Source organism: Myotis yumanensis, unplaced genomic scaffold (genome assembly GCF_028538775.1).
Source record: "Myotis yumanensis isolate MYYU_CA2020_CCGP unplaced genomic scaffold, mMyoYum1.0.hap1 SCAF_1, whole genome shotgun sequence".
In the NCBI taxonomy this organism is placed as follows: Eukaryota; Metazoa; Chordata; class Mammalia; order Chiroptera; family Vespertilionidae; genus Myotis; species Myotis yumanensis.
This window is the reverse complement of record NW_027223752.1, coordinates 185,768,000-185,889,453: the sequence shown is the minus strand read 5'-3', so window position 1 is coordinate 185,889,453 and position 121,454 is coordinate 185,768,000. Positions and strand designations below refer to the sequence as shown.

Sequence of the window (121,454 nt, the reverse complement as noted above, 5' to 3'; positions counted from 1 at the left end):
TGCAAAACTATCAAAAATGAACACTGCTGACAGAATGGAAGCATGGCTTAGTGGCATTGTAATATCACAATAGATATGCCGCGTTTATGGCTTTCAAACTGCAGGATGCTGCCCTTTACCAATGAAACTACTGAATACCAATACAAGTATCAGGGATTGTCTCTTCCAGAACTCTCTCTCCAGCGACTAGTCATCCGTGAGGTGGGATGGGGGGTGGGGAGCGGGAGAGGAGTTGGGTTTCTTTGAGTGCTTGCTTTTAGAAAATTAAGCACTCGGGTTAATTTAAAGAATAGATAGATTTTTAAACATTGTTCCGACAGCTTAATGACAGGTATAACCATACTGTGTTGGAGCACTTGATATAAGTGATAAGGAGTGTGGGAAGACCAGAGCTTGACCATGATCCACACACGGTATGCAAAGATATAGTTTTTAAATGATTGAAAGACAGCAAAATATCAGACTATACATGTTCCTCCACTTATGATGAATAAAACGAATATTGATGGGATTAAAGAAGGTCCTACTAGTATTACCAAATACAGTACTACCAAAGTTTAGGTAGAACAAATGGACCTCCTGCTGGCCCCCCAACATTAAAATGCCCAAACAAGTCCTGCTCAATTTCCCTGGTTTACAGGAATTTTAAAAACTGGAAAAATAAAGAATATAGTGAAAACCCTGACCTGGTATCTTCTAAGCCAATAGTCGGTCAAATTAGTCAAGATAAAGACTGACAAAAGTGCCAGGGTTCTGTGGCTGGGAACCTAAAACCTAATGCGCAGGAGCAGGTAAAATGGCCAGGGAATGAAGAGAACTTTCTGAGGTTCCTTGACACAGGAGCCTCATGCATTGTGGTACCAACATCTGTTGGTAAAGCCCTAAAATGGGCTACAATTAAAAAACTGAGTGAATATAGGAATGTGTAAGATTATCGATAATAATAACAATAATAATCCTGTTACTGGTAATAAGATTAAGGTAAAGGTTTGAATGACAGGCCTTATATGAAGAGGTTGTGTCTCCCTTATCTGAATGCTTTATGGGAATAGATATTATATCTGACTTGGAAACACTTCCCCTACCTAATACCATAAAACCAAAACCAATCAAAACTTTTAATTTATATCATCCAATTGTCCCATAGTAAAGCTGTTCTGATTTACAATTCCATAAAAATGAGTGCCTTGAAAAAATGAAATGGCATTAGATGGAATCTCTGCCAATGTTATGGGTCACAAATTTTCTCTTAGATAATTTCAATTGATGTAATTGGTACTGCTTTGCTCATGAGGCTGAGACATGTTTGTTCTCTTATGAATTATCTCAATATATATATTTGCCCATTTTCTATTGCTCTTTATATCTTATTGATTTAACAGGGTTAAATCAATATATATTAAAAGTATTATCTTTTTGTCTGTCAAATACTGAAAGTGGTTTTTTCTTAGATGGTTTTTAACTTTAATTGTGTTTAAGGTAATTATTTTGAATACAGAAGCTTTAAAACCTTGTGTTTTAACTTTTATTCATGCCCTTAATCTTTCTGTCTAATGTATCATATTTAGGAAGACTTTCCTGTCTTATGACATTATTCTTCAATAGGAAGCAATTATTAATTAAGACCAGTGGACTGGGGGGAGGTAGAAGAAAGTAAAGAGGGGATAAATGGTGATGGAAGGAGACTTGACTTGGGGTGGTAAACCCACAAAATAGTATACAGATGATGCATTGTAGAATTGTATATCTGAAACGTGTATAATTTTATTACCCAATGTCATCTCAATAAATTCAATAAAAATGAATAAATAAACAAGAACAAAAAGTTAAAAAAAGGACCAGTGGACTAATGCCATTGGCTGAATGGAATCATGCCATTGGCTGAATGGAATCATAACAGACAGAGATCGATTATTAAACGCCTGAACACTGGACCCATACAAACAATAGAATTGTTTTAAGAAGACTTTTTTTAAATGATGATTTGTTCTTTTCTTCACTAAAGAAACTAGGTGGGTTCAAAGAATGATGTAAACATAACCTGACCTAGGACTCAGATGTAAAGGGCTTTTACTAATCTACTCTGAGGCAATCTACACTAATAAAAGAGAAACATGGTAATTGGCGTACGACCGCTACCCTTCCCATTGGCTAATCAGCGTATCCTTATGCAAATTAACTGTCAGCCAAGATGGCAGCCGGCAGCCATGCACTGAAGCGAGCAGGGAGACTTGCTTCCTCCAGGAACTGCAGACTCCAACGTTCCCCGCCCCACTTGCCGGACTCTCAACTGCAACTCTAAGCAACTATTACTATGTTGCAAATAAGAAGCTAAACAAAACTGACTTTCAGTCAGCCCCGGACCACAACATTGTATCCATGTTTTCAGCAGCAAGGCCTCAGAGCTAAAGCTGGCCCAGAATAAAAAAAAAAAAAAAGAAAACAAGGAGAGGAGTGGTTGGGAGCTTTTAGTCAATTGCCAGCGGGAAAACAGCCCTCAGCCCCTCAGCCAGCCTGGCCAGACACCCCAGTGGGGACCCCCACCCTGATCCAGGACACCCTTCAGGGCAAACCAGCCGGCCCCCACCCATGCACCAGGCCTCTATCCTATATAGTAAAAGGGTAATATGCCTCCCGGCACCGGGATCAGCAGAGCAGCGAGGCTCCCGGCACCGGGATCAGCGTGACAGGTGGCAGCGCCCAAACCCCCTGATCAGCCCTGCTCTGTGCCTGATAGGGGGGGAGCTCCCCAATCCCCCGATTGCCCTGCGGCTCTGTGTTTGACAGGGTGCAGCGCACCAACCCCCTGATCGGCCCTGCTCTGTGTGTGACAGGGTGTGGTGCCCCAACCCCCTGCCCCCACGGGCCCTGCTCTGTGTGTGACAGGGTAGAGCCATAACCTCTCCATCGGCCCTGCCCTGAGTGTGACAGTGGCGGTGCCCCAACCCCCTGATCGGCCCTGCTCTGTGGGTAATAGAGGGTGGCGCCCCAACCCCTCTCCACGGGCCTTGCTCTGTGTGTGACAGGGTAGAGCCATAACCTCCCCATTGGCCCTGCCCTGAGTGTGACAGGGTACAGCACCCCAACCCCCTGATCCGCCCTGCTCTGTGTGTGACAGGGGGCGGTGCCCCAGCTCCCCTATCGGCCCTACTCTGTGAGTGACAGTGGGGAGCTCCTCAACCCCCTGATGGGCCCTGCTCTGTGAGTGACAGGGGGCAGCGCCCCAACCCCCTGATCGGCCCTGCTCTGGGAGTGACAGAGAGCAGCGCCCCAACCCCCTGATTGGCCCTGCTCTGTGAGTGACAGGGGGCAGCGCCCAACCCCCTGATCGGCCCTGCTCTGTGCGTGACAGGGGGTGGCGCCGCAACCTCCCCATCGACCCTGCCTTGAGTGTAACAGGGGGCGGTGCCCCACCCCCCAATCAGTCTACCCTGAAAGTGACTGAGGGTGGCATTGCAACCTCCCGATCCGCCCTGCTCTGTGCATGACGGGGCGGCGCCCCAAATCCCCAATCGGCCCTGCTCTGAGCCTGACCAGGGGCTGCACTTAGGGATTGGGCCTGCCCTCTGCCACCCGGGAGCAGGCCTAAGCCAGCAGGTCGTTACCTCCCGAGGGGTCCCAGACTGTGAGAGGGCACAGGCCAGGCTAGGGGACCCCCCCCCCCCCCCAGTGCACAAATTTTTGTGCACCGGGCCTCTAGTTTATATATATAAAAGTCTAAGCAACTGGCTGACTGGTGACTGGCTGGCCAATCAAACAGTAACTATGATGCGCAATGACCACCAGGGGGCAGACGCTCAATGCAGAAGCTGCCGAGCAACAGCAACTTTGCAGAGTGCCCTCTCGCACTCCAGGGCCCTTCAAGGAATGTCAGACTGCCGGTTTTGGCCTGATCCCCACCGACCAGGCCAAGGGACCCCACTGGTGCATGAATCTGTGCACCGGGCCTCTAGTCTAAGTATAAAAAAATAATTATAGTAATAGTAATGGATTATGTCCCATTGAATAAAACAGGAATCTTTGAGTGCACACTGATATAAATGAATGGATAAATGAATGAATAAATAAATGGGAAAAAAATTTTTTAAGCTCTTGCTTACAGTAGAATAGCAACTAGTAAATGTAGATGAAATTTGAAATTAGAAAATCTCTTTTGGAGGACATTCAGAAAGCCAAGAGACATATGAAAACATGCTCAAAGTCACTAATCATCCGAGAGATGCAAATCAAAACAACAATGAGGTACCATCTCACACCTGTCAGAATGGCCATCATCAACAAATCAACAAACGACAAGTGCTGGAGAGGATGTGGAGAAAAAGGAACACTCGTGCACTGCTGGTGGGAATGCAGACTGGTGCAGCCACTATGGAAGACAGTATGGAGTTTCCTCAAAAAATTGGAAATGGAACTCCCATTTGACCCTGTGATCCCACTTCTAGGAATATATCCCAAGAAACCAGAAACACCAATCAGAAAGGATATATGCACCCCTATGTTCATAGTAGCACAATTCACCATAGCTAAGACCTGGAAACAGCCTAAGTGCCCATCAGTAGATGAATGGATTAGAAAACTGTGGTACATCTACACGATGGAATACTATGCTGCTGTTAAAAAGAAGGAACTCCTACCATTTGCAACAGCATGGATGGAACTGGAGAGCATTATGCTAAGTGAAACAAGCCAGTCAATGAAGGAAAAATACCACATGATATCACTCATTCATGGATAATAAAGACCATTACAAAGTTTTGAACAATAATAGATACAGAGGCAGAGCTGCCTCAAACTGATTGTCAAACTGCAGTGGGAAGGCCAGGGAGGGTTGTGGGACAGGAGGGAGGGGAGTAAGGGATCAACCGAAGGACTCGTATGCATCCATATAAGCATAACTAATGGACATAAGACACTGGGGGGTAAGGGAGGGCAGGGGTTTGTCAAGGGCAGGGGGGAAAAAAGGACACTTATGCAATACCCTTTGTAATACTTTTAGCGAAAAAAAAAAAAAAAAGAAAATCTCTTTTGGCAATTATTATTAAAGGATACTAAAACTAGTGGGTAAAGTTTGAGTAACAGGCTATCTATATAGTCTCCAAGTATCTCCCTCATTTTGCTGATGCAGAAACCGAAGCCCAGAGCAATAAATTAAACCACCCAAGTTTGTAAATAGTAATTTTTAAAATATATTTTATGTAGTCAATATTTATTTACATCTACCCATTTTTGTCTTCTTTTTCAGCTTTATTGGGGTATGATTGACAAATAGCAATTGTATATATTTATGGTCTATAACTTGATGTTTTGATATATGAATGCATTGGGAAATGATCATCCCAATCAAGCTAGTCAAAATATCCATCAACCCACATAGTTGCATGTGTGGTGAGAATACTTAAGATCTACCTTCTTGCCCCAGCTGGTTTGGCTCAGTGGATAGAGCATCAGCCTGCGGACTGAAGGGCCCCAGGTTCGATTCCAGTCAAGGACACATGCCTGGGTTGTGGGCTCGATCACCAGCAGGGGGGCACACAGGAGACAGCCAATCAATGATTCTCTCTCATCATTGATGTTTCTTTCTCTCTCCCCCTCTCTTCCTCTCTGAAATCAATTTAAAAAAAAAAAACACCTTTTTTTTTTTTTAAAAAAAAAAGATCTACCTTCTTAGCAAATTTCAAGTATATGATACAGTATTATTAACTGTAGGATCCATGTTGTACATTAGATCTCCAGGACCTATTCACCTTGTATAAATATAAGTTTATACCTTTTGACCAACATCTCCCCATCTTTTCTACTCCCCTACCACTGTCAATCACCATTCTACTCTGCTTCCTTGAGTTCAACTATTTAGATTATGCAGTATTTGTCTTTTAGTGCCTGACTTTTACTTACCATAATGTCCTTCAGTTTCATCCATGTTGTCACAAATGGCAGGATTTCCTTCTTTTTAAAGGCTAAATAATATTCCATGTGTGTGTTTGTGTAGGTCACATTTTTAAAATTTATTTTTCAATTATAGTTTACATTCAATATTATTCTGTACTAGTTTCAGATATACAACAATGTGGTTAGAAAATCATAGAGTCTCATATTTTTTAAATCCTTTCATCCTTTGATGGGACACTTAGGTTATTTCCATATCTTGACTAATGTGAATAATACAGCAATGAATTGTTAACACTGTCCTGACTCCCAGCACTATATCCTTTCCAGTAAACCAAAAAGAATCAAGAGGTGATTGAGAGAGAAGCAGCCTTATACATGGGAAATATATGAAGCATTGGGAAATCTTCTGAAATGCTAGGAAGGCTGGTCAGAACTTCAGTCCACTAAAGGAGTTAAGACTTCAAGTGCAATCCCTGGGGAGCTTAAGTATGGAGGAATAGGCTTTGTAAGAACCTACACTATTTAACATTAGTAACATTATTTATTTTAATTCATCATTTTCTTCTAGCCTTTAACTTATAACTTAATTAGAAGTTAGAATGTATCAGAGATAAACAAAGCCAGACATTAATTAAAGCAGTGGAAACAGTTTCCAAGCATCTCCCTCATTTTACTGATGCAGAATCTGAAGCCCAAAGCAATAAATTAAACCAGCTGGTCCATAGCTGTGCTGTATCACAATTGAGCTGTTTGCACTGATAAGGTTTTCTTCTTCACCATACCCCAATTGGGGATTCCTGTTGGCATTGAATTGGCACAAATGCTCATCAGTTGACACCTGATACCCCTTGAGCACCTTTAAAAAGTTGCTTCCTAGGCTTTAGGACAGAGCTAATGAATGGGAATCACCAACGATGAAGCCCGGGCATTGCCTTTTTTTTTTTTTTTTAATCCTCACCTGAGGATATGTTTAGAGAGAGGAAGGAGAAGAGAGAGAGAAGAGAGAGATACATGGATGTGAGAAAGAAACATTGATTGGTTGCCTCCCCTATGCTTCCCTATTGGGGATAGAACCCTCATTCTAGGTATGTTTCCTGATCAGGAATCAAAACCCCAACCTTTTGGTATATATAACGATGCTCCAACCAACTGAGCCACACCGGCCAGGATAGGCATTGCCTTTTTTGATAAAAGTGGTTCCTGATAGTCTCCAGGTTTGTAAACCACTGCTTTATAGAAGATCATAAAATAAGTGCTTTTATTATCCAAATTTTAGAGATGAGGAAATGGAAGTTACCTCAGATGGTGGGCTCCTACCCTAGTATGATTGTTCTTATAAAAGAATGCCATGTAAAGAGACATATGCACACAGGGAGAGCGCTATGTGAAGGTGAAGGCAGAGATGGGTGATCTGTCTACAAGCCATGGAACGCCAGACTGCAGGCAAATCACCGTAAGCTGGGAAAGAGGCCCAGAACAGATTTCCTCACAGCCCTCAGAAGGAACCAGCCCGGCCCTGCTGCGTTCGGACGGACTTCCAGCCTCCAGAACTGTGAGATGAATTTGTGTTGCTTACCAGCAGTCGCCAACTGGTGGTCCCTGGACCACTGGTGGTCCGTGAGGTCCGAAAGGTTGGCGACCGCTGGCTTAAGGAAACCTTTGGAGCAGGTGGTCCGTGAGGTCTGACAGGTTGGCGACCGCTGTTCTAGCAGAAGATCATTTAATTCTTCTTTAAATCTCCAAGATTTATCATAATATCTACATGCATAGTATATACATAGTATTCCCTCATTTGCTTATTGAATAAATGGGCTTTTTAAGATTATTTTTAAAAGGTCATTATACAGAGTATAGAGTAAGACCAGAATTTGGAAATAAGAACATCCTTTGAGAATGAAAATAATGTATATATTTATTTCTTTTATTTTTACTTTTTATTTATTTATTTTTTAAAAATATATTTTATTGATTTTTTTACAGAGAGGAAGGGAGAGGGATAGAGAGTTAGAAACATTGATGAGAGAGAAACATCAATCAGCTGCCTCCTGCACACTTCCTACTGGGGATGTGCCCGCAACCAAGGTAGAAGCCCTTGACTGGAATTGAACCTGGAACCTTTCATTCAGTCTGCAGGCCGACGCTCTATCCACTGAGCCAAACCGGTTAGGGCTATATATTTATTTCTTTACTCATTATTTTTTTCTTGATAATTTATTCTCACTCCCTACCCCCCACCCCCAAGCTGATTTAAGGGATGAATTAAACTGCATAATGAGTCATTTTTCTGAAAAAAAAAAAAAAAAAATCTTAAAAAGACTAGTACATGTACCAAAGAGATGTGAGGAACACCCAGGAAGGTGACTAGAGTAAATTTCTCAGAAAAATGATCAGAATATGACTAATATGAAAGAAACCTGTGACCTCGCTGACTGGAGAAACCTGTTTAAAGCAGGAAGGCAGGGACTCCAGGTGGAATCAGGAAAGAGAGAGAAGGCAGAGAGGCTGGTGTGGGTGGATACCACTTAACACCAGGTGGGGCCAGGTGGTGGTCAGTAATCCTTTAGCCACAGGGCAGTCATCTGCTCCCGGTTTCTCCTGGCCCTGGATGCGAGAACCCTGGGTGCGAATACAGTTCTCTTGCTCTCATTTCTTTTGACTGTGACTTTGGCCTTCCATCCCTTTGACACAGTGAAGGAGGAAGCACTATATTTTGAAGATGTTCAGGCCAACAGAAAAATATATACAGTATTACACATGACACTTAGCATTCTGATTTATAGCTCTGTCTCCTGTAAATTTGATTAGTATGAACTAGCAACAAAAGCTTGACCAAGTCAGGTTTTTTAATTTTAAAACCAAGGGCCATTTTAGCTATCTGAAATGGAGATGATCACACTAAGGAAATGGTGGGTCCATCTCCGTTTTTTTATATTATCTCACCCTCTATAACCCCATAGGAATTTTACAGGAGGGATTTGCCTCATCGGGGAATTCATTCCTAGGCAATCTTGCAGAATCTCTGCATGACTTTGGCTTTGGGGGTGCTGTGGAGATGGGGTCACGGTATATTCCAGGTAGGAGTCCCATGTAAAATGCCCCCTAGACACACTTTTGTAAAGGCAGGTCAATAGGAAAATCTAAGAGGCTGAGACTTCAGTCAACAGTAAGCAAGTTGATGTTCTCCTTAATTCATTCAATGCACATGTGTAGGTGGACCATTTGGTTTGTAAGGTCTTTAGTGATCGACTCAGGCTGGGATTTTCCTGGTTCCAAAGAACATTTCCTCTAGTATTAAATTCATCATATTCAAAACCATATCACCACTTTCCTGGGATGCTCAACCCAGAGAATTCTCAGATCTTGAAGAAGATGATTATATACCCTAACTTAAGAAATATTGAATTTAGCCGTAACCGGTTTGGCTCAGTGGATAGAGGGTCGGCCTGTGGACTGAAGGGTCCCAGGTTCGATTCTGATCAAGGGCATGTACCTGGGTTGCAGGCACATCCCCAGTGGGGGGCATACAGGAGGCAGCTGATTGATGTTTCTTTCTCATCGATGTTTCTAATTATCTATCCCTCTCCCTTCCTCTCTGTAAAAAATCAATAAAATATATTTTTAAAAAATATTGAATTTAAAGAGTGGATGGTCACTACTTACTCACAGAGGACTTAGGGACTCTTGAAATATGTCTGTGTCCCCCCAGGGTTCCAGGGACTCCACTTTGAGAAGCACTGGGGAGAAGACTCCCTTTACTTGATTGTTTACTCATGGACATGGTTGGTTACCAGTTTTCTTCGCATTTATGTTGAGGTCCTGCCTCAAATGTTGTTAGTCTTCTACTGAGAACAATACCTGGTGGGTTTAAATGTCAGTAAAACAAAAAAGTGATCGCTTGTTCAAAAAAAGAATAATAATAATAGTGGAAATAACTGAAGCATAGAAATGACGCTGGGAAGTGCTTGACACCATTATCTATTTTAAGCTTTGCTCAACTAAACTGGTTTGATGAAGGGAGTGTTTTCCCCCAGGACTCCAGGGAGGAGATACCAGGAGGGGACAAATAAGAGTAATGGGAGAAGCAACATAAATAATAGAAATGTATTGAAGAGATTGTATTTTTAACAGAGGCCAGAGTACACTGAAGCTACTGATTAGTCACCAAGTTGTTTTCTCTTTAATTGTTGTTGTCAGCTAGTTGCTCTCTGCTCAAAATGCAGAAGTGAACTTTAGCACCATATATTACAGGGTGGTGACAGCAACCCATTAATAAAAGGCAACACTCATGATTTGAAAAAATTTTTAACTTCTGAACTTGCAGAAGGAAAGACTCCAAGACTAATCCTGGGATAAATTTGACTGTTCTCTCTTTTTATTTTTTTGTTTGTTGTTAATTCTCACTTGAGGATCTGTTTCTATTGCTTTTAGATAGAGTGGAAGGGAGGGAGGGGTGAAGGGGGAGAGAGAGAGAGAGAGAGAGAGAGAGAGAGAGAGAAATGTAGATGTAAGAGAGACACATTGATTGGCCTTGACTGGGAATCTAACCTGAGACCCTTCAGTGGGAAAGCCGCTGCTCTAACCACTGAGAACACTGTCCAGGGCAAAAAATTTTGATAAGTACCTAAGTACAAAGTACAGGTCATTTTCCTCTCAACTCTATTCTACTATAAGGAATACATCAATGATGACAAAATACCTTGAGAGGAATGGAGAGAATATAATACTGGAAAGGTTATGGTGAACCTTTTGAGCTCGGCATGTCAGCATTTTGAAAAACCCTAACTTAACTCTGGTGCCGTGTCACATATAGAAATTTTTTGATATTTGCAACCATAGTAAAACAAAGACTCCTATTTTTGATATTTATTTTATATATTTAAATGCCATTTAACAAAGAAAAGTCAACTAAAAAAATGAGTTTGCGTGTCACCTCTGACACGTGTGTCATAGGTTCGCCATCACTGTCTTATAGGAATGTGAGCTCAGTGTTGCCTGATTATAGGAGAACCCAGAAATCCTAATTTTCATTTGACTTTTTAATATGTGGGCAATCTGTTCAAATTTTCTAAAAAACATTGTATGGGTCCTTATAAAGGTCCTCTTATTTATGATTCCTGATTTACATATAATCAATGAATAAATAGGTTGGGAAGAGAACAGCCTGGACTTTCTGGTCAGAGACTTCCTTTCCCTGTGTATACCCTCCTTGAAGATGCATTCTTGCCCTTTTGGGACAGTCTGTTCAATTCAGCAAGTGTGCATTGAATATATCACTGTATTAGGTGAGGTAGAAGAAGGTAAAGGGGGGATAAATGGTGATGAAAGGAGACTTAACACATTGCGTACCGCATAGAAATCTCTAAGACATACGCCAGGGACCGCATGTTTTTGGGCAAACTGCACGTTATTTAAATCATCATAATGCACTTTAGGTGTTGTTTTTCAATAATTATAACATTTTTATTTACAAAAACAATTAAACAATTAAAGTTCCTAGTTCTTTTTTAATGTATGGTACTGCGTAAAACATTTTCCTCTATGAAGAGGGACCAAACAAAATTTACATAAGTATCTAGATTCGCTCCTTTTTCCATGGGCGTGAAAAACAGGAACACTTGTGAGCGATCCTTAACAGATGGTGCGAGAAACACGAGAAAACTCCTGAGCGGTACGAAATGTGTTAACTTGAGATGGTGAACACACAATATAATATACAGATGATGTATTATAGAATTGTATACCTGAAACCTGTATAAACTTATTAACCAACTAGAGGCCTGGTGCACAAATTCATGCATGGGTTGAGTCCCTCAGCCTGGCCTGCGATTGGGGCCAATGGGGGCCAGCTGGCCGGGGAGGGACTGCGGGAGGGCTCCAGGGCATGTCCGGCCCTCTTGCCCAGTCCTTATCGGCCGGACCCCAGCAAGCTAATCTACCAGTAGGAGCATCTGCCCCCTAGTGGTCATTGCATGTCCTAGCGTCTGGTCGAGCGGTCGACACTTAGCATATTATGCTTTTATTATGTAGGACTAGAGGCCCGTTGCAGGAAGATTCCTGCAAGAATAGGGCTTCCTGTGGCTGGAGCGAAGCAGAGAAGGGAGCGAAACCCGCTGAGGCGGGCTTTGCTCCTGCCACGCTGTCTGGTTGGTTTCTCTCCCGCCTCCCACCTCCGCCACCTTGGCTCCGTTCCTGTCTCCACTGCCTCTACTTTGCTCCCTTCTGCAGTGCTTCACTTCCATGTTATCTTCAGTCTTCCCTCCCAGCTGGTATATGCAAATTAACTGCCATCTTGGTCAGGTTAATTTGCATATAGTTGTTCTGATGGGCTGGTGGGTGCAGTGAAGGTACAGTCAATTAGCATCTTTATCTTTTATTAGTGTAGATGTTATCCCAATAAATTCAATTTTTGAAAAAAGACTATATCACTATATCATAACAGTTTTCTCTGGGATTAAAAAGTTTCACCATTAGTTCTCACTATTTTTGGAGACTTGATAGAGTAGGTTCACATATCAGGTCCTATGACAGATTGCAGATTCTGTCACATCTTGGATCCAAGAGATAGGATCTAAGCCCATCCATAAAGAAAATCTTGGGTGTGTCGAAGTCATTTTTAAAAAGTTCTCTAGGAACTTTCCATCATGAAGACCAATAGGCTACCTCTCACCATGTCAGTTTTCCCACCAGTATTGGAATAGATTTATTGCTTTTGGACTGAGCATAGATGATGTAGTTGCTTGACTTGAAGGGGTAAGCAGTTTGAACATATGCACTCTAGCTTTAAATATATCACACTCAGCAGGGGAAATATTCACACTTTGAGAGATCTTCCCCCTCCCCCCAAGAACGGAGATATCTCAAGGAAATGCTGATTTATGTTTCCCATCTCAAAATGCTACATGAGTAGAATGGCCACCATTTCATTTCTGCTCTTTTAATTTTCTAGTCATATAATTTTATCCACATAAGTCAAATGAGGCATGAGTATGAGGCAATCTACTATAAATAATGTGTCTCCATACCCAATTATTTTTTTGTTGGAAAAATACTTTTATGCAGACCTTTTATATAGGTCAGTAGTTCTCAAAGTATAGCTCAGAGACTCCTGGAGGTCCCAAGACACTTTCAGATGATGAATGAAGTTGCAACTAATTTTGTAGTAATGCTAAGATGTTACTTTCTTTTTTAACCCTATTCTCTCACACATGTGACTGATGATTTTTCTGTTGTATGTACCTGGCCAGGTTACAGTTCTCAGTTACTCAATCAAACACTAATCTAGGTGTTGCTTTGAAGCTACTTTGTAGATGTGATTAAAGTCCATAGTCAGTTGATCTTAAGGGGAGTTATCCTGGATAATCTGGGTGGGCCTGAGTCAATCAGTCCAAAAACCTTAAAAGCAGAGCTGAGGTTTCTCTGAAGAATAAGATATCCCCCTGCAGCTTCTTGTGCCTGAGTTTCAGCCTGCCCTCCCTGATAGCCTGTGCTATGGATTTCAGCTATATCTAGCTAGTCCCCACAAGCACATAAGTGATTCCTTGTTGCAAATCCTATATAATAAAGAGGTAATATGCAAATTATCCCTCACGCCCTCACAAGATGGCTGCCTACGACGAGGCCGGTAGGGGGGTTAGTGAGGGACAACCAAACGACTGAACAAGCAGGCCACATGGGGCGACCAGGCCGGCAGGGGGAGGGGGGCATGAGGGGAGACCAGGCCAGCAGGGGGGGAGTTGGGGATGACCAGGATGGCAGAGGGGGGCAGTTGGGGGCAACCAGGCTGGCAGGGGGGGCAGTAAGGGGTGACCAGGATAGCGGGGGGGCAGTTAGGGGCAACCAGGCCGGCAGAGGGGGGCAGTTGGGGCAATCATGCCAGCAGGGGGGGGGGGGGAGTAAGGGGTGACCAGGATGGCAGAGGAGGGCACTTGGGGGTGACCAGGCTGGCGGGGGGGGGGGCAGTTAGGGGTGGCCAGGCCAACAGAGGGGGGCAGTTGGGGGCAACCAGGCCTACAGGGGAGGGCAGTAAGGGGTGATCAGGCCAGCAGGTGGGGGCAGTTAGGAGCAACCAGGACTGCAGGGAGGATGCAGTTGGGAGCAACCTGGCCAGCAGTGGGGGCAGTTAGGGATGACCAGGCCAGCAGGGGTGGCAGTTAGGGGTGACTAGGCAAGCAGGCAGGTGAGCGATTAGAAGCCAACAGTCCAGGATTTTGAGAGGGATGTCTGACTGCTGTTTTAGGCCTGATCCTGGCAGTCAGACATCCCCCAAGGGGTCTCGGATTGGAGAGGGTGCAGGCTGGGCTGAGGGGACCGCCCCCCTGCGTGAATTTCGTGCACCAGTCCTCTAGTCTCTTAATAAATATCTCCCACTCTTCTGTTTCTCTTGTGTAACCTTGACTGAAATTTTGCTAGTGGAAGTGGTTATAGAGGACCAGAATCTTAAGGATGAGTTTTCTGGAGTTGGCGTTCTAATCTGATTAGATTTAAAGGCACTAATGACTATTTTCAGTGGTAATGAAGGCTCTGGTAGTCCATGTCATGATATGGTAAGAGATAACACAAAATGGGCCGTTGGATACTCCTATTCAATATCAATAGAAGGCAAGATTCTGGTTGACCATTTATTTGCTATTTTAGAACATTTTAGTCAAACTAAGGAATATATTGAGATTGGCTGGTCGTTCCTAACTGCACTTCAGTAGTTGGAAAAGGGAAGTGTGAACTCAGGGTTTCAAGTTCTCAGGTTGAGGTCTGGTCCATATAAATGACCTGAAAGCATCTATATTTATCTGAAAGAAGCCCTTATCTCCTATAGCCACAAGCCAAGATTTCTAAAATACAAACCTAGAGTCCTATTAACATAAAAAACCATTGAAACCTGTAAAGATTTTTTTGTGAGTTTATTTGAGCCAAACTGTCGACATATGCTGGGAAGCAGAACCTCAACAAATTGAGATAATACTCTTGATAGTGGTGGGTTACATCTGTATTTATACACTGCAATCAAAGGAAAGGGACATAGGTGGGTTACATGAAATCCATTGGTGATAGACTAGAGAGGCGGAAGAGAACAATTACATGATAATAATGAAGGAATTTGTGATATCTATCCTGGTGCCCAGCACATTAGGTTGTGCCCCAAGGGGTCCAGCAAAGGAAGTTACAAGTTACCCAGACATTTCAAGGGTATGTTATTATAGATGCAAAAAGACAGATAGGCTCAGTTAAGGTAAAGGTTGAACTTGTCAGTGAAGATACCAGCTTAGGACATAACTACCCACCACAACTGCTTTTAGTTAAAGTTTAATTTTAGGCCATCCTTTGTGGTTACTTTAGGTCTCTGAGTTTGCAAGACCACCATGCAGGCCTTCCCTGAGCGTGTGAGGTTAGCATGTGGCTCCTTTCATCCACAGTTTTATCCTGTGAGTGGCAGAATTATAACACAAAAGTGAGGGCATGGATTGGGAACAGGATCCTGAACATTGATATGGGAACATTTGGGCAGATCTGGATGCTCTGAGAGCCTTGAACCCTTAAATTCTGCTGAGCCCTCTTTGTCAGTAGAAGCAGCTTTCTACCTCTGCCTGAAGAGTCTGCAGGTACTTGCCCTATAAGACACTGCTAATTCTCATCAGGACCTGCCTCTACACTATTTGCTTTTAAATCAGTAACTAAATTTAAGTCCCAGAAGACTTTGAAGGGTCAGGTACAGAGTGTGACCCGTGAAGAGGTATACTATGCTACAAAAGAACTGCATGATTTTTCCAAGTTCTCCAGGCAGAAATCTGGGGAATATGTGTGGGAATGGATATTAAGGGTGTGACAGCATGGCAGAAAGAATATAAAGATGGATCAGGTAAAATTTACTGAGTGGACCTGTTGTAGGCGGTGGGAATGGCACCAGGTATTAGACTGGTGGGGCCAGACCAAACCTGGGTTCAGCAACCTCGGTACTTGGGTTCTGGCTAGGAAAGAATTCAGAGCCAAGACCCAAACTGTAGGAGAACATTTTATTTTGTAAATTACAGAGGTAGAAGAAGTAATTCCTAGGATAGATGGGTTTAGGAAACAAGTTACAGAAGTAATGAAAGGGCTCTTGGAGCCTCAGAGTGAGGAAGCTACTGGTAATGTGCCTGGGGCAGCGAGGCTGGGGGGTGGGCAGGGGAGGGGAAGGAAAAGGAAAAGGTGCAGATTTGTTGGGAGTGAGGAGAGGAGAGAGCACACTTGGTCCTCTGTCCTAAGGATTTTAGGGGAAGATCTCAATAGAATATTCATCAGTTTTCCAGGTGAGTCCTTTCAGGGTTGTGGTCTCCACTGATAGATTGGCTAGTACCAGGGTAGGGGGTCATTATTCAAAGCAGTGGTCCTAAGGTCAGCTGGTTTTGTTACATATCTGGGCCTGGAGCTGAAATACAACTGAGGTATAGATGTTATCTCTAGGGAGGAAAAGTCAGGAGTCCAAACCCTGTGACCAGAGAAATGCTAGGGGAGGAAAAGTGACCCTGGGGGTGAGGTCCCACCCTACAGTTGATTGTCCTGTTGCTAGGCACCTGGGGCTTTTCTACCCTGTGACCTTCTGTACTTGGCCAATCATCCTTACTCTGCTCATGTCTGTCTAACTGCCTGTCACAGACCAACTAAAAAGAAATTCTGGATTTAGTGTCTGAAACATGGATCCAACAGTGGTCTACACTAAATTAAGTTGAAATGCCAGAACTACCTCGATGTGCTATGGAGAAAAGTAGACAAAGGTGTAGGGAGAGTGAAATGTTACAGTGGAACACATATCATGTGAGACCTGCTCATTCATTCTGGGAAGGTCCAAAGACATATACCTTTTACCTCAACTGTGAGAAATAAATTTGTGAGTTGAGCCCCAGTATCCCTGAAGAGCTCTATAGCTGTTCTTCTTTGTAGGTCATGTTATGCCCAGATTTCAAGATCCCCATTAGACCACACCAGGGAGCCAGCCGAGTCCGATGCAAAAGCAGAGAGTCTTTTATTTGAACTAGTTTGGCTCCCCGACCACACTCACTGATGCAACGGTAAGCCAAGTGGCAGAGAGAGGGTGAGAGAGCGTGGGAGAGAGGTTTTATAGTAAGGGGAGAAGAGAGGACTGTGGGCCCTGCCGATTGGCCAGGGGCAAGTCGGTGTCTCGTTACACAGGATGTGGTCATCTCCATGGCGCGCACTTCCCTTGGCTGTCATTGGTTAGTTTAAAGAAATCCTGGGTGTGGCTAGCAGAGGCTTGGGCTTCCGGGAAGAAGCCCCGCTGAGCACATGGCTGCCCAAAGATGGACGATACGGGGCAAGATGGAGGGCGTAGCCCTTGCCCTTTCAGGTCAGAATTTACGATGGCAACTGCTACCAATGAACTGAGATCCCTACTTGCAATGAGGATAATGGGCCTCATGGAAGGCAGGGGAAAAGTGGCTGCACTTAATTGCCAAAGACAAGGTGAGCATGATGACTGTAATGGGCAGTGCAGTCAAAGTACTGTAGTAATCAGAATAGCCTGACTCGAGGAAAACCTGGGGCTTTATCTAGGACAGTGATGGCGAACCTTTTGAGCTCGGCGTGTCAGCATTTTGAAAAACCCTAACTTAACTCTGGTGCCGTGTCACATATAGAAATTTTTTGATATTTGCAGCCATAGTAAACAAAGACTTATATTTTTGATATTTATTTTATATATTTAAATGCCATTTAACAAAGAAAAATCAACCAAAAAAATGAGTTTGCGTGTCACCTCTGACACGTGTGTCATAGGTTCGCCATCACTGGTCTAGGACCTAGGCAAAGGTTGGACCATAGTCGGCAAACTGCGGCTCGCGAGCCACATGCGGCTCTTTGGCCCCTTGAGTGTGGCTCTTCCACAAAATACCACGTGCGGGTGTGCACATACAATGCGATTGAAACTTCGTGGCCCATGCACAGAAGTCGGTATTTTGTGGAAGAGCCACACTCAAGGGGCCAAAGAGCCACATGTGGCTCGTTAGCCACAGTTTGCTGACCACTGGTCTAGGTGATCAAAAGAACTAGGTGGGCAGTCTACTAAATTCTCACTTGTATTCTATAGAAGGGTAGACATCTAGGTTTGGTCAACAGAAGTCTAACTTGAATTACAAAAAATAGTCACAGTCCCTCAGTTAATTTCCAAACTTGAGAGCCAGTTTATAGACTAAGAACCACTTAAAAGAAGCGGATACTGGGTTCTCTTTAGCGCTGCAGAAAATTTATTCTGTTGATCTGTGTCCCAGTCTTTCTCAAAGGGACTGTTGTCATAGGAAAGCAAAGTGGGGCAGGGTGGTGGTGGTGGTGGGAGTCATCTCTGGGATTGGATTAAAAGTAAAAGGGATAGAGATACACTTCTTTTACAAGGTGAGAATAGAATAGTTAACAGCTAACAATTGACCTGATAACAATAACAATGAGGGGTTCAGTGGTCTCTTGCTCTGGTGTAGTGACTGTGCCTAGAGGGGTCTGGCAAAAGGAAATTACTCTGACATTTCAAAGGTTTGTTATAGTGCCTGCAAATAGACAATAGACAGGCTCAGTTAAAGTAAAGATTGACTTTTGTCAAGGAAGATTCCTGCACTAGCTGGTTTGGCTCAGTGGATGGAGCATTGACCTGCGGACCAGAGGGTCCCAGGTTCGATTCCAGTCAAGGGCACATGCCCAGGGTTGTGGGCTTGGTCCCCAGTGGGGGGCCTGCAGGAGGCAGCCAGTCAGTGATTCTCTCTCATCATTGATGTTTCTATCTTTCTCTCCCTCTCTCTTCCTCTCTGAAATCAATAAAAAATATTAAAAAAAAAATAAAATAAAAAAATAAAAAAATAAAAAAAGGAAGATTCCTTACCATGACTTGCTTTTATTTTTTTTAATTGATTCATTTTTCAATATTTTCATTGATTTTTAGACAGAGAGAAAGGAAGAGGGAGAGGGAAATAGAAACATCAATGGGAGAGACACATCCTTTGGCTGCCTCCTGCATGCCCCCTACTGGAGATGGAGCCCACACCCAGGGCATGTGCCCTGACCTGAAATTGAACCGTGACCTCCTGGTCCATGGGACAACACTCAATCCACTGAGCCACACCAGCTGGGGATCATGACTTGGTTTTAGTCAAGAAGTTTTAATTTCAGGATGTGAACCAAGATGGCGGCATAGGTAAACACTGGAAATTGCTGCCTCTCACAACCACTTCAAAAATACAACTAAAAGACAAAATGGACATCATCCAGAACCACAGGAAGGCTGGCTGAGTGGAAATTCTACAACTAGAACTAAAGAGAAAAGCACACTGAGACTCAGAGGAGGTGCGGAAGTAAAGTGCAGAGGTGCGGAGGCGCACGCTGGAAGGGATGGCAACTGAGGACATGGTGCACGTGGAAAGGGCTAGCAGCTGAGGACACGGTTGTCTTTTTCAATCGGGAGGGAGTCTCAGGCTCCCGACTGCTCTGAACTCCAGTTCCGGGTGAGTCTCTGGGGACCCAGACTCATACAGGGAGAAACTGTATGAGTTTCACACAAACACTCCATCCATGCTTTTGTTCCGGCCCTCCGGTCCAGTTTAAGAACCCATTGTGGCCCTCGAGTCAAAAAGTTTGCCCACCCCTGGGCTAGGGTGAGGCAGGGAAGGAATGCAGCTATGTGCAGGCCTGGGGGTATTGTAATGAGTCATCAGGTGAATGAGATAATGTTTTGACTCCTGGTGGGTAGTGTTATAGTAATCATTATGGTACTTAATGTTAGGACCTTAGAATGTAAGACTTAAAGCATGTAACCCTGTGCGGACTGTTATAGTAATGTTAGATATAGGAATGCTGTATGGGACCCAGGAATGCACCCTCGTAGCTCTGCTTAGTACTGATAAACAACCTATCTGATGCTCAAAGCTGGTACACACCCATAGATTAACAGACACCAGGTGGATCCACACGTGGCAGCCGCTGATAACACACACCAACGAAGACCACACCTCCAGAGGGGTATATAACCAGACAGCAGCGTGTCGCTCTCCAGCGCATAGCTCTCTTGTCCCCAGAGCGTGAGGACCTGTGTGTGCTCACATCTCGGTTCCCAGCACGAAACTCTGCCCAATTAACTGTCGATCAACGAAGGAGCCAGCAGCCAACGGTGCCCTCTACCCCTGTGTGTGTGTCAGCGAGCATCGCTGGGTGGATCCTTCCCAGCGCCTGAGACCCATCAGGAACTGGTAAATAAATCCCCTGTGTACTTGCATCTAAATCTAACCTGTTTGTCTGTGTGTAATTTCTCCGGCTCGGCTCAGATCTCGGTGCTGTCTCTGCGAAAGTGTCTGACCAGAAGGTATTGGCGCAAGCCTCAAGCGGATGGTCCAGACCACCTGTGCATGTCCCACTTAGGAACAGCACCCCCCGCACCTCAACATAGGTGACGGGCCTTAAATATATAAAAATAGAAACTTATTTGGGACAGGTAGGTCTGGCCATGCTTTTCAGTTCTGTTTGCTGGATTCACAGCTGAGTCACCTCCTCAATCGCTTCGCACAGGCCTTGAAAGGAAACTTTAAGAAAACTTTTATTATTACATTTCAGATTAATTCAGGTGCTCTATCTTTTAGGTTATAGGCCCCCCCTCCCCCCCATCAAAATCAAGGTGTCTGCTGAGTCATGCTCCCTCCAAGGGCCCCAGGGTTCCTGGTCTTGGGCCTGCATTACTCTACTCACTGCCTCAGTCTTCACATGGCCTTCTGCCTGTCTTTTCTTCCACTTTCTTTAAAGACACCATCTTAGATTTAGGACCTCCCTAATCCAGGATAACGAGATTTTTTATTTTCAGTATGTTACCTAACCAAAGCTTATAAACCCAATGCTTCAGAAGGCCAAAACTCAAAACGTCAAGAGTTTGGAATAAGGAGAGATTTATTGATTGAGAAGGTGCCAACACGGAGGGTGGGAGATCTAATGGTGCCTCAAATCCATCTTGCTCACTGGACTAGGTTAAGGGACTTTAAGGGGTTAGAGGGAACAGGTATACAGAAGTGCTGGTAGGACAAGATTTAATTGGTGGATCTCAGAACTTGGCCATTTATGGTAAGGGGCACCAACTCTGGATGTTTCTAGATAATAGACCCTTGGCTTCTGAAAAGGTTCGGATGCTTAAGTTATGACCTGGTCCTTTGGTTCTATACTGTATGTGTGTGTGTGTGTGTGTGGGGGGGCACTTTGGTTTTCAAAGATTCCAGCAGTTGTGTTGTCCTTGTTTTTGTAAACTGGCAGACCACGTTTAATTTTGAGAAACCAAGTGCTTGGACGTCTTCATTCATAACTTGTTATTTATGACCAAGTTATCATTTTCCCCCTTCTCAGTGGGAAAGGGGGTTTACGATAACTAACTGGCAGGAGGTGCAGAGGACAAAGATTTACATTCTTGGCAATTTAACTTCTCTCCTCCTTGGCCTCCTCCCTTCTGCTTCCCACTTCCTCCACGCCCTGAGGACGGGCCATTTTCTCTACAGTATTTGCTATCAACAGTTTCCATTCAGTTTGCTGGCTCTCCTAGTTTTTTCCAGTTTCAGTTAACACCGGTAAGAGACCACCAGTGATGGTCCGGAAAACCTGGCATCCGGATTTTCTTATCTACTGCACTCCCAGAATCCGGATTCTCATGCTCAGTCTTAAAATCAGATCACCTCTCAAAGAAGCATGAAGTGAAGTAAATACCCACAGGCGTTTGCATTCCTCGTTCTCATCAGCGCTAGCAAGGCAGTAGTGCGGCGATAATATCCAGGAGGCGCTGTCAGCTTGGTGAAGGCTTGCGCCAGCCTGGCGTTTTTCTGCAGCTCTCAGTGCGCTTGAGTGTTGCGTGAACAGTAAGGGAATCTGTGGTTGGATTCTTACCCCAGGAAGAGAGCGAGCCTCAGCTGAAAAATTTCTGTGCCGGGGAGACAGCAGCTGAGTGTGTAGGCGACTCGCGGAGAGAGTTTTCACCCCACCCTAGAAAGCTCAGCTCGGTAGGGGACGGAGGGGAAGGTGTGGGGGACCTGGGAGCAGGGTAAACGGCAGCTCGCTGCGCTCTGAGCATTTCGCTCTCCCCGAAAGTCTTTGCAAGAAGTTGTGCGACCACACAAACAAGACCTTCTCAAGCATCCCGGACACGTAGTAGTTCGTTTGGGGGTGGTGGAGAGAATGCCAACATTTTGTAGGTGAAAATTCTGCTCCTGAAGGGATTCCCGCTGAGAGTGCTGGGGGAGGCGGGGCAAGGGGACGAAACGAGGACGCCCGGGAGGCTGCGACGCTCTCGGAGCCGACCCAGCTTGGGTGCTCCGGGTTGGGTGGCAGAGGAGGTGGGGCCAGGGCGGCGCGCAGAAATAGGGCTTCGGGCGGCCAGCCACCAGTACGGTCTCCTGCCCGGAGCCAGTTCCCACAGAGGCTGGGGTGGTGCAGTGCGGGACGCTCGCAGGGATCCTTACTCCCCAAGGGCCTCGGTGAGTCACCCGCTGAGTTGTCGCGATCGCAACCCAGAGGAAATCAGGCACCGGGTGGGGCGCGTTCCGGGCGCCGCGGGTTCACCCCAGCTCGCCTCTCCTGGCTGGTGCCACCGGCTCTGCGTGCGCGGCGCCGTGGCTTCCGCGCTGGTCTGGGTCTCCAGCGGAGAAAGAGTTAACCGGCCACCGCAGGAGGACCCCCAAAAGGAAGGAAGGAAATTGCCGTCGTTCTGAAAGTTTTTCCTTCCTCTCTTTTTCCCCTGCAGAGGTGAGTGCCGGGAGGCGGCGGCGCTGATTCTCCCGGGCCGGTCTCCGCGCCTCTGCTCCAGGAGCTGCCGCCCGAGTGCCTGGGGACAGGGACAGCCTTCGCGCTCGGACCTCCGCCGGGACCCCTTCCGACAGGGTGCGCACAGCCCACAGCCATGGAGGGCGCAGAGCTGGTGGGGAAGATCCTTTTCACCTGGCTGACGCTGGTGCTCGGCTTCATCCTCCTGCCTTCGGCCTTCGGGGTGTCTCTGGGCATCTCCGAGATGTACATGAAGATCCTGGTGAAAACTTTAGAGGTGAGTGTCCCCGCACCTCGGAGGGCTTCAGGGAGAGTCTGGGGGTGCGGACCGAGAGTAGAGCCCAGTTTAGGGGGGACCAGTTCTGAAGGTCAGTAGTCCGCAGGGTGTGCGTTTCGGTTTATCCTCTGCGGTAGCGCCCAGACAGCTTCTGCAGAGCTGGAGAGATCGGGGCTGGGACCCCTGGACCACTCTATTGTTCCTCTTCTTGGAGGCAGAGCTACCCCACCCGGTGCTCCGTTATTATTATTTTTACTGACAGATTAACAGTGCGGCCACCTTTTATATCATTCGCTTTCTTTCTATCTGTCACGCAGTGCGCTGTCGCTTCACTCTCCCAAGTTTTTACAACCCCTGGTTTCAGAGGTCCTTTCCTGTACTAAGGCGTCATGTTTGTGCTCAAGATAAGAAACCAATTGCTGAATGCTAGAAAAAAAATCTGATAATATTTTAATGAAGTCATGGAAATTTTATCTAATTGGTGGCACTTGAAATGTCATTGAACGTGTGTCTTTGACCTCTGTCCTCCTTACATTCCTCTTTCCAAGTCCTGCAAAGAAAGCCCAGTGGGGAACGGCTGCAGCTTCATCATATATGTGGCTTCATTCAACCACAAGGGCTCTCCTGCTCACTGTCGGCATCTACTCCCCAAAGCCTTGGAAGGCAGGGGGGCACTTATCCCCCTTTTATACAGATAAGGAAACTGAGACTCAGTTCAGTAGTTTGAATGAAGTGGTCAGAACTAAGGAGAGGGTGTGTTTGCCTAGTGGTCAGGAGTACAGCCTTTAGGTACAGATTATCTTAGATGTGATACCAAACTCCCAGCTCTGCTTCTTAATACCAGGCTTTAGGGAAGCCCAATTTTCTCATCTATCCAACAGGAGGAACGATAACACTGATTTCCATAGGCTTGTTTAAGTATGTTAAAATATGCCAAACATCTCAGACAGGTGCTGAGACATGTTATGTAAGTGTTTGCTGCTATTCAAAGAATAATAATATTATTTAGGGTCTAGCGTCCTCATTTCTCTAATTTCTAATGTGGGTTCTCATTTTTCTGCCCTTATTTTCTTTTTTATTATTCCAGCATATGTTTATTTATTTATTTTTTAATTTTTTAAAAAATCTTTATTGTTCAGATTACATTTGTTCCTCTTCTTTCCCCCCCATAACTCCCCTCCTCCCAGTTCCCACCCCACCCTCCACCCTCACTCCCCACCCACTGTCCTCAACCATAGGTGCACGATTTTTGTCCAGTCTCTTCCTGCATCTCCCATTCCCCTTTCCCCCCTCAAGAATAGTCAGTCCATTCCCTTTCTATGTCCCTGATTCATTATAATCACCAGTTCATTCTGTACATCAGATTATTTATTCACTTGATTCTTAGATTCACTTGTTGATAGATGCATGTTTGTTGTTCACAATTTGTATCTTTACCTTTTTCTTCTTCCTCTTCTTAAAGGATACCGTTCAGCATTTCGTATAATACTGGTTTAGTGGCGATGAAGTCCTTTAGCTTTTCCTTATCTGTGAAGCTCTTTATCTGACCTTCACTTCTGAATGATAGCTTTGCTGGATAAAGTAATTTTGGTTGTAGGTTCTTGGTATTCAGCACTTTGAATATTTCTTGCCATTCCCTTCTGGCCTGCAAAGTTTCTGTTGAGAAATCAGCTGACAGTAGTATGGGTATTCCCTTGTAGGTAATTGAGTCTCTTTCTCTTGCTGCTTTTAAGATTTTCTCTTTGTCTTTTGCTCTTGGCATTTTAATTATGATGTGTCTTGGTGTGGTCCTCTTTGGATTCCTTTTGCTTGGGGTTCTCTGCGCTTCTTGGACCTGTAAGTCCATTTCTTTCACCAGGTGGGGGAAGTTTTCTGCCATTATTTCTTCAAATAGGTTTTCAATATCTTGCTGTCTCTCATCTTCTGGCACCCCTATAATTCTGATATTAGTGCGCTTGAAGCTGTCCCAGAGGCTCCTTACACTATCTTCGTATTTTCGGATTCTTTTTTCATTTTGCTTTTCCGGTTGGGTGTTTTTTGCTTCTTCGCATTTCAAATCTTTGACTTGATTCTTGCGCTCCTCTGGTCTGCTATTGGGTATAATATTCTTTATTTCAGTCAGTGTATGCTTAATTTCTAGTTGTTTCTTTATCATAGCATCGAGGGTCTCATTAGTTTTCGTGAGGCTCTCCTCAAGTTTATTACAAGCCCTCAAAATTACGTTTTTTAGCTCTATATCCTCCATTTCTGTCATGTTTTTTTGTCTCCACATTTTTTATGCTTTCTTGGTGCATCCCCTTGTGGTCTTTGTGCGAAGTCTTGTTCTAGTTAAGCCTTGATTGTTGTAGTTAATACTAGAGGGATTTGACCACCAGGCCGACTAGCTGTGAGAATCAGCTGTGGGAAAACTTCTATCCTCTGGGGAGGTGCTAATCTAGCCTTTGTCTGAGGCGATCCGGCAAATGGCTCTGCGCAGGGCTTGGACGGAGCGGGTTGCACGGGATCAACAGGGCGGGTGGAGGGAGCAGTTATGGCTGCTCTCAGTCCCGTTCCCAAAGGCTCTGCTTCTCAGAACCCCGGCAACCGCTGCAAACCTCGGAGAGAAAGCTGCCCTCATGTTCCAGCTGATGCCAGACAATCCCGCTTCTCCCGTTTGAGTCTGAGTCCCTAGAGACTCGCCCGGATCTGGAGCTCAGTGTCTGAGACTCCCTCCTGATTGAAAATGACAACCTCGCCCTCAGCCACCAGCCCACTTTGCGAGCGCACCTCCGCACCTTTAAATTTTCCACACTGCACCTCCTCTGAGCCTCGGTATGCTGTTGTCTTTCCTTCTAGTTGAAGAGTCTCTCCTCAGCCAGCCTTCCTGTGGTTCTGGGTGATGTCCGTTCCGTCTTTTAGTTGTATTTTTGAAGTGGTTGTTGCGGCAGCAGTCTCCGGTGTTTACCTATGCCGCCATCTTGGTGATCCCTCTCTGCCCTTATTTTCTATCTCAGGATGAAACCCAGCCTGCAAGGTGGCTCCTACATCCATCTATCTATCTATCTATCTATCTATCTATCTATCTATCTATCATCTATCTATCTATCTATCATCTATCTATCTATCTATCTATCTATCTATCTATCTACCTACCTATCTATCATCTTTCTATCTATCATCTATCTACCTACATCTATCTATCTAAACCCCTTAACTAAGTACCGGGCGGGTAGTTAATCACCTTAACTACGAACAATCATGCTTAAGCTACATAATCTTTATTTAGGATAATCTCCTTCAGTTACTTCCTTGTAGCTTAACTGAACAGTAGAGTAGTGACCTTGGAATGGAGATAACCTTTGGAATAGAATGGATAGGATTAAAATCAAATGGTATAAATACAGATGTAACAGGAGAATAAAGGGAGAACCTGGCTAGAGAACCTGGCTATGCTGATCAACTGAACACTGTCTCCGTATCCTTCATTCTTCGCTGACTCCGTCCACACCTTTGGGAACTCTTGGAATACTGGGGCTGGACCCCGCATCTATCTATCTATCATCTCCAGTCTGCTGGTATCATACCTGGAGATGGTTTGCTAATCTTTCACCTATTAATCTCCTGCAAATCTCTTCTATCTGCTGATAACAGGAGATTCTGTTATTTGTACGTGGGAGATATTTCTCAGGTGTTTTTTTTAAATCCTCACTGGAGAATATGCTTTTATTCATTAGAGAGAGAGAGAGAAAGAGAGAGAGAGAGAGAAAGAAAACGAGAATGCTATGAGAAACATCTATCAGTTGCCTCTGGCTATCAGTTGCCTCCCACACGGGCCCTGACCCTGATCAAACTAGCAATCTGGATATGTGCCCTGACCAGGAATCAAACCCGCCACCTTTGGTGTAGGGGACAACACTCCAACCAACCAAACCACACCAGCTAGGATTTTCTTCCTGACTTCACACTCTGAACATGGTCACATCAAGCTGCCTCCTACTGTTTGACTTCTTCAGGATATTCTCCTTATAGCACAGGATCCTCTTCAGCTGGTGTTCACTCTTTCTCAGAACGCTGAAATAATTGAGCTGTTCTTCCATACAGCAATGTCTGTTGGAATTTCTACCCAAGTAAGGATGGAGTGAGGGTAAATCGCACAGACTGGCTTCCAGGTGCCGACTCTTGTGTTTCTTGCTTTAGTACCATAATTCAAGGTACAGCTAAAGCAATGTCCTGGAGAGAGAACAGTAATTGCTGTCAGCCTGGCAAATAACTACTATACTTTGAAGAGATATCACTGGTCTAGGATCTGGCCTTCAGTTTGGCAGCACCTTAAGTTTTCATTTTTGTCCATCTAGAGTTGAAGAGACTTTCAGAAATGGACTCTTTGTTAATCAAACTATCAAGAACAATTTCGAATTGTTGTGGGAGACCCATCACTTGGCTTGGAAACCAGGTAGAGGTGGCATAAGGAGCCATCCTCTTTGCCAAGACTAAGTTATTAGGTCAGTGAGATGCTTGGCATATATGGAATTAGGATGGGGATTCATTGTGTGAGCCAACTCTGACTTGTTGGTTGTAGTTGCCTGGAGCATCTGTGTTAGGAGGAAGCTGGGCTTATCAGGAAAGAGTTGCGACTCGCAGTGATATCTGCGTTAGGCAAAGGGGATGAAAGTGGCAACCCAGCACTCCCCATCCTCCCACTAGAACAGCAGTAGTTGTTTCAAAGACATTTCTGTTAGGCGGGGATTAGTATAGGGGATTACTTTTTCTGACTATAGGAATAGTTCCCTTAAAAATTGTACTGGTTGTTTAGTATTAGAACATCTTTGTTAGTGTTCAGTATTAGAACATCTTGAGTTCTGGGCAAATACCCTGCCTTTTTGTAGATTCCATTCAAGGTCCAGCCTTTCCTGTTACTCATTATTCCTTAGTATGTTTGCAGCTGATTTGGTTGTTTCTTTTGCGTTCCAGTCCCAAGAACATTCTATGGGCTCTTTGATTGAAAGTTGAAAAATCTCAAGTTTCCCTGGTTACAACCTACATACTGTTTAAAAGGTCATTTAGTTTTGTACACTATATATTTACTTTTCTAAGTTTTATTGACAATGGATGGCTTTTTCATGACCATAAACTCAAATTCTGGAATTTTAAATGTGTGTGGGGTGCCTTCTGAATAGCTGATTGTAGTAACTGCTATTTGTCAAGGAACTGACCCAGCTCTTCTCTAACTCCTTCTTAGCTGCTTATCGTTTCAGGTAATAATTTTTTATTGAGAACCTACTGCATGCTGCCTTGTGCATTGCTGAATATCTCTATACTAGTGGCCCAGGGCCTGGATTTGTGCACATTGAAAGGAAATTAATTAGAAGAATGGCAGCTCGGCAGTAAACCAGATTCGGGGCGACAGTGCCCCAGCAACAACATAACCCACTGCTGAAGGTGGAATCGAGCAGCCCCAGGAGGAATTGGGTTCCCTCCTCTCTGGTTCTGGGGTGTGCCACCTGAGAACTGCGGCTGCCAAGTAACCACAGTTCGGCAGCTTCTGTGTTGAGCGTCTGACCCCTAATGGTCAGTGTGTGTCATATGTACTGGCTGGTCGGATGGTCCAATGGTCGCTTAGCCTTTTATATATATAGATGTGTGCATAAGCTCCTGATATGGCAAGCCACTTGAGGACAAGGCTTGAATTCTTAGTGATTCTCTAAACTACTGATTTTCAAGCGCTACATAATCATTTCTAAGGAATGTCACAATTATATTGGGAAAATTGTTTTAGGAATGTAAACTATGAAAAGTAAAATTTTGGCTGAGAAAATGGTGTGTAGAGAGTGACCCATCTGGATGGTGGGGTGTGTGTATCTGAATCTCTAGAAGGGTGTGTGAAGTTTTCATGTTTATCAGAGGAACATGGATTAAAGGTTGAAAAATGCTGTTGTCAACCAGGAAAGTTAATTGTAAGGTTAATGATGGAGGTGAAAAGGTTAAAAAGTTGCAATTCATTGGCCTAAGGTTAGAGGGGAATAAAGAATGGGAAGAGTATTTACTAGAGGCCTGATGCACAAAATTCTTGCAAGAGTAGGCCTTCTTTCCCCTGGTTGCCAGCACCAGCTTCCCTCTGGCACCTGGGATCTGGGCTTCCCTCCGACCGCCAGCAGGCACCCGGGACCTGGGCTTCCCTCGCAGCCCCAGCTCCATCCAGAAGATGGTCTGGAAGGATAGCTGGTCTAATTAGCATATTACACTTTTATTATTATAGATTTTTAAAATTTTGTTCCTTTTTTAATTCCCCCTCAATTTTTGAGGAACAAGATGGAAGCATGAATAAGTTCTTTGAAATTTCTGGCCATCCTTGTAACCTTGGACAGGTTACCTAACCATCGCAACCTTAGTTTCTACTTGTGTATATAGGAATATGCCTCTAAGAGTTATTGTGCAGATTCTATGAGGAGAGGTGAATAAAAGCACCTGATGCATGGTAGGCGCTCAATTCTTGGAGTTTGAATTAAAAAACTCTTTGGTCTTTTTTTTTGTTTGTTTTCTTCTATGTGGCTAAATTTTAACCTACCTTCAGATCTTTGATAGGTTAGCATATATGCTCAGAGCAGATAATTCCTGCCTTTTATTTTAATTCTCATTCTTTCCCTTTACCCTCTTTTCTGTCCACCAATTAGTTTCCATCATTTTAAAAAGGCATGTGATGTGGTGGTCATTGGATACATTATCTATCTATTTATTTATTTATTTGCTTATTTCTTTATTGTTAGTATTATAGATGTTCCACATCTCGCCCCCCGGCGCCCCTCCCCCCCCACTTTTGCCCCCTTCTACCCAGTCCCTGCCCCACCCAGGCCTTTACCATACTATTGTCTCTGTCCATTGGCTATGCATATATGTGTGTATGTTCTTTGGTTAATCTCTTCCCATCACCCCTCCCCTCTGAGATCTGACACTCTGTCCCATGTAACCATGCCTCTGGACCTATTTTGTTCATGTTTATATTGTTCATTAGATTCTACATATAAGTGAGATCATGTGGCATTTGTCTTTCTCTGTCAGACTTATTTCACTTAGCATAATAATATCCAGGTCCTTGCTGTCAAAAGGGTAAGAGATTCTTCTTTTTTATGGCCATGTAGTATTCCATTGTATAAATGTACCACAGCTTTTTTATGCACTCATCTGCTAATGGGCACTTGGGCTGTTTCCAGATCTTAGCTATGGTAAATAATACTGCTATGAACATAGGGATACATATATTCTTTCTGATTGGTGTTTCAGATAGGGATTCTTAGGCTATATTTCCAGAAGTGGGATTACTGGGTCAAATGGCAGCCCCATTTTTAATTTTTTAAGAAAACTCAATGTTTTCCACAGTGGCTGCACCAATCAGTATTTCCACCAGCAGTGTACTAGGGTTCCCTTTTCTCCACATCCTTTCCAGCACTTGTCATTTGTTGATTTGTTGATGTAGCTATTATGACAGGTATGAGGTGATGCCTCATTGTTGTTTTCATTTGCATCTCTCTGGTGATCAGTGACTTTGAGCATTTTTTCATATGTCTCTTGCCCTTCTGTATGTCCAAGAGTCACTTTGGAGAAGTGTCTATTTAGGTCCTTTGCCCATTTTTTAATTTAATTGTCTTTCTGGTGTTGAGTTGTATACTTTCTTTATATATTTTGGAAATTAACCGCTTAGCAGAATAATCATTGGCTAATATGTTTTCCCATTCAGTGGGTTCCCTTTTATTGTTTTGACGGTTTCTTTTGCTGTGCAGAAGCTTTTTAGTTTGTAGTCCCACTTGTTTGTTTTTTCCACAACGCAGAGTACTAACCACTATACGATCACGGCGAGCTACCGGAGCCTTTGTTTTTTCCTTTGTTTCTCTTGCCGAAGGAGATGTATCTGAAAATTCTGCTGCATGAGATGTCTGAGATTTTACTGCCTAGTGTTCTTCTAGGATTTTTTATGGTTTCACAACTTACATTTAAGTCTTTTATTCATTTTGACTTTATTCTTGTGTATGGTGTAAGTTGGTGGTCTAGTTTCATTTTTTTTGCATGTACCTGTCCAATTTTTCCAACACCATTTATTGAAGAGACTGTCTTGACTCCATTGTATGCTCTTACCTCCTTTGTCGAATATTAATTGAGAGTAATGGCTTGGGTCGATTTCTGGGGTCTCTGTTCTGTTCCATTGATCCATATGTCTGTTCTTGGGCCAGTACCAGGCTGTTTTGATTACAATGTCCATGTAGTATAGTTTGTTATATGTATAGTTTGTGTAGTTTGATATCTGGGATTGTGATCCTCCAACTTTGTTCTTCTTTTTCAAGATTGCTGAGGCTATTCACGGTCTTATTTAGTTCCATATAAAGTTTTGAAACATTTGTTTTAGATCTGTGAAATATGCATTTGGTGTTTTAATAGGGATTACTTTGGCTATATTTGAACATTTTAATTATATTAATTTTTTCAATCCATGAACATGGAATATTCTTCCATTTCTTTATGTCTTCCTCTATTTCTTTTTTTAAATGTCCTATAGTTTTCCGAATACAGGTCTTTTTCCTCCTTGGTTCAGTTTATTTCTAGATATTTTAGTTTTTTCGTTGCAATGGTAAATGAGATTCTTTTTTAAAATTTCTCTTTCTGAGAGTTCATTATTAGTGTTTAGAAATGCCATCAATTACTGGATATTAATTTTGTATCCTGCTACTTTGTTAAATTTAGCAGTATTTGGGTGAAGTCTTTTTCTTCTTTTTAATACCTGATTGGGAATCGAACCTGCCACCCGTTGGTGTATGGGGTGATGCTCCAACCAACTGAACCACATGGCTAGGGTTTTGGTACAGTGTTTAGAGTTTTCTATGTACAATATCATGTCATCTGCAAATAATGAGTTTAACCTCCTCCTTTCCAAATTGAATGCCTTTAATTTCTTCTTCTTGTCTAATTGCTGTGGCTAAGACTTCCAGTGCTATGCTGAATAAGAATGTCTTGTTCCTGATCTTAAGGTGAATTTCCCGCCAAAATATAAGATGGCGCGGGCAATTATTTAGGTTTCCCGCGCAAAATCAGAGTTAGTTTAAAATGCCTATATCTTTTGAAGTATGGGTTCGATTGAAATGGGTATGAAACGGTTCGCATACGCAGGTAGGTATCTTTGTGAACGGCAAACAAACAAATATTTGGTAATACGCAGTTACAATCGGCCCGAGTTTACACGTTTCCCGCACTCCACCGCAAATCTATATGAACGGAGTTAAGACGGCTCCCGCGGAGTACGCGCAATTCACGCGAGCCGACTTAACTCGTTTCCCGCAATCCAAGTGTTAAGGGGAACACTTTTAGTTTTTGCCCATTGAGTATAATGTTGGCTCTAGGTTTGTCATATTTGGCCTTTATTATGTTGAGGTATGATCCCTCTATTCCCACTTTACTGAGAGTTTTTATCAAAAAAGAGTGCTGGATTTTGTCAAATGCTTTTTCTGCGTCTATTGATATGATCATGTGATTTTTATCCTTCATTTTGCTTATGTAATGTATCATGTTTATTGATTTGTGAATATTGTACCAGCTTTGCATCCCTGGACAGATAGATTATTTTTTTCAATCTTTATAACAATGCTTGGTAATTGTCCCAGGTTTAGTGATGATGATAATGAGGCCCCAAGAGGTTAAAGTATTTTGTCTGAGATGGTGACAGCCTGGAAGTGGTAGAACTGCGATTCATATGCTTGTATGTCTGACTGCAGAGCAGGCACATTTTCACATTCACTGGAGAAGAAGCCCAAAGAAGAAAATGGTTTTCCAGTATAAATTCCCTGTTACATTAAATAACTTCTCCCACCTTAAAGTTTGCTAGTCTTGAACACCATAATTGCATTTGGTAGGACAGGCCTTTGGTGTTACCATTTCAGGAGATGTTATGTGTTCTGAACCTTGTCTGGTGACAGAACATGGAACTCTTTGTAGCAAATCATACTATTTAAGCAATGCCTCTGTGTTAGTTTGCTAGGGTTGCCATAGCAAAGTACCACAGACTGGGTGACTTAAACAACAGAAATTTATTTCTTCCCAGTTATGAAGGCTGGAAGTCCAAGATCAAGGTGTTGGCAGGTTGCTTTCTTCTGAGGCCTGTCTCCTTGTCTTGCAGATGGCTGCCTTTTGCTGTGTCCTCACATGGCCCTTCTTCTGTGTGTGTGCATCCCTGGTATTTCCTTGTTTGGCCAAATTTTCTCATTTTATAAGGACACCGGGCAGATTGTATTAGGGTTCACCCTAAAGACCTCACTTTAACATAATCACCTTTTTAAAGGTGATATGTCCAAATACAGTTACATTCTGATGTACTGGAGGTTAGGGCTTTAACATATGAATTTGGGGGAGGGGAGACACACAAGTTAGTCTATAACAACCACAAAATATCAATATTTTCCATCAGATGAGCATGAAATAATTGTCCTAGTTGAAGGTAATTACTATTGATATAAAATATAAAATCAGATGCCTACCATAAAAGAAAACTGAGCTCGAAGACTGATAATGTTTGATTGTTTACAATATTTTGTTTTTATCATATTTGTGGTCTACTTACAATTATAATAGGTATAAAGCTTTAAAGTGAAAAACTATAGAGCCCTGGCCAGATAGGTCAGTTGATTAGAGCGTCATCCTTATGTGCTAAGGCTGTGGGTTTGATCCCAGGTCGGGGCACATACAAGAATCAACCAGTGAATGCATAAATAAGTGGAACAACAAATTGATGTTCTCCCCCCCCCCCTAAAAATCAATAAGTAAAAAATTAAAAAGTAAAAACATAGGAATAAACCTTTACCTCTATTGAGAAAACGTGGGAGGTCTAGAGTTTAAGTTTTCAAGGAAGAGAAAAAGATGTAACCAGATTAAGACTGAGTCTTATTATAATTTGTGATTTGACATTTGAAGCCTGGAAGATTAGCCTCTATTTATAGGCTGTACTCTAAGCACAAATGGCATGTTCTTACTTGGCTCTTTGGAATGTTGTGCAGGGGTCCTGACGTAGTCAGATCATGCCTTACTCTTTGACCTTCATGTACATATTTTAGGTTATTTATTTTCTATCAGTTTATTTTCTTATTTATTTGAAATTTTATTTTCATCTCTCTGAATTATCCCTCTGAGCTTATCAATAATTGATATGTCTTGCCATATTTAATAAATTCTTTTTGTTCCTCGAAGGTGCTTAAGTTCTAATTATAATTATTACAATGCATTTCACCTCTCCCTCCTCGGCTTCCCTCCTCCCCCCCAAATCAGTCAATTTAGCCAGTGTTAACTTCTGGAATTGTAATAATCTAAATAATATTTTGATGGCTCCTTTTCTAAACTAGAAAAAATAACCATTGTGATTTTCTGGAATGCTGTCAACAAGGTTAACTTGTAGTTGTAGTTTTTTTTTTTTTAAAGCACATTAAAAAAACCCCACAATTTTTATTGATTTTAGAGAGAGGAAGGGAAAGATAGAAACAGATAGAAACATAAATCAACTGGGGATCGAACCTGCAACCTGGCTATGTGTCCTGATCCTGACCAGAAATTGAACTCACCACCTTTTGGTGCACAGGATGATGCTCCAATCAACTGAACCACACTGGCCAGGGCCAATTTGTAGTTTTTGATCTATGATGTTAATGGTAGATGATGTTGAAAATGCATTAAAAAAAGTGTAAGAAAAAATAGCAAGTCACATCTTGGTATGTTTCTTTGCACTCCTATGTACATTCAAAGCAAAATGGGAGTTGATTTTTCCTGTTCTTAACTTCTCTCAAACCCCTGGTTACTCCTAATTATAACATTTTCCCTATGTATCTTAAAACATAAGTGACCATCTCGGCATATGATTTCTTTAATTACCAACTCCACTGATTGCTTTCCAGCTTTCCAAGTCTCACTCTGTCTTCCTTTTCAAGCTTATCGTTGATGCAGGCAATTAGGCTTGAGTGCATCTCACCCTTGAATGCCTAATTTACCATGAAAATAATAGCTATTCTTTGGGCCCTGAGTTTTTACATGTGTTAATTTCATCTAATCCTCATAGCAAATCCTATGGGATAGGAACTATTATCTTCACTTTCCATATGGAGAGACTGAAGCCTAGAAGGATTAAGTAGCTTGAAACCCAGGTAGTCTTTTTTTTTTAATTAATTACGTTTTTATTGATTTTTTAGAGAGAGAGAGAGGAACTTTGATGTGAGAGAGAAACATTAATCAGTTGTCTACTGTACCCGCCTGGGGACCAAACCTGCAACCTGGGCATGTGCCCTAACCAGGAATTTAACTGGTGACTTTTTGGTGACTGGACGATGCTCAAACAACTGAGCTACATTGGCCAGGGCAAACCCTGGTAGTCTTAAGGCTATAACCTGCGTCCTTGCCCAACATGCTTCACCACCTTTTCAAGGAGTAATTTTTGTGGTACCAGATTGTGTGTGAGTGATTTAAATGGAGTAAACGTGATCTGTTCCTCCTATCATTAAGGCATTATCAGAACTAATACAAGAGTATACCTGGGACTTGGAATAGTGCTACATCAGAGATTCACTGGGGGATCTCTTTAATTCAAGTAACACCAAGTCTTACTGTTTAATTACACTTCTGAATAAGCATGATTAAGTATGCTATACTGTGTCTATGGAACAGCTTAAATTAATGCTTCTTGTTTTTGAACAGTGGGCCACGTTACGAATTGAAAAAGGAATCCCAAAGGAGTCAGTTCTTAAAAACTCAGCTTCTGTTGGTGAGTCTTTCTTTTCATTTTGATGGTTAAAATATCCAATATATGACGATATAAAATGTCCCATTTACATCTACTCAATTTGAACTTGTAATATGCATAGAGTAGTGCATTCTGTAGGATTGTTCATGATTCTTTTTAAAATAGTAGCTGCTTAAGTATTGAATGAGTTGTTACTGTAAAGGAGGTAACGTTTGCTAGTTTACCTGTGTGTTCTTACAGGGTATTTGTAAAGGCATGCATTTAAAGGTGGTTGTTCATGGTTTTAAAGATGTAGTCAATGGCTTAAAAAAAAAAAGTAATTGGATTAAACTGGGAATTAAACTTATTTTTGAGGTTTTATTAACACTATTCTAATTATGTGGCTTTCAAAGTATTCTGTTCCTCAGAATACTCTTTCCTGCTAAAAGCTAATTGATGATACATGGAAAAAAACCCCCCAAAAACAAAAATCTCTTCCGTGAAATCAGCTTGGGAATCACCACATACTACACCCTCCTGTGGAGAGTAGTGTCGCACAGTAACAAAGGCTCAGAAAAGTCCTGCAAGTAATGAAACTTGTTTAATTTTTGTTAGAAGTGAATTAACAAATCAACTGATTTAACCAGTCCCTGCTTCTGTCCCCAAGAAAACTGTTTAAAAGAATTTTAAGAATTATTTAAGACAGCAGGTTCTTGGGGGAGTAGAATTCTATGGGAGTAGTGGCTACAAATTAGTAAGAAATGAATCACTAGAGTTAATTAAAAGATTAAGTCTTTATGCATTTTTCAAAAATAATTGTTGAAACCATTTTGTGCACATCTAATTTGGGATTAAAGAAGGTCAAAATGTTATACACTTTACTAGAAGGAGTTTATCTTCTGGAGGCTTGTCTAAGAGGAGTTGTAGAAATTTTATTAAAAAATAACTTTTTTGAATGAAAACATCTGTCTATTTCTGTATAATTTATTGCTGCATCTGTTCAAATGAGTGAAGCGACTAGTAGTTTTGTGATGTCTACTTAAATACCAAAGTATTATTACTGAAAATATTTATACTAAGATTGGATATCCTCTTTGTAGTGCCAGATACCTTTCTCTCAGAGCAGATATACTAATTTTTTGTTTTTCTGGGTTGGGTACATTTTTTCATGTGTGTCCTGATGTTTTAAGGAGAGGACAAACTTTATTGCTGGTTTTCTGTTGTCTTTGGTGAGAATTTGGGCTTTCATTGATCTTGAGTGACCGTTTATGGGGCCCTATGTATTGAGGTGGTGGCAGTGGTGGTTCATCTCTTGGGTTATGAATTTAAAAGGGCACAAGGTGTTTCAATTTGGTAGGTTAAGAGGCTCAAAAAATCACTAGGTGAGGGTGGCCAGTAGCCTTGGCTTAGTTTCTTTAGCCTATATGAAAGTGAATACTTTCACATGTTGGATTTTTGTTGTTGTTATGCATCTGTCTTTTCTATTTTTGGTCTTTATTTTTTCCCAAGGTACCTCCAGGAAAGAGTGGAAGTGGGAGTGAAAGAGTGGCAGTTGTTCAGGGGATCCTTCTAGAATTACTTGGGGATCCAAAGGTGATTAAGGCATGGTTCCTGTGGGGAGACAGGCATCCAAGAGGCCAATGTGATAAATGCTAAAACAGGTGCATCAGCAAAGGACAATGTGAGATCTGACTTAGGCTCTGACATGTGCAGTTTTCATCTCTGTTAATCCCACAACTGTTCATGGTATGCAGCTCTGCTCCCATCCTGACTTACTTCCTGGTTAGGTAGCTCTGTTCCAGGGTGTGTACATCCTGGCGTTTGGAGTCAGCCTGATTATTTCAATCCTAGATGACTGGTGGAGGGTGATGAAACACACAGCACTGGCCTGGCTGGTGCAATCTTCTGCCTTTGGAGAATCATGTCTCTGTACTGCAGCCAACAACCGCACAAGGCTGAGATGAGTGGGTTAAAGTTTAGGCCAGGGTCACAGGCAGACCAAGGCTCTCTCCCAGGAGTGAGGGAGCAATTTTGAGGTGTCTATTTAAATGATACTGCGCCGATGATAGCTTTGTGCAACTGAGAAGAGATGAACTAAACAGGGAAATAGTTATATTTATTTTCTGCACCAACAAATTCCTTCTGCTGCTCTTTTACTTGGTGAAGCACATTTTTGGAAACACTTATGGCAGTGGTTCTCAACCTGTGGGTCGCGACCCCTTTGGGGGTCAAACGACCCTTTCACAGGGGTCGCCTAAGACCATAGGAAAACACATATATATTATTACATATTGTTTTTGTGATTAATCACTATGCTTTAATTATGTTCAATTTGTAACAATGAAATTGGGGGTCACCACAACATGAGGAACTGTATTAAAGGGTCGCACCATTAGGAAGGTTGAGAACCACTGACTTAAGGTCTCCCTCCCCTTGCATTATATTTCATCTGCGCTTTTATTGAATAAGTCAACTGAAAAGTGAACCTATGGAAATGTTATCTGATTAAATAATCCTCTGTCTTTAGCCATATTCTATTGTGTCTTCTATTATAACTTTCTAAGATATTAAACTTCAGATACGATGGTAAGATCTCTTTAAGAATATTATTACACCTTCCTCTTCTAGGTTTAGGACTTTTCCTCATTGTTGATACAAGGATGAGGTTCAATGTTTTTACTCCCTTCAAGTAACAGTCAGCTCTGGTAGTGAATATAGCTTTATCCTCTATCCTAATTTTTGTTCTCAGAGAGCTGATGTGCTAGAAGGCTAACATGAGAGAAAGTTCCTTTGCTTCCTTGCATCAGCTGAGCTTTCGCCACTTCAGCCAAAAGACAGATGCATCTCTTCAGACCCTGAGACATGGTCTGACAGAGATTTTAGCAACTTTTATTTTACTCTGTTGTGAACAGTGCCAGGGACCATTTGACTATGAATAGCCACAAGCCTCACTCTTTGGGTACCTGCCTGATTTCCAGGACTTACGCTATCAAACTTGAAACAATAGTTTTGATTGTACTTGTGTTGAAGGCAGTGGGAATGGCACTGGGTGTTAGATCCATGGGGTCAGACCAGCCCTGAGTTCAGCAACCTCGGGACTTGGTTTCTGGCCAGGAAAGAATTCAGAGCCAAGATCCAAACTATAAGAGAACATTTATTTATAAATCACAGGTGTAGAAAAAATAATTCCTAGAAGTGGGCTTAGGAAACATGTTATAGAGGTAAAGGAACGGTCCTTGGAGCCTGGGAGTGAGGAAGCTAAAGGTAAAGTGCTTGTGGGGAGGGGGCAGGAGAAAGGAAGAGAAAGGGCTTGGGTGGGCTTGCAGAAGGGAGAGTGCACTGGGCCCTCTGTCCTAAGGGTTTTAAGGGTGGAGATTTGCGTGGAGGTCGCTGGGGGAGATCTTAATATTCAGCAGCTTTCCAGGTGTGTCCTTTCAGGGTCTGGGTCTCCACTGATTGATTGCTTGGCGCCAGGGCAGGGGGTCATTATTCAATGCAGCTGGTCCTGAGGGCAGCTGTGGCTGGTTTTGTTGCTCTTTTGGGCCTGGTGCTGAAATACTACTGAGACCTAGATGTTATTTCTAAGGAAAGGTCAGGCCTGGGGTCCAAACCGCAAGACCAGCTATATGCTAGCGGGGAGGAAAAGTCATCCTGGGTTGTCCCACCCTACAACCCCGTAATTGTCCGTTGCTAGGCACCTGGGGCTTTTCATCCTGGTGACCTTCTGTACCTGGTCCATCGTCCTTGCTCTGCTCATGTCTGTCTAGCTGCCTACCACACTTGTAATGAATGTAATTAATGATGTCCTTTTCTTTTTTTTTTAATATATTTTATTGATTTTTTACAGAGAGGAAGGGAGAGAGAGATAGAGAGTCAGAAACATCGATGAGAGAGAAACATTGATCAGCTGCCTCCTGCACATCCCCTACTGGGGATGTGCCCGCAACACAGGTACATGCCCCCGACCGGAATCGAACCTGGGGCCCTTCAGTCCGCAGGCCGACGCTCTATCCACTGAGCCAAACCGGTTTCGGCTAATGATGTCCTTTTCATGCTCAAGATTAATTCCCCTATAATTACATTATGACACTAGGACGTTTTGAATGATCACCAACCAAAAGTCGACAGTCAGGAATCAAGGCCTCCCTTTGCCCTTGCCTGGGGTTGTATGAGTCACAAACAATACAAATAAATGGGGCTTGTGGCTTAGTCATTTTGGCAGTGTTCTCTGGAATGTGTTGCTGGTCTGACTCAGTGCTGTGGGCAGGGAGAAATGCATGCCACCTCCTCAGTTCCTCCACTGTACCCTACTCCAGCAGGCACCGCACCCTAAAGATTTTGGGTCATGTGACCTACTGTTAATTAAGCCCCTATGCTACATTTCTCTTCTGCTCTGTATCTATTGTCCCGGAGTCCCTGCTTTTCCCCCACCCAAGCACACACAAAGGAGAAAATGCTATGGTGAAACTTCTGAAGTTATACCTATTCAGAGAGAAAACAGGGTGTCTAACATTTCCCTCTGCAGTAATTTTATTTTTGGAATTCTTTCTGTGAGACTTGACTCACAATATTGATACCTGTATAACATTGGTTACACTGACATTAATCAAATCTTTTGAATTCACACAAAATGTGGGATAATAGTTTGTGACAGACATTTGAGGAATATAATTTTTATACTCAGTGTAGTCTTGGGCAGGCCATTTAAAAACTGTATTTTTATTAATTTTAGAGAAGAAGGAAGAGGGAGAGAGATTAGAAACATCAATGATGAGAGAGAATCATTGATCAGCTGTCTCTTGCATGCCCTCTACTGGGGATCAAGCCCTGAAAAAACAGGGTTATTTCACTTTGAAAATATTGGAACTTGTCTAACTACCTGAGAGAGATAAATAATCCGGTTATGAGATGGAAAGGTTAGAGGTTGAGATTTTCTTTATCATGGCCAATTGTCTAACCCTGCTTTTACCAGTCTGCCTCTTAGCAATTCTTACTCCTGATGACGGCCATGATGATGATAACAATTTTCAAACATACATCAAAACAGAGAATAGTATAATGAACTCCAAAGGTTGTCAAGATTTTGCCACACTTGATTCATCTATCACTTCTTATTTTCTGCTGAAGGATTCAATGCAGACATGTCTTTCCATGGATTTTTTTAAAAAAGGACTTTAAAAATAACAACGATGCTATTATCCCTTCAACAAACTGAATGGTTTCATAATATCATCTAATACACAGCCTATATATAAATTTTCCTAAAAGTTTCAAAGTGTTTATAATGGTTTTGTTTGATTCAAGATTCAGTCATGGTCCACAAATATGTTTGTTTGTTTATTTATTGACAGTTTTATTGGACATATGGAGTATGGTTTTTGTTCTCAGAATAAAAATTACTTAATAGAAAGTACATGATTCTGGAAAAATTTACAAACATACCATACCTTTTTATCCTTACATCTTAATATAACTCTGTAGAAGACAAAGATTTGATTATTTTGCTTGTTTGTTTGAAAGCCACAAGATTAGTCATCTATATTTCTAAGTACAATATCATAAAAACTTAGTTCAGCCACTTTGAAGAATAATTTGGCAATTTGTAGCAAAGTTGAAGACCTGTCTATGCTAATAAAAGACAAAGAGGCTAATTGACCATACCTTCGCTATGCCCAAGCCACACCCACCAGCCAATCAGCAACTATATGCAAATTAACCTAACTAAGATGGCAGCGGCAACCACGGAGCTGGAGCAAGCAGAAGGCTTGGTTACCCGGGTGATAGAGGAAGCCAAGCTTCCCGCCTGTGCTGAGCTGGCTGTGGCCTCCGCTCATGGCAACAAAGTTTCAATTATAGAAGATAAATAAATCCCAGATACCTGCTTCCAGCTAGCCTCCACTGGGAACTTGGTTGGCTGGGGGTTGTGGCCAGCCTCAAACAGCCATCAGCCCCTCACCCAGGATGGCTACACCCTCATGGGGTGAGGGTCCCCTCTGGAGGGCTTAGCCAGCCTGCAAACAGCCCTCAGCCTCTCACCCAGGCTGGCCAGGCACCCCAGCGGGGACCCCCACACTGAAGGTGCTGTGGCCAGCCTGAAAACAGCCATCAGCCCTTCACCCAGGCTTTCCAGGCACCCCAGGGGAACCCCTACCCTGAAGGGGCTGTGGCCATCCTGAAAACAGCCATCAGCCCCTCACCCAGGCTGGCCAGGCACTCCTATATAATAAAAGCATAATATGCAAATTGACCCTAACAGCAGAACTACTGGGAATGACTGGTCACTATGACACACACTGAACACCAGGGGGCAGATGCTCAATGCAGGAGCTGCCCCCTGGTGGTCAGTGTGCTCCCACAGGGGGAGCTCTGCTCAGCCACAAACCAGGCTGATGGCTGCCAGTACAGTGGTGGTGGTGGCAGCCTCTCCTGCCTCCTCAGCAGCATTAAGGCTGTCCGACTGCAGCTTAGGCCTGCTCCCTGCTGGCAAGTGCACATCCCCTGAGGGCTCCAGGGCTGCCAGAGGGATGTCTGACCGCCAGCTTAGGCCCAATCCCCCCAGGGAGCGGGCCTAAACCAACAGGTGGTCCCCCCCCAAGGGGTCCCAGACTGCGAGAGGGCACAGGCTGGGCTGAGGGACCCCTCCGAGTGCACAAATTTTTGTGCATCGGGCCTCTAGTTACATCATAATCCCACAATTCCACTTCTTCTAAGATAGCGATTTTTAGCAATTTTAAAACATGCACTGACTTATTTTTCCCTTAGATTGTCAAATAAAAAACGTACAACAGCCAACACAACAATAGCTGTCTGGTGTGATTGAATCAAAATTATACCTGTTTTTAAAAATCAGATCAGCAAAAATATTTATTTTTTGGTGTGCTGCAGAATTTTAGTAATTAGTGTTTATATATGCGATGAGATGAAAAAGGTTGAGAATTGCTATTCTAAGATATTGAACCTACCTAAAGTCTTAGCTTATAGGAGACATGTTACAAGTGTATACAGTTTAAGTGTAGGACAACCCAGTCACTCAACCATAGGAATGTTAATATGTAAGCTGGTTTATTTATATTCTACAGCTGTTAAAATGAATTAACTGGATTTACATGAGAATAGAGTAGACAAATCTCAAACAATGTTGAGAGCAAAGAAGATATATAGTATAATCACATTTATTTAACGTTTAGTACCAAAAATAGACACTATATTTATGTGGATATATGTAGATAAGTATAAAATATGTGAAAATGACATATACTACTATATAGTGGTTATCTTTTTTAAAAATATATTTTTATTGATTTCAGAGAGGAAGGGAGAGGGAGAGAGAGATAGAAACATCAATGATGAGAGAATCATTGGTCGGCTGCCTCCTGCATGCCCCACACTGATGATCGAGCCCACAACCCAGGAATGGAACCATGACTCCTGGTTCATAGGCTAATACTCAACTATTGAGCCACGTTGGCTGACCATCATAGTTATCTTTTAGGAGAGAGAAGAAAAGGGGGGAGGGGCAGGAACAGGTAGACTTTAACTGTATATTTTTTTCTTTAAAAAATATCTGAAGCAAATATAATAATGGGTATCTTTTCTTTGTTGAACTCATTTTTTGTTAACCTTATATTTTAAACATAAAAATTTTAAAAAAGGAACCAAATAATCATTCAGCTAGAGTCTTTAGTCTGATGGATGGGACTAGTTTTATATGAACAGAAAATAGGTTCCTGTCTTAGAGATGTGATTGATGGTTACTTGCTCCAAAACACATTTCCATTCAGCCTGACCAATGCCTAGAATTTAAATGTAAACCTATGGAACAAGGGAGTTATTAATCGAAATACTATTACCTCTTAGAGCTGGTTTCTCAACCTCAGCATTACTGACATTTTGCACTGAATAATTCTTTGTCATGGGGAGCAGTCCTATGCATTGTAAGATGTTTAACAGTATTCCAGGCTCCTACCTATTAGATGACAGTAGCATACCGCTAATGTGACAACCATTGTCTCTAGACAATGCCAAATGCCCCCCGCCCCCCCACATTGGTCTCCAGCGGTTCTCAACCTGTGGGTCGTGACCCCTGAAAATACATCCTGCATATCAGATATTTACATTACGATTCATAGCAGTAGCAAATTTACAGTTATGAAGTAGCAACGAAAATAATTTTATGGTTGGGGGTCACCACAACATGAGGAACTGTATTAAAGGGTCGTGGCATTAGGAAGGTTGAGAACCACTAGTCAGACAATGCCAAATGTTCCCTGGTTTGGGGGTCAGTGGGGGGAGCAAAATCCTCCACTCCTCTCCCTTTCGTCCTTCAGTCTTTTGTGAACCACTCCTCTTGGAGAATAATGCATTCATTGGTTGGCATCCATTTCATTAGCATAACTTATTTTAGTTTCCTAACAAATAGGCCCTTGAAAGAGTGATTTCTGGTTTGTAGAAAGGTGGAATGCAAGATAAGGCATGTGAATAGCAGGGTTAGTGTAGAAGCCTGGATGGTGGGAGAGGAGGCACATTCCGTAAGGCAAGGTAGAGGTGAGACAAGGGCATCTTCCTTCAAATTTCACCTCACAATCCAATGAAACTGTTTTGGAGGGACATTTACTTTAAAGTGGTTTAGAGACCTGCATATAACTATGTGCTCTGACTTTTGAAAGCAGATGACTTAGCATTTAATTCTGGCCAACAATGAATAAGCAGGATGGAGTGGTTCTGGCAGGAAAGGAGAAGGTAGGTCAGATTAGACTGATGGTCTTAACTGTTGTGAAGTGATGGGTGGGAAGTGAATGATTTAGCCCCAAATCACAGAAAAGAAGGTTCCTATTCTAAGAAACCCATTAGGAAGTTTAGTTTCTATTATTTTTCAGATTGTTTTTCTTTCTTGTGGGGTAGTAACAAAGTGGATGATATGCCGAGTGCCCTATCCCTATTTTCTGTGAAATTAGATTTTTTAAAACATTTTAATATAAGCAGCTCTTTACCCTTTTTATCCCTAGCACTAATTAGCTGCTGGAGATCTTGTGGTATAGGTCTTAGTCCCAAAGCCCTGAGCAGTTTAGAAGAGTACCTGAATCTCAGAATTGTCGAGGTTTGAAAAAACTGGGTGAGAACTAAGACTCAAGGATTCTTTGATTTTGAGAAGGTAATAGGATTAGGTGACAGGATAGTCAACTCACCAATACATCCCCTAGTTGTTTAGAATTCTATTTACTAGTACTCTTGGGAGGATGATGATATCTCATCAAATTCAAAATCTAGCTTGTTATTTAAAAGAAACATGTTTTTATTCATTTTAGAGAGAGGATGGAAGAGGGTAAGAGATAGAAACATCAATGATGAGAGAATCATTGATTGGCTACCTCCTGCACACCCCTACTGGGAGTTGAGCCCTGATCGGGGAATTGAACCATGACCTCCAGGCTCATGGGTTGACACTCAACTGCTGAGCCACATGGGCTCCACCTGCTTGTCATTTTAGAAGTGTTCCCCAAACCAACCGTCCCACCAACACACCCCTTCTGGCCATTTTGCCCCCCAGAGAAAACCCCAATCAAAACTCCAAAGCTTCTTTACTTTGCTTCTACCTTATAAACAAAAACCTATCAATAGTAACAATCATAATCACCCATTTGTTAAACACTGGTGCCACTATGGAAAATTAATTACATGCAGGTGAAAAAGGTGAAGTAACTTGTTTCAGGTCATCTTCCTAGTCAAAGGCAGCCTGAAAAGGAATCCCAACTTATCTTTTTTACTCAAAATCCTATGCCCGTCCCCCCCCCACCCCCCAAGACATGCCTTCCTTACCAGCCTTTCTGGTCAATGCTTTCTAATGGTCCCTTTGAAGGTCAAGTCGACTCTTCCACAAATGGAACTGTTTCTGGTGAGTGTTGGCTTTGTCGCATACTAGGAAACACATAACATTTAAATCTCAAATCACCAACAAAATATTTGAAGAAATGAATCTTGTAAGAGCATTTAGCATTACAATAAAAGATACCATACATAAATGTCAAACCATAAGGTTAACATCTTAGTTAAACTGATGGCTCATTTGATGATGGAGTTAAATGGATGTTTCTATACTGTGGGATTTCTTTTTTTCTTTTTTTTAAAATATATTTTATTGATTTTTTACAGAAAGGAAGGGAGAGGGATAGAGAGTTAGAAACATCAATGAGAGAGAAACATCGATCAGCTGCCTCCTGCACACTCCCCACTGGGGATGTGCCCACAACCAAGGTACATGCCCTTGACCGGAATCAAACCTGGGACCCTAGAGTCCACAGGTCGATGCTCTATTCACTGAGCCAAACTGGTTAGGGCAATGCTGTGGGATTTCTTGTTTAATTAAGTTGGTTATGTCCAAATCAACAAGACTAATGCAGGCTGTCGTCAAGACATGGGTCAACAGTATATTGAATATAGTGTTAAAATGTTACTTATTAAAAATGAAACTTTGCCTGTTATTCTAAATGCCTATTGATTTCTCTGAAATGTTGACTGACAACTGATTAGTGTCCACACTTTTACCCCACTTATGGTTCAAAATAAGTAAATTTTGAACCATAGGTGGTCAATTCCATTATTAGTATTTATATACCTTGGATTAAAATCTTCCCATTTTATAAACAGCATTGATTATTTTATAAGTTTCTGGGGATATACTTGCAATAGATCCAATAAGGGAGGGGATTTGAAAAAAGGAGGTAGATTTTCTTATCTGCTTTCTCAAGAGAATAAAAGTATATCTCCAGTACTTCTAGCTTAGTATTTTTAGTCTTGATAACTGAAAGAGACATTAATAGAAAAATACTCAAGATAAAAAAAAGGGGGCACATAATTCTATTACAAATGTATAAACCATGTAGAAAACTGGAAACTAGAAGGTATCTTTATTTCAGTAAAGCTTTTGATTATATTCTAATCCCAAATAGCAGAGTCAATAAATCCATTCTACATGTTACCCCTTCCATGGCCCTGGCAGACATCACTAGTTGATGAAGTCTTTGTCACTGAACTGATATGTGGCTCTCAAAGTTCTGCTGAACACAATCCTGCAGAGAGCTGTTCACTACAAACTGATGAAACCTTGTCACCACCTCTGACTTGGAGAATAGGGAGGGTTCTCGTGCTTTGTACCAGAGGATCACTTACTGAAAGGAAGTGAACCTGTTGAGTAATTGGGTTTTGGCATAGATTTGATTTTATTGTTTGAGATCGTATTGATGACGTTGATGTAATTGAAAGTACAGTATAGTTAATTAAATGCTTTGAAATTAGTCAGGGTTTTAAACAACCTAGGAAATAGGATTAGAATTTAAAGTAATCATGATGGTTTTGATAAATGAGCCATTAGAGAGAGAGAGAGATGACAGTTAAGATCCTATACCCAAGGAGGATGCTTTGAAATGGGATAGAATAGCCAGGCTTGTGTGCCAACCTCAGACAGTGTGGTGGAAGCTCTGCTCTGTACCCCCTGCACTAACTCTTCTATGTCAGGGCTTGGTTTCCCTGCTTCTCTTCCTCAAAGCTCTGTTTTCCTCGAAGCTTAGGCTGTCTAGAGAGGATATTTAGTTCCCTGAAGTCCTATTCAACTCTCTGAAGGTTCCTCAGGAACAGAACCAGTAGGTCCCGCCTGTCTCCTGTAACTTCTGGGAGATATCTGGTGAACAAAGGGAAAGAATGGAATGTGGCCTGCTTTTCTGTCACAGCCTTTGCTCTGTCTGGCCTCAATGTTTTTCTCTGGAGTTGATCGGCCCTGCCTCTGTGCTTCTCTGGTGCTGAGTGCTGGGCAGCCTCACCTGCTCACTTCACCTGGGAAACGAGATTGGACCCTGGAGCCGGAGGATGCAGGGAACACCACAGACACACTTGGTGGGCGGGATAATTTGACACTTTCCTTTGAATGTCTGGGAAAACACACCCTATGTAGAGACTAGAAACTCGGAGAAAGACTTGCTCCACGTCTTTTAAAAAAGTTGAAGTACTTTGGAGACAGTGCATATGCTTAGTGAATAGTACCTTTCTTCAAGTTAGAAAACAGTGGTTTCGGGCAGTGGTATCCCCTTTGCAACTAGTGGCATTCTCTTGGTTTAAGCAGAGGGGAAACTGATAATGAATTCCACAGACCATCCCTCTGGCTGTATGTGATTGACACCCTTTAACTGCCTGGTAGACTATGTAACGTACTTAATGTCATGGCAAAGGATAAGTGCGTCTTCCATTTCCCCAAGCATGGTAAGCTCTTTGTTTAAGCTGGATTCTGTTAGTGTATCATGCATACATATCCCTTCCTCTTCCTGCTTCGGCATGATGTCTCAAGTAAATGAACATCCTCATTTTCAATGACTCATGTGTTCAAATGAAGTTTACTCGCCAGTCAGTGGGTAACCCACATGATGCCTCCACAACAGATATCAAGTGTGTGATGCCTCAGGCATTGTGAAACTCCAGAGTGTGACTGTGTCCAGCCTCCGCTCCTCCTGCATTCTGTATGATAAGCGTGTGCCCGGGACTGCCAGTCAATGAAGCATTTGTGTAAGGGTATGTACGCAAGAAAGAGAGAACAGGCATTTTGTAATCAACAAAAAGAACTAACATCCTCCTACCCCCTTATTTTTGGCTTAAAAAAAAGAGGGGGAGGGTATTGCCCCATAGGAGAGCCACTTATTATGCCCTTTAGTACAAGCCTGATTTAATTTTAGCAACTTAGAATTTCGTAAGTTTGATGTAACTTGGTCTTTTGTTTTTTGTTTTTGTCTGTACTTGTACTCTGTTAAGACAACCCTTTCATCATATAATACATGGAATTGGTGGTTCATAAACTCAAGGCAAAAACCCAGGAAACCATGGAGTTCTGCTGATGTGAAAAATTTTGAATACTTTTTAAGAAAAGGGGTAATATGTGGAAGAAAACAAAGCACAAGCAGGAGGGCAGAAGTGCCTAGAAGACATTAGAACTGACTTAGTGTGGCTGGAGACAGGATGAGAGAAGCCAAGTGGAGGTGGAAGGATTTGAGATTGGATATTTAGTCTGAAGTCAGATCCTAAAAGGCCTTGAATGCCATGCTAAGACATTACTTCTTAGGATGAAGGGATCTCAAAGTTTTGGGAAGACACATCTGGTAGCTTTGTGGAAGTGGGATTAGACAGACAGGGGCTGGGGGAAGTGGAGAAAGGAGAGACAGTAGACAGGAAGCCATTCTGGAAGGCAATGGACCTTGAACCAGAGCAGTGGGGTTGGTGGAGAAGTGGAGTGTTTAGCAGCCACATAAAAATGTGAGCCTTGGAGAAGTCAGGACAATAGATGCACATTTGGGAGTTATTCAGAATGTGAAAGTTGAAATGGTGGGTTTAGTGAACTCCCAGAGAGTGAAGGACATTTACAAAGGCTTGAGAAAAGACATCATAGAAAAGGGGCAGGAAAAGATAAACAAACCAGACAAAGATCAACCAGGAAAGAGAATAAGAGCAGCGGGAATGGAAACTAAGAAGAGAAAGTTCTAACTTTATATTTTCTTTCTCCTTATTCCTCTGCCCACTGATATTCCTTTGTCTATATTTTACCCCCAAGAATAATAGATGTTGACTATCAACTCCTTTTCAGAATTAAAACATAGACTGCCTTATCTGTAAACTGCTTTTCCAATACACATATGATTAGAGATTATTAGGGTCTTCTAAAGCTAACCCAGAAATAAAGTATTTTTGGGTAAGATTTGAAATGTAAGGGAATCACTGGTTATGTGGAATGTGATCATAATGCAGTTTTACCTTGTTTCATCTTTATAATTTTGAGGACATACTGAGCCATCAGACTGTGATTCTGGGAGAACTAGCAGATGAATACACAAAGGAAATGTGTGTGCAAGTTTTTGTGTAAACATATTAACTTTTTAAAGAATAGTTTATTGACTTTTTTTTTAAAGAGAGAGGAAGGGAGATGGAAAGAGAGAAACATCTATCGGCTGCTTTTTGCATGCCCCTACTGAGGTTCGAGCCCGCAACCTCCTGGTGTACAGACCGCTGCCCTTGACTGGGAATTGGACTGGCAACCTTCTGGTACACAGGATGCTGCCCAACCAATTGAGCCGCACTGGCCAGGGCTAAAAAATATATTTATTTTTTGCATGAGTAATGCATTTATTTATTTGTTTGTTTTATTTTTAAAATATGTTTTTATTGATTTTTAGAGAGAGAGGTAGAGACAGGGATAGAGGCATAGAATCACCGATGAGAGAGAAGCATCATTGATTGGCTGCCTCCTGCATGTCCCCTCACTGGGGATTGACCCTAAACCTGGGAATATGCCCTGACCAGGAATCAAACCAATGACCTCTTGGTTCATGGGTTGCTACTCAACCACTGAGCCATACCAGCCGGGGTAAGTAATGCATTTAAGTGATTCAACAGTTATAGCAATTTAAAAACAGGCTTTGCCCTAGCTGGTTTGGTTTGGTGAACAGAGAGCATCAGCCTGCAGACTGAAGGGTCCCGGGTTCGATTCTGGTCAAGGGCACATAACCAGGTTTTGGGCTTGATTCCCAGTGTGGGGTGTGCAGGAGGCAGCTGATCAATGATTCTCACTCATCACTGATGTTTCTATCTCTCTGTCCTTCTCCCTTCCTCTCTGAAATTAATAAAAATATATGAAAAAAAAAAACCAAACAAACATAGGCTTTGAGCCCTGCCTGGTGTGGCTCAGTAGTTGGAGAGTCGGCCTGCACACTGAAGGGTCTCGGGTTTGATTCCCAGTCAAGGGCATGTACCTGGGTTGTGGGTTCGCTTACCACCCCTGGTTGGGGCATGTGGGGGAGGCATTCAGTCTCTCTTCTCTTTTTTCTCTCTTTCTCCCTCTATCTGTCTTTCTCTCCCTCTCTTCTCCCCCATCTCCCTCCCTTCCACTCTCTGAAAAAGCAATGAAAAGAATATCTCAGGTGAGGATTAAGAAAAAAACCACCCAAAAAACAAAAAACAAAGACTTTGATAAGTGTAGCTTCCATTTCTATTACTGTGTACCTCTGCATCATGCTAGTTTCTTATAGATCGTCCCAGTGTTTCTTTATTACAAACGTGCTATCATGCTGCAAATGTTTATTATTTTCTAGACTTGCTAACATCAGAGGTGATGTGTACTAAATACTGTTCTGAGCCTTGTGTTTTTCACTTACGTCCTGTTGTCCTTTCCAAATTATTACTTAGAAAGTTTCTTCATTTTTAACAGCTAATAAGGAATTCCATTATATGAATGTGAATGGTTATTTTTACCTGTAGACCTTGACCTTTTGCTGTTAAAAAAAAGCTGCAATATATATACCTGTAACATGAGTTACATGTAACATGAACCTGGGTTGCTCTGTCAAAAGACCATTTGTAATTTTGATTGATATTGCCATATTGCCCTTCATGAATGGTTGTACTATTTGCACTTCCATTAGGAGTGTATGTAAGTTCCCACAGCTTCACCAAAGGTATAAATATATATCAAACTTTTGGATTTGTGCCAGTCTGAGGTGAGAAGTCAAAACTCAGTTTAGTCTTAATTTGTGTTTCTCTTAAAAAGAGTGGGACTTTGTACACATTCCATGTTTAAGGGCCATTTGTATTTTTTCCCCCAGGAATGGAATTATCTACTCATGTCTTTAGACCATTTTTTTTTCTATATTAAATTAATTAGCTTTTATTTGAGATACAAATTAGCTTATTGAGCTACAAATATTTTCCATTTTGTGATTGTATTTTTCCCTTTGTTTACCATATTTGTTATTATGCAGATAACTTTCATTTTTATGTTGTTAAATCAATCAATACAGTATTTTCTTTTTATAGCTCCTGGTTTTGAGTTTTTTAGTATCAAGATTTCTCCTTTGGACAAGTTTTAAGAGAATTTGCCAATGTTTTCTTTGATTACTTTATAGTTTTATTTTTTAAATTTAAGTCTTTGATTTATTTATTTTGGTTTTGATTTATATCCAGCTATCCAGTTGTCATAACACTCTATTAAAATGTCCATCTCCACCACACTTATTTGTGGTGCATCTTTAATAACCTTCTGAATCCCAGTATACGTTTGAATCTATTTCTGAACTTTCTATTCTGTTCTGTGTTTTCACTTGTCTTCTCATGCACTGGTTTCTTATTTTAATTATTGATGTTTTAATACACTGGTTTCATATCTGGTAGGGATAGTTGTTCTTGCTGCTTTTCCTTTAGAGAATATTCTTGTTTATTCATGCTTGATTATTTTTCTATGTGACCTTTAGATTCAGTTTGTTTATGAGCTAGAGGAAATATAACTATTTATTTTTATTAGAGTTGTATTAAACTTATAAATTTATTAAGGAAGGCTTGACATCATCTATGTTGAGTCTTACTCTCCAAGGACATTCTGTCTTTTTGTTTAGGCGTTCTTTCTTATTCTCCAGAGATGTCTCAAAGTTTTTCTCAGGTTTTGTACATTTCCTCTTAGGTTTATATTTCTGGTTGCTCTTATAAATGGAGTATCTTCTTCCATCATCTTATCTAACTGCTGGTTGTTCATATGTTGGAAAGTATTTGACTTGGTAAGGTAGCAGGACATACAAGTAAGAATTCTCATACTGTATCAAGGTTTTCAGATAGGCTTAGCTCTTTTATTTTTATTTCGGGTACGCAATTATTTTATTTCACATAGTGATAGTGACTACTTCTTCAACTTTCGTCTGTATTTTATTTCTTTTCTAGTTAGTACTGCATTTCTCTCGCTTGTCTAATTGTGTTGGCTGCTACATTGTTGAGTGACTGTGGTGCTAGTTGTTGTTCCTGTTGGGTACAGACTGCAGTGCCTTCAGGATCTTCCCAGTAAGCATCATGTTTGCTTTGCTCTAGCTCTGCATCTTACGTTTAGTAATTGCTGATTCTTGTTTTGTTATTTTAAACCAAGAATGAATATTGAATTTTTTATGCATTTTCAGCATCTTGGGTGGTGAATATATATTTTCCTTTTAGGAATATCATGATAAATTACATGAATAGCTTAATATTTGAGTTATCTTTGCATTTATGGACTAAACATTGCCTGGTCATAATTTGGTGCTGGAAACCATCTGCCAAAATTGGAGATAGGATTTTTCCAGTTGGTCCTTTTACTTGCAGTTAGTCTATTACCTAGCTACCTACTTTCTTCCCTCCTTCCTTTTCTTTCTTTCTTCTCAGATTTAAAGGTTTGGAATTCCTTGTAAAATGGTCTCGATTTGGTGCTTATTGGGAGTGGGTAAAGTTATTTTTTACTCTCTATAGCATTATTTCATTTGTGCAAATATATCTTTTTAGAACATTCATCTCTTGGTGTCAGTATTGGTAAAGTTATTTTAGTAGAAAATGGTTTCCCCAGATTTTCATTAAATTTATTTGTATAGGACTTTGTGCACACTTATTTCTTATACATTTTATAATTTTCTATTTATGTTATTTATTTTTTGTAAATTTAAATTTTTACTATATGTGGGCTTTCTCCCCACCCTTATGTTTTCTTAATTGGATTATACAATCTCTCAGTATCCCCAGGGAATGGGTTCTAGGAACCTCCTAAGTCTTCCTCAGATGTTTAAGTCCCTTACATAAAATGATGTAGTATTTGCACATACTCCTGTATACTTTAAATAATCTCTAAATTACTTATAATACTGAATACAATGTAAATGCAATGTAAGTAATTGTTGTATTGTTTAGGGAATAATGGCAAGGAAAAAGTCTGTACATGTTCAGTACAAGAACCATCGTAGGTCTAACTGCACAGTACATGTCAGCAGCAATGTAACATTCCCAGCCCTCCCACCCCCCACATATTTTTGATCTGAGCTTGGTGAAATCTGTAGATGAGGAACCCACTGATATGGAGAGTTGACTGTTGTGGGATAGATAAGTGTTTGAAGTAAACTTTACCCCTTTTCTTGTAAAAAAAAAAGTTGATTGTAACTCTCAATATGTGCCAACTGGGGAAACATTGCTGGTGGGGTAGGGAGCAGGAGTAGTTTCATAACTCTAGTGCTTCTTTAAAAACTAGGCAGATGGTTGAGTAGCTCTTAGGGAAACCAGGGGAGATGCTAAGTCAGCATTTACTTGGAGCACATTTTGTATGACAGGTCATGATCATTGTGCTGATTTTGTCCCCTTTTCTTTTTATGGGTTTGTTATACAGTATATAAAAATCTAGTTTTCTAAAGCAGTTTTGCCACTGCAGGGACACTCATGAAACATTTATGTAGTGAGTTTTAAAATTTTGCTTTGTATTCACATTTTGTTTGTTGGTTTTCATCCTCTCCAATTCCTCCACTTCCAAGAATAGAAAAACTTCAACTTTAAAACAACAACAAATAATCAACCTAACCATCAGCAACCCCTCTTACTAGTACATTGCTAATTTGGCCATCAAATAGATAGAGTATTATTAATAATAGGTGAAATAAAGCAGAAAGATGTTAGTGGTGTCTGTGAACTCCCAGTGTTCTAATACTTATTGGTAATAACTTGGTTCTTTAAGTATGTAGAGGTGGGGTTTTCTTGGCTCTTGTGCAGTGTGGCTACATACTTCTTTATGGGCCGCATGTCTCATTAGTGTGTTCAATTGCCACTCAGGGGTGTGTTTTTTAGCATTTAAGTGAGGGAAAGTCACCAAAAGGGCAGTCTTTCTTGCTAGCACCCCTGTATGAGTGAAGGGAAAGACCTTAAGCCCCTTGAAGTAAATCCTTTCACAGCAGCATCCTTCAGTCTAGTTGCTGATTGGCTGTTTGTCCTAAGGCGTAGAGAAGGCACTAGGGGTAAACAAGTCTTGACTTCCTGCCGGCTGAGCCCAGGGAGCAGCAAATCCAAGTTTTGTGGGAGCCTGAAGTTTATACAATTTGGAGGCCCTCTTTAAGTAAAAGAATAAACAAAATTGGTGTGGGATTTTGGGAGAAGCTGTGCGGTTGAGGAGGACAAAAAGGACAAAAAAAATTCTAATTTACTAGAAAACATATTAGCTTCGTGGTCAGTGTATCTTTGGCTCAGGCTCCTTGAACTCAAACCTAGAGCCATGGTGAGGATGTGGTAGGGTTCCTCAGCTGTTGGGTCCAAAAGAAGATAGAGGCAGTTTTCTACAAACCTTGGTTGATTGATAGGCCAGCTTAATGAAGATGAATTAATGGTGTTAGAATATATCTGGACAGCAATAAAAACAAAGCATCAAGGTGATTATCCTTTCTAAACCTTGACTAACCTGCAAGATGCATGGAGAAGCTGTTTATGCCTTGGAGAGGATTTGAAAAGTAAGGTCCTGACAGGACATCTGTGTGCTGAGGTTATAGAGTCATAAATTGGACAGAACAGCCTCCTTGGACACCTCGAATTAGGCTGAAATACAGAACTGGGGGAGCATTAAGTGAACCACTGCCCAGGGGCTATTTTTTGTTGGGTTTAGCATGAAAAGGCCCAGAAATCAGATGTGCTCCAGGCTGTAAAAGATTCCTGCTCCATATTATGTGAAGTGACATTAGTCAGACAGAGACAGACAAGTATTATAAGATCTCATCAGATGTGGAATCTAAAAAATGCCGGGCTCATAGAAACAGAGAACAGATTGGTGGTTGCCAGAGGCAGGGGTTGGGAAATAGGTGAAAGTGATCAAAAGGTACAAACTTCCAGTCATAAGGTTTAATAAATCCGGGGATGTAATGTACAGCATGGTGGTTACAGTTAACATTTGTTTTGTATATTTAGAAGTTGCTGAGTGAGTAGATCTTAAAAGTTCTTTTTTTTTTTTTCTTTTTTTTCTTTTTTTTTTTTTTTTTACTGCCATTCTCTTTTTATCAGGTTTATTTCATGCTTGAGTCATACCACATCTTTAATTTGGACCTAATTCTTTTTTGATCTTAAAAGTTCTTAACACAAGAAAATATTGTAACTATGTGAGGTGATGGATGTTAACTAAACTTACTGTGGTAATCATTGGGTAATATATATGTATAGCAAATCATGTTGTACACCTAAAACTAATATAGTGTTATATGGCTATTATATCTCAATAAAACTGGAAAAAAAGAGATTCCTGCCCCAGTTTAAATATATGTAGAAAGTGACTTGAGTTAGTTTTACAAGTACATATCCAGGTTAATGATAGATGGAGGCCACGTATAAGTTTTCCTGTATCAGTTAGAGTTCTATTACTTCCCTCAAAGATAGGAGAAATGCTAGAAAGAACTGCTACACAGGGCTTTCTATTTAGCAAGAAAGAATGGGGGCTGATGTGTAATTGATGGAGAAGATCTTACATATTTGAGGTTGTTGGACATAGTGACATGGAATTTGAGGCTTCAGATATGATGAAGAATTTAGTTTTGGAGTCACAGACAGACTTGGTTTCAAATCTTGATTTTGTTGTTTATTCCCTTTGTGGCCCCAGGCAAATTACTCAAACCCTCAGAGCCTGTTTCCTTACCGTTATAATGGAATAATAGATAAAGCTCATGGATAATGAGGATTACATAGGTATATGTGTCAAAGGCTTAGCACAGTCTGGTGTCAAGAAACATTCAGTAAATGCCATCTACCTTCTAGTTTAGGAAGGAAGATTTAAAAATACTCATAGGATACGTACAATTTCAGCTAGAAAGTGGGGAGACTAAAAACGTCGAAGTGCCCATCAGCAGATGAGTGGATTAAAAAACTGTTGTACATCTACACAATGGAATACTACACCACTATAAAAAAGAAGGAGCTTTTACGATTTGCAACAGCATGAACAGAGCTTGAGAAAATTATGCTAAGTGAAATAAGCCAGTCGGAGAAAGATATATATATATATATATCACATGATCTCACTCATATGTGGGTTATAATGAATGACATAAACTGATGAACAAAAATAGATACAGAGACTAAGAAACACTTAACAGACTGTCTAACCTCAGAGAGAAGGCAGGAGAGGAGGGGGTGAGAGATCAACCAAAGGACTTGTATGCATGCATATTAGCATAACCAATGGACACAGACACTGGGGTGGTGGGGGCTTGTCCTGGAGGGCGGGAGTGTGTGTGTGGGGGTGTCAATCAGGGAAAAAGGAGACATGTTTAAACAACAATAATAATAAAAAGTAACATTTTTTCTGATTAAAACAACTGAGGCATAATTTACAGATATTAAAATGCACAAATATCAAGTGTTCAGCTAGGTGTTTTTTTGCATATTTTTACACCTATGTAACTACCACCCAGATCCATCTAAAGAACATATCTATGACTTCAAAGTTTTCAAGCCCTTACCCAGTGTATATCATGCATCCCTCAGTCCCTGTTATAACTTTTTTTTTTTAAACAAGTCCCTGGTCATTTTATTCAAATAATATATCTATTTTCTTCATTAATTTAAGAACTGAGGAGGAATCAAAGAAAGCCTCATATATTACATTTTAAAATAGATTCTTTGAATTCAAAAATAGTGGTCAGCTCTAGCCAGTTTGGCTCGATGGATAAAGCATCAGCCTGTGAACTGAAGGGTCCTGGGTTCGATTCTGATCAAGGGCATATGCCTGGGTTGCGAGCTTGATCCCCAGTAGGGATCATTGATTGATCTCTCATCATTGGTGATTCTATCTCTCTCTCCCTCTCCTTTCCTCTCTGAAATCAATAAAAATATATTTAAAAAAAATAGGTCATAGGAGAGGCACAGGTTTGGGCCTTATCCCAGCCAACAAAGCCGCCAAGGCATCCTGCACTGGAGGGAGACGGCAAGTCCACTTCTTAAAAAAAAGTTCTTAAGGGGAAAAATATAAAAACCCAAGTTTCAAAAGCTGGACTGTGTCCGCACTCTCTGTCCCCTATCCCAGAGGGTCCGAAGGTAGCCTGTTTCAAGGAAAATTTTCAATGATCAGGGCTTTGCAAACACATGCAAATACATTCCCCGTTAGCAGTCCCATTTGGCAGTAAATAGCAAGCAATATGCTTGCATTAGAGGTCCGATTTCCACTCGAAGGTAGTTTCTCCCCTTCTTGGCAACAGAGCCACTTGGGGAGATCGGGAAATTGGAGCTTCTTAAAGTGGGAGGCAGTGCTGTTCTGGTTCCCCTGAAAATATCCTTTCAGATTGGCTGGTGTTTTTATAGTCTTCTTTCAAGACCAGGTCAGGGTTGCCGTAGTTGGGAGGGTTTGCATAAGGGTCATAGCCAGCCAGCCTGGGGACGATCTGGGCCATGTCCCTCACCATGTCCCCAGGGATGTGCCCGTCCACTTGGAGAGTGCTTCCAGATTCAGGGGCTTGATGACCTGGTCTGTGGATCGCGATTTTGGACAGGGAGACGCCACCAGGTTTGCCAATGAGGTCCTCCAGGGAGTCACTCCAGGCGATGCCAAGGAAGTCCAGTATGAGCTTGAGGGAGTGTGGTGTGTGTGTGTGTGTGTGTGTGTGTGTGTGCAGCGCCAGCTGCTCCTTGTACACTGGCAGGCACTTGTCCCTGCCCACCTCCATGCACTGCGCCTACATCACCTCGATGGCCTTGTTCCACTTGGTGAGGCAGTCGAGGTAGCTGCTGTGGTCGAAGCCCGCTATGGCGATCTTGCGAGAGATAATGGAGTGCAAGGAGGCGCTGCAGCCCGCACCATCAGCAGGAACTTGAGTTGGGGAGGAGGCACGACAGGTAGAAGGAGGACTTGAGTGTGAAGGGGTCCTTGTTGCAGAGCAGGCGGGCCGGCTGGCCGTGCTTGGCGATCACCTCCAGGTTGAAGGCCTGCCTGGCGGCGTCCAGCACCTCTTCTGTCACGCCTGCCTCCTCCAGCCACAGCTTCTCCCAGGGAGACTTGGACCAGGTCTGGCGCATGGCCAGCACACCGGGGATGATGCGGGCCTTCTCCTCCCCGCAGGAGCGCACCTCCAGGTGGGCGCACCTCCGGGTAGGCGTCCAGCATGGCGCGCATCAGAGCGGTGCCACTGTGGGGCGTGCCTCCCACGAAGATGAGAGGCATGGCCTTGCCGTGGCGATACTCCAAGTGGTCCGTGCCCACCATCACCAGGTCCTCCTGCTCCGGCCCGCGGCTCTGTGAGCTCTTCAGCACCACCCGGCACGCCAGCACCTGCTGCCCCAGCTGGAACGCCAGGACCAGGGCCAGGGCGCAAGCCGGCTGCCGGCAGCGCCCTCCGCACCAATGGGCGCATGCTGGGCCTGGGCTGCGGGGCCTGCTTTAGCGACAGGTCAGCCAGAGGCCTGCTGAGCTCACATCGTGTGGAGGCGCAGCGAAGCCACCCCGCCTGGGCCAGCTGCCCGGGACTGGCGGACTGGCGGGTAGGAGGTAGGGGGCGGGGGGAGCCCTGTTATAATTTCCTGTCTGATTTCTGTCATGATCAGTTAGCTTTTTCAATCTTTGAAATTCACATAAATGGAACCATGCAATATGTGCTCTTTTGTATTTTTCCCCACTCAGTATGTTTATGAGGTCTCTCTGTTGTTGAATAGATCAATAGACTTAACAAACTCTCTCTGGAGTAAGGTACATCGTAATTTGTTTATCCATTATTATGTTGATTGACATTTGAGTTATTTTCAGTGTTTAGGTATTAGGAGTAAAGCTGCTGTGACCATTGTTGAGCAGGTTCTTGTGAACCTATTTACTTGTTTTCCTGGAGTACATAACTTCATAGGCTAAGCAAGTGTATGCTTAACTTTATTCGACACTGCTAAATGATATTCCAAATTGGTTCATACTCTCAGAGCAATGCTTATGAGTTCCATCCATTTGCTCTATAGCCTCTTCAACACTTGGGTGTTTTGGGCCTTTTTATTTTATTTATTTATTTAAGAGATTTTAAAATTGGTTTTTAGAGAGAGAGCGAGGGAGAGAGAGAGAGAGGAACATCACTGTGAAAGAGAAACATCATCGGCTGCTTCCCACATGTTCCCCACTGGGATGGAGCTTGCAACTTGGGCATGTGCACACGTGGGGAACCCAACCTGCGACCTTTTGGTGCATGGGACCATGCACATTGGCCAGGGGACCACGCACACTGGCCAGGACTGCATAAAGACCTTTTGATCTTTAATTACATCTAAGTGATTGCTTAAATATGGGCCTTGTCTCTCTGGAGTTTGGCATTGAATGTTTCTGTTCTTTAATCCTAGCAGCACTGGTTCGCCCCCTGCCCAACCATAACCACAGAAAGTTCATCTTTACAACTACTTTACCTTTCTCTTCTTTCATCAGGCCAATCACATTTATGAATCAGAAAGGAAATTGGGGCCTGGGAGGGAAGTCTATAGGCCTGGCTTCCTTGCTCAGGACCAGACCCCTTCTGTAGAGCTCCTCCTGCCAGGAAAAGGACCTCACTACCAAATAGTAGGTTCTGGGACAGGTGAACTCTTCCCTGACCAATTGCTTAATAATTGGGTGGAGGCATGTAAAGTAAACTTTTTTAAAAAAGGGAAATAGTAAATCATTGAGATAGGATTCACAAATAGTGTCTCCGTCAATTCTTTTTTTAAAAAAATTTGTTTTATTGCTTAAAGTATTACAAAGAGTATTACATATGTCTCCTTTCCTTCGATTCTTTTTAAAAAAATTGTGGCAAGACCACTTAACATGAGATCTACCCTCTTAACAAATTTTTAAGTGTGCAGTACAGTATATTGTTAACTGTGGGCAATGTTGTACAGCAGATGTCAGGTAAGTCTTTTTGAAAAATTGAAGCATAATATAGATAGGCAAGAATGTAAAATTATAAATGTACAGCTGGATGAATTTCCCACAGTACTCATGTACCTCTCATCTAGATCATGAAATAGAATAGATCAATACCCCAGAAAGTTTCCCCAGTGCCCTCTCTAAGTCACTGCAGGACGAGGAAGTATATTTTTGTTAGTTCCAAATTAGATTTAATTTAAATATTCTTTATTGAAACAGGGATAAAGGAGATTTCTGATTCACGGTACTGCTACTATGTAATCTCCTATGTTTTGGGGCTTAGTTAGGCATATGAGTGGACAGGATTCTAGTTCAAATAGATGAAGTCAAATAGTTTCCATGAGAGAGAGGGTTTTGAACTCTGAGCTTCTGACTTTTGGAATATAGCCCATTATTAAGTTATGAATCAACTTCTTTATATAAACCTATCATATCCCCTTCTGGTCTGATTTTTTCCCCTAACTGCTAACCTAGAAAGCATGCTGAATAACTGGAGAATGGAAAACTAGTATGATTTATAAATGGGCAGTTATTCTAAGAGTACACTCAGCTAATTTAGAGTTAATTATACTTGATGATTTTAACTTCAGCCTCCATTTCTTCTAAAAGGCCTTTCATAGCTGGTATTATTTATGTACCAGTGACTTGCTAAAGGCACAGGGACATAGGGCAGCTTGTGCAATTAATCTCTTGCATTACATAGAAGTAGTTGTTCTAATTTTATGTCCATTGAAGCATGGACCTCTGCCAAAGCATTTGGTATAAGGACAAAGTTCAAATGTTTATAGCTTTACTTTTTTAAAGCTGATGGTGTAACAAAAAGAAATATTTCCTAGAATCAGGGTTTTACCAATTTAAGAACTATGGATTTTTCTGAAGAATCAGGATTAATTTCTTAATAATAATTGATTTTCCTGCCCTAGCTGATTTGGCTCAGTGGATAGAGCATGGGCTGTGGACTAAAGGGTCCCGGGTGTGATTCTGGTCAAGGGCACATGCCTAGGTTATGGGCTCAATCCCCAGTAGGGGGTATGTGGGAGGTAGCTGATCAATATTCTCTCCCATCATTGATGTTTCTCTCTCTCTCTCTCTCTTTCTCTCTCTCTCTCTCCCCCTTCCTCTCTGAAATCAATAAAAAAAATATAGACATAAATACATATCAGATTTAACTAGCAGACACAATTTTGATATTGGCTTGTACTATCCTTTAGGAAACTCAATTATTATTTTTAAAAAATATATTTTTATTGATTTCAGAGAGGAAGGGAGAGGGAAAGAGAGATAGAAACATCAATGATGAGAGAGAATCATTGATCGGCTGCCTCCTGCATGCCCCCCACCAGGGATCGAGCCCGAAACCTGGGCATGCACCCTGACTGGGAATTGAGCTGTGACCTTCTGGTTCATACGTCAACTCTCAACCACTGAGCCACACCGGCTGGGGCTATGTCTATATTTTGAAGACTGCCAGTCCACTTCTGAATATTTCTTGGTGCCAAAAGAAATAATTCCTCTCTTTCTAACCGTTCTTTGATGCCTGATACATGGTGAGTATCCACTATATGTTGATTGAATTGAATATTTTTTTCTGTCAGAGTTTATATTTAGCATGAATTGAATCAGTCATTCTGATTCTCAGTAGTCAATACATGTCAGGAAGGAAATAAAATTACATATTCAGTAGTGCTTCTTTGGAAATCTGTTTTTATAATTTTCAGATATTTGTGTGCCTTATTAAAGAACTCCTACCCTAACTGGTTGGGCTCAGTGGATAGAGTGTTGGCCCGAGGACTGAAGGGTCCCGGGTTTGATTCTGGTTAAGGGCATGTACCTTGGTTGCAGGCTTGATCCCCAGTGGGATCAAGGAGGCAGCTGATCAATGTTTTTCTCTGATCGATGGTTCTAACTCTCTATCCCTCTTCCTTCCTCTCTGTAAAAATCAATAAAATATTAAAAAATAACAACAACAACAAAACTCCTAAGCTGGTAATGCTCTCTTATAATAGAGATCTTCATTTAGGAACAACTGTCAGTTCCATATAACTTTTTTTTTTTTTTTTGGCAATAACACATATGTACCTAACACTTAATTTAATAAATAAAACTTTATAGAAATGGTCAAATTCTCCTGTGTATCCCTCCCTGATTTAATTACTCCACCAACCCCTGAAACTACTACTCTACTTTGGATATTTATTATTTTTATGCATATTGTCATATTTCCCTTATTTATGTGTGTTTCTTAAACAAGACATAGTATTTATTGTTTTGTATTATTCAAACTCTATAAAAGTGCCACCTTTCATATATCATTCTGAGTTGTTTGTTTATCCTGATGTTTACAAATTATCTAAATTGGTAACTGTTCTAGTTAATTTCTTTTAATTCCTATGTAGTATGCAATGTATGTATCCATCTTTAATATGAGCTGCCATTTATTTATTTACTAGAGGCCCAGTGCTCCATGCACCGGTGGGGTCCCTCCCCCTGGCCTGCACCCTCTCAGAATCCAGGACCCCTTGGGGGATGTCGGCCTGCCGGGTTCAGCCTGATTCCTGCGGGATCGGACTTAAACTGGCAGTCCGACATCCCCCGAGCGATGTGCAGTGTGTGAAGCAGCAGGCAGCTGGGGAGGAGACCAAGCTGGGCCTGAGCACCGCAGCTGCTCCTGCTCATCCTGGCGCCGCTGCGCCTGCTGCTGCCGCTAGGTAGCGCTGCCACGACGGTGGGAGAGGCTCCTGCCCTGCAGCTGTGCTCACCAGCCATGAGCCCAGCTTCTGGCTGAGCAGTTCTCTTGCTATGGGAGTGCACTGACCACCAGGGGGCAGCTCCTGCGTTGAGCGCCAGCCCCTGGTGGTCAGTGCGGGTCATAGCGACCAGTTGACTGGTCGTAAGTGTTGCTTAGATTTTTATATACATATAGCAGCAGTTCTCAACCTGTGGGTCGCGACCCCTTTGGGGGTCGAATGACCCTTTCACAGGGGTCGCCTATGACCATCGGAAAACACATATATAATTACATATTGTTTTTGTGATTAATCACTATGCTTTAATTATGTTCAATTTGTAAAAATGAAATTGGGGGTCACCACAACATGAGGAACTGTATTAAAGGGTCGCTGCATTAGGAAGGTTGAGAACCACTAATATATAGAATAGATTTGAATGAGATATAATTGACATATAACATGTTAGTTTCAGGTGTACAACATAATAATTCGATATTTGTATATATTGCTGTATGTCCATCTATCTAATGGACCTTGGGCTTGATTCACTATTTTGCTGTTGCAAATAATGTAGCAAAATGTTCTTACAGATGTCTACTTGTACACAGTTTTGCAAGAATCTCTCCAGAGTATAAGGGGGAAAAAAAAAATCTTCCTTAAGGTGGAATCATCAATAGATGTTAATTACCACTGGGAGGAAGTTTGAGGAGTAGAATATTTCTATAGTCTCAAAGTATCTTCCCTTTATAGATAGTTATTGATAATAAGTATATACTTATTAATCAAAAAGAGAAAAACAGTTAACTTTACAGTGGAAAATCGGGTAAGCACTAACTATCTTAAACCAAGTGATCAAAGTTAAACATCTCCATTATGGGACTAACTATAACATGCCTCCCCTGTGATGCACTGAGAAGGATGTAACATGACTTACATAGTATTTCTGCCAAAAGTGTACACAGCCTGTATCTAATTATGAAGAGACATCGGATCAACCCAAGTTAAGAAACATTCTACAAAATGTGGCTTGTACTCTTAAAAATATCATTACCTTTGAAAAACAAAGAAAGGCTGATGAACCTTTTCATATTAAAGGAGACTAAGGAGACCTGACCTGTAAATATAATGTATGATCCTGGGTCGAATCCTGGACCAGCAATTAAAACAATCCTATGAGTGATATTATTGGGATAATTGTCAAAATTTGAATAAGGGCTATTGCACAAATACTGCTAGTATTGCAATAATGTTAATTACTGACATTTTCCTGATTTTGATAAGTATACTGTGGTTAAATAAGTGAAACTCCATGTGCAAAGGAAATCTGTGCTGAACTATTTGAGGGTAAAGGGTATAATGCCTGCAATTCATTCTCACATGGTTCAGGAAAAATATCTTTTTATACTTATAGAGACAGAACAATAAGGCAAATGTGTCAAACTGTTGGCAATTAATAATGCTGGATGAAGTGCACTATTGTTGCAACTTTTCTGTATATTTGAAATTATTAAACAAAAATCTTCCTGGGAGTGTAATTGCTGGCTCTTGGGCTATGAATAGCTTTATATTTACCAGATGGTGCCAAATAATTTTTCAGTGTGGTTGTACTAATTACATTCCCATTGTCCCAAGTCTTCACAAACACTTGATATTATTCAATTTAATTTTTTTTATCAATCCTTATGGGCATGAAATTGTGGTTTTAGTTTGCATTTCTCTAATCATAGTGAAGTTGAACATCTTTGAAATGTTTAGTCATTAAAGCTTACTGTTTTTGTGATTTACTTGCTGTATTCTTAGCTAAAATTTTTACTGGGTCCTTTGACTTTTTCTTTTTAATTTATTGTGTATCTTAATATATTTTGGAATTCAATCCATTGCAATTAGATGCATTACAGTTACCCACATACTTTTGAAAGAGGCTTAATGAAAATATAAAATTGAGTTATATTTTATTTGAGTTTCACAGAATAAAGTAGGTCAGGGGGCAGAGAAAATATTGTACATCAAGGCTAGGGACTAGAGACCTGGCTTCAGATCTTTCCTGGCTCAGCTTAATAATATGAGCCACCTTGAACTTGCTTTCTTATCTCTGGCCCCTCTGGAAAAGGTTATTTTTAGAAGCGCTGTCCACTGTCTCTAGTGTGTTTCATTTAGAGATTTGCTGAATAACTTGTTCTTCCTTCCTCCTCTAGACTTAAAAAAAAAATTCTATATATTGCTAAATAATGAAACTCTTGCACTGCTAAATTTAGGCTAATAGTTGGATTGAGTAACCTGCTTTGAATTGCAGTGCCTAAGAGTAAGAGGGTAGTTCAGTAGTGACACTATCTTGGGTCATTCTCTGATACTAATTTTCAGAGATGGTGGAGAAAGATTAAATCACTTAAGAGTTGACTGCTGAAAAAGATAGTCTAATAATCATTCAAGAACTTGGTTTATTATGCTAATTATTTTTAAAAATAATATATCTTTTTTATATATGTATTTTTATTGATTTCAGAGAGGAAGGGAGAGGGAGTGAGAGAGATAGAAACATCAATGATGAGAACCATTGATCAGCTGCCTCCTGCACACCCCCCACTGGGGACCGAGCCCACAACCCAGGCATGTGCCCTTGACTGGAATCGAACCTGGGACCCTTCAGTCCGCAGGCCAACGCTCTATCCACTGAGCCAAACAAGCTAGGGCTATTATGCTAATTCTTAAGATGAAGACATTAGCTTTATATGTGGGCAAAAACAAACAAACCAAAACCACCCCAAAAACTCAAAAGTAAAGTTACAAAACTTTAACCCTGTAAGGAAACTAGAGAACCATCCCCCCCCATTTATAAAGGAGGACACCAAGTTAGGTGATTTATCTATCAATCACAGTCATAGAGCTGGCTGTTGTCCTAAACAGCACTTGACTTTGGAATCCAGGTCTTCATTACTTTCTACTACAGTGCGTTATGCTGCTGTTCCTTCAAAAAACCCGATACATTACAGCTCCCTCAATATACAAGTTCTCCAGAGGATAGGTAATATAGTACTTTTCACTTTCCTCATTGATTTCCTAGGGAACTGGAAAGTGAGAAAATCAAAGGAGGTCTTTTTCAGGGAATTTAACACTTTAATCTTCACCTCAAAAAAAGAGAGACTTTTCTGATGTAGGAAATACATTTTTTTTCCTTTGTGACACACCTCAGAGAGACAAATGGATAGTTATATCACTGTGTACATAGTTACTCTTTATTCTTCAAAGACCTTCTCATCAATTTTTCTTTTTTGGTAGTTAGAACTGAGTAGTAGTAATCATTTTTCAATTTACAAATTTCTGCTACTTGAAAAACCTTTGAATTATTTTCTTTATGGAAAATACAATCTATACATATAAAAGGCTAATATGAAAAGTGTCCCCTTGGGAATTCGACCAGGAGACCGGGAGTTCGATCACTTGCTATGACGTGCACTGACCACCTGGGGGTGGCGCAGAATGAAGGAAGGCTTCGGCTGGCAGCTGGCAGCTGGGGAAGAGAGGCCCACGCTGGCAGCCGGAAGGCCCTGATCAGCCCTAATTGCTGGCCAGGCATAGGGACCCTACCCGTGCACGAATTTTGTGCACCGGGCCTCTAGTAACAGTCTAAGGAGGGAAGACTCTAATCTTATTGTCCAGAGATAACTACTTAATGTCCTTTTTAACATTTTTTCAATGTATATATGTTTCATAGAGATCTTGCCTTTTTTTTTCACTTAATGTTAGAATATTTATTAATGGATGCATTCTATTTCATTGTCTGGAAAGATTATAATGGAAAATGCTACAGTGAATACTCTGGCCTACAATTCTGATGATTTTTTTATGGCAGAGTCTTAGAATTGGAATTATTGAATTATCAGCAAAACTATTTTTCTTTTAGTCTCTTCAGGCCAAACAGATTTTGGCAAAGTTGTTATCAGTTCCATACTCAATACAAATTGAGTATGAGAGTAACTGTATTGTTTCTATCTTTGAAATTTATCACTAAAAATGTTGCTGATTTAACAATATAAATAAGCCAGTCTAAGTCACCTTTCTTTGATTACTGTAAGTTTTTATATATTAACTATTTATGTTGTTTCTGTAAGTTCAGTTCATGAACTTTGCTTACTTTTCTGTAGCAACCTGTGCTTTTCTTGTAAAATAATTTTCACATATTAAAAACATCAACCTTTGCCTTTTGTGGTAAATACCTTTTACCATTTTGCTTTGTTTTTTGCTTTATGGTTTTTATCAGGGGAGAACAGAAGTCTTTATTTTTATAGTCTAGATCTATACATGGGGAGAGTTTGCTTCTGTGAGTTCTTTCACTAATGGTATGAAGGGAGGAAATGCAAGCAAGAAGGCTGTTGAGGACCAAGATTCCTCTTTGTAAATCGAAATCCTTGGGTAGGGGCCATTTCATGCAGACTTGGTGATTTTACCTCTTCTCGCACTGCAGTTGCTTGTCTTGTATATATGAAATCTGCCATATGATCTGTTAAATTTATTTGTTTTGTGCACAGTTGGCCCTTTGGCCATTTTTTAAATATGTACTATAGCATTTCCTCATGTCCTGATGCTTTCTTTTAAGGTATTATCCAAAGAGATAAGTCACCCATGGAAAAAGGGCTCGCTGGTCTGCGAGGAAGGGACTTTGAGCTGTCTGATGCGTTTTATTTCTCCAAGAAGGGATTGGAAGCCATTGTGGAAGATGAAGTGACCCAGAGGTTCTCCTCAGAGGAGCTAGTGTCATGGAATCTCCTCACAAGGACCAATATAAATTTCCAGTACATCAGCCTGCGGCTCACCATGGTGTGGGTGCTGGGCGTCATAATACGCTACTGTGTCCTATTACCTCTGAGGTAGGTCTCCTGCCCAGGGGTTTGATGGTATAATTGGTTCAACTTTCTTTTAAATCATGTATGTAATGGCCACATGTGAGTATTATGGTACTAGTCTCACTCCTTCCCACTTAAGAAAACACCATCAGGAATGTATTAAGTATCTATTCTCCTTTCACATCTCCTCCTCTTCCCCCCCCCCACCCCCAAATTAAGGTGTGTATTCAGAATTTATTATATATTAGTCTGGACCCACGTTACACTTTCAGTCATAGATAATTTGATGGATAGAAAGGGGAAATGAGAAAAAAGAAGAGGTTTTACAGTTTCATACTCACTGTGTGTCAAACAAACTATAACTGTCTCTCTGCTGGTCTGTAGTGGTTCATAGCTGCCTAGGAGAGGAAACATTCCCGAGAGTGGTTACCACGTGGGAGAGAGCCATTCAGTGGAGTGAATGTGTTCCATCCACATCCATTTATGATCACTCACTTTTCTTATTAAAAGTTCCACATCTGGATCTCCTTCTGGTTCTGAGTCTGAGTGCCACCTGATGGGGAGGTATCCTCAAGCTCTACTGACTGGAACCGTAGTGTGGAACTAGAGTAGAAGAGGGAACACTGGGCATTGGGATGCAGTGCAGGTGACTAAGGCTTGTTTAGTATGGTGGTGGCAGGTAGTATGCATGTGTATCAGTCATAACATTCCTGTTTGTTGTCTTGCTTCATTTCCCTTGGACATGGCCTTGGTATCCTCTCAATAGAGCGTTCCAGGCAGTCGCTATCAGCCAACAAAAATTGGTACATAACTTGAAACCTCTTTACCATCCCTAGGGTGGGCTATACTTGCCTCATTCAGATTTATTACAAGGGAGAAGATTGCTTAAGTATAAGCAAAGGCACATTTCTAAGAAACACTTTTAACTTTCCTGTGCTCATGTTGCCAGTGACTAGATATTGGGGGCATGTTACGTCTTTTGGGAATCATTTCAGCTCTAATAACAAAGTGAAATTCAGGGTTTCACATACACTTCTGTTTTTGTTTTAAATCCTCATCTGAGGACATACTAAGGAAGGGGGGGGGGGGAGAGAGAGAGAGAGAGAGAGAGAGAGAGAGAGATATTAATGTGAAAGAGAACATTGATCGGTTATCTTTTGTATGTGCCCCAATCAGGAATCGAACTCAGGTATGTTCCCTGACCAGGAATCGATCCAGCAGTGTTTTGGTGCACAGGATGACACTCAACCAACTGAGACACTTCACACTCCAGCTGGGCTTTATATACACTTTTGCTTGAACCTTAAGCCAGTGTGGGGTTCATGTACTCGGGGATGCCCAAGACTACCTAATTGCATGCTATGGAAGGCAATATTCGAGCTTTCTTTTATTGGAAGTTTCTAGTTTATTATAATTAGAGCTTCCATTTATTGTTTTTATTCTTAAAAAGAAATGAAACCTCAGTGAAGCTGAATATATAGATAAGTTCTTCCATCTTCACTTGGTCTATTGATCAGGCACCATATCCCAGGCAGCCATTGAGAACAGTGAGGATTTCACAACAGAGTCTTGAGATTCCCTCATTTGTTGGTTAGCGTTCACCTGCTGTGGGTGTCCAGCAAATAGTGTTATGATTTTATTATCTAGTTTAAATTAAATTAATGCACATAAAATAGATGTGACATAAAAGATTCTTGCAAAGAAACCAGGTTTAAGATAATCCTGTAATGTAAGCATCCAAGAACAAGAAGAAATGGCAAAATTAAGATTCCTACTCTTACTACAAACTCTTCATTATGAAAGAATTGCTTTAAAACTGGTGTTTAAAAGAAGGAATTGCTATAAAGTAAGCATAAGAAAACCCCCAGATTGTGCTAAAAATGATTGTGTTGGTGGTCGTACAACTCTGTGAATATGCCAAAAACAATTGGATTGTACATTTTAAATGGGTGAATTTTATGATATGTGAATTGTAGCTCCATAAAGCTCTTAAAAAAACCTCATAAACAGATTGTGGCTGAAAACTGTGTCATCTGAGAGAATTCTCCTGTTTGCTCACTTCAACTGGAAAACAGAATTTTCTGGCTTGTTAGTCTAGCAGACAAAAACCTTCAATGGTTTGGAACATGATTGTTAGACATGTTGAAATGTCACCCCTTCTGATTTAATGTGTAGGAACAAGTGATTCTCCTTAGAGCAAGATGGCAAAACATTTTAAAACTTTTGCATAATTGATGGTTAAGATTAAGACAGCTATTTAGTTATCATCAGTGACTGACATGAAAGTATGGCAACTAAAGGAAGCTTAATTTGACCTTCTAATTGCTGTGTCAAAACGTGTTAAACCGCCCTAGCCAGTTTGAGTGGATAGAGCTCGGCCTGCGGACCAGAGGGTCCCAGGTTCGATTCCTGATCAAGGGCACGTTACATCGGTTGCAGGCTCATCCCGGGGGCTTGTGCGTGAGGCAACCAATCAATGTATCTCGATGTTTCTCTATCTGTCTCTCCCCCTCCCTTCCATTCTCTTTATTTTTTAATTTTTTAAAAATATATTTTTATTGATTTCAGAGAAGAAGGGAAAGGGAGAGAGAGATAGAAACATCAATGATGAGAGTGAATTGTTGATTGGCTGTCTCCTGCACGGCCCACACTAGGGATCAAGCCCGCAACCCAGGCATTTGCCTTGACTGAGAATCGAACCGTGACCTTCTGTTTTATAGGTCAATGCTCAACCACTGAGTCACATGGCTGGGCTCCACTCTCTTTAATGGAAAAATATCCTCAGGTGAAGATTAATAGCAACAACAACAACAAAAAAGGTGTTAAACCAAGACTTTAATACCCGTATGAGGTGTTTATGAGGAAATCCATTTATTCTGAAAGATTATAAAACTCAACTTTTTCTTTTTGAGTAATTCTACTTAATTTCTAAAGTGATGTTATTTTTGAAGTTATTGAAATATATATTAAAAGCACTTTTCAAAAATGAGAAAATGTCTGTGTGGAGATTTAAAATATTGTCAGTCATCTTGTTTGCTAACTTTCAAGTTATCTTGAACTGTCCAAAGGAACAACCATTAGGTTTGCATTGAGGAATATATAATTTGGAGTTCTTATTATGAATGAGCCTGTAAGTACAGCTTATTTTGCCATCTGCTATAAATTTTAAATATACTTAAGAAAATTTTGAATTGTGCCCTTTTGCTTACCTGTCATTAAAAAACTCAGGAAAACCAAGTGATTTTCAGACCTTTGCAAGATATTTTCTTTTACAACCTTATCACAACACACCAAAGTACCCTGAACAAAACACGATGACTACTTTCAACCTGAAAAGACTCCTTTATACAACATAAAACTATTTTGTATAGAAGTTGCTATGTATTAATTTAAAGCAATTCAGGATAATTTAAAAATTAAAATAATAAAGCAGAGGGTCAAGACTTTTCATTTGTTCCCTTCACTAGCCCACTTACCACTCTGATGATTATGTAGATTGAACTTGATGGTTTGTGAATCGATTTCCAGGCCTTCTCTGTGTAGTATAGACGATTCATTTGCCTGCTGTTATTTTGAAAATGTCATCGTTTTCCATACATTGTCTTGAGACTTTTGCTTTTTTTGCTCTCGAAATGTACCAAGGACCATTCTTCCATGTCAGAACCTATAGATTTATACAGTTTTTATGGCTGCACCATATCCCATAGCATGGATGCCCCACAACTTATCCACGATTTTGTTATTTGTGAAGTTTCAGGTTATTTTCCTTTACCCCTACTATTCAACTAAACATCTGCATCCACTTTCCTTTTACAGGGTTACCTTGGCTTTCATTGGGATCAGCTTGTTGGTTATTGGAACGACACTGGTCGGGCAGCTTCCAGACAGCAGGTGACATGTTTCCTTTCACAGCCGCAACTAGGATTGTCCTTTTCTTAGCTATGTCCACAAAGAGAATATTTGATGAATTCCAATGTACAGTATCAAATCTATGGCCTCAACACATTTGTTAACATCCTGCTTACTTCATATTCTCAAACATACTTTCATGTAAGTCCCAAGAAGTTGTATTTTCAAAGGGAAAAGAAAGAGAAGAAAGAAAATGACTGAAGAACTTAAGGAAAGCGAGAGTCTTATAATATTGTCAGCCTCCTAAGGCTGAGACCAAAGAAGCTTCAGCTTATCTTGATCAGGAACTTATCGGGAGAGTCCAGTTGGGAGGGAGCTATTTTCCTTCAGCACGTTGTCCTAAGTGCCTCAGTGAGACTATGAGAATTGAACTGTGCTTGTGTTTCAGAGCACAGGCTGCTGCTGTGAAGGAGCACATTAAAGCTTTTATTGTATTATTTCCTAGGAGTGCTCGGAACTGCACAATAAAATGTTTTTTCCTTCCTTCAGCTTAAAAACCTGGCTAAGTGAGCTGGTCCACCTGACCTGCTGCCGGATCTGTGTGCGCGCCCTCTCTGGGACCATTCATTATCACAACAGGTGAGTGTCTGCTGGCTTCGGGCCTGGCTTTCTCTAGGTCAGGTCAGTGCGTGTGGACAGGTGAAATGAGAGGACTTCCTGTGTGTTCATCCCTACCTCTTAGAGTGTCAGAGACATAACCACACACAAAACCTCTTTAAAAAAGCAGTCCGTTTGCAGAAGGAACATACCAATAAACATGTAATGACACTTGGTCATTGGGCATTTGTGGTGTGCAGAGCAGGCCTGTGCTTCTCGAGGTCTTCCCTCTGAGAGGTACTGTTTTCCTGTTTGACAGGGGAAGAAACGGAGGCTCTGGGATTGGTTGTGTGGGATTGCATAGTAAGTGGCAGTCAGATTTTGAATGAGATCCGTCTGACTTAAACAGTGGTGAAGGTGACAGGCCTTTAGTGTGGTTGAAGGAGGACGAGACTTGGAATCTGGAGGTCTAGTCTCTGGTCTCATTCCTGCCCCTCCTAAAATTCCATAACTGAGCCTTAATACGGACCCCGACATTCTGCTTCCCTTACCCTTAGTTGTAGAGGGTAATGGTAGCTAAGTGAAGTTATAAGCTAAATGAGAGGAGTTTTGATTTCTAACTTTTCTATTAACTCAACTTTATTTTTTCTTACATTTAACATCATTGTTTTAAAATTTCTGGGACAAGCCTCTAATTTTTCAGTGACTGGGTCCTTCTATTTCATTTGTGGAAGGGAAACAGTTTATTATTTGGCTTTCCCATGTAACACCAACATAAAAGGCCCCTTCAATTTCTAAAATTATATGATTTTGTAATTGGGCTGTGAGTTTTGGGGTGAGGAGTAGAAGAAAATGCTTCGGAAGAAATGTGAGCAGAGGAGATACCTTCCACAGGAAAGGTGCTTTAATTACATAGAGAGGAATTCATAACTTTTTATAGAATTGCCTCTCATTTTAAGGAAAACATGCTAAACTTTGTGCATTTGGTTTCCTTTCTTCTCAGCGTAGAACCAAAGAAAATTTGCTTTGCTTCATTAGTGTCCAGTACTGGTTGAACTCTAAGACAGAGGTCAGCAAACTAAACTATGGGCCCGTCGGCCAAATGTGTCCCACCATCTGTTTTCTGTAAATAAAGTTTCAGTGGAACACAGCCATGCTCGTTCATTTACAGATTTTCTGTGGTTGCCTTGCGCCAAAACAGCAGAGTCCTATAGTTTTGACAGATTGGCTGGCTTGCAAAGCTTAAAGTATTTACTCTCTGGCCTGTGACAGGAAAAGTTTGCCAACTTCTGTTTTAGGGGGATAGAAGGGAGAAAGGAACCAATAGGAATTTTACTCTGTGGATCACCGTGAAGGCTCTAAAAGTGATGCTATGGAGATGAAAATAACAGGAAAATGCTTATGGTAAAATGAATGAAACTTATCCCAAAATTTATTAAAATTATAGAATCTTTATAATTCAGTCTAATATTTTAAAATTATATTTTCATCATAAAAGGAAAATCTGGTCATTACAAAAAATGACATAAAAATATATAAAGGGAAAGTCAGGGGTTCCTTTTCCTATACTCTTACCCCAATCTGATTCACCACTGTCTAAATCAGATAGACCCCCAGAGACAACCTTTTTAAGGTGGGCCCATATACTACGAACTTTATTTTTTTACTGAACTTTTTAAAACAAAATGGGATGAATCTCTACATGCTGTTCTGCTAAATAGTCGCCATTTTTCGATGTTTAGTATTTACCGTTGTTTGTGATTGCAGGCAGTACAAACCCCAGAAGGGAGGCATTTGTGTTGCCAACCACACCTCCCCAATAGATGTTTTGATCTTAACAACGGATGGATGCTATGCCATGGTAAGAGCAGCTTATTGATATTTCAAGTAGTTCCATGTTTCGTGGCTTGCTCAAATTTTAAATTTACTTGGGCACAAATCATAAAGTTTTATATTACAAAGTGACTGGGTTATACTACTGTAGCTATATGTTATGTAATATATTTACATGAACATATAGTGTAAGAAAAAGAAAGAAAAAAACATTATATTTAAGGTAATAAAAATTTAACTTACTAAAATGCAGACACACTTGAGTTTGATAGGACTTTATCAAGTTGATTCCATCTTGCTTCTAAAATCCCTGTGATGTTTAATAACACTTTCAGAGATTAACGTCTTCCTCCTTAGATCTGTGAAAATCCCTTACCAGCCAAGTTAGTTCTGCCTTCCTTCAAGGAGTCATAAGCAATTTAAAACAAACAAACAAACAAACACACAAACTATCCCTTTAATAAAGATTAAACAAGAAAGGCAAATATTTATACCACATTGTCTTTTTCAGTTCTTGTCTATAGCCCTAAAATAAAAAAGAAAACCCTACCCAAACCCCATAACCCACAGTCTTGGGGGATCCTCTTTTCATATCCCTTAGTGGTAGTGGCTTGGGCTTCAGGAAGAGCAGATGGATTTTGTTTTTCTCACTTCTCAGCTCCAGTGACTGACAGTCATGGTTGATGTACTTTTCTGGGGAGGCATTTGAAGGAAGCCACTATTCATTTCTGCTGTAGGTAGGAGAGTGGGAGTTCTGGCACATTGTGGTATTTGACTGTACACAGGTTATGCAATCACTGAGGGGGTTTTGAAGGCCTTTGTGAAAACTCCTAACTTATTGCTAGGTATTTAATCTGCCTAAAATAGGAATTCAGATATGTAACACATTTTAACACATCGCTAAATTACTGTACTAATAAGTCATTGGGTTCTCTCTGAATCTAAGGGAGCATAACCAACTTTCTGCAAAGACTTTTGGGAATTGGTACTTCTTAACCTTTTTTAGGTTAGGAATCAGTTAATAGTTATGTAATTTTTTTTAAGGAAAATAAACAAATCACAACAACATACTGGTGCATCATACAAACATAATTCTGTGTCTAATTTCAATGTGTCTATAGATCTCCAGAAAGCCCTTCCAAGGAGCCTCAAGTTCACAACTCTTGATAGACCCCCTCCCCCAGCATAGTCCTGAGAGTCTATAATAATTCCTTGCATTTATGTGGATAGGCACTTTCACATCCATTATATTTGACCTTCCCTGTAAGTCAGTGAAGTTAGAGTTGAGATTTTGTTATAGATAAGAAAACAGAGGTTCAGGCATTTTAACCAACTTACCTAATCATCGTTTTGTGTTTCTGAGACCTTATTCATTTAGTGTCCTTGTCAACAAGAGTTGAGCATAGCTCATTTGTGACTGAAGGTCTCAGAATTTTGTTGGCATTTTCTGTGCTTTTTGATCATGTATAGTTGCATTTACAATATTAGTCAAGGTTATGAAAGCATAGTACTTACGAACTTTCTAATGTGTTGAGTGATAGAAACCTAAAGCCATTTGGATTTCAATCAGAGGCAGGGGGCAGAAATGGAGGGAGGAAACTATTGCTACCCTCCAGAGGTCATATTTGGTTTCTTTTGGCTAAACGTAGACTATATATTTGAAGAATGCTCAAGATCCCATCGCAGTGGCTTTTCAAAGTTTTTTCCCTCCTAAGCAAAGATCTCTACTTTTTTTTTTTTTAATTTAGTAGTATTTTACAACTTACATAGAAGTTGAAATAATAAAAATGTTACAACATCCATGTGCCCTTTATCCACATTTACCTATTGGTAATATTTGGCCCATTTGCTTTATTATTTGCATTCTCATATATTGGCTTTCTTTATAAAAATGCATGTAAACTACTTATATTTTAATATATTTATATTTAAAATTCCTAATGTTATTCTTTTTAAAAAAATATATTTTATTGATTTTTTATAGAGAGGAAGGGAGAGAGATAGAGAGTTAGAAACATTGATCAGCTGCCTCCTGCACACTCCCTACTGGGTATGTGCCCGCAACCAAGGTACATGCCCTTGACCAGAATCGAACCTGGGACCCTTCAGTCCGCAGGCTGATGCTCTATCCACTGAGCCAAACCAGCTAGGGCCCTAATGTTATTCTTAATACTGATATAATATTAGATATATGAGTCTATACAAATTTATCCAATTTATAGGGTTCTTTCTTGCTTTCCCCAATCCATATTTTATTTTCCTTTTTTCGCAGTGGATGTCCTGTTTCCCAACAATATCAACTCATTTTCTCAATTCTATAATACATCCAAAATTGTTTCAGAATTGCTTCACTTGTTTTGCTACGAGAAACAAATATAAGAGATTCAGGGTATTTTGCAGGTCTCAGTACCCCATCCAAGATGAGGGTGTGTGCTCAAATACTGTCTTTATAAATTTCTTGGATTCCCGTGCCCGCTTCCCCTCCACCTTGCTTAAGTGTTGTTCTTTTACTCATTTGAAATACAGCTGGGTTCATTTGCTTTCAGCTTGCCAGTCCCATCCTTGTTGATTTAATTTTTGAATATGTAGGACATTAATATGTTTCCAAATGTCAAAACATTTTTTGTTTAAAGGCATATTATCCCATTCTTTTCATTCTACTCCATTCCTTTCTACCCTTGTAAGATTCCAATTTCATTGTTTTTGGTTATTCTTTATTTTTGTAGAGGTAAACAAATATATATGTATATTTCCCCTCCTGTCTCATACAAAAAGCATTATACTATATTTGCTCTTTGCAGGTTGCTTTTCCCCCATTTAATAATGTCTCTTGGAAATCATTAATCAGTCATAGAGTTCAACCTTGCTCTTTTCACAGATGCATAGTAGTACTCCATTGGGTGTACTTTTTTCTAGGGAGTCATTTGAAGGAAGCCACTTCAACCTTGTGCACATGTATTTTCATTTTGTTGGAGTGAAATGGTCTATCTTCAGGATAAGTTTCTAGAAGTAGAATTATTGAGTTGAAGGATAAATATATATGCAGTCGTGATAAGGTATTGCAAAATTTCCTTCCATGGGGGTTATAATCCCCCCATTCCAAGAAATGTACGAGTGCCCGTTTCCCATAGCCTTGGTTTAGAGTCATTGTTAATCTTTGGTTCTTTTTCAATCTGATAGGTGAGGGATGGTATTTCAGTGTAGTTTTAATTTGAATTTCTCTTGACTACTCTACTTTTTAAACCTATAGTATAGCTATTATATCAACATAGCTTAAAATTCAAAGGTGCTAATAAGGAACACCTTTTGCTTATATTTGGCCATTCATGTCCTTTGTATAGGCTAATAACTTTAGTCAGTAGAAGTAGATTGATCTTTTCTACTGGGGAATAAGAACTTACTCTTACTTAAACACACACACACACAGACACACACATGCTTTCTTTGAACCTCTGTGCCTTTACATTTTTTCTCTTTCTGATGGTATTTCTAGGTTGGCCAGGTTCATGGTGGATTGATGGGAATTATTCAGAGAGCTATGGTTAAGGCTTGCCCACATGTCTGGTTTGAACGCTCAGAAATGAAGGATCGACACCTGGTTACTAAGAGGTAAGGTAGTGACTCACTACCCATTTTCGTAGCATAAAATGTGATAAATCTTGGCCTTCCTGCCCAAGAGGGCAGAACAGTGCTAAGATTAAAGCTAAAACATGGAACTCTATTTGTGGTAGGCTTTTTCTGGTTATATCACCTGTCTTAGCTAGATTTTTAAAAGTTTTAATTCTGCAGGAATAGTGGAACATATGATGAGATTAGAAAGCCCATCAGTTTATGTTGTGGTGATTTAGGTATAGTCCAGTTACTGAATTTTCAAAGTTAAAATTACTACCTAGAAAGTTAAATAATTTGTAACTGTTTGGTGAATTAATAGATTATATCAATCAATTAATAGGTTGATGTTTGCTGAAAGACTATTACCACTTAAATCTACCTGGAGACAGACAGAGCTAATCTCTATGAAACAGGATAAGTCCCTCTGGGATTTGGGATAGAGATGAGCTACCAGAAACCCTTTTTAGGAAACCCTTTTTTGCCTGAGGCCTTTAACTGAAGGCACTCTGGTCATTGTTTCTATAAGCATGAAGGTGAGCCATGCTCTTAAGGATAAAATGAAAAGCATATTTATTGAAATCTGTTAGAATAACTACCCCCTGGATGGGGATAGCAGTGGGAGATTATTTAGCAGTGGGCCACTCTGGGGGCTGTAATCTCCCTGTCTCAGCCTTACTAGCTGCTGATGAGCAGTTAGAATTCAGGGCTGGCTGCAGGGAGGACAGAACCTAAGCCTGGAAGAATACAGGCTTTATTATGGTGCGTATTTCCTAAGGAAGTTCAGCCTGACCCATTTAAGGAATGTTCTACACTTAATGGCCATAGGCAGACAGGTCCAGCAATCAATATCCCCATTTTTCAGATGAAGTAATAAAGATACAGAAGAAAGGGCACAAAGCTCATGACAGGGACTCCAGAGCTCCTGTCATCTTACTGCCTAACATTTGTTTTTAAAGAGTGGGCAGAAGACACTGCCAATCACTCACTTTGAGATGAGAGAAATTGAACTAGTGCAGCTATCCTTACACTTTTTTAGAAAGGGACCCACCTGAGTTTATTTTCTTGACTTATATCTTGTTTCTTTTCTCCTTATTGCTTTTCCATATATTTGTGATAGTAGAGTGTAGAGAATACCAAAGAGGATTTCCATCTCTCTCTGTTTAAAGATAGAATTTTGATCCTTTATTTTTCTTCACAGACTACGAGAACACATTGCTGATAAGAAGAAATTACCCATATTAATCTTTCCTGAAGGTAAGAGAAAGACTGCCTACCAAGTTATAGTTGATAACCAGCACCAAAAGTGCATGAGGATTTGGATTGTTCTGGAATTGGCATTTTTAACCTACATCTGCTGTCCTATGGGCATGGAAGTCTTACCTTTTTAATCTTAAAAGTTATTTCTGGGTAATGAACTTAGAAAGGTATTGTCCATACTTTTCCAAGGTTCTTATTTTATTTTATTTTATTAAAATATTTTATTGATTTTTTACAGAGAGGAAGGGAGAGGGATAGAGAGTTAGAAACATCGATGAGAGAGAAACATCGATCAGCTGCCTCCTGCACACTCCCCACTGGGTATGTGCCTGCAACCAAGGTACATGCCCTTGGCCGGAATCGAATCTGGGACCCTTGACTCCCCAGGCTGACGCTCTATCCACTGAGCCAAACCGGTTAAGGCAAGGTCCTTATTTTAAATGTGTTGAAATTATTACCTGTTGTGAAGAAGTTGTATCTCTGAAGTATTCAATAATAAAGTAAAAGTTTCTCATTAGACCTTCTTGGAACTATCAAATTACTACTTAAGCAGGAATCAATTTGTGAAATGGTAGTAAAATGTCTGTGATTTTGATATGAGTTGAGTAATTTAAATTATTTTATATCAAAGTAATTCCTCTTAACACCTCTTCACCCCCTGCCCCCTCCCCCCCATGTTCTTGCAGGAACTTGCATCAATAATACTTCAGTCATGATGTTTAAAAAGGGAAGCTTTGAAATTGGAGGAACCATATATCCAGTTGCAATTAAGGTAAAACAGATTCCCTCCTCCCTTCGGAAAAGGGCACTTAGTTACTTGATAATTAAAAATTTGTGAGAATAAGGAGCAGTTGTATGTACATTACTCAGATTCACCAGCTGTTTACATTTTGCCCATTTGCTTGATCATTCTCTCCCTATGGATATGGATAGGATATGTACCAGGGGACTTCAAGCTAGGCCAAAGCCTGAATACTGAGCACATAGTCAGTGATGAGCAGAACAGATATTGTCCCTATTTTCACCCACCTTCCAGTTAAGTGGGGCGACAGACATTTACGGGTCATGTACCCGGCATTACTAGTATGTCATCAGTCTGGCTCAAATAAACTCTTAAAAAATAAAATAGAAAAAGAGTCAATCAGCCTCTCGTTGCAGTGCTCTGGGCTGTGGTCAGAGGAGTTGGCTGGGCTGGTTTACTTCCTTGATCATTTCTGTCAAGCAAAGAAACTTCTCTCTTTTTTTGAATCTCATAGAGAGGTTGGGCCTGCCACCTTGAAAGCATTGACTTGGATAGGAGAAGCCAGCACTTAATTCATAACTATGATGTGTTTTCTTTTCTTTTCTCAGTATAACCCTCAGTTTGGTGACGCCTTTTGGAACAGTAGTAAATACAACATGGTGAGCTACCTGCTTCGAATGATGACCAGCTGGGCCATTGTCTGTGATGTGTGGTACTTACCTCCCATGACGAGAGAGGTAGGCCATAGAAAACAATAGCTGGACTTTGGGGCTTTAATCAGATAAAAATGAGAAAACCTTTACCTGAAAATGTGGATGTCTCCCTTCCTCACATCAGCTAGACCTGGACTGCCTGTCTGCTTTCTCAGGAAAATGAGTCATTTTAAAAAAAATGTAGTTCTTTTGGCCCTGGTGGGTGTGGCTCAATTGGTTGGGCATCATCTGTGCACCAAAAGATTGCCGGCTAGATTCCACTCAGGGCACATGCCCACATTGTTGGCTTAATCCCCAATAGTGGGTATGCAGGAGGCAGCAGATCAATGTTTTTCTCTCTCTTTCTCTCCACCCCACTCCCTCTCCCTTCGTCGTTCTCTAAAAATCGATGAAATATATGTATATAAATAAATCGCAAAAGTCTTTCGTTAAAAAAAATGTAGTTCTCTTCAAATCAGGCCATTTTATATTCAGAGACTCTTTTTTCCATAATAATTTTTATAATTGCTGTTAGTTTATTGGGCCTACAGGTATTATGGAAAGTTGTATCTTGGATAAGACTAATAGAGAGCATAATAAATATGTACCCCTGGTTAAAAAAAATGAAACAACACAGCACTGCATTTTCTTAATAAAATGAATGATACTTGCTATGATTGAGACTCAAACATATTTGAGCTAAAATGTGAGTCTTATATTTTAAAATTAATCTAAATTATTTTGAGACATTTTAAGGCATGATTTGAAAATTGTGTACCCAGGATATACTTGTAATTTTTTTCCCCCCAGGAAGGAGAAGATGCAGTCCAGTTTGCTAACAGGGTTAAGTCTGCTATTGCTAGACAAGGAGGATTGACTGAGCTTCCCTGGTAAGAAATTTTTCAGAAGTCCTACCACTTTTTAAAAATTAAAAACACTTTATTAATGTTATTTATTATGCTAGTCAGCTGGAGGGTTAGCTGACAGTGACAGGGGTTCATACAACGTAACAGTGGCTTAAATAAGATAGAAGTTTCTCCCTTTCCTTCCAGCTCATGCTGTGTTATTCTACCATCCTCAATGCACTTGTACGTTATGGCTGCCCAGCTCTGCTCAGTGTGTTCAGCAGATGGCTAGCAGGGAGGAAGTAAAGCAAGAAGCACATGACACATCCATGTCCTTAGAGCACAGGCTAGAAGTTGGACATGCCACTAATTATGCTAATTAACAAGCCACTAATTTTTACAGTGAAAATTCATTATGCTGATTGACAAAGCTTGGGAGGTTGATGGGAGATCAAGATAGCTGAAGCCTAATGGTGGTTTCTGATTAAATGCCTGGCTGACTACCTCAGAGTATGAGGTTTTTTGTTTGTTTGTTTTTTAATGTTTTTATTGATTTTAGAGAGAGGGAAAGAGAGATGGAACCATCAATGATAAGGGACACACATTAATCAGCTGCGTCCTGCATGCCCCCACTGGGGTTGGAGCCTGAAATCCAGGTGTGTGTCCCAGCTGGGAATCAAACCGTGACCTCCTGGTTCATGGGTGGACGCTCAACCACTGAGCCTCACCAGCTGGGCCAGAGTTTGATTTCTTGATTCAAGACAACTGACTGGCCCTAGGGCTAAGATGGGTTAAGACTAGCATTTGTATTATGCTATCTAAGCTGGAATAAGTGAAACATCATGAAGGGACAGGCTTCCCAATGCCCTAGTTTACAATGACTTCATTTACAAATGCCCTAGGGGTTCATGTTCATTGTATAACTAACTGGCTTCCTTGTTCATTGTTTTCTGAACTTTTCTCCTTTCCTCTTACCTGACATCCCAGCCCTACTCCTGTCCTGAAACCATTATGAAAAGCTTAGAGCTTTAACTCAGTAGCCTCAGAAAGGAAAGAAATCAAGCAAGCTGTAAGAGACAAAAACAGCCAAGGGTTATCAGCCACAGGACAGACTCCCATCACATTGGCTTAAATGAAATCTGTTGGAAATGATTCTCAGAATTTTTCAATTTCCTTTTATCAGGCTGTATGCAGTTTTATAATAAAAGGTTATTTTAATTACATAGCCTCTTCTTTGAAAAGAAAATAGACTCACTACATTCCCAGATGTATTTGTCATCTACTTATTAGGCCTCAATTAGCATATCTGGATCAGTTTTCTCCTAGATTAAATGAAAACTTAGTTATATCATCTTAAACTGGCTTTTAAATATGGCTGCTGCCTGCCTTAAGAACCAAGATCTGCTGTCATTGCAAAGGGGAACTGGGCACAACTTCGAAGTCTATAGGGGTGGCAAGTCACAGCTGGGGCCCTTAGGGCAGTGTGAGGTTTACTGGATGCTTGGGAAGGAGAATTTCATAAAAATAATGTCAGGATGCTTAAGGGCAAACGTTGCTCACTTCATATTTTGCCATTTTTGGCCTGGACCTCAGGAAAGAAGGAATGGCCTTTCTTTTGGTCTCCCTCTCCCTTCCTCAGTTCTTACCATCCAGCGTTCACATAAATGTGGTTGTTCGAGGCAGTTCATTTGGATAAAAGAGGCTTTTGTGGGCAATTTTGGGGACCTAAAGACGCTTTATAACTTTTTTTCCATGGAAATATTTTTACAACTGATCCCTGGAGGGTTTGTGGCCCACTGTGTATTTTTAAGTTGAGGACTTACTGTTGTACTGGCTTAGGTTTGACTCTGCAGTGGTTCTCAACCTTCTGGCCCTTTACATACAGTTCCTCATGTTGTGACCCAACCATAAAATTATTTTCGTTGCTGCTTCATAACTGTAATGTTGCTACTGTTATGAATCGTAATGTAAATATCTGATATGCAGGATGGTCTTAGGCGACCCCTGTGAAAGGGTCATTCGACCGCCAAAGGGGTCGCGACCCACAGATTGAGAACTGCTGCTCTAGAGGCTAAGAGCATTGCCCTGGGCTCAGACAGGCGTCTACTTGTAGGTCAGGTTCTGTCTTCATGGCGTTAAGTTCACTGGCTAACCTGTGATTTATTCATCGTTATCAGGGAGCACTTGGTAAGCATTTGTGCTTAACTGGGTTAAAGTTAAACAGGCACAGTATAAAGTAAGCAAGTTCTCAGTTGATGCCCTCCCAAAAGTTGAAATGAAAAACATTTGATTAGGAGGGAGAGTGGCCCCTGATACTCCAGTCTCCTCCCAACTCTTACAGTTCGTTGTTCCTTTGTGTTCTCCAAAGAAGGAAAGGCACGCACGGAGTCCTCATAACTCAGGCAGGTCTGTGTTTTCACCACTCTGGAGAGAGTTCAAAGATTCACAGGCTCTGAGCTAAGGAATGCTGCTTATGTAGGCACTACCTACCAGTTGAATGCAACTTATTACTATTTTGTTTTATTCTGAGTCTGTTTTGGAATACAGAAGATTATATAATACATGCTTGAAACATAGTGCTGTGAATGAAAATACAACTTGGTAGACATAGGCTTAGATTTGAGTAATGATTTATCTTTAAGGAATTTACTTGTACATATTCAGTACCCTCACCATTTCTTATGTGTATATTTTAAACTAGAGGCCCAATGCACGGAATTCGTGCAAGAGTAGGCCTTCTTTCCCCTGACTGCTGGCACTGGCTTCCCCCCCATACCCGGGACCTGGGCTTCCCTCTGGTCGCTGGCAGGTACCTGGGACCAGAGCTTCCCTCACAGGCCTGGCTTCGTCTGAAAGGTCATCTGGAAGGATGTCCAGTCTAATTAGCATATTATACTTTTATTATTATAGATTGTCTATATGGTTTTCTAGTAAGACAGGGGTCAATTAGATAAGAACAACAACAGTATTTTGATTTCCTTGGGGAAAAAGATAGGTAAACAATTCTAGTTTTAATATAGAATCTACATATTGAATTCACCAGCCCTAAAGAAGAAACTGAGTGGATATATTGTTCTTTATTTTAACCATGCCTCAGAGCGATTGTTCCTCCCTCATAGGAACACATCTCTGGTCAGTGGTAAAGCAGAGACTAGAATCTGGGTCATTCTGCTTCCAGAATTGTGTTCTTTGTCCCATTGCTGACCAGCTGCATAAGCGTCATGGCAAACCATGCAGCAAGTATGAATAGGTAACCCTTTTACATTATTGGTAGGAGTATCTTTTATTTGTTTGCCTTTCTATTCCCAGGGATGGTGGGTTGAAGAGAGATAAGGTGAAGAACACTTTTAAGGAAGAGCAGCAGAAGAACTACAGCAAGATGATTGTTGGCAATGGATCTCTCAACTCTGAATCGGACTGACTGCCACCCTGGAGATAAAGCTTGGCTTCCCAGACTAGCCCTTAGAATGGAGTGTGTGTGTGTGTGTGTGTGTGTGTGTGTGTGTGTATTTTGGGGGGCATTGTTTTGTTTTATTGTTTGTTTTTTTATTGTAAATATTTTCTACTGGATGATTGTCTCTACCTTTTTATGCCAGAGGCAGAACCCTTTGGTGTCCTTTTGTTGTTGTTGTTGGAGCATTAGCCTCCTGGATTGTAAGGTAGTTGACTGAGTTTAAACAGATTCTGCCTTCTGTACGATGATTATGTCATTGAATGAATACTTCTACAGGAAAAAGTACTTGAAAAACATTTTTGGAACTCTTTGTGTCTGGAGTCATTGATATGATCATTCTCAAAAAGTATCCCAAACTCTTTTTTTCCTGATTAGCTTTCTCATGCCATTTTTTAACCTCTTCCTTCAGTCTCTTCAACAGTGGGCTGGGGTTAGCATCATGGCTATGTTCTCCTGCAAGCCTGAAGAGAAAAATGGAGGGCAGTGTTTAGGAGAAAGGACAACTCCGTGGCCATCTGACCTGAAAGCCGAATGACAATGTTAATATTTTTTACTAGTGTGTTTGGAGAGAAATACCATTTGGTGAGCTTAACCAAAGAGAAGTAAGTCCAAGTTACTGTGTGAGTGGGTTTATATGTAGGCCCGTTGCCAATAAATACATTTAGCCAGAAACTGGTGATAACGTTTTTAGTTTTCCTGGTTTGTATGCTAAAGATATGCACCTAGCACCTCTCCCACCTACTATAACCGAACACATTTCAAATAGGAGGAGCCTTTTACAATAACAACAAAAATCACATTTAGTGTCTTCAGCAGGAGTATGAATGAGTGATGTGTGTGGCACTGCCCCTCACCCTCCACCGCTTTATAGTTTGTTTCAGAATTTTTCCAGTTTCTTAAACAGAAAAATAAGTGGTAAAATGATCTTTGGAAACTGAGCCTTAAATTTTGTAAAGGGGAAAATAAGTGTTTTTTGACGCACAGCATAAGCAATGTTTGATAGCAATATAATGCCATCTTAAACTTGGAGAGTATTATATCTCTCCTGGTCACCATGTACAGAATGTGAAACTACCTTATGGTGAATATAAATAAATTCTATATTTCTAAGTGTGTTTTGTATTATTTTCCCCTCACCTCTATCATCTTTTGATTTTGAGTAAGTTAGATTTTTTTTTTCTTACAACCAGTGATTGTTTTTCATTTCAATGACATAGTTAGATTTCATTGGACTGGAACATCTGGGAAATGAGAGCATGAGCTGCTGGTTTTAGGCTGTTTTCTTCTTTTTGTCTAGCCTGGTTATCTGGACTCTGACCCTGTGGACTCCGTCTTGAGCAGAGTCACAGACTTCAGTTATTTCGCTGGTGAACTCAGGCAACTATCTCTTAATTGACTATAGGTTGGCCTGGCACAGTGTTATTGGTATAGAGTCTTATCTAGATACATGGATTTGATCCCAAAGGAAAATTTGCAAACAAGCTACCTTCCTGGTTAGTTACTCTGCTATTCTCATCCCCCCCAACCCTCATCTTTTCCTTCTTACTTTAAGTTTTTCCCCCCAAAATGTACCCGGTGTGATCTTGACTGAACATCAGCAAATCCATGGTAACTCATTGTCTTATTTATTTTTTCTCAGAAAGAAGAGTGCCTTTTTTGTTATTTTCTCCAAGAGAGCTTCAGTGGATAATGGCAAAGCCCCAAGTTGAATATGCTGTGGCAAGTCTGTCTTGTTTGGACACTGATAAAACATATCGTTCCAAGAGCACTGTGAAAGCAATAATGCTATTGTGTATTCACTGGAAAATCTCATGCTATCTCAGTCAGAACTTTTTTTCTTTTCATATATATTTTTATTAATTTCAGAGAAGAAGGGAAAGGGAGAGAGAGACAGAAACATCAAAGATGAGAGATAATCATTGAGCAGCTGCCTCCTGCACACCCCACATTGGAAATCAAGCCCGCAACCCAGGCATGTGCCCTGACCGGGAATCGAACTGTGACCTCCTGGTTCATAGGTTCATGCTCAATCACTGAGTTAGCCAGCTGGGCTCAATCAGAACTTTTGTAGGTCTTTGCTTACATAGCTAGTTTTCAAGTTGTTTGAGGAATTGCTATGTTACTGAAAATATGTTTTTAGTAAATAAATACTGTTTAGATTTAGCTTATGCTCGGAACACCTTTTTGGTTTTCATTTGCCTTTCCTTATATTATTTATACCCACTTTAGAAATATTGTTCCAGAGTTTGGTATTCCTGAGTCTTCTGTAACTGTAATGGGATATTAAGAGTAGGCAGGATTGGGTAGAAAAATCCCATTAGGTAAGACCTTTCTCTAACCCTTTGCACAGATTCGTTTATTGAACCATGAGATGGCCTTTTTAAAATCTCGATTCTTTGTCCTGGTGCTGTTTACAGATACTGGTTTTAGGAATTCCCAGGGCCGATGAAATGTCCTGGCACATTCTGAGATCAGATGAGCAGCCATGTATGAAACAGTAAATATACTCAGAGCACAGGGAAATAGTCCTGGATCACAGTCTGGTGCAAAGAACAGTCTGAGGAAAGTTTTCCCGAATAAGCAGACTTGCCAAAGCATATCCAACTTGGTGATTCGCCATTATACCTTCAGTGTACATGTTGTACTTTGGTCATTCTGTTGATATCTTTTTTTTCCCTTTTTATTGAATTGATTGGGGTGACACTGGTTAACAATTATACAGGTTTCAGGTGCACAATTCTACAACACATCATCTGTACACTGTATTGTGTGTTCACCACCGCAAGTGAAGTCTCCGTTCATCACCATTTATCCCCCCTATCCCCCTTTCCATTTCCCCAAACCTCCCTCCCCCTGGCAATCACCACACTGTGGTCTGTGTCCATGAGTTTTTTCTTTGTTGCTCAATCCCTCCACTGCCCCCTGCCTAGCCTCCTGTCTTCATTTCTTTGATCCTCTAGACTTCTTTCTAGATAAACTTCAGTCTTACCATTTCACTAATTCTCTCTTTAGTTCTGTCTAATCTGCTGCTACATCTCTCTATTGAGTTTTTAATTTTAATTTTTATATTGCTCATTTACATGAGTTACATCTGATTCTTTTTCAAATGTGCTTACTCTTAAATAAGTTTTGAAGCATCTTATGCTTATTGATTTGGTATTTTCCCCACCTATTCCAAAATCTTACACCTTTTCAGGGTCTTTTTTCCCCGCTGTGGCTTCTCATTGATGGAGTTTTATTTCTTTGTGTGCTAGAGAATTTTCATAATGATCTGTCATCCAAAGAATTTTATCTTCATTTGAGCCAATCACAGATTGCTGATTCCTGCCCTCTGGCTGTTTTTGTAAACAAAACTATGTTGGAAGACAGCCACATGCCTTTGTTAGCACATGGTCTGTTGGTTTTGCACCACCACAGCGGAGCTGAGTAGTTGTAACAGTGACTGGATGCCCTCAAAGTCTAAATTATTTACTCTGACCTTTCACCTGAAATAGTTTGCTTACCTCTGGTCACGGGCCCTATCAACCTGGGACGACTTTAAACTGCATTATTGGCTTGAGGTTTACTGAGGCATACAAATAGTGAGACTTTAGCTTGTAAAGCCCAGTGAAAGCCATCTTGTGGTTTTGAATTCTCTGCATAATGTATTTTTGAAATTCATCTACATTGTGTTTATAAGTAGTTTTTTCCTTCTTATTGCCTAGTGGGTTTAAATCCTTAGGGGAAAGTGTTTTTTGTTGTTTTTCCCCCCCCCCTTTTCACTTAGCACTAGGGTTTTAAGGTTTGACACAGACAATTTACCTGGCTGGTATCTGGCAGTTGGAGATGAATGATTTTTACTTTATTCTAAAAGGATGTTCCCCTTTGAGATCCTACCTTCAATGGAAGTCTCTAGTTAGACTTCCCACCTTGGTCCAGCCTTCAACTTTATCTATTGTCCTTTGAGGTTCTGGAAACTGCTGCTCAAGTGTGGTTCAGCCAGTGCTCTCAAGGTGAAGGCCCCACAGCTATCCAGGATAACCTAGCCTCCTTTGGTCTTTGGTCTGAATAGTCATAACAGTCTTGCTAGTAAATGGAAGCATTCCAATCTTTTTATTATTATTACTAGAGGCCCGGTGCACAAAAATTTGTGCACTGGGGGGGGGGGGGGAGGTGAAGGGGGGTCCCTCAGCCTGGCCTGTGCCCTCTCGCAGTCTGGGACCCCTCAGGAGCTAACGACCTGCTGGCTTAGGCCTGCTCCTGGTGGCAGAGGACAGGCCCAATCCCTAGGTGCAGCCCCTGGTCGGGCTCAAAGCAGGGCTGATTGGGGAGTTGGGGCGCTGCCCCCTGTCATGCACAGAGCAGGGTGGATTGGGAGGTTGTGATGCCACCCTCAGTCACGCTCAGGGTAGGGCCGATTGGGGGGTTGGGGCACTGCCCTCTGTCACACTCAAGGCAGGGTAGATGGGGAGGTTGTGGCGCCACCCCCTGTCACGTACAGAGCAGGGCTAATCAGGGGGTTGGGGCGCTGCCCCCTATCACTCACAGAGCAGGGCCCATCAGGGGGTTGGGGCTCCGTACCCTGTCATGCACAGAGCAGGGCCAATCAGGGGGTTGGGGCGCTGCCCCCTGTCATGCACAGAGCAGGGCCCATCAGGAGGTTGGGGAGCTCCCCCCGGTCATGCACAGAGCAGGGCCGATAGGGGAGTTAGGGCACCGCCCCCTGTCACACACAGAGCAGGGCGGATCAGGGGGTTGGGGCGCCGCCCTCTATCACCCACAGAGCAGGGCCGATCAGGGGGTTGGGACGCCGCCACTGTCACACTCAGGCCAGGGCCAATGGGGAGGTTATGGCTCTACCCTGTCACACACAGAGCAGGGCCTGTGGGGGTGGGGGGGTTGGGGCGCCGCACCCTGTCACACACAGAGCTGCAGGGCGATCAGGGGGTTTGGGCGCTGCCCCCTGTCACGCTGATCTGGTGGCAGGAGGCCTCACGGCTCCACTGATCCCGGTGCTGGGAGGCATATTACCTTTTTACTATATAGGATAGAGGCCTGGGCGCCGGCTGGTTTGCCCCGAAGGGTGTCCTGGATCAGGGTGGGGGTCCCCACTGGGGTGCCTGGCCAGCCTGGATGAGGGGATGATGGCTGTTTGCAGCTGGTCACACACCCTTCAGGGTGGGGGTCCCCACTGGGGTGCCTGGCCAGTCCGGGTGAGGGGCTGAGGGCTGCTTTCAGGCTGGCGATTTACTGAAGCTCCCAACTGCTCCTTTTTTTCTTTTTCTTTTTTTTTTTATTCTGGGCTAGCTTTAGCTCTGGCTCTAGCTATGAGGCTTCCGCTGCTGATTGCGTTCTATAATCGAAACAATGTATAACTCCAGCTCTGAGATCCCGGCTGGCTGAAAGCTGGTTTCTGGGGTTTTGTTTAGCTTCTATATTTGTTACAAAGTTTCTTAGAGTTGCAGCTCAGAGGCCGGCAAGTCAGGCGGGGAACGTTGGAGTCTGCAGTCACTGGAGCAAGCAAGCCTCATGTTCCCTTCCAGCTGCCTGGCTGCCAGCCGCCATCTTGGCTGACAGTTAATTTGCATAAGGATATGCTGATTAGCCAATGGGAAGGGTAGCGGTTGTACGCTAATTAGCATGTTTCTCTTTTATTAGTGTAGATTATATAGAAAGAGGGTGAGTACATGTTGGTAGAAATAAAAATTCTAGAAAGCAACAACTCTAACTTAAAAAAAGCACACACCTGTTCTCTGAGCCATTTTAATGTAAAGAGCAAAAACTCCTTTAGAATCATCTATCTATATATATAAAAGGCTAATATGCTAAGTGTCCAACTGGTCACTATGATGTGCACTGACCACCAAGGGGCAGACACTCAATGCAGGAGCTGCCATGACATGCACAGAGAAACGGCACCATGGATCTGGGACCCACAAAGCAACACTTGGCTTCCCCCAAGTGGGACACAGGCCCTTCCACCACCCCTGAGTGACAGCCCACCAAATTGTAGCCAATGCTGCTAAGATCCTATGGTGCAAAATGCAGCCCGTAGCCCAGCCCCGCCCAGAACCAGTTGCTGTGGGTGCCAGGTAATGATGTCACTAGCAACGTCTGGCTTCCTCTCCCTAGCAATGACTAGCCTCCTTGCAGTTTCTTCAGCCCAGAAACACGACTTGCTTTACAGCCAGGTGCAAACATTTCACACTTTAACCAAATGTGAAGCATTTTTCCATGCCTCATCTTTGATCCTCACAGAAGCCCTGGAGTAGGTAGATAGGAAACTTGGTGGAATCCTATTTTCTTTTCATTAGCCAGAAAATGGAGATTTAGAAAGCTTAGAAACTTGACCCAACTGAAAAGAAGAAATGGTGGACCTTGAAAATGACTTTAGGTTTTCTCACTGAGCACAATATAGTCAAACACTGCTGCAATTAAATATTTTACCCTTTGTTCTTCCTGTGTGATCTATAATAATAATCTGCTTCATGTTGATATTTACTGCTGTGTTGCTGACAATTACCTGAAAGAGAAGTTGGGGTGCTTCACTGGCCAGGAAAATGTTTAGCTAAATCAGAAAGCAGGTCTAATTAAGCAAGTTTATTCTATATCTATAAAAGGCTAAGTTGACTCACACATGCGTGACACATATAAAGCTCTCGCTGGCACCAATCACATGCGTGTATTTCCATCTGTCATTGATCATGAATTTGGTTGACACTTCTATTATAGAGAAAGAATGAATAGCGACATTAAAATATTTCTTCTAATTAATTTCCTTTCAATGTGCACGAATCCATGCAATGGGCCACTAGTAACTTAATATGCAAACTAAATACCCTGCTAAAGATTTTTTAAAATATATTTATTTATTGATTTCATAGAGGAAAGGAGAAGGGGAGAGAGATAGAAACATCAATGATGAGAGAGAATCATTGATCAGCTGCCTCCTGCACGCCCCCTACTGGGGATGGAGCCCACAACCCAGGCATGTGCCCTTGGCCGGAATCGAACCTGGGACCCTTCAGTCCGCAGGTTGACGCTCTATCCACTGAGCCAAGCCTGCTAGGGCGCTGCTGAAGATTTTTTATAAAAAGAGTGATTCAGGAAGATAACAACTGATGCAGGGAAAGCTATGAAATACTTAGTATTGGTGGAGAATGCAATAACCTAACAGAATGAGGGCAGCTGAAAGCAGCTGCAAGTTCAATGGTATTCGCATTGTAGGCGAGTGGCAAGTCTTCCGACTGCCCATGTATCAGCCTGGGCTGAGGTCCCATTAAGGCTTTTGATGGTGCTCCCGGGGGTCAAAAATCCCTGTGATGATTGAGTATCTCTTGCAGCTTTAGAAAGAATATAGCAATTCTGACTACTTGATAGCCTCTTGGTCTATTTGTGGGTAAGATGCCCAGACTAGCTTTGAAAATAGAATATGTATGCTCTATCTTGGTGAACTAAAGTGTTTCAGATCCCTTTGAGTTTTAAGCTATAATTAGGGAGTGAGGTGCCTGGAAGAGTGGGACCACAGAGTTAGTCTTTTCTCAAGGTGAAATATGATACATATTTTTTTAAAAAGGGAATTTAAAATTTTTTAGAAGCTTTGAAAATTGTATCCTTTAATATAATTAATACACATCCTTGCCAATTATAAAAACCAATTGGGAATCACAGGTTAGAGTTGGATACGTTTTCAGGTTACTGTTTTTCTAGCTTTATAAAGCAAATATATACATTTGGTGCCTGCTACGTGCCCATTACTACTCTGAGTCCGAGGACACAGCAATGACAAAGTAGCTGGGCTTGTGGAAGCCCTTTGAAGCAAATGAGGGAAAAATCAGGAAACATGTTTGGACAGAATCATCACAAGGGATTCAGAATGGCCGTTAATTTTATTTTTATTTTTTTAAAGCTTGGGATAGTAAATACTTAAGCCTTCTTTAGGAAGAGTTTACAAAAAAACATACCCCCCTTACATCAATGGAATCAAGCCTGTGACTGGGAGAAGGTAGAGTCTAAGCTCCATGGAATGCACACCTGACAATGCTTATTGCTGAGTTGAAGGAGCGCTTGACCTTGGTTAGGCCTGTTTATTATAGCAACCACCTTTTGACAGAAGCAGCCCTGACATCTGGTTGTTGCTAAATCAGGTCCAAGTGAAAGAGTTCCAAATTTACTAACTGGAAAAAGTGTTCAGTGCTGGTTGGTTGTAAGGCAGGTTCTGAAAAGTCGGAATTGTGTTCAGGATGGGGCAGAGGAACACCTTGTCCTCTCCAGCGGGTTCTGCAGTCATTTGATTAACCAACGGTGAATCTATTCGACTGCTTTTCTTTAGATGTTTAACACATATTTTATGAAATGTGTGTGATGATTCAGGCTCTCTCAGTTCTGAAGCTTTATGCTGCCCAAGACAGAAATCTGCACTGTAGAAGCTTAGAATCTGGAAGTGGAGATAAACACCACTAACCACAAGAGGAAGTGGCAAGGCCTTTTTTTGGCCCAGGATCAAAGTGCTGTGGGAGTCTGGACAAGTGACCAAAGCTGTGCATGGAAAAGTGTGTGGAAAGGAGGACATCTGAGTGAGCTGTGGAGGACAAGTAAGCGCTCTCTGGTGAATTAGGGAAAATGCAGGTGAATGAATTCCTTGTACCTGCACGGGCACCCACCATCCCCAAAGAAAACAACAAAAACCCCAAACAGGAGAGGATTCTTTATTGTCAGAACTGTTTGCTTCTGAAATTTTCCTGTTCTTCTTTTCAGAGCCATTTACTCTTTCTCCACCATTACTACCTGAGCCCAAGCCATCCTCTCTCGCATGGGCTACCATAAGAATCTTCCAACTATTCTGCTGCTTCTGCTCATGTGATTATTTTAAATCATAACTGAATCATATCACTTCCACCTTCAAAACTCTCCAGTGGCATCCTATTATGCTGAGAATGAAATCCAAAGTCCTTACCTCGATGTCCAAGGCCTTGATGAGATCTGGCCACTGGTCACCCCTTCAGGCTAATTTCTGTCATTCTTCCCTCCCACAACCACCCCAAGCACGCTGGCCGTTTTGTTCTTTTTTGAAACCAAGAAGAATATTCCTGCTGCGGGGTCTTGACACTTGTTACTTAAGCTTAGAAAGATCTAGATATTTGTGAGGCTCCCTTTCTGTTTTATTTGTTGGCTCAAATATCCCTTTTTGAAGCTTTCCCTGGCCATCCTACCTAATAGAGCAGTCCCTGTCACTCCCTATTCCCTTACCTTTTAATTTTTTTCCATTAGCTCTTACTTCCAAACATTATATACTTGTTTGTTTTATGCACTCCCCACTACACTGTAAGTTTGAAGAACAGTTGCCAAATGAGTGGGTGAATTTTTGATCATTCCCCAGTCCTTTCTTGATGTTTATGACCTTGACAATTTTGAAAATAACAGGCCAGTTCTTTAGGAGAATGTCCTCTAATTTGGATGGCCCTGATGTTTTTTTCATGATTAGATCTGGGTTATGCAGTTTGGTCAGGAATAAGAAGTGATACACTGTGGTCCTTTCATTGCATCCTATCAGGTGGCACATTCTTTTGATTTCTCTCATTACTGAGGATCTTCAGTTTGGGTACTTAAGGTGATATATTAGTTGCTATATTAGGGCTGCTATGACAATCTCCCACAGACTGGGTTGCTTAAACTACAGAACTTTATTCTCTCACAGCACTGGAAGCTAGAGACCAAAATAAAGGTGTTGGCAGAGTTGGTTTCTTCTGAGGCCTCTCTCTTCAGCTCACAGATAGCCATCTTCTGCATCCTCATAGCCTGGTCTCTCTGTTTTCTGTGTTCCAAACTCCTCTTATGAGGACACCAGCCACATTGGGTTAGAGCCCACCCATATGATGTCATTTTTCCTTAATCACCTCTTTATTTTTATTATTTATTATTTTTTTTCACAGTGGACATGAGTTTATTAGAGGGGGGCAGGGTCAGAGTGGGTGCAAGTTGCAGGTTGGGAGGAGGGGAAGGGGGCTTGGGCAGCACTGACAGCCTGCAGTCAACAAGACAGGAGGGCACTGGGCCACAGGGCAGGCGGCCACAGGGCAGGCAGGCCAGCTGCTGTTCACCCTGCGAGCGTCCGTCCATCCTCCATCCGTCTGCGCCTAGGGCACTGGCAGCGGCTCCAAGAGGATGTGAAGGGTGTAGGTGCCTGGCTCCAAAAGTAGCTGGGAGGGCAGGACCATGAGGAAGCCCCCAGCCTAGGGGTCTTCGGCCCCGGAGAGACAGGCCTGGGAAGGAGAGCCGTACCACTCGGGGTTTGGGGCAGGACTCTTGGGTAAGACAGGTAAGGGGCAGGGTTGGTGGGAGTAGTGACTATGGAGAGGGGATGAGCCACAGAGGGAGCAGCAGGGTGGTGAGAAGCCGGGGCCCCCGAGGAGGGTGATCCCAGCCTTTGAGTAGCTCCTGTGAGCCCCGCCGTGGTGGGGGGCACCGCTCCCGAGTCCAGGCCCATTGGGATGGCTCCATGGCCATGACCTTTTCACAGCGCCGGCGGCTCACTAAAGCCCGGAAGCCCATCCTCGCCCACAGCTTGTCCCTCTGACGCAGGAAATCTGCCACTTGACTGTGCCAGCCCTCGCCCAGGGCCCACGGGAAAATCATACATTTGGCTTCCTCCAGGTCCTCCTCCATATCATTTGCAAGGTACAGTGCCAAGAACAGGTTGCTGCAGGTGTACTCGCTGAGCTTCAGGTTGGCGCGCCGGAAGTAGATCAGCACCATGGCCAGGAGATACTTATCTGAAATCTGGAAGCAGGAGTCTCTGGCGAGGAATTCCTGAAGGCAGCTGTGCTCCAGCAGGCGGAGCAAGGCCCGGAGCTCTAGGTGCTGGCAGCCAGGGAGAGGCCCACTGCCCCCATCTTGACAGCTCCAGCCCCACAGCTTCACCTGGATGGCAACCTCATGGGCAGGGGCTCAGGCTTTGCTCATCTCATAGGGGGTGGAGGCGGGTGGGGCGGGTGACCTGAGCTCAGGGGTTACCTACAGCGTCCTAATCACCTCTTTAAAGGCCCTCTCTCTAGCCTCACGAAATCTAATGAGACCCTCGATGCTATGATAAAGAACCAACTAGAAATTAAGCATACACGGACTGAAATAAAGAATATTATACAGACACCCAATAGCAGACCAGAGGAGCGCAAGAATCAAGTGAAAGATTTGAAATGCAAAGAAGCAAAAAACACCCAACCGGAAAAGCAAAATGAAAAAAGAATCCGAAAATACGAAGATAGTGTAAGGAGCCTCTGGGACAGCTTCAAGCGCACTAATATCAGAATTATAGGAGTGCCAGAAGATGAGAGACAGCAAGATATTGAAAACCTATTTGAAGAAATAATGGCAGAAAACTTCCCCCACCTGGTGAAAGAAATGGACTTACAGGTCCAAGAAGCGCAGAGAACCCCAAACAAAAGGAATCCAAAGAGGACCACACCAAGACACATCATCATTAAAATGCCAAGAGCAAAAGACAAAGAGAGAATCTTAAAAGCAGCAAGAGAAAGAGACTCACGGGTCCGGGGCCGGCCAGGGCTGGGCCTGACTGGGCCGGCACTGTGGAACTGCTGTACCAGCAAGCGCACAAACATGCCCACTGGTCCCAGTCTCTTGTGGGGCGCTGGGGGACAGCAGACAGGCAGTCTGTGCACTTGGTGGAGGGCAGGAGTGCTGGATGTTCAACCACCAGGAACGCCTGGAGATTTTGTCTGGTGGGGAGCCGCCGGCAGGGGACAGAGGGCCAAACTTCCTGTTTCCCCGGTAAGGCTGGGATGGCCCCGGTGAGGTCGGGATGGCCCTGGTGAGGTTGAAACGGCCCCGGTGTGGTAGGGACGACCCCGGTCAGGTCGAAACGGCCCCCGTGAGGTAGGGACGACCCAGGTGAGGTTGAAACGGCCCCCGTGAGGTTGAAACGGCCCCCATGAGGTAGGGACGACCCCGGTGAGGTTGAAACGGCCCCGGTGTGGTAGGGACAACCCCGGTCAGGTTGAAATGGCCCCGGTATGGTAGGGACGACCCTGGTGAGGTTGAAACGGCCCCCGTGAGGTAGGGACGACCCCGGTGAGGTTGAAACGGCCCCCGTGAGGTAGGGACGACCCCAGTCAGGTCAAAACGGCCCCGGTGTGGTAGGGACAACCCCGGTCAGGTTGAAACGGCCCCGGTGTGGTAGGGACAACCCCGGTGAGGTTAAAACGGCCCCCGTGAGGTAGGGACGACCCTGGTGAGGTTGAAACGGCCCCCGTGAAGTAGGGACGACCCCCGTGAGGTTGAAACGGCCCCCGTGAGGTTGAAACGGCCCCCGTGAGGTAGGGACGACCCCAGTCAGGTCGAAACGGCCCCGGTGTGGTAGGGACAACCCAGGTCAGGTTGAATCGGCCCCGGTGTGGTAGGGACAACCCCGGTGAGGTTGAAACGGCCCCCGTGAGGTAGGGACGACCCCAGTGAGGTTGAAACGGCCTCCGTGAGGTAGGGACGACCCCGGTCAGGTCGAAACGGCCCCCGTGAGGTAGGGACGACCCCAGTCAGGTCGAAACGGCCCCGGTGTGGTAGGGACAACCCCGGTCAGGTTGAAACGGCCCTGGTGAGGTCGGGACGGCCCCGGTGAGGTTGAAACGGCCCCCATGAGGTAGGAACGACCCCGGTGAGGTTGAAACAGCTCCCGTGAGGTAGGGACGACCCCGGTCTGGTAGGGACAACCCCGGTCAGGTCGAAACGGCCCCGGTGTGGTAGGGACAACCCCGGTGAGGTTGAAACGGCCCCGGTGTGGTAGGGACGACCCCGGTGAGGTTGAAACGGCCCCCGTGAGGTAGGGACGACCCCGGTGAGGTTGAAACGGCCCCCGTGAGGTAGGGACGACCCCGGTGAGGTTGAAACGGCCCCCGTGAGGTAGGGACGGCCCCGGTGAGGTTGAAACGGCCCTGGTGAGGCTCAGACGGCCCTGGTGAGGTTGAGACTACTCCAGTGAGGTTGGGACAAATAAAGGGGACCAGTATGGACTGATGAACAGGGGTAGATACAGAAGCAGAGCAACATTGAACAGAATGTTAAACTACAGTGGGAAGCCTGGGGAGGGTTGGGGGGGGGGGATTAAGAGACCAACTGAAGGACTTATATGCATGCATGTAAGATTAACCAATGGACACAAGACACGGGGCGGGGGGGGGGGGCGGGGGGTAGGGGCCGGGGGAATGTCAAGGGGGGGAAAAAAAGAGACATATGTAATACTCTTTGTAATACTTTAAGAAATAAAAATTATTAAAATATTTAAAAAAAAAAAAAAAGAGAAAGAGACTCAATTACCTACAAGGGAATACCCATACTACTGTCAGCTGATTTCTCAACAGAAACTTTGCAGGCCAGAAGGGAATGGCAAGAAATATTCAAAGTGCTGAATACCAAGAACCTACAACCAAGATTACTTTATCCAGCAAAGCTATCATTCAGAATTGAAGGTCAGATAAAGAGCTTCACAGATAAGGAAAAGCTAAAGGAGTTCATCACCACCAAACCAGTATTATACGAAATGCTGAACGGTATCCTTTAAGAATAGGAAGAAGAAAAAGGTAAAGATACAAATTGTGAACAACAAACATGCATCTATCAACAAGTGAATCTAAGAATCAAGTGAATAAATAATCTGATGTACAGAATGAACTGGTGATTATAATGAATCAGGGACATAGAAAGGGAATGGACTGACTATTCCTGGGGGGGAAAGGGGAATGGGAGATGCGGGAAGAGACTGGACAAAAATCATGCACCTATGGATGAGGGCAGTGGGTGGGGAGTGAGGGCAGAGGGTGGGGCGGGAACTGGGAGGAGGGGAGTTATGGGGGGGGAAAAAAAGAGGAACAAATGTAATCTGAACAATAAAGATTTAATAAAAAATAAAATAAAATAAAAATAAAAAATAAATAAAAATTCGAATCTGTTGGTCATAAAAAAATAAAAAATAAAAAAAATAAAGGCCTATCTCTAAGTACAGTCACATTCTGAGGCACCGGGTGTTAGGACTTCAACGTAATAATCTTGAGAAGACACAATTCGTCCATAATACATGGTGTCTGCCGGGCTTTTCCATTGTAAACGTACTCTTCTCCTTTGCCGATTAATGAGTCATTTGGAGGGAGATAATTTGAAACTATGTAAGGATCCCATGGCTGATCAAACTTTTATTCATTTATTTATTTGTAATAGTATAGACTCAGGGTTTTCTATTTCATTTAATGAATTAAAATCTATTACCATGATTATTATTACTTTTTTTAATTATAAATTTGTCCCAGAGTTGGTCTGTGGGAACACTTTCTGGCTGGCTACAATGTCCTTTTGACACATCCCTATCATTTTAGGTCCTTGCTTATAAGCACAAGTTGTTTCAGACTCAATTTTTACTTTCCCTGCCCCAACCCTAAAATCAATCATTTCTCAAGGGAGCCCTGGTTTCGTTCTGGGGAGAATGGCATTTTGAAGCCAAGATCAAAGTGCTAGGTGTGCATATTATTCCTGGGGTGTTGCTGCTCGCAGACCTTCTCAGTGGACAGAGCTAGAGATATATGTATGCACACATACACACATCTGTATTTATTTTTGTCTATCTATATAGCATCATCATCACCACCACCATCATCACCTATATCTGTTTGTCTGAAAAACCATGAATTATCTCCAACATCTCCATTCCAAACCAATGCCATAGGGTTCATTTTAGTTTTCTCCCTTTCTATTGTTGTAAGTCCCTTCTCAGACAGTGAGAAATCTGGATCCCTGTCTTTGATATATTTACTTATTTGTAACCAATCCCTCACTGCCTTTGTCAGCACTGCTTCACAGGAATGCTTTTTCTTCCCAGTCAGTCTCTGTCAGCTCATGCGGACCATCCCCTTCTACCAATGTTTTTCTTAACCTGCTCAGGCAGGGCCACTCCCTCATGTGGATGCCCCTTCATCCTGTGAGCCTTGACCCCCCACGCCAGACTATTCCTTCCCACTATGGATGTCCTCCTCATCCTGCACAGACTCTGACACCTGTCCTGGTCCACTGTGGACTTCCCACCACCAGTGTGGAGGCTGGCCTTACTACACCCCACCCCTCACCTGTGGCTTTAGGACTGAATTGTTCAGGAAGATAGAAGGAGAAGAGCTCTTTCTTTCTTTCTTTCTTTCTTTCTTTCTTTCTTTCTTTCTTTCTTTCTTTCTTTCTTTCTTCTTCTTCCTCTTCTTCTCCTTCTTCTTCTTCTTCTTCTTCTTCTTCTTCTTCTTCTTCTTCTTCTTCTTCTTCTTCTTCTTCTTCTTCTTCTTCTTCTTCTTCTTCTTCTCCTTCTCCTTCTCCTTCTTCTTCTTCATTGCAGAGCATTTCTTTTTTTTAACCTTTACTTTTTTGTTTTTGTTTATCCTCAACAGAGAATATTTTTCCCCTTGACTTTTACAGATAGTGGAGGGGGAGGGAGAGAGGAGAAAAACATCAATGTGAGCGAGACAAGTCGATTGGTTGCCTCCCACATGGGCCCAACTGGGACCTGGGATAGAACCTGCAACCCAGGTACATGCTCTTGACTGGGAATTGAACCCTGGGCCCTTTGGTGCATGGGCTGATGCTCTAACCACTGAGCAATGCTGGCCAGGGATCAACCTTTACTTTCTTTTTTTTTTGTCCTTAAATAGATTTTAATTAAATAATCACACTAAGCTCATTTCATGACTTAAGAAAGACATTACTTTTTGTTATAAACTTTCCACCAGGATATAGAATAATGATAGCAGACAAATACTTATTCTTTGAAAATTACCAATAACCGATGGGCAAAGTGTGATGGAACAGACTAGATTTCACCTTCTGGAATCCAAGTGGAGACCAGACCCACCACACCTTCACTTCTAATTTTACACTTACATTACACATAGATAAGTACAGCTGGCCCTTCTTAGTACTCATGGGTGCCCCATCTGCAGATTCAACCAACCGCTGGTCAAAAATAATTAACCATGGGTTGGGTGTTAGTTGAATTCACAGATGCAGAACCCATGGATATGAACGGTCTACTAAAGGACTTGAGCATGCTTGAATGTTGGTATCCATGGGGATCCTGGAGAGAATCTCCTGCAGATACTAAGAGATGACTGTATACATATTTAAAATATAGTCTTTTAATAACCAGGTCACTTTCCTGGATGAGTTTTAATAAAAAATTTTTTAAATGTTTTAGGTCAATGTTTTTAAGTTTCATTTTGAAAACTGAGGCCTGATATTACTATGAAACAAACTAAGGTCTGATATTACTATGATGCAATGTGTAAATGTTATCTTTTCTTACTCCCATAGTCTTTCCTTTTATTGCCATGTTCTAGTATTGGACAAGCGACTTCTGCCACATGCTGGCCAGTCAGAGGACTTCTGGTCTAAGGGTGGACACATGACCTAAGAGTGTCAAGCAATTATTTTGAACCACAGGGTCACAGAGAGATAATTACTAATTTTTTTCTGAGATTGCACATAGAAAAAACTCTAGAGCTCCTGGGGGTCGTCTTTGTTGCCATAATCAAAGTCCCTTCTGAGAATGAAGTGAGAACAGAGGAAAGCAGAGAGAAAAATAGAGATCCATGTTATAATATAGTTTAGGTTTAGTGTGTTTTTAAAAAAATTATTAATTTGAGAAAGAGAGAAAGAGATGGGGGGAGGGGGAGATAGAAACATAGATTTCTTGTTCCACTTATTTATGCATTCATTGGTTGCTTCTTGACTATGCTCTGGCCAGGGGATTGAACTGGAAACCTTAGCGGATGATGTTCTACCCAATAGAGATTTCCCCTCCCTCAATTGTAACACCTAATTTTAATGGTTTAAGCACAATATATCCACAGCAGACCTTATTGAATGTTGATAGAATCTGAATATTTTCCACAGAGTAGGTTTCTGGACAGTATCAACCATTAAATTTAATTAATATTAATGTAATTATACCTGAGTCTAGCTGAAACAGGTAATTGTGCCCAGGAGCTTCTGGTAGCTTCCTGCCTGGTGCAGAACTCCTGTCTGAGGCAGAGACAATGGGGCCTGCGGAGACATGAACCTTTCAGCAGCTGTAGAGCTCAAAATCTCTGGTCAGTGCCAGGACAGACAGCCAGACAGTCTGGGGCAGGGCAAGTTATGGCAAGCTCATGGGAAGTGGAGGGAGACCTTTCAGAAGTCTCCATTCCCCATTTTGAATATCTTTCACTGTTAATCTATACTTGATTCTACCCTATGCAGTCTGAGAGAAGTACCCATATTCAAGGCTAAACACACAACATAAAGTGGTAAATTTCAGCATAGAACACACCATTCATTCTCACAGCTGAATATAAAAGAGATTATTTAACAGACTCTCAAAGGGGAAGTAGAGGTTCCACAATGCTGTAGCCCCATTTTTAGGAGGAGCAGGAGCAGGCAGGTAGCAGTGTATTTCTTCTGTAAACACACTCACGTTTTGGGAGGGAATGCTGCTTTCTAGAAAAACATCTCTCAGAATTTCAGAATGTGTAAACCATGGCAGCCTTCCATAAAACAAGGTAAGCAGTAACCCACTTCCTAACTGTATTGAAGAAAACATTAGTCTGTGTTAAAGAAAGCATTTTGGTTGGTTTTTTTTTTTTTTTTTTACCTTGTTTTCTCTCAATCTTCTCTTCTATTAATAGTGCGGCTCCTTTAGCACTGGGCTGGCTTTGGTTGCCTGTGCTCAGTTCAGTTTTGGTTTGCTATTTTTAACACGTTCTTGAGGTAGTTTTGGATCAGGATCATGTGTCTTGGCAGCATAAGCCATTCAGCTAACAAAGGCATAGCAATCACTGAAGTGATGACCAAATCAGAATTTTCTTCTAAGTGTTCAGTTTTTTAAAAAGCATTTTTAAGTGGATATGTGAATTCTTATGTGATTTGCTTTGTAGCAAGAACCATTTATTTCCTAGAACTGATCTCATTTCCTTCTAAAGTGGTCTCATCAAATAATTGCTTACATCATTAGAAGAAAATTCACAGACATAAGCCAAAGTCTCAGACCAAGAGTTCAACTTCATCTTCTATTAATAAAGTAAATAATGTCATATTAGCAGTTGTTTTTTTTTTTTTTTTATAATGGGAAATTGCTATGTGGACACAGGGTTTAAATTTATTCCTTCTCTCTACTCTTCCTTCTCCCCCCCACTGTTTAAGCTAATAAATTCTTTTAAAAAAATTCTTTATTGTTTAAAGTATTACATATGTCTCCTTTCCCCCCATTGTCTACTCTTCTTAATAGTTTCCAATTCAGGAGATTTGCTCTGCTATAATCATTCTTATGGATGAAATTAAGCAAGTGGATCTTCTGGCATCAGTTCAAAATACTTTGAGGATTAATCACCTGTTCTATAGCCCAACTTTCTGAACAAAGACTATAGGGACATTCATTCATTCGCTCATCCAACTGTCACTGAAATAGAAACTTTTGTTACCTCATGGAGAAGGCAACAATAAGATGATTCTTGATGGAAGAATAGGATTTAGGTGGACAAGAAGAGTAAAGAAACATCAGAAGCAAGGAGATACAACAATAATAGCAATTGCCCATTAAATTTACATTGCATTTTACAGCTTGTAGAGTGCTTTAATATCCACTATTTCCTTTGTTCCTCATATAACAACTGAGTATGTTATATGGAAATATTATCCCTATTTTACAGGTAAGAACTATGGAATCCATATCTGGACAAATGATTAAATGGAGGAAACACTGATTTATAGTCAGGAGATCCGGATTTGAGTTTCTTATTGTGATAGACAAACTTTAGAGGTGGCCCCATGATCCTTCTCATGACATTTATATTTTTGTGTATGTGGACCTCTTGAATATATGTGGACCTGTGACTTGCTTCTAACCAGTAGAATATAGCAAAGGTTATATTACATTGTATATTCACGCTCTCTTGCTAGCTTACTCTCCATTGCTGGCTTTGAAGAAGGAAGCTTCCATGAACCCTACAGCTGCAAGGAACCAAATGCTGCCATGAGCCATCTGAGTGGGAACGTGAATCCTTCCTTCATTGACCCTTCAGATGAGACCTCATCTCAGTCAACACCTCACCTGCAGCCTTGTGAGACTCTAAAACAGGGACCAGCTAACCCATGTCCAGGCCCCTGACCCTGATTAACTGTGAGAAAACAAATGTGTGTTGCTTTAAGAGTTTGTGGTAGTATGTTATAGGGAAATAGATAACTAATACACGTATCTGCTAGTTGTGTACTATTGAGTTAATTACAGAACCACTCCGTTGTGGCAGAGATGATTAACTGTTCACCACAGAGTTATGCTCCATCTTCCACATAATAACATTATCACTGAGAAGTGGCTGGCCAGCTAGGGCTGCATTTCCTAGTGCCCCCTTGCATCTAGATGAAGCCATTAACTGGTTCTCACCAATGAGATGTAAATGGAAGTAACCTAGGTCATTGACAGGATGAGGTTGCTAAGAAGTGGGTGTGTTTCTCCATTCTCTTTTTGCCTGTCTTCCAGGTGAAGGCAAAGGGCACCAAGGTCCTATGGCCTGGTGGAACCATGGGGATAAGGAGCCTGGGTTCTTCAATCACCTCAGGTAGGAAAGCTCCTAATGCAGGAAAACCTGCATTATTATTGGGGATTATTATTGTGTTAAGCCCCTGAGTTTTGGGGTTTACTTATTGTAGCTCTACTTTTCCCTTAATACAGTATTCATATTCTTATCTACTAGAGGCCCAGTGCATGGATTCGTGCACTGGTGGGGTCCCCTGGCCTGGCCTGTGGGAATTGGGCTGAAACTGGCTCTCTGACATCCCCTGAGGGGTTCTGGATTGCGAGAGGGTGGTTCTCGGGTGATGCACCCTGGAATTGGGCTCCCTCCTCTCTGGTTTCGGGTGTGTCACTGCTGCCAACTGACTGCAGCTTGGAAGCTCAGCAGTTTGGCAGCTCCTGCATTGAGCGTCTGCCCCTTGGTGGTCAGTGCACATCATAGCTGCTGGCCGATTGGCCAGTCGGCCGGTCGCTTAGGCTTTTATATCTATACTAGAGGCCCAGTGGGGGGGCTACCCTCAGCCCAGCCTGTGCTCTCTCGCAGTTTGGGAGCCCTCAGGGTATGTCTAACTGCTGCGAAGGTGGGAGAGGCTACCGCCACTGCCGCTGAGCTCGCCAGCCATGAGCCTGGCTTCACACTGACCACAAGGGGGAAGCTCCTGTGTTGAGTGTCTGCCCCCTGGTGGTCAGTGCACATCATAGCGACCAGTCATTCCACCATTTGGTCAATTTGCATATTAACCTTTTATTATATAGGATTAGAGGCCCGGTGCATGAAAATTCCTGCACTGGAGGTGGGTCCCTCAGCCCAGCCTGCCCCCTCTCACAGTACGGGAGCCCTCAGGGTCAGGAGGCAACCTGGTGATCAGGGGAAGGTGACAACCCCATCACACCTCTGCTGCTGTCACTGCCGGCAGTGCAAGCTTCAGCTGGCACTGGTTACCTGAGCCTCGGGCAGCCCTGGGCAGCTGGGCAGCTGCCATTCGATGCTTGCCTGTGCCTTGCGCCTCGGGCCAGCCCTGGGTGGCTCGGGGGCTGAGGGAGGGTCTGGCTGCACCATGTGCCTGCCATCCCCCCGGCGGGGCTGAAAGGACTGGGGACTCTGGCAGGGCTGAGGGGACTGGGCACTCCCATCTGTGGCTATGGGCGCCTCCATCTTTGTGACAGAGTGATGGTCAATTTGCATATTCACTCTTTATTAGAGAGGATATATAAAAGCCAAGCGATGGGAATGACAGAATGACTGGAATGACTGGAACGACCAGAATGACCAGTGGCTATGACGTGCACTGCAGTGGCCAACCAGCCTAATTGGGGCCCCAATCGGCCTCCCCAACCTCCTGTGGCCCCTCTTCCCAGTGGACCTGGCCCCTGGTCAGCTCCCCCTACCCCAATCTGTGGCAGGGCCAGCCAGCCGACTGCCTGCAGCCCTTCTCCCCAGTGGACCTGGCCCCTGGTCAGCTCCCCCTACCCCAATCTGTGGCAGGGCCAGCCAGCCAACTGCCTGCAGCCCCTCCCCCCAGTGGCCACACCCCTAATAGGCTCCCCTAGACAGCCCCGCCCCCAATTGACCCCCATCGGGGCAGGCCGGCCGGACCTCCCCATGCATGAATTTGTGCACCAGGCCTCTAATATATAGATAATATGAGGATAAAGTTGTTGTAATTCAATGAAATTATCCATTTGAAACACTTATTAAATTTTAAAATTACTAACATGAGGTGTAAATATTTTTTTTCTGCAAAAACCCTAAGATATACATAGGAAAGAAATTATTTCCTCATTTTAGAGGAGATAAAACTAAAAGAGTGGTGGCTTGTTTGAGGTCACTCTGTGAATCAGTGACAGGGGTAGGATTGGAACTTTTGATTTCCTGTCTCATACTCTTCGATGACATCATGTCAAGAGGAATGGAAGGGGTTCAAAGCAGGGGAGGTTGTAGGCAAATGTACTTCTTCTTTATCCTTTTTTACTTTTTTAAAATTTTATTTTAAATATATTTGTATTGATTTCAGAAAGGGAGGGGAAAGAGAGAGAGAAACATCAGTGATGAGAGAGAATCATTGATCAGCTGCCTCCTGCATGCCCCCCGACTGGGGATCAAGCCCACAACCCGGGCATGTGCCCTTGACTGGAATCGAACCTGGGACCCTTCAGTCTGCAGGCTGACGCTCTATCCACTGAGCCAAACCAGCTAGGGCGACACTTTTTATTTTAAAGTAATTATAGAATCAAAAGATGTGTGTGTGTGTGTGTGTGTGTGTGTGTGTGTGTATCCTCACCCAAGGATATTTTTCCATTGATTTTAGAGAGAGTGGAAGAGAGAGGGAAATACAGAGAGAAACACATCAATTGGTTGCCTCCTGTATGCACCCTGACCAGGGCCAGGGAGGAGCCTGTGACCAAGATACGTGCCCTTGACTGGAATTGAACCCAGGACCCTTGAGTTGGCAGGCTGATGCTCTATCCACTGAACCAAACTGGCTAGGGTGGCAAATGTATTTCTTTAAACGTGAGTAGATGGATGAAGGCAGTAATTTCATGACTGTCCCTGTGGAGTTGAACCCAATGTATTTCTCTGCAGAAGCTGTATATTTGGTTGTCAGTACGTTGAGAAGAAACATAGCTACACCTTACATGTGTTTTAGTTAAATTAAGAGGTTGATGCGTACTTATTTTCAGGTGATTGTTGAAATACCTCCCTCGTGTGTAATGGAGTTTTCTCCCTTTGGCATGCTGCAGATAGTTCATTTAGCTACATATGTTGTCAGTGAAATTTCCCACATGCTTACGTGAAACATTTGTCTTCTCCAGATGGCCTGTGTAAAGCCCAGTTGTTCTTCCAAATAAATTTATAGTTATAACAAATGCATTATCTCTCTAGAGCAGATGAGAGTTCTTTCTTGGAAGAGGAATTGTCTTCTATTCAAAAGGGGAAATGGACACTAAACTGTTCTAAGACTGAAACTTGGTAGGATCTGAGTTTAAGGAAATGAGTAGGTTAGATATGTTGCTTTTTCTCCTCTCTATCCCCCACACCCCAATTTGTGTGGCTTTAAGTTCCCTCCATAAAAGAACCCAGAGCTGACCTGTGGGGCAATGAAACAGATTTAGGCCGCTCTCCTGGGCTTGGGAGTCGCTGCCGCCATGGCCAGTCACTCGCAGGGCATCCACCAGCTGCTGCAGGCCGAGAAGCAGGCTGCTGAGAAGGTGTCGTAGGCCCACAGATGAAAGAACCGGAGGCTGAAGCAGGCCAAAGGAGAGGCTCAGGCTGAAACTGAACAGTGCTGCCTGCAGGAAGGCCAAGGAAGCTGCGGCTCTGGGATCCCATGGCAGTTGCAGCACTGGAATGGAGAAGGAAACCCAGGAGAAGATGATCAACCTCCAGACCGACTTCCGGCAGAACAGGGATGAAGTCCTGGACAGCCTCTTGGCCTTTGTGACATCCGGCCAGAAATCCATGAAACTACCACATAAGTGGATAGGGGAAGAAGAAGCACCTGTTCTACGGGTAGGCATTTTATATGCCTCCATGCAATATGAAGCTTTTGCAAAGCTTGAGTTATAATCTTGTGAAAAGGCATTAAATTATTTCTGTATTCTATATAGTAGGTCCTTTGCTTTTTGGAGAGCAGCAAATCTAGTTTCTTTCTACAAACGTAGAGTAGAGTTTATCCAAAGATTTCATCTTTTTACCTCATATTTCTTAAAAAGCTAATGGGCATATGTTGTCTGTTTTTCTATGCCTTTTAACTCAAGCAACATATAAATATATGTCACAATAAAAAATAAAAATAAAAAAAGAACCCCAAACACAAAAGTTCCCCTGAAAAGAGTCTACATATTTCTAACCTCTTGCCTTAAAGCTTTCCCCCCCATTAATCCCTTACTTTCTCTGTAAAAAATGCAAACAGTTATTATTATTATTATTTTTAATATATTTTTATTGATTTCAGAGAGGAAGGGAGAGAGAGAGAGATGGAAACATCAATGATGAGAGAGAATCATTGATCGGCTGCCTCCTGCATGCTCCTTATTGGGGATGGAGCCTGCAACTCGGGCATGTGCCCTGACTGGGAATTGTACCTGTGACCTCCTGGTTCATAAGTCGGCCTCAACCACTGAGTCACACCAGTCAGGCCAAACAGTTATTAGTCAATATCCTATATAATAAAGGCCTAATATGCTAAGTGTCCAGTCGTCCAGTTGGCCATTCAACCAATCAAAGCATAGTACGCTAATACTATGCTTTGGCCAGTCACTCGCAGGGCATCCAGCAGCTGCTGCAGGCTGAGAAGCAGGCTGCTGAGATGTTTGAGGCTGCTCTACCACTTGCTAGGATGTGCACTGACCACCAGGGGGCAGATAGTCGACTAGTTGACCAGTTGCTATGACATGTACTGACCTCCAGAGGGCAGATGCTCTGACTGGTAGGTTAGCTTGCTGCTAGTTCTGGCTGATGGGGACTGAGCAAGACAGCTGGACACGCCCTGGAGCCCTCCTGTGGTCCTTCCCTGTTTGACCAACCTCCCACATCTCTACCCAGCCCCGATTGTGCACCAGTGGGGTCCCTCAGCCTGGCCTGTGCCCTCTTGAAATCTGGGACCCCTCAGGGGATGTCAGAGAGCTGGTTTCAGCCTGATCCCGCAGGCCAGCCAGAGGGACCCCACTGGTGCATGAATTCATGCACCAGGCCTCTAGTTTAAGACATAAGAGAGAATGTCCACACCACATTTATAAGTTAAAAAGCATACTAATAAACTGAGCACCCATAATACCACTGATCAACTTAAGAACCAGGACATGACCAATGCTATTTTATTCATCTGTTGTTCCTTGCTTTTCCCATCCTTCTCATCCTGCTAGGAACCACTATTGTGTCTTACTTCCTTAAGTTTTCATGAACTGATTGTAATAATTTCTACAAAAGTTTGAAAACCTTTGTGGGAGAATACTCAGTGTGACTTCAGGTGGGTATTTGCAATAATTCTCAACCTTTTGCTGAGGGCTTTCAAGTCTATAATTTTCTAAATTCCCAATAGTCCTTTGAGCTAATCAGGATGGGCATTTTTTTCTTTTGTGTATGGGGAACAGAGGCCAACCCAGGACTCCTAATTGACAAGTAGATAGCAGAGTTAAGGTTAAAACCAGTCTTCAAACACTAAATCGTTGCACTAAGCTAACTGCCTAATAGTGAGTTGCTGCTATTGAGTAGATTTCAAAGGAGAAATCCTTGTTCCTAACCTGACAGAAACATCACTGCAGACCATAGCAGTAACTCACAGTATCAGATCCAGCAACTCAGGGCCGGGTATTGTATCCTGTTTGTCATGTATTCTAAACTCTCAGCATGGTGTCTGACATACAGTAGGTCCTAGTTAACAGCCCGGGCTCTGGCATCAATTGTGGGATTAAAAACTGGCCCTCCATTTACTAGCTCTTTGACATTGGGCAAGTAAATTCCCCTCTGTAAGCCCGAATTACTCCTTTGTGAAATTAGCCTAATTCCAGTCCTTCTCAGGGGTGTTGGAGAAGTAGATGAGACAATAAATATATCTCATTGTAGAAATGACAGAGTGCTTGGCATAGAGCAAGTATTGAATAGATATGAGTTAAAAGTAAAAAGAGAGTGTCGGGCCTGGCTGGTGTGGCTCAGTGGTTGAGTGTTAGCCTATGACCAGGAGGTCATGGTTTGAATCCCAGTCAGGAGACATGCCCGGATTGTGGGCTTGACCCCCAATAGGGGGCGTGCAGGAGGCAGCCAATCAGTAATTCTCTCTCATCGTTGATGCTTCTCTCTCTCTCTCCCTTCCCCTCTCTAAAATAAATAAATAAATAAAAATCTACTTTAAAAGAAAAGAGATTGTCAGCTTCTGTGTTTTTAGGTGAGCCGTTTAATTCTCCCATTTCTCCTTCCCAAAGCTTCAGTGCTTCATCTTAGTAGTGAGAGGATTAGACAAAGATGAATTCTTCAGGTCTTTCTGGCACTGACCTTCAGTGCTGCTAGATTTAGTTTCCAAGACTCCTGCTGGCCCAGTTTAACTCATTTGACTTTAGAAAACCAAGTCCAAATGCCTTTATTGCCTATTTCTAAGTCTTCACATAACACACAGACTAGTTTCCAGTTTCTGGTGGACTGCCTACACTTGGCCTCCTGCTTGCACCTAGTCTGACTGGTTACTCTGACCTGCACAGGAGATATAAATATCCACTCTCCCTACTCTTGCTCTCTGACACCTCTATACTAGTCTCAGCCTCTGTGAGAGAATGTAATAAAATTTCTTAAACTCTCACAATGTCTTTTGGTCTGGCTCCTGTCGGTGCGTATCTAACAGGTACATGGCACATTTTAGTACCTAATGAAATCCGTATCAGATTGAGAGGCTTTAAATGGACATTTGGACATAATCTATTTCATTTTCTTCCTTCTCAACTTGCCAGTATCTGAAGCATCCCCCATGGATGGGTTCTCAGTGGGCCTGTCAAACCAAGGTGCCCATCTCTGGAGAAGGGTTAGTCACATGACCCCCTCTAGACCAATCAGATATTCTCTTTGGAATTGGAATCTGGAGTGAAGTGTCCACAAGGACTGAACATGGACTAGACTGGTTCACTTTGAGGCATTTTGAAGACAGTCTTCTATTTCCTTCTACCCAGCTCTTTAAAGCTGCTCTGTTTCCTCCTTGAGTACTAATTCTGCACTTTTTCTTTTGATTCTACAAGTTATAGTGCTCTTCTAATACATTTCTTTCTAGTGGAAGTCAGCCAGATTTAATTTTGTTGCCTAAAACTAAATATCTCAGACAGAAAAAAGATAAAAATAAATATCTCTAATAGGTACAGTGACAGTACTGGCCTCTCAGTGTTCCCTTTGTTGTGGGCAGTCTTCATATTCTATGTAAATACTTCTGTTCATATGTGAATTTGTAAAGAAAAAGTCCTTGTAGCCAGGAGACAAGCTGTAGCCAGGTTAAACAGTTAATAAAAGTGTGGGAAATCCTACTGACATCACTTGAAAACAGTGGGTACAAGGAGAGAAAAGGCAGGAAAGAAAGGTTGATTAGAAAGATGTTACGTGGTCAAGAGTCCTATGTAAGTTTGGGGACCAGGTTAAGTATGTCCCATCTGTGGCTAAGGGAGTTTAAGGAGAACTCTAGCTGGAATAGGAATATATCCTGAAACTTCTTAGCCTCTTCTATAGATAGAAGAGAGTGCATGCTGGAAATGGGTTGGATACCAGTAATTAGTACAGATCCCAAGTTCTCTGAGAAAGGCTTTTCTCCCTACCTGGATTGGATTGGACTCTGGGACTGTTCTGTGTACCTGCCATTGTTTATCAGGACATAAATCATATTCTGATAAACAACTGCACCTGTTTTAAAGCAACTCTCTGTATTCAGGAAATTGACTTAGAACTGTGACACTCATTTTTTAATTCATTTAATAGGTATTTACTGAGTGTTAGTCAATCTTATAGGTGCTAAATACATAGTGGTAGAAAGATATGGGTTCTCCCTCATGAAAATAGTAACTATAGAAAGAGGGAGGAAAATATTAAGCAAGTAGCTAAATAGAAATGTATAATTACAAATTGTGCCAAGTGTTAAGAAGGAAAATTACAAGCTGTGATCATGGTGTTGTTTTACTATCAAAGGAAGGTGAATGAGGAAGGACTTTTCCCCATAAAGAGGGCTCACAAACTTTTATTCTGGTTATAGAATCGTATGTTATTCAAGAGACTTGCCGAAACCGGTTTGGCTCAGTGGATGGAGCGTCGGCCTGCGGACTGAGGGGTCCCGGGTTCGATTCCGGTCAAGGGCATGTACCTGGGTTGCGGGCACATCCCCAGTGGGAGGTGTGCAGGAGGCAGCTGATCGATGTTTCTCTCCCATCGATGTTTCTGTCTATCTATCTCTCTCCCTTCCTCTCTGTAAAAAATCAATAAAATATATTAAAAAAAAGAGACTTTGTCCTTCCATTTTCATAAACTCATATTAAAACATAATTCAAAGATAGAATCTGTAAGATGCAGTATATCTTTGTGTTGACCTATGTGTTGTAGGTTGTAACTGAAAACCAAAGGCAAGCCTTGAAAAGGCTTCTTGGGCCAATTGCTAGACACTAAATCTGGTTTAAAGACAGGGATATAAACTTGTGACTCTAAGTGGAAAACAAAGAAAACAATTTAAAAATAATATCAAGTTGTGTTTGGCCATGAAGAAAGAGCCAATAATCATGCTAATATCATGGTTGTATAATAAGGTTTGGTGATTTCAGCAGTCATACAACCTGGTGATAAGACTAAATGCTTTGAACACTTTGCAGATAGAGCTGTTATCCTGAAATGATCAAACCTCACCTTTTAACAGTTGTTCAACATTTTAGTGACTTGATTTCCCTGAGACCATTAAGTATAAGATACTCTTTGAAGCGCACTGTAACTATCAGAACGCAAACATAATGACCAGAATGGAATGATTTTGCAACCTGGTAGGATCTATGTGAGGCATGAATAAGACATTAGAAATTGGTAATCATCCTTAGTGTCTGGTTAAATCTTTGAAAGAATGCTTTAGGTGCCATCTTGTGGCCAGCATTATGAATGTATTGAATTCGACTTCTCAACTTGCCAGAAAGATTGTGTTTAAAACCTTGATGAGGGCTTTGGGGCTGTTTGGATTTGAAAACGTTTCCCAATAGAACCAATGTCATAAAGGGAGGTTACATTATCTGGCTAGAGCAAAGCCTTGGTATGCTCATCAGTCCTCTTTCAGCCTCAGGGGATAGAAACCTATTTCACAGAACTGAAGGAGTTGCTGTGGGAGTCAAGGCCAAGGAAGCTAGATCCAGACTCAGTGTCACCAAGACCTGCTTCCTCTCTTTCTCAGTTCTGTTTGGTTTTATTCCCTCTTGTTTCAAGGATGATTGTTGCCAGAAGTCCACATTTCTGCATTCTGATTCAGGTATAATAGAGGGATCTCCAGAGAGGACTGGCCTGATTTAGATGACATGCCAAGCCTTGCACCAATCAGGTGATAAGGGGAATGAGGCACCATGAACAGCCAGCTTGAGTCTGATAATCATCCACTGCATTTGGGGGGCAGAGGAGAAGGGACCTTAGTGACATGAATATGTTTCCTTAGTGACAGGATATGTAGGAACGCTTGCTGGGCAAATAAGCAAACTAGGAGAGCAACCACAACCCACTATATTCCACTACTTGGACACCAGCACACATCCATACCTTTTCCCCATGTATGCAATTCTGAAAGTTCCAAAATATTTTGTTTCTGAATACAACAACTCAGACTCAACCTCTCCTCAAGAGGAGACAACTCAAAGATACACCAAGCTTAGGATTTCTGGGTAATGTGCATTCCTCATAGGTCCAGATATTGTGGCTACTCTTGGTCCAACGGTCTATTTCCATTAGAAAAAAAGCTTGACAACACAGTCAGTTAGTTCACTTGTGTTGATCAACTCTGGGTTCACTTCACATACCTTTGAAAATTCCCAAAAGAGAAAACTTCTGTGAGAAACTTATTTTAGTGAGTCATACACTTCAGAGACATTCATTCATTTATTCAAATTAACACTTATTTGGGCCTCTAATATTTTTTCAGGTATCAGTTTAGGTGCTAGGAATATGTCACTGTCTTCTGTGAATTTAAAGACATAAAAAATAATTACAGCACTAAGTACTAAGGAGCTGTAATTGCAGTATGAATTGTGTATATGTTTCATTTGTAGCATTCTCCACAATTGCATATATTTCAAAAGTGGTGCTGAAATTAGGGAACTTCATTGATATAGAGAATAAGGATAAATAGAACCTCAAAAAAATTAGAGATATTACTGACTTTTGATTAATTTCAGATTGGAAGATAGTTGGCAATGGTTTGTCTAAAAAGATGGGAGCAGAATCAATTTACACCATTCAGTTGGCATTTCTAATCTAAAGCAAATTGAATGACTTATTTTTTCTTCCTCTCTTTTTTTGTTTTATTAAATTTATTGGGGGTGACATTGGTTAATAAGATTATATAAATTTCAAGTGTACAATTCTATAATACATCATCTGTATAATGTATTGTGTGCTTACCACCCAAGGTCAAGTCTTTTTCTGCCACCATATATTTGATCCCCTTTACCCTCTGCGACCTCCTCCTACTTCCCTTTCCCTCTGGTAACCACCACACTGCTGTCTGTGTCTGTGAGTTTGTTTGATTGTTTGTCGCTTTCTCTTTAATATTCCACATATGAGTGAAATCATATGGTTTTTGTCCTTCTCCGTGACTGACTTATTTTAAGACACAGTTAGCTTAATGATTACAGGGGAAAAATAGGGTAGTGCTTAAGAGCGTGGGTTTTGGCATAAGATTGGCCAAGGTTTGAATCCTAGCTCCACTCTTACTAGCTGTGTGCCCTTCAGCAGCTTTCTAAGTCTTAGTTTTCTGATCTGAGCAGTGGGGATAATATCAGTATTCACCTCACTAAAATCCATTTATTTTACTTTATTTATTTTTATTGATTTCAAAGAGAAAGGGAGAGGGATAGAGAGATAGAAACATCAATGATGAGAGAGAAATTGATTGGCTGCCTCTTGCAAGCCCCCTACTGGGGATTGAGCCTGCAACCCGGGCATGTGCCCTTGATCAGAATCGAACCCGGGACCCTTCAGTCCCAAGGCCGATGCTCTATCCACTGAGCCAAATTGGCTAGGGCTAAAACCCATTTATTAATTCTTGGAAATCATTGATTCACTGATCATTGCCTGTTCATATAATTAATCATTGTGGCCTTAATTGGGAGCCAATATTACTTGGAAAGAGTACTGAGAGTTTGAAAATTAAAAGATTTTGTTTTTACTTGTTATATTGAGTGGGTCTGTGGAGGAATCACTGAACTAGCTAGACTATGTTAAAGTGTTGCTGATAGGTGATGCAGCATTGGTAGTGGTGTTGGGACACTCCTTCCCTTTGTTGATGTTTTGCTCTATGTGAAGGGAGCTCTGCTAGTGTAACACTTTCAGCCGTTTTTATTCTTTTCTGAAGGAAGAGTCACTTATTTGCCTGTGGGAGGAGGAACTGGTACTGTATGGCTCAGCCTCTCCCTTTTTTTCTTGGGAATGAGGCTGTCTGCTGGAAGCTTGCATTCTATTCAGCTCCTTGCCTCTGAGAGGCTTGCCCCCTACAATGGTGCTTGTGACTCAGAAGGTAAGTATACTAGTTCCCCCTTATACATGGGGGATATGTTCTAAGACCCCCTGTGAATGCCCAAAACCACAGATAGTACCAAACCCTATGTACACTATGTTTATTCCTATACACCATACCTATGATAAAGTTTAATTTATACATTATAATAATAAATTAACAATAATAACTAATTATAAAATAAAATAGTTACAATAATATATAGTGTAATCACAGTTATGTGAATGAGGTCTCTCTTTAATAACTGACCTGATACCTGAGAAGGCTACTAGGTGACTCATGGGTGGGTGTGCAGTGTGGATACACTGGACAAAGGGGTAACTCCTGTCTTGGATGGGAAGGATCGGGCCTGTGAGATTTCATCACACTGCTCAGAAGGGTGTGCAACTTAAAAGTTAAGACTTGTTTATTTCTGAAATTTTCCACTTAATATTTTCAAAGTGAAGTTGACCCTGGTAACTGAAACCACACAAAGCAAAACTGGATAGGGGCAGGAGAGGACAACTATATTTTAATTATTAGATTGAGTATAATGGAATCCACTTACCTAAAGATATGAGCCACATTCCTCAATATTAACAATGTGATATTCAGTCTTATTCTTTGGTCTTATTTCTTAATCATCTCACAACATTTGTGGGAAAGATGGATTTATTTATTGAACCTATTGAAATCCCAAGAGTGCTAGCAACATAATAATTACATATGTTCCACTGAGTAACTCTTAAGAGCCTGAGTAGAATACACTTCAGAATTATCTATTGAGGGACAAGGAAGCTGGGGTATTTATCAACCAACTCCCACCCTTCACTGGTTGAGGGTTGTTTTGGGGTATTAATTCCCTGGCACTTTTAGCTGGTCCATTTTGTGGAGGCACGGGTGCTTGATGTAGAAAACCAACAGTGTAACTAAAATTATTGAAGATACAAATGACTTTCAGTGTTGGTTGAAGGGATATGGGTGGTACAACAACAGTTCCTGCTACAAGATTGTTCTTGAATCCTCCTTGACTATGTCAGGTGCCCTTGCTCTGTGGTCCTGTAATTTCCTCCATTATAAAACTTTGAACATAGTGTGGGTTGTGTGCTCTTTCCCCTAGGTCCGTGGTCAGCAAACTGTAGCTTGCGAGCCACATGTGGCTTTTTGGCCCCATTGAGTGTGGCTCTTCCTAAGCCTTAGGAGTACCCTAAATAATTTAATAACAATGTACCTACCTATATAGTTTAAGTTTAAAAAATTTGGCTCTCAAAAGAAATTTCAATTGTTGTACTGTTGATATTTGGCTCTGTTGACTAATGAGTTTGCCGACCACTGCCCTAGGTTATCATCTTTATGTGCGCAGGGGCAAGATCCATGTTGTTCACTGTGGTATCCCAAGCCGAGGTGATCAGTAAATATTTGTTGAATGAATGTTCTGATCAAAAATCCTATGTAATAAAAGGCTAATATGCAAATTATCCCCTTGGGAGTTTGACCTACCTGGAGTTCCACTGCTTGCTATGATGTGATGACCACCAGGGGGTGGTGCAGAGTGAAGGAAGGCCCCGGCTGGCAGCAGGCAGCCAGGGGAAGAAAGGCCCTGATCGGCTCTGATTGCTGGCCAGGCCAAGGGACCCTACCTGTGCATGAATTTTGTGCACCAGGCCTCTAGTAAATAAATGTTTACAGTGAAAAAAAACAACTACATGATTACCACTAAAGCTAGTTTTGGTATTTTGTAAGAAATAAATGTACTACATATGAAATAGTACTGGTGAACTCATTTAACACAAACACATGAGATACTTGCTTTGAATCTATCTGATATTAGTGAAACTCTTAAAGGAGACGTCTGTCTTTCACAATTTTATGATCCAAGAAAAAGGTAGAGATCAGATATTTCCCTTTAAAAAAGACCACAAACAAATATTGTGAGCAGGGAGTAGTTTCCTTGAGTATAGGTTAGAGTAAGAAATTTATTGTTTGAAGTCTTTCTAAACTTTTCTGTTATAAGGTTACTTGTCAAAGTTTTCCAAAAGGAGAGAGTTCAGTAATTTTAAATGGATTCCAGGGCTGAGAATATGAGGGTGTAATGTGGGAATTGTGCCAGTAGGTGGTGCTGTTTCATGTAGCAATTGAGGCTTTTTGGTTTGGCTGTGTAAATGGAGTTCACAACATAAATCTCAAAATGAATTAGATTAGGTCCTGAAGGATTGATAGGCTTTTTTTTTTTTTTTAAAGCATCAAAGAAACAATAGGGGAAAAAATAAACCACCTCCACCCCTTCCATAAGCAAAAAAGTCAGAGAGAGATACAGTCTTTGGAATTCAGACAACTGCGGGTAATAGTGTGGGGAAGAGGAAATACACAAAAAACGATGGATGATCGGTTTTGATTCTACGCCCTGGTGTGGCCTAGAAAATTCCAGTTTTGGAGGACTGTTCTGGATGGGCACATATGCTAGTGGGAAAAAAAAGGATATAATGGATAGTTGTTGCAGGATCAAGAATTGCTTGAAGCCCTAACTGGTTTGGCTCAGTGGATAGAGCGTCCGCCTGTGGACTGAAAGGTCCCAGGTTCGATTCTGGTCAAGGGCATGTACCTTGATTGTGGGCACATCCCCAGTAGGAGGTGGGCAGAAGGCAGCTAATCGATGTTTCTCTCTCATCTATGTTTCTAACTCTTTAACCCTCTCCTTTCCTCTCTATAAAAAAACTCAATAAAATATAAAACAAAGAAGAAAAAAAAGAGTTGCTTGAATATACTAGTATAGCTTTAAAATGAACTGGGAAGTGCTGGATGTAGCTTTGTGAATTACCACATATGAAATACAATTATGCTTGCAAATTACTACATTTAAAAACAACTCACAAAGTAACTCTTAATACTCTGAATTCATACAACTTGACAAACTGCTGAGCTGTCTTAATATTTCATTTGAATTTAGTAAACATTTATTGGGGGGTCTACTGTGTACCAGGCAGCCTGCCAAGCACTGGGAATCCACAAATGAATAAAAACGGAGCCCTTCCTTTAATCCAGCTGTTTCAGGCCTTAGGAAGACCTTGCTACTTCTCCATCACAACTAAGGGTCTTGGTTCAAGGGCTGTGGCGAGAGGAGAGGAGTCATACTCCCTAAATCTGTGGTTCTCTCTGCAGCATGGTCCCTGCTTCCCTCATACATAGACCTTGTCTAGTCTGGAGGCTACAGGGGAGTAAGAATTGCTGACCCTCTGATTATGCCCCTTGTACTACGACCCTTTAACACAGAGGGAAGAGCTATGGTCATTTTAGATGTTTATTAAAATGGAGTGATAGGTTTAAAAAATATTATCACTCATCATCCCTGAATTTCCTGGGAAAGTCAATCTCAAGGGCTAATTCTGGAAGCATTCATAGGCAAATCCAGAGTAGAAAGAGGCCATTTTTATTTCTCACATGTTTCCTTATAACTGTTGCATGGGAAACCTGGCATTCTAAAAGAAACTGATTAAATGATGGATTATGTTAGCGCATCTCAGAGCTTTCTCCTCGTTTGCTGTGTGATCCTCAGCCTGCTGGCTTAAGTGAAGTGAGGAACAGTTTCTCTTCACATGCCATGGACAATATGGGAGCATGACGGCTTTTGTTGCTGATGAAAATATTATGGTCTCAGTTCCCTGTAATCAATTTACTGCTTTATGGACCCAAAGTCCTCCAGAGAATTTAATAAATTCACATAATGTTTCTAAGTGCTGCATTGTGCATTTGGAGCGCTGATTTAGCTGACAAATGTGAAAAATTCGTGTAGCTAGACGACTCCCTAGTGATTAGACATGTGTAGGAGCTAAAGAGAGCATGCTGCTCCAAGAAGGTCAGCATTAGCATACAGCAGAGACCCTTCCCTCCTGACGGGCTGTGTGTCCCTCCGGCTCTGAGAGATGATCTGCCTGTCCAGACATTTGGGGGTTTTACCCATTTCCAGGGGGGTTGCACTTTTGCTTCTTCAACAAATTGCAGCTTCTCATCTGGACAGAGTGAGGAATAACAGAAATGAAGGTGATGGTGAAGCATAAGGCTAAGATGGCCCACTGGATTCAGATAATGAATTGGCCACTGAACTATGAACCTTTGACCCTGAGGATGCCAGAGGTTTCTAAGGGGGCTTTTTTACGGGCTAGTGTTCCAGGTCACTTCTTTAAAACTGGTTCCATTTAAGTTGCATTGAATCTTTCTGAGCCTCTTTTTCTTCCATTCTAATGTCCTTCCAAACTTAAACATATTTAATGAAATAATAAGTATTAAACCATTTTTATTATTCAAAATAATCAATCTTTACTAATGTACATATAAGCATTCTGCATAGTTATAATCAATCACTTTGTCTTAAAAATATCATTTTATATTCAATTTTTCCTCTTTAATGTTATTTCATATGAACAATAATGTTATTTTATATCCATCAAGATGGGCCACAGAGCTGTGGTTTCAAATAGGTTTTTTAGTATTGAATTTCTGAAGTGCATCTTTAAATTAAAGTGGACAGGTGCTATGTTGCTTCAAAGACGGCTATTGTTCAGAATTACTGCAAGTTTTACTGTTGCTCTTAGCTTGAATTTTGATGTTCAGCTCAAGCTAAGATTTAGGATTTAGTCTGACTTCTAAGAATTAGGGGAAATCAGCTTGGGTATTTTGTAGTGGCTGGCATGGAAAAGAAGCCAACACCTCTCTCACGTCCCCACCCCAGCGACACATGGCCCAGCCTTTACCTCTACTGCAGCAGGCTGCCAGGACCGAGTGATTGTCGACTCTTCTTGATGGACCCAGGAGGTTTGGGACTGGCCCTGGACCTGGTTAGTACAGACACCCAGATGGTTCGTGGATTAGAAGGGAATACTGCTTCCTGTATTTGGATGCCATAAGCAATGCCATTTGACAGATAAGCTTTCTACCACTCAAAAAGCAGAAGAGTTAGGTAACCACAATGTGGTCAAGTATTGACAACCAGGGATAGGATTAAAATAAATAACCCTAATTAATAAATCTGGGATTCATAATTATGGTTTCAGGTGGATTTGGTATTTACTTGAGAATTGAGTATTGTTAATTGGATACTTTTGGTCATGGTTAGTAGCAATGGGGAAGGAAATTGGATAAGTCATAACTATTTCCTTTGAAGGCTATTTTTAAGCTTCTCAATGAGCTTCCCTTCACCTGTTCTCATTTATTTACTGTAGAGACTGAGGCACAGAAAAGACAAATGATTCAGTTGAGCTCCAAAAGGTAGTGCCTGAGACAGGATACAAACCAAAGTTCTATGTTTCCCACCCATACTTTCTCCCCTAGGCTGGAGGTTTCTAAACTTTTGAGTATGAGGACTCTGTTTTTGTGTTAAAAAGTTTAAGAACCCTTATATGATAGTAGCTATATATATATTTTTTGAATTTTTAAATTGGTATGGTAAAATGCACATAACATAAAATATATAATCTTAACCATTTTAAGTGTACAGTCCCATGGTATTAAATACAGTCATGATAAATGCAAACATCACTATCATCTATTTCCATAACTCTTTTCATCTTGTAAAACTGAAACTCTATACTCATTAAGCAATAGCTCCTTATTCCCCCTCCTCCTAGCCTTGACAACCACCACTCTACTTTTTGTCTATGAATTTGACTACTGTACTCTAATTACCTCCAATAAGTGGAATCATAGTATTTATATTTTGTGATTGGTTTATTTCACTTTCACTTAGCATAATATCTTCAAGGTTTATCCATGTTGTAGCATGTATTGGAATTTCCTTCCTTTTTAAGACAGAATAATATTCCATTGTATGTATACACCACACTTTGCTTATCTATTCATCTGCTGATAGACACTTGGGTTGCTTTCAGTAACCAGATTTTTTGGTATCTACTAATTAGGAAAATCC

General features: G+C 41.8%; 1 protein-coding gene and 3 pseudogenes across 1 annotated transcript; 2 read left to right on the top strand and 2 right to left on the bottom strand.

Moving 5' to 3' along the window:
- Positions 1-22,258: 22,258 nt before the first annotated feature.
- On the top strand, positions 22,259-85,888 carry GPAT3 (glycerol-3-phosphate acyltransferase 3). Its single transcript, XM_070393497.1, has 13 exons — positions 22,259-22,358; positions 22,625-22,921; positions 35,612-35,678; positions 67,651-67,921; positions 71,714-71,788; positions 72,296-72,385; positions 74,111-74,204; positions 77,670-77,785; positions 78,987-79,042; positions 79,732-79,817; positions 80,396-80,524; positions 81,290-81,369; positions 84,634-85,888. Exons 2-13 carry the CDS (start codon positions 22,781-22,783, stop codon positions 84,743-84,745), a joined length of 1,317 nt encoding a protein of 438 aa, XP_070249598.1. The 5' UTR covers positions 22,259-22,358; positions 22,625-22,780; the 3' UTR covers positions 84,746-85,888.
- On the bottom strand, positions 57,508-58,810 carry LOC138999073 (protein-tyrosine sulfotransferase 2-like; annotated as a pseudogene).
- A 9,000-nt stretch (positions 85,889-94,888) lies between the features above and the next one.
- Positions 94,889-95,719, bottom strand: LOC139006716 (speedy protein C-like; annotated as a pseudogene).
- Positions 95,720-107,486: 11,767 nt separating this feature from the next.
- On the top strand, positions 107,487-107,824 carry LOC139006711 (V-type proton ATPase subunit G 1 pseudogene; annotated as a pseudogene).
- The last annotated feature ends 13,630 nt before the right edge of the window (positions 107,825-121,454 follow it).

Coding starts and splice junctions, on each gene's coding strand:
- GPAT3 (XM_070393497.1), top strand. CDS start 22,781: ATGGAGGGCGCAGAGCTGGTGGGGAAGATCCTTTTCACCTGGCTGACG. Junction 67,922..71,713: donor TGTGTCCTATTACCTCTGAG/GTAGGTCTCCTG, acceptor TTCCTTTTACAG/GGTTACCTTGGCTTTCATTG. Junction 80,525..81,289: donor TACCTCCCATGACGAGAGAG/GTAGGCCATAGA, acceptor TTTTCCCCCCAG/GAAGGAGAAGATGCAGTCCA.